Raw genomic sequence first — 113260 nt, 5'->3', positions numbered from 1 at the left:
ATGCGTCTGTCACGGGGAGAGGAAGGGAAACGAGTTTGCAAGCCACTTTGAGACTCCCCACAGTTGACAAAAGCAGAATCCAAACTCGACTCCTTCTTTAAGGTGCCACCGACTCAAGTCTTTTCCTTGCGGCTTCAGGCCTTCCCACCTGAGTGGGATCTTGCAAATAAACTCCCCCCAAAAGCCCCCTTTCCCTCCGGCTCAGAGTAGACGTAAAAGTCCGGATTTCTTGGCCAATGCTGCCACCTAGCGGTCATAGCCGGAATCACGTTCTTTTTAAAGCCAACAGGATAATATTTATTCCTCGATGACGAATATTAATAGTTGGAAGCCGTTTTGGGGGCCAGACTCAGCGGGAAAGGGGGCGTCTGTATTCACACATGAAAGAGGAAAGCTTCACCCTTATCCCGAGCTCTATTTTTATTGATTCGTTTATTTCTTGGACTTTCATGGCCCTCCTTTCTTCTCTGTGTGTACATGCAAATTAGCTTTGCAAATAAGTCCAGTGAATAACATTTTTGCAAGCCCTCCACCCCAACTTGGATCTTCCTTTCCTGGGGGGTGGGGTGCCTGTCTCTTTAATGAAATGTACGGTATTATCACTTTCCAGCCTAGCACAAAGCCGACTCTCAACACAGCAGAAGCTAATTTTTCCTCTTACTAGACCGAAGTTGAAAACTTTTCGGATTTCTTATCCAATGCTGCCACCTCGTGGGTATGATTGGGAGCTACAGGCTTCACAAAAATGCTTCTTGTTTCTTTTTTAATCCCCTCTTGCATTTTATTCTCACAACTGCCCTGCGAGGTAGGGTAGAGGCTGAGAGCCCACGGTCATCCAGGGAGCTTCCAAGGGACAAGCGGGCATTCGAGCACAGATCTGTCAGGTCTTAGCCAGCACCTCTAATCACTAGGCCACACTGTCTCTGCGAAAATGTTGCGAAAATGTTATTTGCAGGGGTTGTTTGGACACACACAGGCAAACACACATACTAAAGGGTGGGGGGGACATTATGGAGTTTAAGGAAAGCAAAGCACAGCTGGCTGGAAGTTTCTATTCTATTTATGAAAACTGACACCCCCCCCCCCCCCCCCCCACATCTGCCTCCCAAAAGCCGTTTCCTTCCAGAAATCAAAATCCATCATGGAAGTGTAACACAATGACTCGTCTTGTTGGCTGTAAGGAGTACATAGTTCCCAGCCAGGACCACAATACGGCAGCATTGACTAAAAAAATCAACAGAGAAGGGCTTTGATGACTAAATGGAACCTCCAGAGTCTGAGGCAGTGTACCTTTGACCAGCAGTGTCAATGGCAAGAAAAGAGGGGAGGATTCAGCCTTCTTATCTTGCTTATGTTTGTTTTATGTACATTACTGATAATAGATCTTTCTCGCCAAGACTCCAGGCAGATGACACAGAAAGGGCAGGCAAGCGCTGTTGTGCAGAGGAAAAGTTTGAGTCCAGTTAGCGGCACCTTTAAGACTAAGAAACTTTATTTCTGGTACAAATCTTCCCGTGCACGCTTGCTTCTTCAGAAGCACAAACAAAAACGTATATCAAAATAAACTTCCTTGGTCTTAAAAGGGCCACCGGACTCAAACTATTTCTCACTGCTTCAGGCCAACAGGGACCCAAAAAGGTTCTCCTGTTCTCCGTTTTATCCTGACAACAGCCCTGTATGGTAGATTAGGCTCTGGGAATGTGGGATTGACCCAAGATCACCCAGCAAAATTCCATGGCTGAGAAGGAAATCGAACCTGGGTCTCTCAGATCTTAATGCAGCATCTGTAATTGTTATACCACACCCTCCCTGCCAGCCCCCCTCCAGGCACACTCTCTCCTTGAGCCCCTAGGACCTGGAAGCTTAAAAGAGACTTTTTCAACTGGGCAGAGATCAATTTGCATCAGTGCTTGAGTGATGGGGGTGGCAAGGCCACCCTCCAAGGGAACTCAAAAGCCCCCCCCCCCCACGACTCCCTTGTGCCCCTTCTAGGGTCCTCACAAGTTACACCCCCAGCTCTGGAATCTGTGGGATGCCCAACAAATCCTAAAGTCCATTCATGAAAAGAAAAGTAGCTTGAATTTTCTCCTGCTGTCTTTTGAGTCTGCTTTGGGAGGAATGGGATTCTAAAAGCGGAAAAGAGTATCCACTAATAAGGCCCCTTCCACACCTGCAGAATAACGCACTTTCAATCTACTTTCACAATTGTTTGCAAGTGGATTTTACTATTCCGCACAGCTGCAAAGTGCTCTGAAAGTGGATTGAAAGTACATTATTCTGCATGTGCGGAAGGGGCCTAAGATACAGAGAGGAGGTGGTGGTGCCCAGTGGGTGATGCCTTCCACACAGCAATGTCCCCTCAGCCATTGAAATCTCTGCCCCGGGTCTGCTTGTCCTCCACACAGTGGCCCAATTCCATTTCTTTCCCAGACCACCGGCCCACAGGGGACGCAGATCTTACTGCATCTGGTTCACAGTTTGTTTTATTGTCCTCTTCAGGAGTTCTTGGATGTTCCGAATCAGCTCAGCTTCCTAGAGGAAAACAGACCAGATATTGGAAGCGGGCAGAAATTATGGGAGTGGGCTATCTTCTTCACAACAGTCAATACCCCACTTTGCGACAAGCTGTTCATACACAAGGCTACACGGTCCCTGTGGCTTTCTGGTGGGAGCAGTGAAAAGATGCAGAAAGTGGTCTTAGCTGCAGAATTCGCCTCTGTTTCTAGCCCTTTTGCCTGCAAAGAGCCGGTGGTGTGGCCGTGGTCTGGTAGTTTTGACTCCTAATGTTTCACCCGCATCTATGGCTGACAACTTCTGAGGCCGGTCACAATAAGATGCCTGCCATGGAGAGAAACACACCTCCCCATGACCTGCCTCTGAAGATGCCACCCATAGATGCGGGTGAAACATTGGGAGCAAAAGCTACCAGACCACGGCCACACAGCCCAGAAAACCCACCACAGTCCCTTGATTCCGGCAGTGAAAGCTTTTGAAAATACAGATGGTTGGGTGCAGAGGAACCCGGAATGGAGAACCTGGGAAACCCACATTCACTTTCCCCCAAAATAAAGACTTCACTTCACTTTCCCCCTCAACTACACTGAGTGCTTTTCAGCCAGTCACCAAGTTTTGTCTACCTTGCAGGGTTGTTGAGAAATAGGTGAATGGACAACCAGTTATACCACCCTGCACTCCTTGAAGGAAATGGGGTTAAGGCAGGCGTTTTGCCCCTTCTGGCTGCCTCTGGTCTTTGGTCAAGATAGACTGTACTGGTCTAGGGAGACTATAATGTCCTATCTCAGCAGAGGAAATTGGTTATTCAAAAGAGAAAACCTCTCAGGGAAAAAAAAATTACCTCACAAATCAGGAGAAAACCATGTCCAAAAATATAACTTACCTTACTTGTGAGTACAAAAAGGAAAAGAATGCAATTTAAACCCCCTTTGGGTCTCCACAGAGGAAGGTGAACTTATAGATATAACCAAACAGCATAGGAAAATATTGAAGGCTTTCACGGCCGGAATCACTAGGGTGTTGTGGGTTTTCCGGGTTGTATAGCCGTGTTCCAGTAGCATTTTCTCCTGACGTTTCGCCTGCATCGGTGGCTGGCATCTTCAGAGGATGCTCTGGAGATGCCAGCCACAGATGCAGGCGAAATGTCAGGAGAAAATCCTAACCGAACATGGCCTTACAACCTGGAAACTCACAACACCCTAGCATAGGAAAATGTCACATATTTTGCTCAACCAAAGTTGACGGTTCCCGGGAGAAGAGTTTGAGTGCTCACTTGGTGATGCACAAAATGACCTACCTTCAGAAGTTCCACCTCCACTTGGTCCCGCACCAGATCCGGGGGCTGCCGGCGCTCGCGACACTGCAAGTTGTCGGTGGCGATTGAGTAAGGGATCTCCGTGGTGTCGAGGGCCCGCTCCAGGCGTGCCTTCTGAGCGGCCATCAGGTCCGTCTCGGCTGTCAGGTCCTCGATCTCCCTCTGCAGCTCCGACTTCCAGAAGTGAATGTCTTGCAGGCGCTCGCCCACTTTGGTGGTCGAGTCCTCCTGGGTGCGCTGCGCCAAGGCGGCAGTGTAGGCCGCCAGGCTCTGGGACTCCTGGCGGCATCGCTCCGAGTGGTCGCGGTCGGCAAAGGCCTCGTGGTACCGGGTGTAGTTGTTCTGGTGCCACTCCTCGGGCAGGTATTTGGCCGTGCGGAAGCCGGCCGTGGCCAGGCCACAGGAGGAATCGGGGCCCGTGTTGAGGGCCACCTCGTAGACCTTCATGGGGAGCTCGGAGACCGGGACAGTCTGTGGGACGGGCTCTTTGGTTAGGAGCACCCCTGCCTGGGCCATGGCTGAGGCGGTTGGGTCAGCTCTTGACCGCAGCTGTTCAGGAGGGCTCTGCCAACCGGTCCAGGAAGGATGCTGGCCTGCACCAAAGGTGGCTCTTCTCGGCGTCTCCCCGTTGCTATGGGCAACATCCCCAGCCAATGAGCAGTCAGGGTTGGTTTGTATAGGAATCCGACCTGTTGCTGCAGCTTTGTGTTGCCCGGTTGCCCCTGGTGACGCCGCAGCCAATGAGGCGCTTGGGGATGTGCCAGGCTCTTGGGAGCTGCGGGCTTGAAGAAAGGGGGAAAGATCCCAGGTCACAGTGGGGAGGAAAAGGAAGGAGGGACGTTCCTGGGCCTTCTGGCACAACCCCCTCCCCCAAACAGGCAAGTCTTGGCCCCTTCCGCACAAGCAGAATAAGGAACCTTCAATCCACTTTCACAATTGTTTGCAAGTGGATCTTGCTGTTAGGCACAGTAAAATCCAGCTGCAAAGTGCATTGAAAGTGGACTGAAAGCGCATTATTCTGCGTGTGCAGAAGAGGCCACAATGTGTCCAGGCTTGAAAAATAAAATGCATGAAAATAAAACAAGTCGACCCTTCCGTCAAGGCAAAAGCACGACAGGGAGATCGAAACGCACAAGGAGGCATCAGCATGGTGACTGCAGAGACTAAAGATCGAAACGCACAATTTGTGCGAATAAATTTGTCGCTATGGTATCCATTTTATGTGGTGAGAAATATTCAGACATTTCTTCATTAAAGGCTTGCAAATGTTATCTGGCTTCTGGTTCAGTTATATCCCCCAGCTTGTTCCAAGGATGAACATGGTTGTCTCCTGATTTGTTCTCACAACGTTCCTGTGAGGCAGGCCACTCCCCCCCCCCCACCTTCACACACAACCAGCCCCTGGCAACTGATATCATGAAAGATAGGTGTGCCATTTGGGCAGGCTGGTTTCCCACAATCATTAAATTTACTCCCACGTTGTCTTGGTCCCTGTGACATGTTTCCTCAAAATATTCAGTCCCCAGGAAAGAATTTGTCTCAGGATGAAATGTGGGTGTGCAGTTCATCCCCCCCCCCCCCCCGGGTAAGAAATGTTTCCATGCGCTGCGCTGCCTGCATCCTGTCCTAGGCCTTTGGGGAGTCCAGCCGTTGATGGGGGGGCCCCCCTCCTCCCCCCTTTTCTCTCTATAACATCAAATGAATCCTACCACCCTTTCCTTTTGGGGTTTGAGGGAACTTGATAGTAGGCGCCATCTTTTGTATTAATTTTGTATTAATTTTGATAATGCTGCATTTTAATGGGGTAGGGTTTATACATATATATTTTTAGAGCCTGTATTAACTAATATTTAACGGATTTAATCTGATGCGCTCTATTTATACGCTGTTCACCGCCCTGAGCCCTCCGGGGAGGGCGGTCTATAAACCTAATAAATAATAATAATAATAATAATAATAATAATAATAATAATGGAGGAAATACAATAAAGGCAATTAATACTTGGGCGGTGCCTGTAGTACGCTACACTGCTGGCATAATTAACTGGACACAAGCCGAATTGGACATCCTGGACAGAAAAACAAGGAAAATTATGACCATCAATCGAGCACTGCATCCAAGAAGTGATGTAGACAGACTCTACCTAGCAAGGTCAGAAGGAGGAAGAGGACTGCTCCACATCAAGCAATCAGTAGAGGAAGAGAAAAGAGGCCTGAAAGAATACATCCAAGAAAGTCAAGAGCCAGCATTGAGAGAAGTCCACAAGACTGAGATGCTGAAAGCCAAAGAACCAAAAGAGTATAGAGTCCAACAGTTTAAAACACGAAAGGAGCAGTGGCTAAACAAGCCACTCCATGGGCAGTACTTTAAGAACATTGAAGGGAAGGTTGACAGCAAGAAAATATGGGAGTGGCTCAGAAGGGGAACTCTAAAGAAGGAAACTGAAGGCCTGATTTTTGCTGCTCCAGGAGCAAGCATCATTACGGACAAATGCAATAAAGACACGAATCGAAAAGTCTTACAATGACCCAAAGTGCCGCTCTCTGCAAAGAGGGTGATGAAACTGTGGAGCACATCATCGGGTTGTTGTAAGAAAATAGCCCAAACTGACTATCTTGAACGCCAATAATAGGCTAGCAGTAATGGTGCACTGGAACCTTTTGCAAAAGCAATGGCCTGCCCTGTAGCAAGACCTGGTACGATACATGCCTGCAGAAGACCACAGAAAATGAAGAAGCAAAAATACTCTGGGACTTTAGAATACAAACAGACAGACACCTGACACACAACACCCCAGACATAACAGTGATAGAGAAAAAACATGTTTGGATCATAGATGTTGCTGTGCCAGTTGACAGCAGGGTAGAGGACAAAGAGCTGGAAAAGATCACAAAATACAAGGACCTACAAATTGAAGTTGAACGATTGTGGCAGAAAAGAACAACAGTAATCCCATTAGTAGTCGGTGCTCTAGGAGGAATCCCAAGAAATCTTGAAAAACATCTGGAAAGCCTAAACTTGGACAGAACATCAGTCCACATGCTGCAGAAAGCAGCACTTCTAGGAGCTGCACACATTCTACGCAAATACCTCTAATATCCTAGGTCCTTGGGAAGGACTCGATATTCAGAGATGAATTCCAGACACTTGTGCTGTGTTGTTATGTGTATAATAATAATAATAATAATAATAATAATAATAATAATAATAATAATAATAATAATAATAATAATAATAATAGATCCCTTCCTACAGCTGCTGGAAAGGGATCGGGACCCTCCCATTGGCCCAGTCCATCAGCTGCCAAAAACCAAGACTTTCTAGCCAATGGGCAATCCGGGGGCTTCATTTTTATCCCACCCAATCCTCCACGCAGCTCACGCTCGATCTGGTTCCCCTGTCTTTGTGCTAACCCGCTAACAACCCTGCGAGGTACAGTAGGCAGAGACCTAACAAATCCACCCTCCGTGCTTCATGTCTGGCAGGGATTTGAATCCGTGTATCCCTGGACCTGGTCTGAAACTCAAAACACCACACTGTCTCATGGTGGTCCTAGAATTGTGCTGGACCTGAAATGGATAATCTGGGTACTTCTGTGCTCCCTCCATTAGATAATGTTACTACTCAGAAAAAGAAGAAATCGGCTAAGTCTGAAGACAGTCAAGGAATTTGAACCCAGGTCTCAGTAGCCTTAGTCCAACATTAGCTCCTACTTTGGACTGGCTCTCAACCATGGGTAACTATTGACTTCATCTGTACCTACCTCTCTTCCCAATGGGGGTCCCAAATAGCTCACATTTTTCTCCCCTGCGGTGTTTTCCCAGAATTACAACCTTGCAATGTAGGCTAGGCAAAATGTGTGCCACGGGTCCAAGATCAGTCAGCAAGCTTCCGTGCCAGAGCGGAGATTCGAACCTGCGTCTGCCAGGTTTAATCTGACCCTAACCACTTGCCTAGCTGGGGGGGACCCCAAGGTGGGATGGGAAAGGACTATGGCAAATGATTGTTCATACTGAGAACGTGTGGGTTAAAAGAATCACAATATTTTCATCAAAATGAGCAAAGAAATGCTCCTTTGGCCTCATTTATTCGAGCGATGGGGCTGTCTGAGTTCATAATGCGGGGCTGCCCTGGAGTCCGAGCTTGCTTGCTAAATTGGCTTTTAAAATACACCTGAATCTCACTGGACCCACACTTCTCTGGGTGTCAGGGTGCACACCAAAATTATTTGTGTAGACCCACAGACAAATTCCAGAGGGCAAAGCCCATTTCCCAAGAGGGAAATAGCCTACACTGCAAGAGGCCCAGATGACGCCGGCTGTTGAGAGACGGTGGCTCCTTTTCACTCCTTGCCACAAGGTGGTGCTGGAAAATCCCATGACGGGGAATGCTTTCTGGGGACATCTCTGCAAGCTGCATTCAGACTGGACCCCCCACCCTAAAGTGCAAAAAAAGGACCATTTGCTTCTCCTCTGCAGGTCTGCTCTCCCACTGCACAACACTCCCCCCAAGGCCCCAGGTAAAGAGGATCTTGTCTCCTGTGCATCCAAGAGCTTAATTAAGGGCCGCAGTGTTGCGTACAAATGGGCCTTCTACTGACTCTACGAAAAGATTCCCATTTCACTTGAAGCACAGCTCTCTAGTTTTTGCGTGACCCACTGAAGCACTGAGGCAGCAATTCAGTGGGCCTTGATGGACTGTTTTGTCGCATTCAAACTTTAAATCTCATCCTGCGTTTCCCAAGCTCCACGTGACTGCCCTTCAATATTTTCATCACAACACCCCTGCAAGGTAGGTCAGGCCGACAGCGACCGGCCCGGGGACATGGACCAAGGCTGAAAATGTGCCATCGAGGCATCTCGTTCCACAATCTCCGAGAAAAATGGGCAAGTGGATCAGGGACGGACGACGAATTTGCACACGGCGAGAAACTTTGGCGTCTCTCGTGTCTGAGGATTTTGTCACAAGGGCTAGCGGCCTTTTTTTTTTTGAGGGGAAGTAAATGAAAGCGGAAGAGTTTGGGAGCCGCTAAGCTGCATTCTACGCCCTTGGGGAAGTCACAGTCTGATGAGTGTAGCCAAAGTTTGAAGGGATTACCCCCCCCCCCCCAGCAAGAAACCTGCTCTAATCTGAACCCCGGTGACTCAGTCATGCGACTGGTACGTCTGCAGGCACAAGGGACATTCCTCAGCAGTTGTCGCAAGTCTCTCTGGCGTGAGTCAGCCTGCGTGTGATTCGGGACCGGCTCGTCCAGTTTTCCAAGAGATCTGCCAGCTCTTCCTCTTGGCAGGGGCCAGTTTCAGGGTGCCTTAATCCGAGTCCAATCTTCTAGCTGGCACTGAATTTTGGGCAGAGCCATCTTTACACTACACTTCCTACTTGACTTGATCCGGCCTAGGTACTGGCAGCATGCCACCAAGACCACAGACTGGGCCCCACCGACTGGCGCTTTGAGCTCTTCCCACCACGCTTGCCGGGTGGGCCTTCGTTATTTCTTCACTTCCCATCCCTGGCTGGTTTGAAGCCAAAACTTCCACAGCAAAGTTGGCCTAAGCTCTGCAGATGAGTTCTGCACAGGACATCTGGTAGCTCAGATTTTAAAAATTAAGGGATCTTTGGGAACACAACTCAAAAGTGGTCTTTAGGAACCCAACTCTAGGAATCTTCCATCAGATCGAAGTCTTCAGACGCCCCATTTTGGAAGAAGGAAACAAGCCAGCCACGTTGATTTTTTTTTTACAATTTTATTTTATTAGGGTTTTTAAAAGGTATCTATTTCTCCAGCAGGTAAGTCACATTTGAGGATTGCGGGAGTTCAGTTATTGACAAAGGGAGGGAGGGACGGGGAGAAATCAGCTTTGCATTACGTCACTATAGCTCAAGTGTTTTTAATATTTAAATTGAATTTTAATAATATGCAAGCCAAGCTCAGCTTTAATGCAGGATATATTATATATAATATCTTCCTCACATTCATGTTAAGTTTGGTTTACATGGGAGGGGGAGAAGAGAGAAGAGGACGGTCACCCAGTAGGCATTCACCTGACCGAAACAAAAATGAAAATAGGACGCTCGCCCCCGTTGCCCCCCCCCTTCCAGCTCAATGCACGGGTTTTAACAGCAGCTTTCCTGATGTCACAGCCAGAAGGTGAAATTTGCCACCGAGAAACATGAAAGAAAGTTGCCTGCTCATTTGCTGCAGGCGCCTACGGTGCAGTCCGAGACATTTTTGCAGGGGTTGACCAAAAAAGCAGTCAAAATAAAAGGTATCCACAACTTCTAACACACACACACACACACACAACTGCAGGCACACATTCCGTTAGTGCAGCTGAAAAAAAAATACCAAAGCCTGCTCCTCCCTCTCTTGACCAGAAGAAAAATGGCACCTGAAAATTAAAAAACAAAACACTGGACAACTTTTGTTCAAAGGAGCTAGACCCAAATGCAAAACTTCAAAGCATCCGTGAAGAACTTTTAGTATATCCTACTTGGGAAGGGAAACTTGGCATCAAGCGCTACGTTTTCTCTTTGGGGAGTTTATTCGGCCGGGGGCCAAACGCCCAGCCCTCGCCCTGACGCATCCCGGGTCTGGGCCCATTCCACTAACCTTGGAGAAGGGAGCTGACTCACGGTGGAGGATTTATCCCGGTCAGCGCTTAGTGGAGTTGCGCAAAAAAACCCCCAAACCCCCTACTAATTCTGTACACCTAGGAACTAATTTGGTTTAGGGGTAGGGTGAGGCGGGGAACATGGTAGTGGCAGACATTTTCCTTGTTACGCAGCTGTTTGCCCACTCCACGCCAACCGGTACTGAGAGCAGAATCATATCTGGCCACGGCTTGCGTTTCTGGGTGAAGAGTCCTCCTAGGCCAGTGGTGGCGAACCTTTGGCACTGCAGATGTTATGGACTACAATTCCCATCAGACCCTACCAGCATGGCCAATTGCTGCAGGCGCCTACGGTGCAGTCCGAGACATTTTTGCAGGGGTTGACCAAAAAAGCAGTCAAAATAAAAGGACATGCTGGCAGGGGCTGATGGGAATTGTAGTCCATAACATCTGCAGTGCCAAAAGTTCGCCACCACGGTCCTAGGCTAACTGCAAAGTATAACTGGAGAAGAGATGGGGGGGGGGGGGTTCCCCTTCAAATATATGCCTATCTGTTGCTGCGACGTTCAGACCCTGCCGGGCGCCAGCCGTTAAGTGCAAAATCTCTGAAGGTGAACAACAGTTCTGGGCTGTACAGAAAGGAAACTAAATCTCACTTGAGGCTACAAGCTGAATGCACACTGGCAGCCGCAGGGTTAGTTGGGGACTGCACCTGCCCAGCCTCCAAGGTGGGGCTTAAAAAAAAGAGAGAAAAGAATACACCAACATGGTTGCATGAACAGTTCAGCCAGCAGCCACAGCACCACACAGCTGTCTTAGGAACTGGAAGCTCCTTAAACAGATGTTTAAAAGCTCTACGGGGCAAAAAAAAAAATACAAGAGGCCTCACAGAGACTGGGAAGTCCCCAGCCTTGCAAGCCAGACACTTCCACGAACGAGGGATAAGGGCCCCAGGCGTTGGGATATCGCCCGGCTGCAGGACCCAAAATCCAGAGTTTTTGGCCACTCCCTACCCGCACCCTTTTCTTCTGCAAATGGTTTTAAAGGCCTCGCAGGGAGCTCTTTCCATCCCAACAGACCTGACCCTGCCCAAGGCAAACAGAACTGGGAAAACTACTGCTGACGAGATCTGAGCCAGCCCAGAGTGCAGTGGCGAAGGGGACGGGGGGAGGGGGGGGTGCGCAACGCACCGGGTGCACAGATTCTGGTCACGTGGGAGGTGGAAAAATCCCCCCGCCTCCCTTCCGCTGCGCGCCCCCCCGTCCCCCCAACCGCGCACCCCCCCTTACTTTTAGGAATGGAACATCCCAGAGAAGAAGCCTGCCTGCGTTGCCTGGGCCTGGTGCCAGGCAACACCAGGCCCAGGCAACACAGGCAGGCTACTTCGGCATGCTCCTTTCCTAAAAGGAAGTGGAATGAAGTGCCGCGGGGGGGGGGGCGGGGCAGGGCAAAAAAGCCAGTGTGTGCACCGGGCGCACTCTGGCCTAGCTACGCCTCTGCCAGAGTGTACAAATGGGGACTCTCGGCTAGCCCCCCATCCCTGCCATAGCCAGCCAGAGGAAACGGCATTCAATCCAAGATCACCCGAAAACCAACACAAGCATTTGGAGAGATGACGTCAATTGAGCCTCAGCTGGACACAGATCTTGCGTCTTGGGTGAAGCCCTCGCAGCCCACGAGCCTCATCCGTCAGACGTTAGCAAGTCAAGATTTATTGAGCCTACAGGTGCACCGAGCATTGGAAAGTTAAGATCATCTGGTACATTCAGAAACGGGTTTTGAGTTCACAGCACTGAGCGTGCTCGCCGGGCGGGCCTTCGTTATTTCTTCGTTTCCCATCCCTGGCTGGTTTGAAGCCAAAACTTCCACGGCAAAGTTGGCCTAAGCTCTGCAGGCGTGTTCTGCCCGGGACATCTTCTCACGCGGTGCTTCAGGGATCCGCAGCTCGCTCCAGACCGGTGGGAAAATTTGGCGCCGGGGGTGTGTGTGTGTGTCGGCGGCTCGAAATTGCATCCATCGTCGTGGCGAACACATCCAACGTACTTTTCCTTTTCTAAAAAACCTGCTCCTACCCACTCTTTCCGCACAGATAATTTCTTCACAGGAAGTGTACAATGAGAGAGATGCCTTTATTGTTGTTGTTATTATTATACACATAGCTACAGTACCAAAACCACCTGTTCTCTATAGAACATGGCGCACGTGTGGCCAATCAAAACAGGGTTTACTGCTAGTTTAACAAAAAGGATCTGCAGGTAGAAATGCGAATTGGCAGGCAAAACCCCATTTCAGGTGATCTCTGGGGAACAAGGGATCCGAGCAGCCATCCCAGAGTTCTACCGCAGCCCGAGCAAACCCAGCAAAGTGCTTTTCCGTTCCAATCTAGGGGCGGGGGGGGGGGGGGGCCTCGCATAACCCCCGGCTCGCCTCTTTACTCGACCGCACAGCCCCCTCCCACCCCCCGGCTGCTTTGGAAACTTAAAAATAACAGCATAGGCCAATACTTACTATAAACTTGCACACTTACTATATAGAAATTATGTGCCCAGTAGAGCTTTAAAAAGATATATATATTCAAAGATAGATATATATATATATTCAAAAAGTAAACCTGCAGGTCTGACATGCCACGTCGGGTTATTTCTCGTTTTGACACTGTCGTCAAGATGGCAAATATTTAAACAAGGCAAGAAATAAAGGTCAAAGAAAAGCCCATTTCTATAACCACATAAACGGCTGATATTTCCTTTTTTTCCCTTTAATAGTACAAGTAAGGTCACTTTTAGCCTTGGAACGGATGCGCGTTCTGCCCGTGACGAGCTCGCTAGCCACTACGCGAAACCGGAAGTCCTCTGCTAAAGAATCTAAATTTGAAGAAAGCCTGGGGTGACAAAGGATCTACTTCAGTACGCCAGCTTTCGTTTTTATGGCAATTATCGACAATTTGTGTGGCCCCCCCCAGGAGGGAGAGCACGTTTCTCTGTCCCAGCGAGATGCTAAGGAGGGAGTGGCTTCCAAGCAGCACAGCAGGGTGGGGAGGGGGCCGGGAGAAGGGCCGAGGGGCTCTGCCGTTCAGATCATACGATTGCGTTTATGGGTGGGGGAGTCCGTAATGCCATCTCCGCACTGGGCTGAGGTACGCTTTCTAGTTCCACCATTGTCCAAGTGGAGCGCCATTTCTTCGGATATGAAAGTGTTCAAGTCAACATCATGGAGTCCGTTTCTCCTCCGGCTACCGTTGGAGCCGCTGCTCACGTGGGTGGGCGACCCTGGGGTGCTCGAGCGGACGCTGATGCTAGCCATTGCTCCGCTCAGACCTAGGAGACCAAGAGAACACCTGTTAGCCAAAAAAACAACAACACAAAAAAACCCCCAGCCCAGCGCAAGGCAGAAACAGAAAACCACACAGCAAGCAACACGGGACATGGTCCACCTCTTGGCTCTCACCAGTTGAGACCTGGGGGCACATGAGGACCACAAACTGAACAGGAGTCAGCAGTGTGATGCAGCAGCCAAGAAAGCCAATGCGATTCTAGGCTGTATCAACAGGAGTATAGTGTCTAGATCGAGGGATGTAATTGTACCTCTCTATTCTGCGTCGGTTAGACCTCACCCTGGAACATTGTGTACAGTTCTGGGCACCATAGTTCAAGAAGGATATTGACAAGCTGGAACGGGTCCAGAGGAGGGCAACCAAAATGGTAAAAGGTCTGGAATCAGGAAGCTGGGGATGTTTAGTCTGGAGAAGTGAAGGTTAAGAAGTGACATGATAGACCTGTTTAGATATTTGAAGGGATGCCATGTTGGTGAGTGAGCAAGCTTGTTTTCTGCCTCTCCAGAGACTAGGACCAGGAGTCATGGGTTCAAGGTGAAGGAAAAGAGATTCTACCTAAACATTAGGAAGAACTTCCTGACTGTCAGGGCTGTGGGACAGTGGAATGCACTACCTCGGTGGAGTCTTCTTCTTTGGAGGTTTTTAAAGAGAGGCTGGATGGCCACCCATCAGGAGTGCTTTGATGGTGTGTTCCTGCATTGTAGGGGGTTGGACTTGATGGCCTTTGGGGGTATCTTCCAACTCTATGATTCTAAGAGCACTCCATTCTCTTGGAGATGCATTCTGATCCACCAGATTCTGATCCACCAAACCCTTTTCTGCTCCCTACCTCTTTAAAAGCACCATTCAGGCAATTTCAGTGAGAAAAGTGGAGCAACTTGGACAGTTAAGTGAACGACCAGTGTCTGGCCAGTTCTGGCTGAAGCCTCCCAGGTCTTTTGAGCCTTTTGAGCAAGCCCCCCAACACCCGAGGTTCCTTCACCTGGAATGCCAGAAGCCGCGTGCCTATGAACTGGGACGGCTGGCCAATCTGAGTGGGGTTAGTGGTTCAGGGAGCCACGCGAGGCCTGGGCAGGAAGGACAGATGAGCTTCTCTTGTGTCAACTGGCGCAGAACAGACACTGAGTGTCACACGGTTCACGACGACTGCTGAAGTCGCAAAGCAACAAAGGCGGCTGCGTTGGGGCACGGAGAAACCCTGGCAGGTGAAAGGTGAGCAGCCCCTTTTATCTAGGAACATCCCCCCCCCCCCCAATTCACAGAGAGCAATTAAATCTGACCAGCAGAAGACTATTTATTTTATCTGTTAAACAATGAATCCAGGGATGCTCTAAATGGTCAGGTTTTTATGCACGGTCATAAACAAACGATCCTAATTTCTGTTCTGTACTTTATCCTGTATTTTAAATTGTGTAACATATGCCATTAAAGGCTGGCTCTCTCTCTCTCTCTCTCTCTCTCTCTCTCTCTCTCTCTCACTCACTCACTGAAAGCAAGCTGGATAGAGAAGGGAACTGAGAAGGAACCGACTGAGCCAAGACGGCTCCTGAGTCCACCTGAAGAGCTGCCCTTTGCACAAGCAAAGAGATGCCCCTGGCAGAGGGGAAGCCACCTGCCTCCACTGACAGACCCAGCTCGCTGGTGACCTCGCTCAGCCCACAGTAAGGCCAAAGTCTCCCCTGGGACCCAGTCCTTGCCCACTCGCCCCCAGCCCCAATAGCAGGGAGGCCCCACAATGCACTGTGCTTCCAGGTCAGGGCTACACTTACTGTGGGGAGTAAAAAGCAGCCCAGCTCCGTGTCCTGCGAGGAGCCAGACTGGTTTTTCCGTTGATGCTACTCAGTAGGAAAGAAGAAGAGGAGTTTGGATTTATACCCCCCCCCCTTCTCAAGGTAGCTTACAAGCTCCTTTCCTTTCTTCTCCCCGCAACAGACACCTTGTGAGGCAGGTGGGGCTGAGAGAGTTCTGAGAGAACTGGGACTGGCCCAAGGTCACCCAGCTGGCATGTGTTGGAGTGCAGAAACACATCTGGTTCACCAGATAAGCCTCCACAGCTCAAGTGGCAAAGCGGGAAATCTAACCTGGTTCTCCAGATTAGAATCCACCTGCTCTTAACCACTACACCACGCTGGCTCTCACGAGGCAACCCAAGCGGTCTAGCTGCAAAAGCCTGGCTGAAGCAGGAAGCAGTACAGTTTAGATTTATACCCCACTTTTCTCAACCGTATGGAGTCTCAAAGCAGCTTACGAACTCCTTTCCCTTCCTCTCCCCACAACAGACCCCCTTGTGAGGTACGTTGGGCTGAGACAGTTCAAAGAGAACTGTGACTGGCCCAAAGTTACCCAGCAGGCTTCATGTGCAGGAGTGGGGAAGCAAACCCGGTTCTCCAGATTAAAGTCCACCATTTCTAACCACTACACCACGCTGGCTCTCTGGAAGGGCTACGGTCAAAGGGAAGGCACATCGAGAGATATCAGGCTGTGGGAAAATGCAGTAAATCTGCAAAAATGAAAGCTTTTTTGATAAAACAGCATCTTTTGAAAAGAGCAAGATGCTTCTCACAAAGAAGTTTGATTTTCTCCACAAGTTTTGAAGTTTTAGTGTGTTTCTGCATTGTAAGGGGTTGGACTTGATGGCCCTTGGGTCTATGATTCTAAGTCTGCAATATGAAGATTCAGGAAGCGCCTAGAGCAGTGATGGCAAACCTATGGCACAGGTGCCAGAGGTGGCACTCAGAGCCCTCTCTGTGGGCACATGCAAACAGAGTGCCCCCCCCCCCCACATCTAGGCTGGCCTGGGCCGCTGGGCTCGATTATTAGCATTAAACCTAAGACCTAGTTTTGGGGAAGTAGTGTAGGTAACCCTGTTAAGTGCTGTTAAACCCCACTGATTTTCATGCGAAGAATAAAAGCGTGATCCTTTATCTGGGAGTAAGCTCGGTTGCTGGCAATGGGGCTTGCTTCTGAGTAAACCCTCCTAGGGTTGTGATTCACCCGTTGGAAGAGTTGCACGGTTACTTCAAAGCAAAGCCATCGACTACCACCAAGCTTACTCCTGAGTAACGCACACCTCAGAGCCAACCGTTTTTTCTTAAAAAAAACCCCTCAGTATTCAGGTTAAATTGCCGCTTTGGCACTTTGCAATAAATAAGTGGGTTTGGGGTTGCAATTTGGGCACTCGGTCTCGAAAAGGTTAGCCATCGCTGGCCTAGAGCACTGAATAAGGAGTTTGTAAGCCCCTTTGAGTCTCTTTACAGGAAAGGAAGGGGGGGGGGGTTATGAATCCAAACTCTGCTTCTGCTTTACTGTTTTAGCTGCAAGCCACCCTGAACAGTCTGGAGGGTTGGCACAAATATCTCCTTCGATAAATAAAACCAACAAGGCCTTCAGCTTGCTAGAGTGCAATACTGCAACCAGCCTTTTGGAAAGTGTTGTAGGACATGGAATTTGAGGGGGAAACAGCTTTGTTTTGTTTTGAGAGTCAAACTTCCAGAAGCTGGATGAAATCAGCACAAGGCGTCCATTCCCACCTCGCCAAAAAGGCATTCGAGGCCCCAGCCGAAGTCGAGTTGACCGCCGGCCAGCTGCGGATTCCAAATTTATGCAAGCTTAGCTAAGAAGAATCAGGCATCAGCCTGACAAATAGAGCATGCAGAAGAACTTCACCCCGTGCTTCGGAGCAAAACGCCAGCCGCCGCAAGCCGACCCTGCAAGCAGGAGCTGCTTGCTCTTCTTGCTACAGGCCCCAAACCACCTTCTCCTCCCGGGAGGAGATGGCAGAGGGCTGAAAAGCCTGGCGCCGAGTCCAAGCAGAGTTTGCCCTCGCGCAACCAGAACTAAAACGCTGCAGGCTGGAAAAGCTCCCTTTTGGCCCCGTGGGGGAGAAATTCTTAAGACAAAGTGCTGTCCCCTCTCCATTTTTGCGAGTCCTGAGAGGTCGCATTCCTAACAAGCAGACATTTTTCGAAGTAGACGGTTCAGGCGGCAGAGGAATGAGGCAGAATTTGGCCCATGAGAACCAACCTTCCCCCCCTCAATCTCCAGTGCTGAACACAGTCATACAAAGAGCACCACTGGATTAGAGCAGTGGCCCATCCAGCCCAGCATCCTGCCTCACGCAAGGGGCCAACCAGTTACTATGGAGAGCCAACAACAGGGGAAGGAGGATGAGGCCTTAGGATTACCTGTACTGCTTAGTAAACCCTGCTCAAAGGAGAGCCATAATGCTCGCCAGGTTTAATGTTATGCCTTCTGCCTTGTTACACGGCAGATTCAACAAGCAAGAAAAGTCCAATAGATTGTGCCTGTGTAAAGCTGGCTCAGTTGAATCTCTGGCCCACCAATAATGACGCTGTCCCAGACTAAAGGAAATCAGATCCAAGTATGGGAATCTCACTCCTGTACAATCACCTGATCTTCCTGATTTATTTAGATCATACTTGCTGAGCAATCCTAATGCTTCCTTCTGTATGACAGAGGCAGGCTTTCTGCTGGAAATTATTAAAAGCCAGTAGATTTCTCTCTACTCGACATTTTATTTCCTGTTTTGTGCATCTACATTTTCATCCGTTTTTTTACTACTGCTGTATTTATTTTATTGTTCTTTACGCCAATCAAGGATGGCTCAGGACAAGGCTGCCTCTTAGAATGGTGTTCAGAGTTTGACTGACACCCATCCTGGTAAAAAAAACCACACCTCAGTCCTGAAGTATAGACACACACAAGGAAGGAACGCGTCACGGCACAGACAAGTAGCAGCCACAGCGCTGCTGTGTCCACAGCGCTGCTCAGAAGGCTTCACCGGAACAATCAGACGCAAAGATACTTCGGAGCCGTCCAAGGGGCAAGCGAGAGACCCCGAAGACACAGACCGACCCCCACCCATCCCTCCGAAGCAAGGCAGGAGCGTTACCATGGAGCGCGATGGCTTCCCGGAAGGGCTGCAGGTCCGCCTCAACGGAAGAGCTCGTTTCTGCTGACGTCGCTCGGTTAGGGGATACTACAGTCAGTCTTGGAGGAGCGCGGGAGTTTCGCGGCGGAGGAGCCTTCCCGCACAGGAAGCTGATTAAGTCTTCTCGGCGAATAGTTCTTCTGCGTTTTTTAACCCAAGCCAACACGTCCTTATTGCGGCGCTGGTAGCCAATGTGGATCCCGACATCAAAGCTCCGCTGATGGGCATCCACGCTTTCTGCAAGAAGAGCAAAGGGGACCGGATTAGTGTGGGATCAGCGACACTCCGGGACGCGTGCCGCCCGGCTTCCAACAGCGGACGCGGCTTCCACGTGTGCGAACAGGGATGGCAAATGCCATTTCAAATTCAGCTGCATCCTCTTTAAGATCGGCTGAAGACCACCAACAGGAAGGAAGGCTGATAATTATTTTGGTCCGTTACACATTTTTGCCCTCCACTTGTCGATCAGCACCATGACCTCCTTACACAAAACTATCTTTGGAGTCAGAAAGTTAGCGCTTCTAAAAGTTAGAATGCTGTAACTTGAGAAGCACAGCAGAAAACATCACTCACACACACACACACACACACCCCTTCCGTTTTAACTTCTGGACGAAATTCTTCCCAAACCCAGGAAACATCTAACCCAAGTCAAGGCGGCCTCTCATTCTCATCCCAAGCCCAAGTCCTTGTGGCTAAAAATCTGTTCTCAGCCTCCCTCCACCAGTATCTGCCCACCCAAGGATGTGTTTGCATATAAGGCCACAAAGCTGAAACACACAATTGTTCAAAAAGAGAACTGATGAGGCATTATGGAGAAGAAGAGGAGGAGTTTGGATTTATACCCCACCTTTCTGTCCTATGAGGAGACTCAATGTGGCTTACAAGCTCCTTTCCTTTCCTCTCCCCACAACAGACACCTTAAAGTGAGGCAGGTGGGGCTCAGAGAGTTCACAAGAACGGTGACTAACCCAAAGTCACCCAGCAGGAATGTAGGAGTGCGGAAACACATCTGCTTCACCAGGTAAGCCTCTGCCACTCAAGTGGAGGAGTGGGGAATAAACGCTGGTTCTCCAGATAAGAATCCACCTGCTCTTAACCACTACACCACGCTGGAGGAGGAAGCCAAAAACATACTTGCCTGGCCAAGAAAGTCACGGCTTCACACTGCTCAGCAAAAAAAAAAAAAGGCGGGTTGCCAGGACATGCAGAAAGATAGGGTATCACATGGGGACAGCTGAGACAACGTGGGTCACAACCAATGGGATAGAAGACTTCTGATTGGAGCCCCAGATAACCCAGGAAATAAACATGTACAGTCAGGTATTACTGGGAGGAGGAGGGTGTCCTCAAGTGACGATCTTCACGAGTCACACGTGGCCCTGAAACCAGCTCTTGATATCAACAGGAGTCGTTCAACCCATGTCAGAGGCAGGGGTAAAACCCTTGAGCCACACATGGGCAAGTTATCACAGAAGCTCCGAGAGGGATGTTGTTTTTGAGGCCGAAAGTCACTGGGACTGAAGTATGCAGAGGCAAACATTTATGCAGAAAAACATTCAACTGTCCTTCCACACTTCGTTTTACAGTCTCAACTTAAACCAGCTGCCTTCTTGCCTTAGGCTCAAGGTGATAGCAACAGTATGAAACTTTTCCTTACTGAGTTCAAACTTCAAACATAGCACACAAAATGCACAGTACGCAGACATACAGAAAATAGAGAACCCAGAAACACCCAGAACACACAAGGCCAACCTTTTAAACCACAATGTAGGGCTGCTTTAATTAAACACAGTCCTTAATACAACTTGGCCTCTTACAGATGTTAAGTGAGGGGGCTCAGGGCATTTCCCTGGGGGGGTTGTTCCATTATTGTGGGGTCGGCCCCAAAACGGTCCTCCCTCCTGTGCCCGGCAACAAGCAACAACGGAGCAACTAGATTCAAGGACACAAAACCGTCAGCTGGTTCATAAGATTAAAAAGAAAAACGTGCGGTGGAAACGAAAGTTAAAAACTAATGCCTGTGCAAAACAAAGATTAAAAATACACCCCGGCTTGCATTTTACAGAAGTCAAAGAGAGGATGACAGACAAGGATGGAACGTGATCTGCCTAGCTGACGTGGGCCTCTTCTGCCACGCTGCCTGGCGCAGGACCACAAGACAACTGCAGCACCTACCTACAGGGATATATGAGCACCATATTTACCACAGACAGGTCTTCCGGGTCTCTTCCCTTCTGTTCCGAAGCAGAAAATGTTTCCCACTTGCGAGGCCTCAAACGCCTGGTGTATCACTCATCCCTGATCTCCAAGGGGCAGGGAGGCGTGTCCAGGTTTCCGAACAGGATTCAAAATAACGCTCTCTGTACCAAGGGCCTTTTGGCATGGCAGTTTAAGTTGCTAAGCATCTGTGGCTATTTTCATTCGCCACAGAAATTCAAAGCATGATGAGAATAAGCTGACGACTCGCTTCCACGGAGCTTTCGGCGCGTGCATGTGCCTTCAATGTAACTTCGGCGATGCCTTCTTTACCCCAGCGAAAGAGAAACACCCCAGCATCCACGACGGCCAGCTCTGCGGGACTTATTCTAACAAACCCCAAAACATGACCACCATCTAGAACACGGACAATACAGCCCGGAAACCACACAGCACCCCAGAGATTCCGGCCGTGAAAGCCTTCGACAATATAATGGCCACCATTTTTGATACTGAATGCAACTGGCTAAAGCAAGTAGTATTGGTCTTCTGTGACGTATACAAAGTGCCTTGGTGTGATAGCTTTTTATTAAGATGCACCAAATCCACAACATAGGCACAAAAGCTTCAGTGTTCTCCAGAACTCTTTCTCAATAAAAGTATTCTGGAGAACTTGGAAGATGGAATACTATGCTATGTTATTGGAATATTATGCTGTGTTATTGGAATACTACGCTATGTTATTGGAATACTACGCTATGTTATTGGAATACTATCCTATGTTATTGGAATACCATGCAACATTATTAGAATACTAGGCTATGTTATTGCAATACTGTCCTATGTTTTGGAATACTTCGCTATGTTATTGGAATACTATCCTATATTATTGGAATAGTGTGCTATATTATTGGAATACTATGCTATGTTATTGGAATATTATGCTGTGTTATTGGAATACTACATTACGTTATTGGAACACATGCTATGTTATTGGAATACATGCTATTGGAATATTATGCTGTGTTATTGGAATACTGTGCTACATTACTGGAATACTATGCAATGTTATTGGAATACTATCCTATGTTATTGGAATACTGTGCTACGTTATTGGAATACTGTCCTATGTTTTGGAATACTACGCTATGTTATTGGAATAGGGTGCTATGTTATTTATCACAGTCCTAACAAAAAGCTTTATAAGCCGAAATTGTCAAGACTTCTGTAACTTACCTAACATTTCAACCACTGAACATATGACACAAAAGGATCCTCACAGCGAGTCACACACTAAACGCCCAAACCGTGTAGGAAAGACATCCCAGAACGAGCTGGAATAAGTTTGGTAATTCAACCCCTGTTGGCTGCTGCAGACGCTGATATGACAACTTAATTTCTTTTTGCTAACAAACACGCATCAATTACCCCTGGAAAAGGCAGCCAGAGACAGCAATGTGGGCCAGACAGTTTCCCAGACCGGTGGTTATTTACCCAGGGGACAGGCATACAATGTTCCGTACTCCACTGGACAACGCAGAACGGTACAAGCTGGCAAAACACCTTGGCTGCATTTCGACAGAAATGACAACATGGGATACCTGGCTGGCCTCTGTGACTCTGAGCCCCATCCAAAGAGGGGGAAATCCCCTGCAGGAGCCAAGCACTAGCCAGACTGGCGGATTCACCCTTTCTGGGGCACTTACCTGATAGAAAGGTGATTTCCCCACTGCACACCTGCCGCCACACTCCCCCAGAGCTGGGAAGCGGCGCCAACTTCAGTGCCAGCGTTCCCGCATCCGTGCCACCTCCATCGGTGCAGCAAAAGTGGTCCGGGGGCATAGCTGGGGGAGGGGCCGACTTTAGTTGGCACCCTCCCAGCGGTTCACCACCATATGCTGGCGGTGTTCGGTTCAGAATTCAGCCACCAAAAACGGGGACTTAAGTCGGAACAACCCCATAGAGGTTGCTCAGTAGCAGGGAGGTTTTTGCACCTTTACAGCCTCCCCACGCCGCCAGGAAGCCCCTTTGGGGCAGGATGGCTGCAGCCTGGCACCCGGTTGGTGGATGGGGCTGCCCGTGATGGTGCCTCGTCCACAGCCCCAAGTTCCAGCAGCTGAAGGCTGGTTTTCCTTCATAGTCATGGCAGGAACCCTTCCACGGGAATTCACCAGGTTATGTGAAACATGGCTGCAACAGGTGCTGGCGGTCGCTTTATTGTTACAGGATTGCACTCCACTGAGGAATAGGTAGCAATTCAGAAAGGTTTGGTGATAGGCTAAGTTTACAAGCATTCTCTGTATTCCAGAGATGCTTCAAAGCAGACATGGTCTTAGCACAACCCTGCAGTAAAAGCTAACCGGCGGGGGGTGGGGGTGGGAGTTGGAAGACCCTAAAACTGCTGAGTATCTATGGGCTAGCTGTTTATAGGCAAGACCACCACCCAAACAAGCCCCAATGGCACATATTCAGAAGATAAGCAGATCTCAGATAAACTGCTCAGAAAGAGTCTTTCTCAACTCTTCTCCCATTGATTTCTTCTTTGCTACGGCACGCCTGCCCATGTCACGCCTGCCCAAGTCTCTGCGTTCAGCTTTCTTCGGCAGCCATTCACTGCTCCGACACAGGTGACGCCAAAGCTCCGGCTTCCTGTCACATGACCACAGCAAACCGAGACAACTTCCTTCCTGCCATTCCTTTGAGATGACATCTGGCCATAAATGCAGTCCTGGTTCGATTTCGAGGAATCAAATTGCAGGCATGCAAATGTTTGCTAATCAGCGGACTGGCAATGGGGCTATCTCAGAGCTTGAGGTGCCACCCAGACGTGGACTGCCTGTCCGGCTCCCCGGAAAAACAGATGCAGCAAAAGCAGCGGAAAGAAAAACTTTGTGAGATGCTACACTTGGGGGAGGGTCCCTGACATGTTACCGAGATCCACATGCAAAAGGCCTGCCGGGCCACGCTGCCTCCGGCTGCCAAAACCTGCCCACACTGAAATCCCAGCTGTCTGATGTGACAGAAAGCTGACTTCCAGAACAGACACCCTCAAGAGGTGCTCGACACCACATTCCAGCGTGAGGCCCAGCGACAAGGAGAGCTTGTGCTCTTCATCCCAAGCCAAGGAGTCACATGCCCTTGGCAAGCAGAGAGCCTGAAATCTGGCCTTCAACTTTGTTCCAGTTCTTGCCGGGCGCTTGCTAAACCTGGGGATCTTTTCGCATCACCGAGAAGTACGGCGCCCCTTGACTGCTAAAATCAGCTCGAGCAGGCAGGGCCTGCTGTCACAAAAAGCCCAGCAAGGAGACCATCTCTCTTGCGACATTTCTTAACAGGTGGCCAGATTTCAAAAAGCTTGGTTCAGCCATTCCTGGCTGTTCAGACTTTGGTTGCCCCCAGCTCATTTGCTTCCATTAAGGGACTGGTTAAGTCACAACTTAACTGGTGGACAGCAAGATCAAATGGAGAAGACAAGGGAGCAAGTAACGCATTTCCCCTCCTGTTTTGATTCCACAGACACTGTCTGGGCACACACTTCTGCTCACAACTAAGCCACACGTTTCACAACAGGCCCACTGGACAAGACTTATTGGACGTGCTAAGTTCCGGTGCCACCCTGGGGCCCACGGGTTCCAGAGAAGGGTAAGAGGCAAACTGACCCATGCAGACGCCCCATCTTAACCTGTTATTCAGTCCGGCCCTTGTAGCTTTTGGACAACAACCGCAAGGCAGCTGTGTAGCATCAAGATATATCTCATCTGGCTTCCTGGTCAAGTGCGAGACAGCAGGACAAAGCAAGAATCAGGCCCCGATTTTGATTTTAAGCCATGTTTAAATATTGGAAGGAATGTCATGTTGGTGAGGGAGCAAGCTTGTTTTCTGCTGCTCCAGAGACTAGGACCAGGAGTTAACTGATTCAAGGTGAAGGAAAAGAGATTCCACCTAAACATCAGGAAAAACGTCCTTACTGTCAGGGCTGTTCATAAGTGGAATACACGACCTCGGAGGGTGGTAGAGTCTCCTTCTTTGGACGTTTTTAAAGAGAGGCTGGATGGTCATCTGTCAGGAGTGTTTTGATTATGTGTTCCTGCATTGCAGGGGGTTGGACTTGATGGTCCTTGGGGTCTCTTCCGACTCTATGATTCTTATGATCTGCATCAGTGTGAAAACAGGACAACCCTATATCCCAAACTAACTTCGTCCCTTCCTTCAGCAAGTTTTTACCAGGGTGGTCATAACACTCTTTTACCAGGATGGTCAGGAATCCTTACAGAAGACCCCAGAGGCCTACCAGTATTAATGTCAAAGCAAGCAAGCCCACAGCCAAGGTAAGATTTAAATCAGAGAACTCAGACTCTCGGCCACTGGGCAACCTTTGTTCTTTTTCCTAAAGTTCACACTAGCCAAGCCAGTGAGATACAATCCTGGATCCCTGGAAAACGTCCAACTTTCTGACCCTACAGATGCTCGATAGGTGGTGCCGCCTAATCGGCCCCTTGAAATCTGACCGGGCTGTGAACCTTGGCACCCCCTAACGTCCAACTATCCACCTCTTCTAACCAGGGGATCAAGCTGCAGGTCATACGTTAGGTCAGGACCTTGACAGGACAGCAAAGTTAGTTTGCCGGTCATGTGCATGAGCCAACTCTCTCGGTCGTAATTTATACATGGATGAGCAAACTGCAGCCAGTTGGCTCCACTCGCTAAGCAAAATGGCAGGCGCACAAATCTGGAAAACATCCTTGACCCAAACCGTCGGCTGAGCTGGCAAAGCCCTGCCTTGTTGACTAACACCCGGCTTCCTCCTCTCCCGCATTCCATTCCAGCCACGGCACTCTGGAAGCCACCTCACCTAATTACACCGATTACTCCACAATATATTACTCACACGCCGGCAGGAAAGGTAAGCCCCCAACGTTATTAGAACCATAGAGCTGGAAGAGACCACAAGGGCCATCAAGTCCAACCCCCTGCCATGCCTAGCCTGCCACATCTGGCAACCTGCGGTGTAACCAAACCACCACTCGAGAGAAAACGTGTATGCTCAACTTGCCTTCGTAGGGATTTTTTTTCCTGGAGAAAAGGTGCTGCCCCAGAATACTCAGCCACAAGTAAGCAACGTGTCATTCTCCAATTTTCCACACCAAACACAGAGTGAGAAGAGAGCTCCAGGGAAATACACAACAGCAGCAGAGGAGGAGGAGGAGTTTGGATTTAAATCCCACATTTCTCTCCTGTAAGAAGACTCAAGGCGGCTTACAACTCCTTTCCCTTCTCCCCCACAACAAACACCCTGTGAGGTAGGTGGGCCTGAGAGAGTCCAGAGAGAACTGTGACTAGCCCAAGGTCACCCAGCAGGAATGTAGGAGTGCGGAAACACATCCGGTTCACCAGATAAGCCTCTGCCACTCAGGTGGAGGAGTGGGGAATAAAACCTGGTTCTCCAGATTAGAATCCATCTGCTCTTAACCACTACACCACATTGGCTCTCTGCTTGGCACACATGGAATCCAAAGCTCAACCTCCCATACTGCTGGTGAAAAGCGGTCAATAATCAGCAATGGGGAAGAGACCAGAGAGCGGCTACCAGTCATCACTGACTGGTACTGTACTGAGCATGGCTCTGGATGAGGCAGAATAAAATCTCAGAGGTGCCCGACTGGATCAAGACAGCGGGCCATCTAAGCCCCTTCCGCTCATGCAGAATAACGCATGTTCAGTCCACTTTCACAACTGTTTGCAAGTGGATTTTGCTATTCCGCACAGTCAAATCCAGCTGCAAAGTGCATTGAAAGTGCATTATTCTGAGTGTGCGGAAGGGACCTAGATCCAGCATCCTCTTTCACAAAGGGGCTGACCGGGAAATGGCAGATCTGGGGCCGCTCCCCCAGGACTGCCATTTGGACGTACAGGACAAGGAGACATCACACACACCCCGCCCCATCCCATCTTGGGAAGTAGCCACTGAGGGGTATGTCTTCAGCTTTGGAAACTATTTTATCAAGCACCATCTTTACCTTGTCCTGCAAAGGTACCTTTATTTTGTCTTGCAAATGGTCATTCCAGCGGCTGACTGAACAAGTCATGTTGAAGATAAACTCCCTCCCCACTGCCACACCCCATATCACTGAAACAAACAGCAGCGTGCCCACAACAAGCCAAAGGGCCCGCTGAAGGCCAATGGGGCAACCACCGCACTGCAGATTCAACAGAAGCATCCAGACTTATGTCCCTGCACTGAGAATAAAGTGCCCTATCTCTTCCCCACTGCTAGAAATAACCAGAGGCTTTGCCGTTTACATTCTGGGCGCGAAATGGTTTGCGATTCATCGGGTGCCTCCACAAAACCTTTGAGTGATTGGAAGCCAATGTAAATAGCACCACTCGGCCACCCCGCACAACCCTCTCCAAATCTGCCACGACCAAGTGAAAGCTTCAAGGCCTAAACAAATGACCTGCTCTCTAAGAAACCCTAGGAAACCCAAGGACCCTGCTGCTCTCCGAAGACACGGAAACACATCGTACAGGACCCGCCAATGCCTTGAAGTAAAGACAGTCAACGCTGCTTTAACGCCCCTTCTACACATGCAGAATAATGCATTGGTTTGCAAGTGGATTTTGCTACTCCACACAGCTTCAAAGTGGATTGAAAGTGGATTGAAAGTGCATGATTCTGCATGTGAGCCACGCTGATAAAACTGCATCCTGGAGGCACAGAAGGAAACCTACTCATCACATTTCCCCAAATCCTGATATCAGCCTATTAAAGCTGTTGGTCGCTTCCATAAGGCAGGAAGTCACAAGTGGTGGGGAAAGAGCTCTGTCATCCTACACCCAGTTACACACTGTAGGTAAACATGAAAACAAACCGGTCCCTTCAGCAAAGGTGCCATGTAATATTCCTGAACTGTGCTGCTTTCTCAGGTGGATCTAACCTGCCTCGTGGAAGGAAACCGTGGCCCAAGAGAGTGGCATACAAGGGACTTTACCCCCCAATGACTTTCAACTTTATCGGGCCCCAGAACTCCCTTTTCATTTTGCATTAAATTCTCACTGTTGCACATTTTCACCCAGACTTCCAGGGGCAGCAAACATGATCTCTCTCTCCCCCACAACCATCCTGTGAGGTGGGATAGGCCAAGAGGGGACGGCTTGGAAGAAGTGAGTCAGAAAGCTTTAGGAAGAAGAGCGGGGTTTCGAACCCAGACCCAAGTGCAAGGCTCTAGCAGGTATACCATATGGGCTGCTCCTGCCCTTCTTTCCCCTTCCCTGTCCTCCAGAACATACTAGTGCCAAACCACTACCCAACTGCATATTCACATGTCCCCAGGTCAACACCTGATGTTCTAGATCAGTGGTTCCCAACCTGGGGTACATGTCAGAGTGTTTGGAGGTATAAAAAATACATAATGGGTTTGCTAATATGGGGGTAGAGTTTTAGGGAAATGGGTTGCCAAGGGGCATGCAATTGAAAACAGGTCGAGAACCACGATTCTGGATCCTCAGTAGAGAACCAGAGTTGTCCCGCTACAACTACACACCCAACCCACCTGCCCAATGAACCACCAGCAACTGCTTCAATAATCACAATCGCACATAGGACTGTTCAGAAACCCTCACAGACACCAGGCTTTCTCCATCGGCCGACCACAAAGCTGTCACAAAACACACACCATGGGGCATGGGGATCTAGTCAATTGCGATCCCATCTCGCCGCACCTTTTGTGAGCCAGTGGAGAGCGAGGCTCGACAGAGAAGAGGGAGAAAGAAACACGTGGGGGAAAAAAACAGCACAAAGATTCCTTCCCCCCCTCCAACGATATGAATACAGAACAAGAGAAGGCACATCATGCATTTGTTTGCATGCTTCAATGCAATGGGGGAGTGCACAAAACAAGGAAGCAACCCCCCCACAACCCCCAGCGAGGAAGGCTCCTTGCCCTTCCTCGCCACCCCCCCTCCCCCGCTCACCTTTGTAGAGGTTTGTGACCGCCGTGGCTGCGTTCTGGAAGGGGACCCAGAGAGACAGGCCTGGCTGCTGGCAGACTCGGTCTGTGTGGTGGGGGGACAGGAGGGGAAAAAAGGAGAACACAAATAAGTCCAGGCACAAACCCTGCAAATACATATATGCATGCACACACACACACATATATACCTCCCTCAGCCATGATGGGCTTCGCCATTTTGTTCTGGAGGAGGAAATGGGAGATCTGATTGGGGGGGGGGGGAGAAGCTGCAACAGACCCCCCCCCCCAACTCTGAGCAATTTGGGGGGCAAAGGGGGAGAATCGACTGGAGACTGGGGCAAGGGGAGGCATTTATTTCCCATATACTGCCTGGATTAGGGGCTAAAAACAAAAGCCGGCCAGAGAGAAAAGCCCTTTAAAAGGGTGAACAGAGGGAATCAGTCTCTGCTTCCAGGGAATCAATCTCTGTTTCGCGTCTCCGCCCGCCTGCTCCCCCCCCCCCCCGCTCTCGCCATTTTGTCGACGGGAAGGGAGGGGCCGATCTCAACCGGGGCGCCACCTCCTCTCCGGCGGGGGCTTCACACGAGCGCGCTACCCACCCCCTGCTTCGACCCCGGTTCCTGTGTTTGAGGGGGGGCGGCAGGGAGAGGAAGGGAAAGGGGCGGCGGAGGAAGCCGATTCTGCCTCACGCCATTTTGTGCCTCGCCCAGGCCTCCGCCTGAAGAAGGCCGCGCCGGGAGACAGGCCGCAGCTCACCCGCATCGGGCCCGGCACGTATGAACACCTGACACGCGTCGACGCAGATCGATTCCCATTCGCACAGACACAAAGGGACGCTCCCCGGGCCGACTCCACCAGCCCAACCTCGCTCGAGAAGCCGGGTGGGTGGGGGGCCCTTCACACAACCTCGGCGCCGACACGTGTACGTGCCTCGACACCCGCCGCACATAAACAGCCATACAGAGACGCGTGCACGTTTTCTGCGTCTGAATCAGGGCCGGCGGGGATGAAGGCCCACATGCACGTCTGTATAGGCACACGAGTGTGATCTCTATACACGCCTTTTTGCATGTCGCATAGGAACACCTGCATGACATGCCAAGATGGGCTTACATGCGATACATAACGCACAGAAACACGTGTCTATATACACAACACCACGTATGGATGCGTGTGCATAATATAGACATATAATGTACAGAGATGCGTGCATATATACAAACCCGTGCTGCAGACCTATGTGCATATACAAAAACACATAATGTACATCCTATGCAGACACATGATATACAAATACGCGTGTACAACATGTACAAACACATAATGTACAGATACCTGCAAATATATAAACACACAACATACAATTGTGTTTGTACATTATATGCAGACACACAGCACACAAATACTCGTATATATGGGATACAGACACATCATGCAGAGATGCGTGTATATCCAATGCAGATATATAATGCACAAATACTCCTGAACATCATATGCAGTCACACATAACGAATACGCGTGTATATTATATAGAGATACATCACGTGCAGAGATGCGCGCCTATCTACAAACACATCATGGAAAAAGACGCGTTTGTCATGTTCAGACACACAATGTACAAAGATGCGTGTATGTCAAGTACAGACACATCATATACCAAGGTGCGTATATATGTTAGATAAACACACCCCGTGTCCGAAGATGCGACTCCCCTCCAGACTCGCCCCCAAGTGACCGAGCCCCGCGCCCGCTCGCACGCGTCTACCCCGCAACGTGTGAATGCCCCGGGAGACGCACCCTTGTAGAGCTGGGCCACGGCGGTGGCGGAGTTCTGGAAGAGGTGCCAGAGCTTCTGCTGCTTGTGCTCGGGCTGCGGCGGGGAGGCGGCGGCGGCGGCGGCCTGGTCGTCGTCCTGCAGTTCGGGCGGGAGGGCCCCGACGCCGCCAATGCCGCCCCCGTCATCGTCGCGCTCGGCCTCGGCCAGGCACTGCCGCTCCCACTTGCTGAACCAGTGCTCGGGCCCGTGCAGTTCCTGGATCTCGGCCTCGCCCTCCTCCTGCGCCGCCTGGTCCTCCATGGCCGCTTCGCCCGCTCGGCTACCTCCGCCCCGCTGCCGCCGCCGCCGCCGGCAGCAGCAGCACCACCAGCGCCCCGGGTAGCCCGGGCCTCATCCCCGGCCGCCGGCACCGGAGCGTCCGACCCGACCGTCGCCTCCCGCCGTACTGAGCCCCAGACGCCGCCCCGAGCGCACCAAATGGCCGCCACCCAACCTGCTGTGCGGGGAACCCGCCTCCTTCCGCCGCGACGCAGCCACTAGGCGGCGCCTCCTTAGGAGCCCGAGCCCTTCTATTGGCCGCCTGACACGCCCGTCAATGTCATAATGGGGGCCGTGCCTTAGACGGGACTCTCTCTCTTTTTTGAGCAAGGTTGATTACGCCAGCAAGCGGGGAAGCGTGAGGTGGACGCTGCGCGCATGCGTATGGACGGGCGGAGAACTAAGAACGATGGACCGCGCGCATGCGTAGTTTCTCTTCCTCAGACCAAACTGTCTGGTTAGAGTTGGGAGACTGGTTTGTACCCCCACACCCCACCCCGTTGATAGAGGAAAATGTCGGGGGCTGTACATGGCCAGCCACTGGGTGCGGATCGTGCCTTGCAGAATAATAACTATTTGATGGCAGATGCATGGTTTGTTTTCAGGAATGCTGCAGATACATTTGAATAAAAGACTGGAAATGAGAAAAAGTGGATGATCCCCCCACCCTTCCTGGCAATACCGACATAAATTATGGCTTCTAAATAATAATGCCTAGATAAATAATGACTTCTATCCCCAGTCATGCTGAAGCACACCCTGAGCAGGAGTTAAATCCTGCTGTGTATTTGCCATAGTATTTTCTATTATTACCGTATGGGAGTGAAAGTTGGATAACGATGAATGCCAAAAGGGAGAAAGTAAATTCCTTTGAAATTGAGTGTTGGAACTAGTTTTATGGATCTCGTGGACTGCCATAAAGATGCATAAGTGGCCTCCAGATCTAAGCCAGCCTGAACTGTCGCTATAGTCTAAAATGACTGAACCAAAGCTGTTATACTTTGGTCACATTATGAGAAAACTGGAAAAGACAATATTGGTAGGAAAAATCAAAGGTAGCAGGAAAAAAAGACAATCCAACATGGAGATGGATGGACAGTCCAAAGAGCCAGGGCCCTCAGTTTGCAAGACTTGACCAAAGTGGTTGATAAAACGGGGTTTTGGAGGATGCTGATTTGTAGGGTCTCCAATGAGTTGGAGGCAACTTGGTGGCACTTCATACACACACATGCTAACCCATGGCCTGGTTTTGGGCAGCAGGTGACGCCCTTTTGGACAGTCTCTGGCTTCAAGGGGTTGCAGCCTGGTTGTGGATACCTTGAATGAGTTGCAGTGATTTCTGTGAGGTTTGCTCCCAAGTAAGTGGTCCAACCAAGGACTGCAGTCATTGCTACTTGGGTCTGGGGGTTTGTTCTTCATCTAATGTGTTGTTGTACATAGAGTGTCATGGATAGACTAGGATCTAGGTAGGAGATGCCGGTTCGAATAACCACTGTGCCATCTAAGGTTGCTGGGTGATCTAGGGACAGTCTAACACTCTCAGCCTAACCTCACAGGGTTGTTGTGAAGGTAAACCGGAGGAGAGGAAAATAATGTAAGCAACTTTGGGTCCCCAGTGGGGAGAGAAGTGGGGGATAAATGGAGTAAGTAAATAACTAAATTCTATGGTATTACCACTCTGCAGTGTGTGGCTGCCATTCTAAACACTAACACTAGAATGGCACAACACAAGGTGTGATGTCAGCAGTATTGTGAGAAAAGAAATCCCACCACATTTAGCAAAGTTAGGCAGTCCGACATTATACTTGTATGTTCAAAAATGGTTGGGGGGCATAAGAATGGCTAGAATTGCAGCTTCGCTACACTTGATCTCCAGAAAGATGGAATAATTGTTGAAGCAGCGGATTTACTCGGAGTAGACCACCTTGCAGGACGCAACGTAGACAAGAACTGACAGACACACAGTCACCAGTGCAGTTCTATTTACGGCACCTGCTAGAAGGAGGGTCCAGCTGTCATTTAGATTTTGCTCATCTAAACACATGTTCTGACAATAATTTCTCAGAATACTCACATCAGATAGTAATGAAGTTAACTCAGTCTGATATAAATGTTGACCTGAAATTGGAACTAACTTGGAACGAACACTTCACTTCCATGTAAAAACAATCAGGATCCAAGCTCAGCTTTATTTAATACTTTATTTAATATTATATTACATTAATACTGTAATACATTATATTATATTTAATATTGCACTTGGTTGTAATTAAGCAGTGACTCCCAACGGTTTCTTCCATTTGTATTATTGGGAAGCATATATCTGCCTGCAATTATGCCTGAAATGCAGCACACAGAAACAGGATGATCCAGTTCAGTGGGAAGATTGGCTAACTGTTCTGGTGGGACAATATCCCTGGCAGGAACCTATATGTTTAATAGTTCTCTTTTGTTGCTGTCTCCCACTGGCTAGAGAGATGAAACCAGTCCGAATAAGTGCTGAAACCATTTTGGTGGAGAGAAAACATGAAACAGGATTGAGTCCACCTTCACATCAGCCTGATGCCAACCCAAAAGTAGCTAGGAATCAGATGATTTTGGATTAGTTTCTTTTCACGGAGCATCACAGTTGGGTGCTGTGCCAGAAAAGAAAAACAAACATTCTAAGGTCCATGCAGCGCCATAATTTTGAGTAATAAATTGCAGCCATGATGCTAAATTTACTGTTGCGCTCACTGCACAGACTGATAGCCTGAGGCAGGGGAACTGCACAATGGAAATAAAGAGGGGCATTTGTTCTGGCAAAGCGTCCATTTGTAGGGTGCTCAGAACCAACGCTTAAACCTTCATTCAGGAAAACTGGAATTTCCCAATCCATACGATCTGCGTGGGTTAAATTCTGTCACGTTTCTTTGTCTTTATACTGGTTAAAGTATTTTGCCCTGGCTTGCATATTCTATAGTTACTTTTGAGTGTGGAGGTTTTTTTAACCCCCAACTGTGATGCTCCATGAAAAGACTATCCTCAGAAAAATAAGGACCCGAAACAGCTTCTGATGCAGCTTAAAATGGCAACAATTGTACACAAGCACAAAATTTAAAGCATGGGAAGTTTCTCTAGCTGTCTGCAAGAAGCCCTCCTAAATTAGATTTTTTGCAAAGGCTCCTAAAAGCCAGGACCTCTTGTTGGAGATTGCACAGGGTTAGCCGTAACTGTCTTTTGCCACAAAACGAAACAAAAGCCTTGTGGCATTGTAAAGATGAACAACACCTACTTTGACAGAAGCTTTTGTGAATGATGCTCTGGAGAAGTGAGTGGTGGCTCACAAAAGCTCAGACAGAAACAAACGTTGTTGATCTTTAAAGCCTGGACTTCTGCTTAAGGAAGTACCATAGGACAGCAAAGGCCCAAGACTGGGTGTCGTTAAGGGGATGTTAGTACAATGGCATCAGTTCAACAGCCTGGAATTAAGAAAGCTAGCTTCCCAAGCACGCTGATCCGAAAGAGCCCAGGCCGAGTCTGCTTGGCTCTGACAATTGATCAAGAGGTCTGGCAGCTTAGATGCAGAGTGGCTAGTTGACTGAGCATATTTATACTCCAGGGAAAACAGGGGGACCCAAAGCAGCTAACTTCCTCCCACTCCCCAACCATTAAAATGAGCCTGCAAGATTTGTTCAAACGTGTGTTTTGTGACCGCACAAGCTCACTGCTTTTCAGGCAGCAGCCAACTGCCGCTTTCTCATCTCCAGGACTTGGGAGTGAACTAAGCCCAAAGAGAAAGCCAGAAACAGGTAAGTGGGGTATCTCATTTCTTTACACAAAATCTTCATTTTGCCCTGCATCTTTCAGAGCAACTGAACAACCACAGGGCTCTTGTTTGTTCTGACATGCTACAGCTTGCTCCATTTCCACACTGCTTTTAAAACTGATAGCGATGCTGTATTCTTCCTGTAAATAAATCGGTACTCTATTTTATTAGATATATGCCCTGCATAGGTGTCAAACTCGCGGCCCTCCAGATGTTATGGACTACAGTTCCCATCAGCCCCTGCCAGCATGATGCTGGTGGGGGATGATAGGAACTGTAGTCCATAACATCTAGAGGGCTGCGAGTCTGACATTTGTGCATGGGCTCCAAGAGGTCTGGTCCACCATCCTTGCATATCTATTAACTTCATTTATAGACTGAATTTGCTGAGCCTCGAGGCCAATCACCCAATTAAAACTATACAATAAGAACAGAGCAACGCAAGTGGTAAAACTGAATTGTGCTTTGGTCTTCTGGTGCCAGCAATCTTATCACCTGTGGACATGGTGTATGTTGGGCCCAGGATTTGAGGGGCCCTGAAGTATAACTGCTCCCCCATCTGAAAGATACAGATAATCTTTAATGGCAGAAGTTACAAGGATTTGGTATAAAAATTAAAAGATAAAGCGCAAAGCAAAATTAAGATCATTTGTTTGTGACCATTCATAAAAACCTGGCTGTTTGCTCTAGAGCATCCCTGGATTCCTCGTTTAACAAATAAACAGTCTTCTGCTGGTCTGTCCAGCAGTCTAAGCCCATCAGTAAGGTAGAGAAACTTTGTTCCGGCCCTGTTATGTAATACAGAATGTGATGTACAGTTTCTGCAATTTTCAACATGCAGCCATCTGAAAGACATAGCATATGGCATCTGCAAATTCTATGCCCTTGATCACCTTGGGTTCTCCATGAAATGTGGGAATGTTATAGCCCTTTTGGGGCATATCTTGACCCTCTGCCAGTCTGCAGGGTTTAACAAATGGCAGGCCTTTGCACAGGGTGGAACAGACTGTGGCCACAGTGAATAAGGTGCCCAAATGCAGGACACAGATAAGAATAGAAGGGAAAGGGACTAATAATGGACTGTCACATATCTGTCACTAGAGGGCAGCCTGATAGTCCTTATAGGCAAAAGAGAAACTGTTTGGGCTGAAAAGGGGGGGGGGGGGCAGGGAACCAAGGACTTTAAAACATGGAAGAGGTGTCCTGCTGATCGAAATTTCAACCTGGCTCAATGAGGATTTGAGGAGGAATTTCCTGAAGGTACGGTGTGTTTCGCACGATAGGATGGCATGGGTGGTCTGCCGCCTGCCTACAAAGCTATCCATCTTCGTTCAGTCCTAAAGATCCCCTCAAATCTGGTTTGATTGGGCGTCAGAGAGATATCAGATATTTTGGTGAACTATTTTGACCAATATGGAGAACATCTATGGGGAACGTCAACATTTGCAGGGGAGAACGCTGTGTATGGGTTGGGGGTTAAGAAGGGGTACTTTGTTTCGGCCTGATTCCAAGAATGGGACAGGGTCAGCAAGACATTCTTGCGACACCTGTGGTCCGTTGCCACGTGTGACGTTCTGTTGATGGTGCTTTCTCTTTCTGAGCTGAACCGCAACCAATAGGAATGCGAGACTTTGTGCTGAGCATTCCAGCACTTTTAACCTGCAGAACACTGTGGCACGCCCCTCCCCCCCAATCTTTCCCTCTTGGGACAGCTCCAGCATCGCAGTAGAGGGAAGTAAAGGAAGGCTTTCCAGGACTCTTCCAGCAATTCAATTTCAGGTACATAGGATCAAAGCAGAATTAGACTTCCGGGACTAAATCAGAGAGTTTTAAAGTGTATTCTTCACACATGTGTGTGTGAGTGGGGGTGGGGGTGTTATTCTCATCCCTTCTTCACCCGCCAAAGATGTCACAGTGGTGACATCCACAGTGAAATTACTAACAATCCGCAGTGTCAGAGCCAAACAATGATCAATCAGATGGGCAGTAAAATCCACAATAATGAAATTAATTAAATGTTCTTTCCTCACCATCCCCAAAACCAGACAGGGTGCCTACCAAACTTTCTTAGGCAGATCCCTGCAGAGGAACAGGGCCATGACGTGACTGGGGAGCAGTGACCAACCAGACAGCCAAGATGGCAAAATAGATCCCCCACCTTCAGAGATAGTGTATTTCAGTTACCAGTTGGTGAAGGGGGGGGGGGCATTGGTCTGTTAGAGGCTAAAAGCCATCAATTGACCTATCATTTCTGAATTGTATATTTTTTAAAAACATCACAAATATTAGTAGCCACCACTACATTCTGGGCAGAGAGTGACAGAAGTCCTTTCTTCATCCCTTATATAGAGTGCCTACTAGCCCCTTTGCCCCATAAATCTCAACTCATTCTCCGGGTCAGTCGGCTATCCTGACTGACCCGGATTAATAACCAATCAGATGCAGATCAGAATAAAATATCAAATTCTATTAGCCCCTACAGGTCCGGTTTATCAAACGCAAAACATTTCACCAATACCTGGCAATATTGATTGCAAGTTACTTTGCGAAGGGGTCTTATTTGGTGTGTGCTTGTCAGTAAAACACTCCAGCCCCTGGCGGAACCAGGTTAATTTTTTATGGTGAAACCAATACCACAAGACCTTTCTGGGAACTAGACATTTCTAACTGGGAACTATTTGTTTTATAAAACTATCTGGTGGATCCTGCGGGGGGAGGGGGGGAGAAAAATCAAAGAAATTCACAAAACCTTTCTTTGTAGTCAGTCTTTTTCTGGCTTGGCTGCTCCTGTGTCCTCGATGAAGGAACAGCAGACTGGTCTATAACTGAAAGCAGCTGCTGTCTCTTAGTGCTGCCTCCTGCTGCAAATCGGTTGCAAAGCCACCATCAGAATAAGAACCTGGCACAATCCAAAATACATTATAATCAGAAATCACAGCTGTTTAAAATGGGGGAGAAATAGAAGGGAGAAGAAGAATGTTTGATTTATTTTAGCACAAACATACTATATGCTCTGTATATTATTTTTAGTGTTATTAACCTGCAGGAGGGTTTGTTCCTGGAAGAGAAGCCGGTAGCTATACATGTTCGGGAAATTGATCCACTCTGCCCTCTCTTCAGATGAGTGGGATATTAAGAAGCTATTCTCCAGTAAGTGTCTTAAATCTGGTATAATAATGTCAAGCCCGCGAGGCGACTGATGGAAGGCAGATTAGCTCTGCAAAGCTATATAATAGGTTACCTGTTTTAAGGCCATGGCTTCTCCCAAAGAACGCTGGGAACTGTAGTTCAGTAAGGGTGCTAAAACATCCAGTAGACACCGCTCATCTCCCAAAGAGAATTCCAGCTTCCAGGGTTCCTCACAAGACGTTTGTGTCTGTGGACGTTATTCAATAAGTCAGCAGCACACATATACTTTTATAGTTCTATAACATTGCCTGGCTTACATTGCCCTTTGAAATACGAACATTTCCATCTTATGTATTGTCGAAGGCTTTCACGGCCGGATTCAACTGGTTCTGGTGGGTTTTTGAACATTAGGAACAAGATCCAGCAAACCACAGCCACACAGCCTGGAAAACCCACCAGAACCAATTCACATCTTATGATTGCTGTTTATAGCCTATTTATGTTAATAGAACACGGGTTGATTTTTTTTTCAATTTAATCTGCTAGTTAATGGGTTTAAAATAGAAAAAGGGAAGATGTTCCATAGTTTGATTTGGTCTAAATTTATGCCAACAAGTTTGGTTCTCTGAGAGCCAGCGTGGTGTAGTGGTTATTTTTCTTTTATGTACACTGAGAGCATATGCACCGGAGACAAATTCCTTGTGTGTCCAATCACACTTGGCCAATAAAGATTCTATTCTATTCTATTCTATTAAAGCTGTCAACTCTAATCTGGAGAACCAGGTGTGATTCCCCACTCCACATGAGCAGTGGACTTTTATCTGGTGAACTGGATTTGTTTTCCTGCTCCTACACATGAAACCTCTGGGGGACATTGGGTTACTTGCAATTCTCTCTCACCTGCCTCACCAGGTGTCTGTTGTGGGGAGAGGAAGGGAAAGCAGTTTGTAAGCTGCTTTGAGACTCCTTACAGGAGAGATAGGTGAGGAATAAATCCAAACTCTTATGAGGGCATTTTCTATGGTTTTGAAGCACAATTTGTATGAATACAACAACATTTATTTGCATTAGCTACATCTATTGATGCACAGAATGCTAAAAAAAGTGTGCACGTTCCAGGAAAAGTTTGGTGAGAAAACGGTTTTCACATTAAAGTGCCCTACACTTCTTATCTTCTCTAGAACCGACAGTTTACAGAATGTGTATGTAATTCATTTGCACCCCGTCTTCTCATTGGGGACCCAAAATGGCTTATATTGTTCTCCTCTCTTCCATTTTATACCCACAACGACTGGGGCCCCTTCTATACATGCAGAATAATGCACTTTCAAACAATTGTAAAAGTGGATTTTGCTGTCATACACAGTAAAATCCAGTCCATTTTCAATGCACTGAAACTGCATTATTCTACATGCGGAAGGAGCCTCTGTAAAGTCGGTGAGGCTCAGAGAATGTGACTGGCCCAAGGTCACCAAACGAGCTTCTATGGCACGAGGAGGGATTCAGACCTGGGTCTTCCAGATCCTAGCTCTGCACTGTTAACCAGCACACCACACTGGCTGTGTACATCTTTGATTAAAGTTTAACATCTCTGATTAAACATGAAATAATTTTCCTATTGCCAAAACTTCTTGAGATACAGAGAAGCGCTTGAGATTAAAATGTATGCTATCAACAGAAGCTATTGCTTAAGTTAAACAAAGGAAAAGTGGCCATTTGAAACACTTTCTGAGCTTCCCCATTATAAGAATGTGTCAGAATGAATACACCATATGGGGTGTGAGTCTCACTGGCAATTGTTGTGGCATCTTCTCACCTACGAAACATGCTTACCACCTCTTTGCTTGGCATACAATTGACGGCTCGACAGCTCCAGGCTAAGATTTTTAAAAAATTGAGCAGAGATTTTAAATGTAGGCTGTGTGTGCAATTATTTTTCTTTCTACAGAAATATTTACTGTGGCTTTTACTGTAGCGTAAGTTTGGTTTTTTCATGACAGTTTCTCAATGTGGCTTCTATCAGAGGCACTGTGTAAATGTCTTTATTACACCTATCCTGTTTGGATTTATTTAAGAGGTCCGCTATAATCAGACCTGGGATTCAGACACCACTCTGTGCTTTACGGAACTGGTAAACATTTGGATGGTGACCTGTATTAAAATGATGCAGAGTTTCCATGGCTTACCATGCCGCACTGGAGGGATGTGTGGAGGTTTGGTCCTGGCCCATTCCATGGGTCTCTACTGAGCTGCGCACAATTCTTCTAAATGGGTTGCAGGCACCTTGCCTGGGGCTGAAAGGGCGCACCACTGTTGAAGTAAAAGCCTCCCCAACCTCACAATTTCCTCTAAACCAGTAGTTCCCGACGTTTTTTTTAAACTCGCGTACCCTTTGGCAACACATTTCCCTAATATTGTACCCCCATATTTGCAAGCCCCTTACGTAATTCTGTTATAGACTCTGGCATGTACCCCGGGGTGGAGTGTCCCTCCCTTTACACCTTAGCATCCCATACCACCTTTCTTCCTCTACCCCCTTTCAGACTCACGCCATCTCGGCCTCAGCCCCCTGGCTTACTCCCCCTCCCCATATCCTTGATCCCTACAGATCTACTATCTCCTTTCTCCAACCCCATCTTCTTCTCAGCCCCTGACCCATTGCCAATTCCACCTTGGGGCATCCCTGGAGGTTGGGGAGGCGGGCCAATGGAGGTTGATCAGCACCTGGATTGTGGATCAACAACCCTACCTGAAGATCGGGGTCGCTCCAGTCCCCCCCCCCCTCCAATCTGAGGTTTGGCCACCCTCAATCAATAATCAATATCAATCAATGTGGCCACCCGTTGCTCCCCTCCCCACACACATACCCCCTGGGCAACCCTCAATCAATAATCAATATCAATCAATGTAAATCGACAGGAGGCCCCTGTGGACGCCGCCTCCCGCCTTTTGTCCCCCCGGGGCCCTCTCAGCCCCGCATCTCCGCCGCCGGCCTCTTGGCTCCTCCCTCGCTCGGCCGTGGCGGCGGCCCAGGCTTGCTGTTCCCGGGGCGGCCGCGGCGCTGCTGCCTCCCTGCCCGCCTCCTTCCTCCTCAGTCTCTCCTCCTCCTCCTCCTGGCCGGGCCGAGCGGAGGCGGCGGCGGCGGAGGAGCCCCCCGAGCTAGGCCGCGGCGCCCATTTTGCGCGACTGACTCGGCCGGCCGGCCTGGCTGCTGCTGCTGCTGCTCCTGCCGCTCCTGCTGCTGCCGCCGCCCCTCCATGCGGAGGTGACATTCGGCGGCCGCCATTTTGAGCGCGGGAGGGAGGGAGGGAGCCAGAGCAGGCCGCGCTCGGAGCCTGCCAGGAAGGCGGCCCGGCTCGGCCCGGAGGAGCCGCGAGGCCGCGCCGAGGCCAGCCGGGCTCCTCCTCCGCCTCTCCCCGCCGCCATTGGGCGCATCGCCAGCAAATACGTGCGCGTCTCGCTGCCTCCCCCGGCGGCCGCCCGAGCCCTGCCCGCCGCCGGAGCCCCGCTGCCGCAGCAGCAGCCGCAGCCCCGACAGCAGGCCTCGCCGCCCGGGCCTCCCCGCCAGCATCCCCCGGCTTCGCCGCCGCCACCGCCGCCGCCCGGGGAAGGCCGGCCGCAGCCAGCCATGAACCACCATCAGCAGCAGCAGCCGCCTCCGCCGCAGCAGCAGAAGCCCGGCGAGCAGCAGCTCAGCGAGCCCGAAGATATGGAGATGGAAGGTGAGCCCGCAGGCCCTGGCCGGGGCGGGCGGGGGGGTCTCGTCGTCCCTTTAATCGCTGCCCCCCCCCCCCACGAGCTCCTGCTCCTCCATTTAAGCCCCCTCCCCAATTGCTCTTGCAGTTCCTCGGCCTTCTCCTCAGCATCCTTGTGCCTTCCACTTTGGCCCCCCCATAATCTTTAGCAGCCCCCCATTAAATCACTGCCAACAAGGGAAATCCCCCTCAGCAAGCTTCTTCCCTTCATTAGATTCCCTCCCCCCCCCGCCCCCACAATTGCTCTTGCAGTTCCTCGGCCTCCTCCTCAGCATCCTTGTGCCTTCCACTTGTGCCCCCCCCCAATTACTTTTGCAGCTCCTTGGCCTCCTCCCTTCTCCTAAGCATCTTTCTGCCTTCCAGTTGTGCCCCCCCCAATAATCTTCAGTGCCGCACCTCCCAGCCAGCATTTAATCGCTGGCAGCAAGGAAACACCCCCAGCTTCTCCCCTTCATTTAAGCCACCCCCCCCCCAATTTGCTCTTGCAGTTCCTTGGCCTCCTCCCCCCCCCCCTCCTCAGCATCCTTATTTCTTCCAACTGTGCCTCCCCCCAGTCCTCAGCACCACCACTTCCCCCCCCCCATGTTATCACCCCGGTTTTCCCCTTCCCCCAATTTATTGGACATCCTGCCATGATTTTCCTTTGCGTTCTCTCCCAGGCATTGTCAACCCCCCCCCACCTTCTTAGCTGCTCCCCACCCCCCATTCTTCCCTCCTTTTCTTATTGCCTTTTTGCCTCCTGTTCTGGTACCCGTCCTGGGATGCTGGGTCCCTGGGCCCCGTACTGCATCTCTGCCCACCCCCCAACTCTGTAGCTTCTTTGCTAGGCTTCTGACTCTGTTCTCCCCCCACCCTTCAACTTCAGGCCGTCCCCAGCAGAGCTTGCTGTCCCCTCCTCTCTCACTCCTTAACCCCATCCCTACATTCCTTAAAACTGATTCTCTTAACCCCCCCCCCCCCAATCCCCTACTCAGGTTTAAGTCCCATTGAATAACCTGAACTGATTTTTGATTTAAAACATCCATAGGATGGTGGTCTTTGTACTCTCTGATCCTGTTCCTCTGCTTAACCCCCCCCCCCCAAAAAAAACCACAGGCCCTATCCTCTTCATCTCCTTAGGGTGATGGGTTCTTCTGTCATTGTGTCGTCCTCCCCCCCAACATGGATGCAAATTGGTTCCAAATTTTCTTTGACCCTTGATTTTTGCAGCCTGATTTTTTCCTTTGGTATTTTCACTTGACTGGGGTCCCAAGGAGGCATTTAACTTCCCCCACCCAAAGCACCTCCACACTCATCCAACTTTGTGAGATCCCTTCCCCCCCCCCCGCCCCCGCTTTTCAACCAACCCCCGGATCTCCCCTCTCTTGCATTCTTCCATCAGCAAATCCTCCTGCTCTCTTCCCCACCACAACCCCAATAAAAAACCCACCTCTGGACCTGTAACTCCATGCCCCTCTTCTGCCTTTGAAGCCAGGGCAACTCCAAGGCTATTTTTCTGTTTTCGGATTCAGGAGATGATGGGGTGGGGGGTAGCAGCTTTGGGGGGGGCAGGTGGTGGTGAACCTGGGGGCTTCTGGATACCTTCCTTCCCCCCCAGGAGACCACCTCAAATCAGCTGTCTTCTTGCCTGTGGCAAAAGTTGGGGGAGGGAAAGTTTTGTGTTTGTTTTGTACAAATGCTGGGGGTGGGTGGGGCAACTTTGGTGCATTTGGAAGTGGCTGGGGGAGGGGCGTGTCTCCCATTGAAAAAGTGGGCAGGGGCATCATCTTCTCTTCCCACTGCTTTTTCTGGGGGGAAGCATGCCTGTGGGTGGAGGGGCCAGACCAACTTGGAGAGACCTCCTAGGGGCCCTTCTTTGCAGAGATCTGGGAACATTTCTTGAAAGTGAGGGGGGGGGGGAAGGCTGGCTTCTGTCTTGCCCCAGAGTGCTTCTGCTGTGTGTGTATTTTCCTCTCTCCCCCCTCCATTGCATCTTGCACATAGCTAGCCACGCGAGATGCTCGCCATTTTTAATTGGGGTGCCGCTCTTGGCTCATGGGGGGGGGGTATTATTTACAGCAAACGCTCATGGGGCAGGGGGGGCAGTAACTCCTGCATTATGGGCTGAATCCCGGTCCTGTAATGCTCTTAAATAGGCATGGATCTACTGACCCTGCTCTGTAATGCTGCAACGTCTTGGGAACGGGGGGGGGGGAGGTTAGGGAAAGAGGAAGCAGAACCCTCCCCAGGCAGGAACATGTTCCAGATTTAGGTGCCCGGCTTAGAAGGATGCCTGCGCGCACTGTTTTTGCACAATGGGAGTTTGCGACACCCATAAAAGTTTTGTGCTCCGTGGGGAACTGAATAGTGTCGTCTTTAAACCCAGCTTCTGTTTGCTTCTGTATATGTTGCCCCATAACAAGATTGCAGACTTTGGAATCGGAAAAATCAAACGTATCTTTGCTTCAGGGTAATGGGCGGTAAAAGGTTTACTGGCACCGAGAAATCCAGTGGTTGGGGCGGGTGTGTGTGTGTGGATCTGAACTGCAAAACACAAAGTGACTGATTAAAGATATCTGTATAATTAGATCTGGATTGTTTTTATTACTGATCGACGAGAATACCTAGCATGCTTTGTAGATGGTTGGATGATGCTCTGCACGTGTTTTTTTTAATTCCGTGCTCAATTTCTCTTAAACATTTCTTAAAACTATGTCTGAACTGCACCCCAAGTAGGGAATAACTGACTGAATGGTGCATTTGTGTCCCCACAAATACATCCCTGCACCGAGAGTTTAGGCTACTGTTTCTTTATACTTTTTTGGTGGGAAGTTGGTAGACACACATGACAAAGAGATATTTTGTATCCGGGTGCTGAATGGCAGCATAACAATTACCTTACCTTTTTTTCAGTGGGGCATGTTTCTCCCCTTTTTGTGGGACTTCTCAAGATGCCTCATGCAAAGAGTTGGCTTACCTGGTAGCTGAAATTTCAGAGCATCCTGCTTTCACTGGCTCTCTTTGGTACCCCATGGGGAGAACTTGTGGGATATAAATGAAGTAAGCGTCTCAGCTTCCAGAAGGTGCAGCTGTTGATTTGACTCAGCCTGCCCGTGTTCTCAAGCCCTGCACTGCCCTGATGCATAGGTTGGAAGTTTGGGTCTCCTTAATATTTATTTTAATATGAGGACCTGTGTTGTGTACGATCTGGGACACCAAACCCGCTCCGCCATCCAAGCTTGCTGGGTGACCTTGAGCCGGTCCCACCCCTCATCCTAAACTTCTTCACTGGGTGGTGGTTGTCGATAAAACGGAGGAGAGGAGAATGAGGAACACCAGAAGAAGAAGAGTAAGCGTTTGGATTTCTATCCCCCCATTCTCTCCTGTAAGGAGACTCAAAGGGGCTCACAAACTCCTTTCCCTTCCCCACCCCACCCCACAATAAACAGCCTGTGAGGTGGGTGGGGCAGAGAGAGCTCCAAAGAACTGTGACTAGCCCAAGGTCACCCAGCAGGCTTCAAGCAGAGGAGCAGGAAATAACACCCGGTTCTCCAGATTATAGTCCATCTGCTCTTAACCACTATGCCACATTGGCTCTCTTTGGTATCCCATGGGGAGAACTTGTGGGATATAAATGAAGTGAGCAAATAGTGAATCATATTGTCATAGAGAAGCATATCGTGTTGTCCTTAGCAGTGAAATAAACCAGAAGCGTTTCAAATATTTTGGTGTGTGGATGAAAAAGTACATCAAGAAAAGGTACGTGCAGTCTGGCTTGCCAAAAAGCAAGGCTCTGGGTAAGACGCTGGTCTCTCCGGTCCTGTTTCCAGCATCCTCTGGCGATTTTAAGCAAGTTTGGAAGCTGAGAAGCACCTTTTGGTGTTCACAGGTAGACTTAAGCAAGTTTGGAAGCTGAGAAGTACCTTTTGGTGTTCACAGGTAGACTATAGCTGTACATGGAAGCTTCAGTCTGTAGCAGTGTTGATCAACAGAAAGGAACAAACTTACCTGCCATGAATTTGACTAATCATTTATTTTTTAAAGTGGCCTAACCTGAGAGTGTTAAAGCCTAGCCCAAACCGAGGCTGTCATACTTGATCGTATTGTGAGAAGGCAAGAGTCACTAGAAAGGTTAATAACGCTAGGAAAAGGGGGAGGCAGTAGGAAAAGAGGAAGACCGGATGCAAGGTGGATCGATTCGATCAAGGAAGCCGCGGCTCTCTGTTTGCAAGCGCAGAGCAAGGCTGTTAACGAGAAGATATTTTGGAAGTTGTTAATTCATTGGGTTGCCATAAGTCGGAAGCAACTTGACGGCCCTTCGCGCATGCACACGCAACCTGGCGGACCTGTTCTTGTTTGAATGAATTATCTGAGATAATTATGCGTCTTGTGCAGAAGTTCTTCCAATGGTCTACTAGCTGCTTGTCAGTTTGATTTGTGGACAGTGAGTAGCAAACAGCTTATATCTCCTTATAATTTAGACATTTTGACCATTGCGGAAAAAAATCACCACGTCTTTATCTTCTGCTCACTGATGTTGTGACTGAGAACCAATCAAGCAGACTTTTGTGTTTAGGTTCTTTATGAGTGATTATAAAGTTACAATCCCAATTATAAAGTTACAAGAGCTTCTTGGCTAAAAAAGGGGGTCTTGATACTGTAATTGCCGTATTAAACCCCCCTCCCCACCCCCGGTGCTGCAGCACAAAGTTCATGTTTTCCAGTAAGTGAACAAGATATGTTTCCGCACTCCTATGTTCCTGCTGGGTGACCTTGGGCTAGTCACAGTTCTTCGGAGTCTCCTTACAGGAGAGAAAGGTGGGGTATAAATCCAAAAATCTCTTCTCTAAGCTTCCATAATCACCATCTTCCTGTGTATGAAATTGGGTTGCCGTTGTTTGTCCTGTTGCTGATCTTCTCCATGAAGGACTTCTGATAGCTTTTCCAGAGGACTTCTGATAACTTAACCCTGAGTGCGAATTCCATGTATCACAGGTCTGGCCTGTGGACAGAGTAGTGCAGTTGCTGCTCTAGCCATCAGAAAGCTGAGTTTAAAGAGGAGCTGCCGTAGATCCCTGCATTTCTTGTCCTGATAATCTGAAGCTCCCCTTTGCCTTCCCTTCCCCGGGGAAGGTGTGAGGTTGGTGGCTTCTTCCAGGGTTGGGTTTTTGTCTTTTGCAGAGGTTCCTCTGATACTCTGGAAGAGGCAGCCCATAGAGGGGATAACCAATATCTCCCTGCTGGGTTTTAGGTCAGCCCGCAGGACTGTTTATTCCAAACAACCCATGGTGAATTTTTTATCTCCAGGAACATTGTTGGGTTTGGTAAGTATAAGGTGGTCTTAAAGTGTCGTTCACTTGATTATTTATTGCCCGTGCCTCTGTTGTAACCCTCTTCGAGTCCACGGCTGGGGGCAGCTTGAGATTTTAAATAAGAAATGGTTGTGATGGGAATGGGTTTCTACTGGACCAAGAGGAAGAAGAAAAGGAGGAGGAGTTTGGATTTATACCCCGTCTTTCTCTCTTGTAGGGCGACTCAAGGCAGCTTACAAATTCCTTTCCTCTCCCCACTACAGACACCTTGTGAAGTAGGTGGGGCTGAGAGAGTTCAGTGGGAACTGTAACTAGTCCAAGGTCACCCAGCAGGAATGTAGGAGCGGGGGAACAAATCCAGTCCACCAGATAAAGAGTCAACCACTCGGGTGGACGAATGGGGCATCAAACCCTGTTCTCAGATTGGAGTCCGCCTGCTCTTAACCGCTACATCACGCTGGCTCAAGAGCTCCTGTGTATTGATTTCCATGCTACCGGTCTTTATTTTATTGTCAGCGGTGTGTTGTTTAAACCATTAGGTTGAGCAGAGAAAGGTAAAGGCTTTTGTGGACTTCTACACATTCTGTGGCTATACCTCAAGACCACTTCTGAGAACCACAGCTGTAACATGGCAAAAAACGGCCTTTTAAAAAAATCTCACGCAGGACTGAACAACGGATTCTGTACACTTTCTTCTTGGCCGTGTGGAGTAGCATTTGGCCACTTGCTTTAGTACAGCGTATATTTTAATATGTAATTATACTGTGGAAGCAAAACATATTTTGGTGCCGAGCACGCTGTCTTTTGAAAGGCGCTACTGTGAAAAAAGCGGGTAGCTTTCCCAGTTCCTCGTATAGCTGAGGTTCCCAGCACACTTCAACTGAGAATCAGTGCGGAAATATCGGGACCTTCTTGTAGGAGTCCAGGACAAATAGCAAATGCAAGCGCTAGGAATGGAACATCCTGGTATTTTGAGTCTCTGTTTACAATAAGGGATAACGATCTCCCCATTTCCCTGTAGAGGTTATTCCGAAGCTGACGAGGATCAATTCCATTAATGTTTTTCTTTGCATCCAGTAGATTCTTCCTCCTTTAATATATTAACATTCTCGGGTTCATAGACTCCAGTGCTGCCCTCTGCAAGAGTCTAATCAGTCTACCCTGGGCTCTTATAAAATTTTCATTTATCAGTCAATTCCTTGATTGCTTCTATTGTTCTTCACTCCTGGCTCCTGCTCAGTAAAGTTCAGGTTAAGAAACGGGATCAATTTATTTATTGTTGATCTGGCAGTTTGCTTCCACGAAACAGCCACACAGATAACAGCCGCAAAACATTATCTGCGTTTCTAATGAGCGCGCAGAACAATGGCGGGGAGCTGCAATTATCGGCTGGAAGCTTCTAATAAAGCTTCTTAGAATTTTTTAGATTTCGGCATATTGACCTGATAGTTTTTGCTTTCATGAAAACAGAAGACTCTTCGCGGTGTTGGACTATGGTTGAATGAAGCTCTGCTTCATGGGGTTTGGCTGCTGCCTGGTGGTAGATTGATATGGAGTTATTCTAGCACAGGGGTAGGGAACCTGCGGCTCTCCAGATGTTCAGGAACTACAATTCCCATCAGCCCCTTTCAGCTTCTCCCCCTGCAAAAAAGTTACCCTCCTGTGGACAATTTTAGAGCACCACACAATTACTTTTACCTCCTAGGTATGTTTGTTCATCGGCTCCTGCCCCTTAACCACACATCCTCCATGTCCTTGGATTTGCTGCAAAGGAACATATGCAACTTTTCTCAGGTCCCTTCCGCACACGCAAAATAATGCGTTTTCAAACCACTTTCACAACTGTGTGCAAATGGATTTTGCCATTCCGCACAACTTCAAAGAGCATTGAAAGCAGTTTGAAAGTGCGCTATTCTGCATGTGCGGAATGAGCCTCATTTTTCTCCAGATAACATAGTAGGTTGCTTTCCATGCCTAGGTTAGCGGCATACTACTATTTTGTGAAAATTTTAACACAAATCATTTGGGGTTGCATCAATAGCTATTATCCGTCGGATCGGTACGCACAAGTTTTGTTCTTCAGCCTCGAGGCCGGCTGAACTCAGTTAAATGCATGTAAACATATGCAAGGGAGGCTGTGCTTGGTCTAAATTGCAGCACGTTTAACCAGTTCAGGTGGTGTTTGGTAAATGACACGACGGGATGTTTCTGAGTGGCACTGAAAGGTGCGGAGGCAGGAGCGATCTGGCGATGGGCCGAAACTTGTCCTGACTCTCCCAAAAATGTTGTTGCTAATTGTGGACAATGCCTGGGAAAGCTGAGATGACGTCAGGTTGGAAGTTTTTCTGTTTATATGGGAGTGCAGAGGATAGGGGCGTCCAACGTGGTTTTCCTGATCACCGTTTCACCTGCTGACATGTTTTCTAGTGGTTGCCAAGTGGGACTTTTGCCTAGCAAAGCTTCTGATTGGCCAGAAATTTGATTGACTCTGCAGATTGTTAAAAAAAATTGTTTTGGCAGCACAAAGATCTTTACTGTGTGACTGAACTCCATTCTGGTCTGGTGACCCCACTGCAGACTCCACAGCCGAGGCCGACCCCCCACACCTGCCTGACCAAGTCACATTTATGTTCTATCCAAAGAGTTCAGCACCCAGGTTTATATCTCCCTTCCTGACCGCCTTGTTAATCTAGTATTTGGGACCGTGCACATACGAAAATTCCGAGCTCTAGCTCTCCAAAAAAATCCCCAAACCATTTCAGAAGCATGAAGTGAAAGCAGCCCAATTTCTTTGTGATGTTGCACACGTTTGCAAAATTATTGTGGCAAAGGTAACACCAGACAGCTTCTGAAAATCTTATGACACAGTGAATTTATTCATCATTAAAAGTTCCCAAAGATTTAATTTTTTTTCCTAAGGATTTTTACACACTTACCAGTGACTTGAGTTGGAGAGTTACTTTTTCAGATATCTGAGCGGGAGTGCAGTACCACTCGGTTTGTAAAACTGGGTACATTTGCAACTGTTGTAGAAATAAAAAGGTAATGAATGTCTTCCGCTCAGGGCGTACAAACACACCAAACAATACTAGTTGCATGTGCTAGCTGCTGGATTTCACACTGTACATCTCATATGTTTGAAAACAACGCTTCGGTTTCCACTACTGTTTCAGCATTATTTTAAACAAAATCTCTGGTTCTGTGACTGGATTTTTCAGGTAATTGTACATCTCTAATCCACTACATCGAGGCTGGAAATTTTCAGCCTCCAGATTTTAAGCAAGGGATTCTCAAATGTCTGACCACCATCCAGTTTCTCAACACTTTGGTTATTTAGCAGCTAGATTTTCCCACCCTGGAGATTTTAAAATGTGCTCAAGATCTTTTTTAAACAAACTTTTGTTGCTCCCTGAAATAAAAACAGAAGCGTTGTAGCAAACCATGTCAATTCCACTGGATCTTTTTCTCCCATAATGACTTAAGCCCAACGTCAGGTGAGTTTCTTAAGGTCTGAGATTTTCCTCTTTACCAGTGGTTATTTGGGAACTGATGGGCTAGTAAAGCCACACATGTTATGTGGGATGTTATCTCTCCCCACCCTTACTTTGTTTAAATAAAAAAAAGTTGATTTCATCTGTTCCCAGAAATGACAACTACAACCCCTTCTAGTGTTTCTTAACGTGGGTAAATAATGCCCATCTCTCGCCTTTCCTCTGCAGTGCTCCATGCAGTTAGTTCAATTCTGTTCCCACCATTTTATGTTTACAACTTTGATCTTGATGAAAGTTTCAGATAAGCCCCCCCCCCCTCCTTTGTTGTTAGTGTTTAACAAAAGATCGTTAAGCAACCCAGACAATTGAATATTTGTGCCCGGCCAGTTGTGAGCGTGCCGCTGGGCAAAGGTTGATTCTGCCTTCTCTTCTTACTCGCAGGGTTCGTGAAGGATATTCGCCAAATGCTTTGAACAGATTTACAGTGGGGTTGGGCAGAGGTAGAGCCGGGCTTGGATCTCTGGCCTGTGTTTAGCTGGCTGCCCAACCAAACACATGCAGGGCATTTTAGCCTCGGTGACCTTAGTGCTTGTAGGTGGTTTGCACTGCTGACCTGTTAAATCAGAGGAACAGCGCCCCTTCCGCACTTCCAGGCAGCAGCTTAGGAGATCCAGCAACGGCAAACACAATCTTGGGCAGAGGTGTGGGCGGATGCCTCTCAAGATCCTTCTTCCATCCTGTGCAACCCAGAGTTCCTCAGCTGTTCTGCTTTTTTGCTTCCCTGTCACAGTCTTGATATCCTGTCCTGCGTACTTGGGAGGGGTCACATGGAAGGGGGGGGATGCCCTTCTTAGAACAGGTTTTCTTGAAAGGCAAGATGGTTGTGCCGTGTTTCTTGTCTCTCTTCTTCTTTCTGCATGTTCTGTTTCTGAGAAAGGAATGTCTTCGGAATGGAATCTACCACCCTTTAAAAAAATGCTTATACAGCCCTCAAAATATTTCAGGACTTGACCCTTCCAAAACCTTTACATCCCTGCATCCATTCGTATGCAGAGCAGATGTGTTTGGTTTTCGGCCTGCGTTGAGTCCTGTTCTCTTTTCAGAGGGTAGCCAAACAGTAGAACTGTTAGATTTGAGTAGCACCCTAGAGCAGGGGTGTCAAACGCTGGCTTTCCAGATGTTCATGGATTGCAATTCCCTATCAGGGGCTGATGGGAATTGTAGTCCATGAACATTTGGAGGGCCAGAGTTTGACACCCCTGCCTCAGAGATGAACACTATTTCTGGGGCAAAAGCTTTCTCAAGTCCAAGTTGCCTTCATCAGATCTGAGCAGGCATGGAGATCTCTGAGTATTTTTATCATGGGCAGAAGGTGGGAGGGTGGTTGTAACGAATGATACTTTTTTGCTGAATGGAGGCTGGATCCCTTGTCTGCTGCACTACTGAAGATGCAGGCAACATCATGCAGCCCTGACTGGAGCGCTGCATTGGTGTGTCTGTTGCGGCGCATGTCTCAGCTGCTGTTGCACCTAAGTGTTTTGCATAGGTGGAACAAGGAAGTAGAGAATGTTTGAACATATGACGTGTGCTAGGTGTAGACCAATAGTATAGAGCCAGCTCTACTGGGGCAGCCCTCCTTATGTATTTGAAATACGAAAGCAATTCAGCTTTAGCTGCACGTGGGAAAGTTGGCTTTCTTCCCTAGCTGCGCATGGGGTTCCATTGCCCCACTAGGGCTCGCCAATCCGTGCCTTAATGCTGCTACGGAGAACACTGGGGCGCTTAAGTAGCTTGTGGAGGTCCTAATCAGAACGGGAGGGCCTTCTTGCCCCCCCTCCGGCCGCTCCGCCTCCCTCTTCTCTCTTGAGCCAGATAATCTCTATTGAAGTAAAGGCCGAGAGCGCAGGACATTTGTGTGGGGCAGCGGGTTAATTAAGTGGATTGCACTGATTTGGTGGGAGGGGCTTGATTGTTCTCTCAAAATCCAGGGTCTACCATTGTGAAGGAATATTAAGCTGTTGGGGGGGGAGGGGGTCTGTGCACCTTGAAGAACCCACCAATTTCTATGGGAAGTCACTGTTTTTTCCTGTTTTTCCTGGTTTTAGTTGCTTGAGAGTAGGGTCCTACAATTGGATGAACGGGAGACGAACCCTGTTGGATCAAACCGGGGGCCCATCCATTCCAGCATCCTGTTTCCCCGAAAGGCCAGCTGGAAGCCTAGGGATGCTCGCAAATGGTAGGGCGTAAGTGAAAGCCTTCTCCCGCACAGAGGCACGCTTTCTCTCAAGATCAGCTGTTGAGGCTAATAGCCTCATCCAGAGGCCTAGGAAGTTGTAATGTATCGGCGTAGTATTCGTGCGGATCCCAGCAGGGGTGGTGGTGGTTGTTGTTGTTGATACAAAAACAGTTATACACAGCAAACAAGATCACTATGCTGGATTTTGTATTAAATCACACGTCGGACACTTCCAAAGCATCTAGAACTGTGTGATGTATCGACGAATAATGCGTGCAGAGCCGAGTAGAGTGGCTTTTTGCCGCTGACATATGGTGATTTTGTCAGCACCGATTGTTTTTAAGTGCCGTCCAAGGTCTTTAGGCACTGCACCCAATGTGCCGATCACCACTGGGACCACCTTTACTGGTTTATGCCAGAGTCTTTGTAGTTCAATCCTTAAATCCTCGTATCGTGTAAGTTTTTCCAGTTGCTTTTCATCAATTCTGCTATCACCTGGTATTGCAACATCGACTATCCACGCTTTCTTTTTCTCCACAGTCGTGAGGTCAGGAGTACTGTGTTCTAAAACTTTGTCAGTCTGAATTTGGAAATCCCAGAGTAGTTTTACATGTTCATTTTCAGTGACCTTTTCAGGTTTGTGATTCCACCAGTTCTTTGTCACAGGCAGATGGTAGTTGTGGCACAAGTTCCAGTGAATCATTTGAGCAACAGTATTATGCCTCTGCTTGTAGTCCGTCCGCGCGATCTTCTTGCAGCAGCTAAGTATGTGATCTATTGTTTCTTCTGCTTCCTTGCAGAGTCTGCACTTGGGATCTGTAGTCAACTTTTCAATCCTGGCTTTGATGGCATTTGTTCGAATTGCTTGTTCTTGGGCTGCAAGAATCAAGCTCTCAGTTTCTTTTTTCAAAGTTCCATTTGTGAGCCACAACCAGGTTTTTTCCTTGTCAATTTTGTCCTCAGTTTTTTCTAGGAACTGTCCATGGAGAGCCTTCTTTTGCCAGTTTTCTCTTCTGCTTTGCACTGTATTTTTACAGTATTCACTCTTTGTCTTTTGCACTTTGAGCAGTTTTTTGCTGTTGGCTTCCATCAATGTTGGTTCTTCACTGTTTTTCACATAATTTGCCAGTGCATGTTTCTCTTCTTCCACTGTTTGCTTCACTTGCAGAAGCCCTCTACCTCCTGATTTTCTGGGTAGGTAAAGTCTGTCAACATCACTACGCAGGTGTAATGAGTAGTGGATTGTCATCAGTTTTCTTGTTTTTCTGTCCAGATCGTCCAGCTCTGCTTGCTTCCAGTTCACAATTCCAGCAATGTATCTGATGATGGGTATGGTCCTGGTATTGATAGCCTTGATCATATTCCCGCCATTTAATTTTGCTCTTCAAAATTTTTCTGACCCTTTGGACATATTCTCTGCTGACCACGTTTTTCACATGTCCATGCTTGATATTGTCCATCTGTAGTATACCCAGGTATTTATAGGCTTCAGGTTGATCGCACTTTATTGTTTTTCCATTAGGCATCTCTATGCCCTTACTGTCAGTAATTTTCCCTTTCTTCAATGCCACTGTGGTGCATTTGTCCAAGCCAAACTCCATACTGATGTCATTGCTGAAGATTCTGACTGTGTTGGTCAGTGGCTGAATTTCAGTTTCTGGTTTTCCATAAAGCTTTAGATCATCCATGTACAGCAAGTGGGAAATTTTTGGTGAATTTCTTGCAGTTTGATAGTCCAGGTTTGTTTTTTGTAGAATTGTTGACACTGGGATCATTGCAATGATGAACAACAGTGGTGACAGTGAGTCACCCTGGAAAATTCCTCTCTTGATGTTGACAGTTCCGAAGCTTTGGGTGCCTGCAAACAACTCAGTTTTCCAGTGTTTCATTGCATTTTGAGTAAACTTGCTAATATTTTCACAAACCCCGATGACATCCAGACATTTGATGATCCAACTGTGTGGCAGTGAGTCGAATGCTTTTTTGTAATCAATCCAAGTTGTGTATAGGTTTGTTTTTGCGGCTTTTGCAGTTCTCCAGTATCATTTTATCAATCAGAAGCTGATCTTTGGTGCCCCTACTTCTTCCTTTATTACCTTTTTGTTCTGCTGGCAAGATATTATTTGTCTCCAAGTAATTTGATCCTCAATTATGCCTGTCAACCATTTGAACATTGTAGGCAAACTTGTTATTGGCCTGTAGTTTCCTGGTATTGTCCCTTTTGCTGAATCTTTCTGTATCAAATATGTTTTCCCAGTTGCTATCCATTCACTGATGTTTCCAGTTTGCAGCATTTCATTGAATTGTTTGGCCATTTTTGAATTCAGGCTGGTCAGATATTTGAGCCAAAATCCATTCAATTGATCATTGCCAGGTGATATCCAATTCTTGAACTTTTTCACTTTTACTGATCATTTCTGTTGTTATTTCCAAGTTTCTCATTCTGTTCTTTGAAAATTTCTTTTCAAAGTCTTTTATCCACCCAGCATTTTTGTTGTAGCCTTTTTCTGTTTCCCACAAATCTTTCCAAAATGTATTTGTAGCTGTTTTTTCTGGTTTTTCATTCTGCACAGCCGCCTGCTGATTCAGACTCTGGTAGAACCGCATTTGATCAAATTGGAAAAGTTGGTTTTGTTTGTACTGGATGACTCTAGCTTCATATCGTTCAATTTTTCTGGCTGTTGCTGTGATTTGTTGTTTCATGATTTCAAGTGCTTCTTCAATTTTTCTTGTGTTCAGCCAGTATTTTTTTAATCAGGTTATTCTTTATTTTGACATTTTTCAGGTTTTGTTCCTTCATGTTCTTCAGATTGCTTGCATCTGATCATAGGCTCTTGATTTTTAACTCCAACCTGATTTTCCATTTTGGTTTTCCGGTCATTTTTCTTGCAGGCTTCAATTTTTGTATCCCCAATTCTTGTGTTACAATCACTGCTGTACTGTATGCAAGCTGATTAGTTTCTTCCATTGATGTTACCTGGACAGTTGTGAGTGCAGCATTCACATCTTCCATTAGGGGTGCCAGATGTTTTCTTGGTACTGTTTTCAATGTTGGCAGTCTTTGCTTTTCTTCCTTTGATGCAGCATACGTCAACATTTTCTCTTTAAGTTCTTGTTGCCTTGTGGTCAATGTCGCAAGTGTATGAACAATGACCATAGGTTTTTCATGCAAAATTCTGGCATTTTCTTCTGGCTCAAAATGTTCAGTGGGCTCAGATATTGTTAGAGCTACAGCTGTCTCCACAGTTGCCTGTTCTACTGTTTCATGATTTTTCCTTATTTCTTCAAGTTCGACTTCACTAAACACCTTGTTCCTGGTTATGAATTGCCCCTGGTCAGCAAGTCTCAGTTCAGTTACAGTTGAATCTGGATATTCGAGTTTCCACAGCCGGTACATCCGTTTTTGGTAGCTACGCTTTTGGGGTTCTGATTTATGGTAGCAGTTCATGACAGTTCGATTCTCTGACATTGAAAATTTTTGCCGCTTTTGTAGTTGTTTTGCTTCCAGTTGCCCTGCAGGCCCATGCCCTGGTTGCTCAGCAATGGGTCCTGGTTCCTGTAGCCCACTTGTCGACGGATGCCCAGGTTCACCAGCATCCGCCGCGGTCCTTATTATCCTGGGCGACAACCGAGCCAGTATAGACTTCTTTTGAGTTTGTTTCACCATATTTTAATGGGTTGGGTGCACTTAGTCCTGCTCCTCAATTGAGACCACTCTGGCGTGGTTGAACCTGCTCGTAGTTTGCACTACCACCAGCACAGCTCTCAACATCACAGAAGCACTTAAGCCCTCTGCCAATGACCAGGCGGCACCCGGTGGGCGGGGGGGATGGTGATGATGATGATTGGTGGTGGTGGTAGTAATCTAACAAGAAGAGTTCCATGGAAGCTGGCTTGACCTCATAAAAATATTACCTGCCTTGGACATATTTTGGACAGTGCCAGCTATAGCTCTTTTAAATATAAACGCAGCTACCTGGGAATTCTCCAACTAACAAGCCTAAATGGCTACCTGCATGTATTGTGTTCCCTCCCCTTCTTAACCACATGGTGTTAAAGGTGAGAGTCTACCTGCCTGCCTGCAGAGCAAAAAGCAAGGGACCTTATCTGAATTTCTTTTTCAGTAGCACCCATAGGCCTCAACAGGCCTGAACCTCTTCAAGAGGCTTTTTTTGTGGCAGTGTTCTTAAAATGATCTTCAGTGTCCTCTATCAGTTGAGAATTGACTTTTCTTTTACCCCACCTTCATCTTAGGCAACACACAGCGAAACCCAGTAACAGTTCAGCGTGAACTTGGATTCTGCAGCTTTAGAAGGAAATTGCTGTACAAATTGGTTAGCTTTACAGAGGACGTTATTTTTTTTGTGGGGGTGGGGGATTAGCTTTCTGGAACATACTTAAGCACTAGTTTTGCAGCGCATAATTATATACATCTTCCTGTATAAGTGATATTTATAGTTGCTTTAAACTAACTAGGTGTTAATTCAGAAGGCTTAGGCACCAGTAACATATCTGGTCCCTTCCTTTATTTAATCTTACCCTTCCCACAATTCGGTCTGTTGTTGTTGTTGTTTTCTCCCTGGGTAGGGTTTCTACTAATCAAGGAATTTTCTGTGTCAGTGGAATGACTTAGCTGTGACTGTGGGTGCTCATACCACTCTGCAGTGCTGGTAGAAACACACCCTATTGCATGGGGCATGGTAAAGTCTCAAGTCTGGAAGGCAGGAGGCTGTCTTTACAGAAGGTTGGGGGTAAAGATGAAGCCCCCACCCCCTGAGGAAGGATTCTGGGTAGAAAATATTTACCCAGTCAAGCTGTTGAGATCCCGTGAAGCAAGGGTGACTCTGGCAGTGATTTTTTAGGGACTTGAGTTTTCTCCATCTGCTGCTTCATGAGGTCTTAACCTGGGACCTTTTACTTGCAAAGAACGTCTTCTGCCCATACACAAGAGGCTTTTTCCTGTTGACCCTCCAAGCTTCCGGGCAGGGAACCCTCTATAACAGGGATCTGCAACCAATTGGCCATGCTGGCGGGGGCTGATGGGATTTGTAGTTCATGAACATCTGGAGAGCCGCAGGTTGCAGACCCCTGCTCTATAAACTCTGTATGCTACAGATGGCCAGTACAAACCTATGTATGCCAGTAGAGTAGCATAACCCCCCCCCCTCCCCCATGACTGGTTCAGGATAAAGGCACTTGTAAGTACTATCACCTATTCTTGCTCAGTGCTAGAAGGCAAGGATATTGGGCCAGGTGGCCCGGTATTTTGAAGTACTCGGCTACTTAACATTGTTCGGGTTTCGGTTTATAGAGATTGGATTCCAGCGGTGTAAGTAAACCTGGCTAGCATCAGCCTCTGGCTGAGCTCCTGTGCTTAGAAACAGTTGCCACTAATACCTTGATGGAGCAAAATAAGCACATTTCCTTTGAAGACGGGAGGTCGGCACCGCAATTCGTCAGGAGATTGCAGTAAATTTTCAGCTAGGCAGGTGTTAATGGATTGGATTCCCTGTGCTTTTAATTAATGTGATTTATATGGTATTTAATGAGGAGCGACAGAGCTGATAGACACGTTTAAATAGTTTTGTTTTGATCACCCCCTCAGCCCCACTGAACTGCTAAGGCAGGCGGCTTAAGTTACCTGTAAATCATTTTGCGGGAAGCTCAGAAACCAGTGAGAGCTGGGAAATGCGTTGGACCTGAGCTTGCTCCTTTACACAGTTCTTTGGAGCTCTCTCAGCCCCACCCACCTTACAGAGTGTTTGTTAGGGGGTGCGGAAGGGAAAGGAGAGAAGGGGGGATATAAATCCAAACTCCTCCTCCTCATCTTCCTCTTCCTCTTTTTCGTCTTCTTGTTGCTTCCTACTTGTTTGGGTTCTAATGCAGGTATTTGGAAAAGGGTCGCAAGATGGTACCGCTTCAGACTACAGGTCGGAAGACTCCCAGCGTGTGGTCATAGTGCCTGTTGTGGCAGTAGTTGTAGCTCCACCTTTTCATTCCCACATTAATTTTTCACATTCAGGACATGACTAGCTCACCAGCCCCTAACCCTACATTCTGAATTGGCGTAGCTCAAGGGTTCGTTCTTCCTGCATTATCCAAATCGGCTCTTAGCGATAAAAATCACTCTGATGCTACCACATCTAAAGGCTGTGGGAGGGTCTTAAATTCTTAGTCAAAATCTTAGTGGAAGGCACCGTTTTCAAGCCGTGCGTTCACTCTTCTCCACTGCTTACATGTTTTTATTTATTTTATTAGATTTAATATGTCTTCCCTCCCCTTTCAGGCTCAATATTTATTTCTTTTATTGGATTTTATAGTGGTATCCCAAATATCTCGTCGTTACGAGCACAATGTAACAAAGCATGAGGCTGACGTTTGTGAAGACCGGCTGGTTTTGTAAGTGCTTGTTCTGTGAGTTCATGTGCCATGCTCACAAGATTCTGCCTTCTAGACTAGCTTCACGTGCCTTTTATTAATTCCCTCCCCTCCACAAAAACTGCTGTTCTAGGCATCTACACTCAGTAACCCCGGCATTCTAAAAATGGCGGGGGGATTGCAACACACATTAGAAGCTGCCATTTGAAGATCAAAATAGGGCTCTCAGACAATACGATTACAGAGGCATTCACTTTTGTGAAGGTTTTCCCTTTGGGCTCCCCCCCCCCCCCAAAAAAAAAAGAAGGCTCAGGGTGCTTTTTGGGAGTCAGAGTGAGGTCCAGGCATTGAAACATAACCCCGTTAGGAATTAACACAGCAATCGATTAAATTAGTGCAGTTAACCAGTTAAAGTGTCTCGATTGCAGGCTAAAAATAGAGAAGACAAATTGGAGCCGGACCTCTGGCATTTCTCTTTTGTTGGTGCACTGCCTGCTTGGAGGGGGGGGGGGTCTGACCTCCTCACCCTCCCTGCTGGTCTAGGTGCCCTTGGGGTGCACCAAAATCAGGAGCAGCCAGTGAGAGCCAGCCGATGAGTGAAAATAATTGTGCAGAACCATTTTCCTCTACATTGCAAAAAAGAAATACAAAATTATCCATGTTCTTAGGGAGGGGAGGGCGTCATGTAAGGCGTGAGTACGTGAAAGAGTCCATAAATACGTTGGCAACTACAGGTTACAGGTGTAAAGTTGTTTTTACTCATTCTCCGGCCCCAGGGAACCCTGGAAGCCATAGCTGGTATGTGTAGTGTTGACTACCATCTAATTCTAAGTTCTCAACTGTAGTACAATCCTTAGAAGAAAATCCATGACAATTATGCTGGTCTCTGTGTGTTAGAGCTCGTGCTAGAGGCAGGCCCTGCCCAGTCATAATATGATTGAGAATAGCATTATACAGCAGCCTTATTTCAGCTTTGGGGCAATGAGGAGAGGGGCATACTCCCCTGGGCATCCCGAAGGGACTTGAAGTTTGGGCATTCAAAACTTCTGGCCAACACAGACTGGGCAATGTCTGCTCTTTCCACCTTGTGGCTCTGGGATGTCTAGAGGACCATCTCTGGCTTTTGTCCTCTGCTTATCCAGTGGGTGACCTGGGTGACTTTACTTTTTCTCAGAATTTCGTCGCACCCCCGCCAGCTTCACGCCAAAGCAATATGCGATAAAAGCCGTGATCTTTTCCAGCTCAGCTGTGTTTCGCTTCCATCGATTGGGGGTGGGGGGGTGGGCAGACAAAAATAGAAGCTGAAATCCGAAAACTGACTTTGTAGTAAACACAGGTTGTGTTTATTTGAGCAAGAACCGTCTCCAACGGTTGCGACAGAACTAGTATCATATTTATTCGTCTGGATCAACTTGATAACGCTGAAAACACTGAGCACGATTCATGTTTTTATTAGGGAAAGCTGGCTTGTGGGGTGACATCCAATCTTGTTTGCTAGGCAGGCTTTGTGTCAGATGATAAAATTAATGGTTTTTGAAATATGTCACATTTAAGAAGAAGAGGAGTTTGGATTTATATCCCCCCTTTCTCTCCTGTAAGGAGACTCAAAGGGGCTTTCAATCTCCTTCCTCCCCCCCCCCACAACAAATACCCTGTGAGGTGGGTGGAGCTGAGAGAGCTCCAAAGAACTGTGACTAGCCCAAGGTCACCCAGCTGGCATGTGTTGGAGTGCACACGGTAATCTGGTTCACCAGATAAGCCTCCACAGCTCAAGGGGCACAATGGGGAATCAAACCTGGTCCTCCAGATTAGAGTGCACCTGCCCTTAACCACTATGCCATTGCTGCTCCTGTTTAAGTATAAATGTGTCTTTGGCCTCTTAATTCTGATAGCACTCCTGCAGACTTTCTGTTCTTCTTCCATAGTCTTCTTAAAGGTAGCCAGAGTTCATTCTCTTTTCTCTTTCCCTGTACCCCCAATTAATGGACAAGGTTAGCAATTGAGGACATGCCTCGGAGGGTATAGGCTGCCTCCTCTGTTATACAGGACATTCTTCTTTGTTATACAGGACATTTGTCCTGTGAGGACTCCTTTTCTTTTATTTTTATATATTCGATTTTTAAACCGCCCTTCCCCGAAGGGCTCAGGCTGCTGGGTTGTACACCAAGCCTTGTGGGAAGGCCAACGAGCCAAGTGGCAGCCAGAGGGAACTAGCGAGTGAAATCTTGGTCTCTGCCCTGCTGAACGCCACCCTGACGCGTTGCCTTGTGCACGGTTTACACCCGAGGAATCTGTGCTGGCAGGATGCAGAACTGGTTGGAGCTGTCGAGCTCTTCCACCTGGATGTGTTTCAAAGGAATATGTGTAGGCGTGACGGCCGCGATGTAGGTCATGGGCTCCCACCCACCCCCAAATGATCATGCTCATTTATTTTGCCTTTTAATAAGGCAACTTGAGTATTGATCTGGTGGGTTCTCCATTCTCGTAGTTTGTGCTGGGAAGATCCCCTCTGCATGGCTTTTGATCCCCTTGTCAATCGTTCAGGTCTTCATTCCTCGGTCGCTCAGTGATCGTTGTCTTGAGGAAGGCCTAGTTATGAGTACCCCCCTGCTGTTTCCTTCTGAACCAATTAGTGTCTCGCATGTGACAAAGTAAAAAGTTCCTTTAGGCATCCTAAAAAAACCTGGAATGATAAAGTGGCTACCATAAATCTGTTAGTTTCCAAGGCACTGCAAGACGTCTGTTTTTCCGGAAAACTGTTTGGTACTATTTTCTTTAGTTCAGCTGTTTTTCAAACTTTGTTCAATTCTGAGAGGTTTGCTAGGGGAAAGTTTTGTTTAGCAGCAAATGCTGCAGCTTGTATACATTCCCTTCTTCCACATCCTTGTAATTTACTAGCTGCTGTAGCATATCATTGTCCGATCCTACAGGCAGGATTTTTTAGAAACGATGGGAAAATAACACTTGCTTTCCCCCTTGCACAGTTTCTGGGAAGTGTTGAGCACTGTAGGATAATGCACTTTCAATCCACTCTCAGTGCGCTTTGCAGCTGGATTTCACTGTGCAGGAAAGCAAAATCCACTTGCAAACAATTGTGAAAGTGGATTGAAAGTGCGTTTTTCTGCATGTTCGGAAGGGGCCTCTGAAAATACCCGAGACCATAACTCCGGCTGCTTTCCCCCTTCCGTATGTCCTATTGCTTCGACTTCAGTGTGTTTTTTTTACGTGTACATTTAATTTCTTTGTTTGCTGCCCTCCTGAGCTACCCAGAGACACCTTTGCTGAGGTGCAGATATGAGCTTGGATGCTGCGGAGGTCTGTCAACTGCCACGGAACCTGTAGCATTCTGAGGGCAAACGCCGCACCGGCTCGACCGTTCACCGCTTGCCGCTGTTCATAACCATAACGAAATACCGCGACGCGTCCAGTATGTGTTCCTGTGTCTCCAGCCTCCTCTCCCACTTATCTCTGGCTTGATAGACGTGGGTACAGTAAGACTTTCGGGGCTTCTATGTAGGATTTTTTAAACCTCCCGTTGAGTGAGTTGTTTGAGTGTAGAATCATATAAAACCTATTACCGGGGTCAGTTTCCAAATATTTATGTATTTACTTATTGCTTAGATTTGATAGACTGCCCACCCCCGAAGGGCTCTGGGCAGTTCACAGTACACATATTAAAACTAGACCAAATAAAACAAATTACAATAGCGTAAAACCAGAAATACCAAATTAATATGCAAAGATCAGGTGGCGAGAATAAAATCATCACAATTTTCCTCTTCCCACATGCCATAGTGCCAAAGAAACACCTGGGGGAAAGGAGGGTGTAATTTACCCTGTTTTTTCCCCACCAAAAACTGTCTTTCAAAATGTAAAAATCAGTGATTTACAGGGAAGCTGGGAATAAAAAGACTTGAGTAGTATCTCATAATGAAGCATAAGAGTGCTATTTAAGACAAGGTTTAAAATACCATTTTAGCTGTCTGCAAAACTCTTTCACAATGTTTTCTGATTAGTGTGTTACTTACACAGGAATAGCTGAGTCAAGGTTGTTGCAGCCGGACAGAAGTTTTTGCGCAATTTATAGGCGAGCAAGTCTTTATTGTAGGGCAAGTTTTCTTGGATTAGAGCCGATCGACACTACTGAGACGCTATTCTGTGAAAGCTTACACTAGAGTAAAAACCCGTCTCACTTAGCTCAAATTCTCCTCTCTGTAGGATGTGAAAGAACCTATTCTACGTTTAGAAATATGTGCACCGAATCAAGAATTAAGCTCAGGCTATGCAAGAATACAACGTCAAGTCCGTGGTTCTCTCTGCTTAGAGAATGAATCTTGAAATAATGGTATACTTTCAAAGAGATATGTAAATTAAATGACAGAAGAGCCTAATTTTCTCTGTGGTACTGTATGAGACGGAACAGGTTACAGTGCTTGCTTACACCTGTTTTTTAGGAAGAGCCAATTCGTGTTCACATCACCCATAAAGCCAGGAACAAATTCCTGTGGGATTTCAGTCACATGTTCAGCTGCACATGTGTTGAATGTCACATGATAATTTGTGGGGTGGACCCTCCATTCACATAGCTTCTGGTACACAAATGTTGCGACTGTTTACATTCCCTCTGTTTCTGTGGAAAGGACGCTGCTTTTAAGCCCAGCCAGCAAAATCTTTCTTTTGTTAGCGCTACAGGTTCCGTGGCAGCTTGCATTTTTAATCTCCCCCCACCTCTATACACACATATGCGGTCTCTCTCTCTCTCTCTCTCTCTCTCTCTCTCTCTCTCTCTCCCCCCCCCCCTCCCCCCATTTTCCCAACTTAGGGTTGTCATGGCTCGTAACAGCATCTCTGATGCTGGACAGATTTGTTAAATTATTGTTGGAACGAAAACTAAGGCACATACAGGATAATCCTAGGGAGAATTATTCTAGCCCCGGCTCTCTGAAATGGAACAGCTCTGCGTAGTGTTGCATTGTGATACTTTTCAGTTTTGTGAACATCTATTTAGAAGTCCATAAAGTTAAACTTTGGAAAACATTATGAAATTTGGAAGAAACGAGTCTGACTCATGTATCCCAGGGCTGATTTTAAGGCTTCGTGTGTTCTTAAAGTAGTAAATTTTGATCTGATGAGAAAGTGGGTATTGCCTAAATTTCCCTTTTCTTGCACCATTCTGGAAAACGCCCCCCTGATTTTGGAAAACACTTCTGCCCACCACCAGTGATGGCAAAATTTCTTTGCTCAACCCAAAATGCCTTTTTCACATGGATCTACAGCATAGGTTCTAGTTGTTTCTTAGAGCACAGTTGGTATATGATCACGTACAAATATCAGATCTAGCCTCTGAGGAAAAGGAATCATTAGTAACCACTGCGGCATATCATTTGATTTTTTTTTTTTAAGGCCAGTAAGAGAGAGCCTTCATAAAATCAATCAAAGCAACACTGAGTTGTGTTGGTTCAAAGCGCTGCGTGTTTCTTTGCTTGGGCCCATCCTGAAAAATTGGCACATTCTACTCACTCTGCTCTGTCATCTGGTTCCTTGAGACTGGAACAATCCCACTGCTGCGGTAGCATCATTGGAAAAAAAAGTATTATCCACCTTTCCTTCTGACACTTAAGGCAGACCACAAACTTAAAAACCTGTGTAAGGCATATAATAAGTAGATCAATAGGACTGGATTACAAAGTCAGAGAACAGTGCAGTGAAAACAGGATAGCGGAGCAGGCCGTGTGCCCACTAGTGCAAAAACAACACATTCAGTGACTGCGTGTGGGGCTGGTTCCCTTCTTTTTCCTGATCTCCTGGTTCCTTAAACTGAAGAATGAGTGATCCAGCCGCTCACCCAGTGCTCTTTCCTGCCCCTTGGCAGCTGCATTTGTTGCTAATAACAATGGTTCTGGTTCCTTCGCCCTCGTGGCCTTAACTTCCAGGGGTTCTGAAGGCCAGAAGAGAGAGGAAGAGAACCCCAACGGAAGACCTCCCAAGCTAGGGAGTCATGCTTTGAGGACAGTGGCCATAACCTGGGTGGGTTAACTGCTTCTCTTGCAACTCCCTAGGTGATGTAGCTGACTGTCAAGCTGGTTGGGCCCAGTAGACAGATGTTAGGCCTTCTCTTTGCCACTACATTTCTGAACAGGTAGGAACAGTCTCCTCCTGTGCTCATCATGAGCCGACTCGACTTCTATGTCTTCAACTCAGGTGAGATCTTACATTCTTAAGCTTCAGGGGACTGTCGTTAACGCCTTTCTTGTGTGCCCAGATAGACACAGGCCAGGTAACAGCCACTACTGGTACTCTTGCCAGAAGGTCGATCCAGTTGTGCCGGAAGCGTGCCCAAAACTGCAGCCTGAGGGGTTTCCCCTCTGAGTAGGTCAGGCAGGGTTCTGGCAGAAAACAGTGTGATCTGTGGGTGGCAGATGTGTGGTTTTGGTTTTGCTGAACTTCTTCTGGTTTGCATCTGCGGAGGACCGCTGAGAAAGGATGCTTTTGTAGAATCAGCAGACATAAACAATGCGCGTGGCTTTCACGTAAGCACCACAGGGAGCAAAGCTCCTCCCCATAATAGCAGGGGACTCGTGTGCATTGTTTAGTGCCAGGGAGCCTCTAGATCAGGGGTGGCCAACCTATAGCACTCCAGATGTTCATGGACATCTGGGGTGCCATAGGCTGGCCACCCCTGCTCTAGTTGCTTTGGCCATAACTGTTCTCAGAAAGCACCACATGACAGGAAATCAGGGCAGTGAAACCTTCATTTTACAAGAGGACCCTTATTGGTCAGGGAAACAGGGAGACCTGGGATAAAGGGTTCATTTCCCCTTTGCTGGGAACGGCGGGAGAGGGCAGCCCTCAGTTTTCTCAATAGAAAACTTGGAAATTTTGGAGAGCGCTGAAAGGAAAGCCTCAACGAAATAGGTTTGTCTTTTGGAATGAGTGAAATAAATTTTAAAGCAGAGTTCTGTTTGGTCACAAACACGTTGCTTGTTCCGCCCAACAGCATAATGGTTCTTCTAAAAGATATAACAGTGTTTTCAAGAATGTGTTTATCGCTGACTGATTTTGTCCGCAATTTAAATGCTGTGAGTCGTTGGAAGGTACTGCTTTTTAGCCCCGCCCCCCCACCAGCGAACTATCAAAAAGAGAGAGAGAGAGCTCATAACAGCCTTTTTCTCTAGCCTGGCCTGGAGAATTTAGATTTGATTCTGATGCTGGTTTGTGCTGTTCGGTTGAGATAAATTGCCTTATTTTTAACCCTCACGTAATTAACTGAATTTGAGTAAACATTCCAGTGCTACTCAGGGGTGGTTACTATCTCTAAGATTTACGGAAGCTGTATTACCTTTGTATTGTCGAAGGCTTTCACGGCCACATTCACTAGGGTATTGTGGGTTTTCCAGGTTGTATGGCCGTGTTCCATTAGCATTTTCTCCTGACGTTTTGCCTGCATCTGTGGCTGGCATCTTCAGAGGATCAGAGATCATCAGGAGAAAATGCTACTGAAATCACAGTCATACAACCCAGAAAACCCACAACATCCTACCATATTACCTTTGTTGAGTCACAAGTGGGCAGGCCTCTGCATTTTCTCCAGAGTAACTGGGGCATCTTTGTTCACTCTGCCTCTGACTGGATTGCCCTCTGGACCAAATTTTGTTTTTCTGGCACACCTTGGCACTGGTGTTGGGGTGCTCTGTACTGTTTTAGGGAGTGGCTGCTCTAAATACATGAAACGTTTCTGATATTGTTTTCTGTTTTCACCAGGCGTTCATCTGGGGCTTCTGGGTGTATCCGGGTGGTTGTGGGGACTGTTTTCTTTGTGACTTGTGCGCAAAGGCCACTTCAAATCCTTTTCTTGCTCTTCATTTGAGGCAGGTAGAGATGTGTTTATTATCCGCCTTCCGTGTAAGCTCGGGAGCGGAAGTGGGTGTGAACCAGGAGCAGAGGTTGAGTCTGAAATGAGAGTATGAAACGCAGCGCCTGGGCCTTTGGAGGGGGATACGAGAGAAGAAACTGCCTCTTGAGGAAGGCTCTTGCAAGGCCCTGCAGGCCAGGAGCTGGGAGGAGGGAGTGGAGAGGGCACGTAATCCCCTTAATGAGTGCCTAATAATAAATGTTCTATCACAAGCGGGGCTCGGCGAGAGAAATGAATCTGTGTGTGTAAGAGAGCCATGGAGCTGCACTGTCAAGGGTGGACGGGCCTGCAGCAGAAAGCTCGGCAGCCGGGCTCTCCCCCTGACAGGGGCTGCAGCAGGTGGATTTGGGCGCACGGCTGCCTACGGTGAAGTCCAGCAGACCTGTTGGAAGGAATGGTTCATTTCATTTGCTCAGCGTCCACTCAGATCAGCATCTCTTTCTCGTTGAGGTTGGCATGCGTTGCAGCCCGGTGGTAGCTGCAGAAGCGGCTCTTGACCGAGGCTCTGTCCCGGGTGCTGAATACACTTTGGAAAACTTGTGTGCGGAATGGGAACTGGGAACAGACCACCGTCGAAACGCCTGGTAGATTTCTTGGCGTATCGTGCAGCCGGGAGGAATGGGAACCCAGCTGTATAACTTGATGTGGTTTTAATGTCATTAGCGCGGGGTTCGATTTGCATGAACGTAAACTTCTGTAGAGTGTTGATGTCTGGTTATGACTGTTTTAGAGACAGGACAAAAGGAGAATCTGAAATAAGGTATTGATTTACGTTCATAGGATATATTTATTATTCATTTTTTTAAAAAGAGTTTTTCAAAAAGGCAAGACAGAGTTAGGGTTAGTAATCTGGCAAACTTTCTGTTTGTCTTTCACTGTTTGATGTGAAAGGGAGATAAAGCTAATATGGAATATTGATCTGAATTATTGTTGTTGGTAGCTGATGTGATGCCACTTGCAGCTTCTTCTTCCAAACGGCTCATACGATCCAAGTTACTGATCTATTTTCCTTCTCCCCTTCCCCTCTCTCTCCATCCTCGGAAGCTGGAGATGCCGACGACCCACCAAGGATCACTCAAAACCCAGTCATCAATGGGAATGTAGCAATGGCTGACGGCCACAACAACACAGAGGAAGACATGGAGGATGGTGAGTTACCATCCTGTCAAATTGCAGCTGGCTTGTTTTTCTGTTTGTCCTTCTTGGAGACGAGTATCTTCTGTGGTGACTCGGACTAACGCAGAAGAGGTAGCCCTGGGAAGCTGCACGCTGCAGAACATATGGCTCACATTAAAAAGATGTACACACGCTTCATCATAGCATATTCTAGTGGCCTTCATTCTCTGTGTAGTTCATGGCAAGATATCGCACCATCTTGGAAGGCCTGTAGGAGTCCTCTTCTGCCTTTCTAGGTATCCACATAGAAGTAGTCGGTTGTATCCCAGTTTTAATTGTTGGATAGTCCCATGGGTGGCTGATGGAAGGCCCTAGACCCAGGCCATCTCAAAGTCTGCAGGTCAGGAAGCATTTCTTGCAAAGTATTTTGTACTATTTCTGTGTAGAACAATACCCTCATGTCAGGTCCAAGCCTTACAGAACCACCGTTCTTTCCCCCTGCCTTCTGTTGTTCAACTGTTCTAAGTTTCTGCAAGGCCCCTTGGGTGAGTGGCAACTAAAAACATCTGACAAATAAAAAAGAGAGCAACATCTGTGCCTCTTGCCCCTTTTTTGGTGCTTGCATTGGAACCTCAGGGAGAACCTGGCAAAGCACCGCCTGATGCTGTCGGTTCCACTGTGCCGTATTTTGTCCTGTAATGTGTCATCCCTCATTGGAGAGCCAGTGTGGTGTCGTGGTTAAGAGCAGGTGGATTCTAATCTGGAGAACCGCGTTTGATTCCCCACTCCTCCACCTGAGTGGCAGAGGCTTATCTGGTGAACTGGATGTGTTTCCGCATTCCTACATTCCTGCTGGGTGACCTTGGGCTAGTCCCAGTTCTCTCTCAGCCCCACCAGCCTCACCAGATGTCTGTTGTGGAGAGAGAAAGGGAAAGGAACTTGTAAGCCACCTTGGGTCTCCTTACAGGAGAGAAAGGTGGGATATAAATCCAAACTCTTCTTCTTCTACTGGTGGAAACATCCTGGATGCTAGTGGGCTGATCAGAGCCTCTTTGCCTGCAGCCCTGCTCTTTGTGAATAAACCCAGCCTTTGGCCGCCTGCCTGCCTTGCTGGAGAGCAGAACTGGGGGTAACACTCTGCACTAGGGAGGTTGGGCTGGGCTGGGCAGGACAAGTGACTTGTGGCTCTCTCCTTGTGGCTGCCACAGCTCAGCTGGAAAGGTCCGAAGCCCTGGCCCTTTTCACTTGGCTTGAACGCGTCAGCTGGTGGGGAAGGTCTTGTCGAAGGCTTTGGACTCGCTCACTCCTGGTTTCCCTTGTGGAATCCTGTCTCCTTTGAGAGGGACTCTTCCCAGTTACCTGCACTGTGCATGGCCGCCCTGGCGCCTTAACGAGAAGTCATCTGGCTTGGGAAAACAGCAGCATGCTTCCTAATTGAAATTCATTGGGGTGGCCAGAAAAGGCTAAGTGCTCCGTGATCAGAAACGGGGTATTTGAATCTCTTTCCATTTGACTGTTCTTACACATGCACACACACAGAGCATTGCAAAATGCCTGAATCAGCTGTTGGAAAACGCAAAGTTGCCCATTCATTTGTCAGTGGACGCTTCTTTGAAATAACTGTGTTTGGAGGGGGGGAGGACAACAGGTTTGTGCGCAGGTGCCCCGACGACACTCCCTTCCGCTCTGTGTTCCATCAGGAGTGGGTCAATCTTTACACACAAAAAAGACATCTCTGTTTAGTTTATTGCCGGAGATCCCTGACTGGCGGGCTTGATACCTTGGGTATGAAGTGGATTTGAAGTTTCTCTCACTGGGCTGTTGTGAAATGACTGAACGCATCCCGTAGTGCATGCACCCCCCTCTGCGCTGTCAACTATTCTTGGAGGCCAGAGAACTACTATAGTTCCAGGGGTGGTTGTGCATCATCACAGGTTTCTATTTTTTTCCCCTGGGTTTGGGGAGGGCTCCTTTGTGCAAGACAGTTTCCAGCATCCCCCAGTTGTGGCCCAGTTTCACATTCCACTTGTTCTGAACTGGCACGCGGTGTCTTTTTGTAACCCAGGATGCTGCGTTTTCCAGCAGTGGGGCTTAGCTGCCTTGTTTGTAACTTGCTTGGCTTTATTATCCGCTGCGATAATCCCTGATTCCGAGGCTGCGATGGGCCTGCACATTTTGTGCCCAGTCATCTGCACCGTTTCAATTGTTCTGCTGTAATCTGTTTGTTGAGCGAGGTGGCGTGCCCTTTTGCTGGCCGATTCTCTGGGTCGCTGCAAGCCCGGTGCAGATGTGCGGTCTACTTTCAGGCTCCTGTTGCAATGGTGGCAGGGGAGGAAAAGACAAGGGCAACCCTTGGTCCTTTGGCTACAGGCCGGTCTGTTCATAATTCCTTGTTCCTGTGCGTTGGCTGCTGCATGTGGCTTTTGCAAAAACCTGGCCTGTTTTTCTGAATGGATGCAGCTCCCATCTTTCAGTCGGGCTCCTGCGCCAAAGATCCATGCAGCCCACCCGGTCCATTCTTGCACGGTTGGCCTGAAGATCAGACTGGGAGCCCCTTCTGCCTTTGTAGACGCTGGAGCTGACTTCACTGGGGGTAGCCCTGTGGGAGCCACTAAAAATAGCAAGCTTATAATAGCAGGAAGTGACATAATCTCAAAACCACATGACAGGAAGAGGGGGGGCTCTTTTGTGATGAAAAGGTATCCTCTCTCTCTCACTGAATGATCTCATAGCCCTCAGAGAGCAGGGGGCATGACACCGTTGAGCAGCAGTGGCGTAGTAAGAGCAGGTGTACTCTAATCTGGAGGAACCGGGTTTGATTCCCTGCTCTGCCGTTTGAGTTATGTGGAGAATTCAGATTAGCCTGTGCACTCCAACACATGCCAGCTGGGTGACCTTGGGCAAGTCACAGTTCTTCGGAGCTCTCTCAGCCTCACCTCCCTCACAGGGTGTTTGTTGTGAGGGGGGAAGGGCAAGGCGATTGTAAGCCCCTTTGAGTTTCCTTGCAGGAGAGAAAGGGGGGATAAAAATCCAACTCTTCTTCTTCATGCATTTTAGCAGCATAAGCAATAAACAGTGCTGGTTCTGCAAGGATTCCCAATCCAGCTGGGGGGACTCTGTGACCCAGTGGAGGGTCTTAGCCCATAGGTTGAGATCTGCTGCGTCTGACCCGTCTGCCATTGTTCTTTTGATTCCTCCCAGACACGAGCTGGCGGTCTGAAGCCACGTTCCAGTTCACAGTGGAGCGTTTCAACCGGCTGAGCGAGTCGGTCCTCAGCCCACCCTGCTTCGTCCGGAACCTTCCATGGAAGATCATGGTGATGCCCCGACTGTACCCGGACAGGCCGCACCAAAAAAGTGTAGGATTCTTTCTCCAATGCAATGCGGAGTCTGATTCCACGTAAGACCTTTCAGATCTTTAGTATGCTTTCTGGCAGCACGCCCACCCGCCTGTCCCTTTACCCAAAGGCTGGAGCAGGAGTAGCAATTGATTAAAATGAGAAAAGCCAACCAGTCGCTTGAAAAAGAAAATCCTTTATTGAGGAGCGTTGCTCAAATTCTGGATGGTTGGCTGCACCATTTTCTAGCCTGCTATTTGCTCCAAGTGCCGGTTGCTTGTGACCACCACAAGTACCTTAGCCTTCCTCCCCTGTTTCCTTAAGATCTGCTTGCACTCAACACAAGCAGCATTAGTGGGCAAGGAAGGCACTACATGTTGCGTGCACTCACACAGAAGGAAGCAACGTTGCGGAAGGCCTGGCATGCCCCTTGCAAAATCGAGCATAGACCTCTGATGGTTTAGCGTTTCCAGAGAGCAAAATATGAGTAGGCGAAGGGGCGTTTCTTCTGCTGGTCCAGCCCTCCAGTATAGGAATGTGCAGTGCTCTGAGTTTTGCAGAGATTGTCTGTTGGACAGATTGCTGACCCGGAGCTCTGTATAGACCAAACCTGGTTGTAAATTGCTTCAGGCTGTTAGCAAAAAGTGTTGATTTGTGCTGGAGGTTCTTGCGACGGCAGTAGTTCCTCCGGCGGTTTTTATGACACCTCCTTTTGCCACGAGGTGAAAAGCAGTAGTTGTGCTCTGTAAACTGTGCCTCGGTTTCTAGCACAAGCCCCTTTGGCTGGCGCTGCTGCAAATTCTTTCCCTCAAACCAGCATGATGTATTGATTAAAAGCAGGTGGATTCTAATCTGGAGAACCGGGTTCAATTCCCCACCCTTCCACCTGAGTGACAGAGGCTTATTTGGTGAACCAGATGTGTTTCCGCACTCCTACATTCCTGCTGGGTGACCTTGGGCTAGTCACAGTTCTTCAGAGCTCTCTCAGCCCCACCTACCTCACAAGGCATCTGTTGTAGGGAGAGGAAGGGAAAGGAGTTTGTAAGCCACCTTGATTCTCCTTATAGGAGAGAAAAGTGGCGTAGGAGATTAAGAGCTCGTGTATCTAATCTGGAGGAACCGGGTTTGATTCTCTGCTCTGCCGCCTGAGCTGTGGAGGCTTATCTGGGGAATTCAGATTAGGCTGTACACTCCCACACACGCCAGCTGGGTGACCGTGGGCTAGTCACAGCTTCTCGGAGCTCTCTCAGCCCCACCTACCTCACAGGGTGTTTGTTGTGAGGGGGGAAGAGCAAGGAGATTGTAAGCCCCTTTGAGTCTCCTATAGGAGAGAAAGGGGGGATATAAATCCAAACTTCTCCTCCTCCTCCTCCTCCTCCTCCTTGTTGCTTTAGAGCTATGGCATCCCCTGAGGCAGTCCTCAAACAGAAAACCCACAATATTTGAACACGGGACGTGTGTTTTCCAGATACCCAGGGACTGGTTTCCTATCAGTTTCTACCAGCATGGCCAATTGGCCATGCTGACAGAGGCTGATGGGAATTGTAGTTCCTGAACATCTGGAGAGCCGCAGGTTCCCTACCCCTGGTCTAAGCAGTTGAAACAGAGCCTCTTCACCAGTTGTTTCTGTTCCGCTGATTATTGCTAATTGCCCATGAGTGCCGAAGCAAAGGTTTTTAATCCAGGGGTGGAAAAGACTGGGGACAAACTCTTTGCAGCTCCCTTCGACTCAGGTGTGGAGGGCTACCCTTTTAAATTTTGCAGGTCATGGTCTTGTCACGCTCAAGCCGTCCTCAAGATAATCAATTACAAGGACGATGAGAAATCTTTCAGCCGCCGGATCAGCCATTTGTTCTTCCATAAAGAAAACGACTGGGGCTTTTCTAACTTCATGTCATGGAGTGTAAGTACAACTGCTTGCCGGCGGGCACACGTGGAAGGTGTCCAAGGAATGTCCATACAGGTGTCGGGCACGTGCATGTGGACCGTTGAGGCCAGCCCTCCCAAATCTCTGTATATCACAGGGATTGGGAAGGGGCATTCACAACAGCTCGAGTTTGAGCCTAGATTGGTTTAATTTTTTGCTCGCCTCCCGACGTCTGCAGTAAGCAACATTTGGACTAGTTTATATCAGTGTTCCTGACCCCTAAGGGCCTGGCCTTTGGCGAGCAGGGAGCTCCCTCCAAGCCTCCCCCGTCCCCACCCACCAAAGCACAACAGTATCACACTGTTGGGGAACATTTCCCAGTTGGTTCATCTCCCCCCTCCACCCCCTGTCCATGGCAAATGCACGAGGCCAAGGAAAACAGCTGAAATGATGCAGGACGTAGTGCGCCCCCCCCCCCCCTTAACTTTGCTTTCCTGGTTGCATTTGCACAGCTGTCTGACTCTCAGTGCTGGCTCAGGGCTTGTCCTTCAGTAGCTGGGAGTGGAAGAAAGTAGCTTGCATTGATTTGCAAAAAAACCCCAACCCCTGTCATCTGTAGACAGCAGGAGACGCGTTCCGATCGCGTTCAGCATCGACATTCAACTTCGGTGAATGTGATGGATTGTGGTCAGAGTTCCTCCCTCCCCTCTCCTCTGAACAGCAGCTTTCTAGATTAGCCTTAATTTCCTATTGGAGGGAGGGGGGTGGGGAAAAGCCATGAACAGTCCGAAAGGTTGTCCCTTGTTTGATTTTTAATGTACTCTGTGTCGATTTTTTTTAAAAACAGGAAGTGACTGATCCAGATAAAGGGTACATAGAAGATGACAAAGTCACTTTTGAAGTCTACGTGCAGGCTGATGCCCCCCATGGTGTGGCGTGAGTAGCTTTTTCTAAACACCTCCATCTGCCACACAAACACAGTAACACCCAGCGTGGCATAATGGTTAAGAGCAGGTGCACTCTGATCTGGAGAATTGGGTTTGATTCCTCGCTCTGAGTGGCAGAGGCTTATCTGGTGAGCCAGATGTATTTCCGCACTCCTGCGTTCCTGCTGGGTGACCTTGGGCTAGTCACAGTTCTCTCAGAATTCTCTTGACCCCACCGACTGCACAAGGTGTCTATTGTGGGAAGAGGAGCTTTTAAGCCACCTTGAGTCTCCCTATAGGAGAGAAAGGTGGGATATAAATCCAAACTCTCTCCCAGGACCAGTGAGGGAGGCATGAATTAAGATCACACACACCCCGCCCTTTTAAATGTGAAATTCACTAGGCAACCTTGGGCCTGTCATTCTTCTTGGACTAGCCTACCTCGCTGGGTTGTTGGGAGGATAAAAACGGGGCAAGGAGGACTGCTTCTCTAGTAAGCAAAGGAAAGGGCTCCGTGGTACCGTTCCTTCCTTCTGATTTCAGTCACATGGCATTTGTGCAAGCATAGGACCTGGGAATGTGCTCCTGCACATTTGTTCATGTTTGGCCAGCTGCTGAAGCCTGACGTTGGGAATGGTGCCCGTGTATTCCGATAGTTTCACGTTTGTGAACCAGAAGTGCCCCTGATGGCTGCATGCGCATGTTTCCAACCTGCTCCGTGGCTTTTTCTAGGTGGGATTCCAAGAAGCATACAGGCTACGTGGGGCTGAAGAACCAGGGAGCCACCTGTTACATGAACAGCTTGCTACAGACGTTATTTTTCACAAACCAGCTGCGGAAGGTAAGCTCGACCTCGGTGCTTTCCTTGTCAGGACACGGGCTACGCATCTGAAGTTAGAATAGAGAATCCGCTGCTTTCCAGATGTTCAGTCCGAACATGGCCATGCTCGTCAGCATGGCCAATTGGCCATGCTGACAGAGGCTGATGGGAATTGTAGTTCCTGAACATCTGGAGAGCCGCAGGTTCCCTACCCCTGGGCTAGAAAATGGGACGGGAGGAGATGAACCCTCTGTGTAGCCGCGTGAGGCTGGCCCATCTGGTATTTTCATCGCGGGCATACAGTGGTTAAGAGTAGGTGCACTCCTAATCTGGAGAACCGGGTTTGATCTCCCCCGCCTGCCACTCAAAGCTGCTGTGGAGGCTGATCCGGGTGAACTGGATTGGAGCTTGTGCACTCCAACACATGTCAGCTGGGTGATCTTGGGCTAGTCACAGTTCTTCAGAGCTCTCTCAGCCCCACCCACCTCACAGGATGTTTGTTGTGGGGGAGGGAAAGGAAATTGTCAGCCCCTTTGAGTCTCCTTACAGGAGAGAAAGGGGGGATATACATCCAACTCTTCTTCCCGGGGGCCAGATCTGTAAGGAGATGATGTCTGATTCAGTGATTAAAGGGTGGTAAATAACTATGGGGTGGCTGCTTTTACCACCCCACTTTTCCCGTTGTCTGGCTCATACTGCCTCCTAGTTCCTTGTGCTGCCGTGTCCAGCCCAGAACAGCTGCACAGTCACTGGATACTTGGGCTGAATCATTCCCCCCACTTCGTTTGGAAACAGTAACCCAGATCAATTCTGGCAACGGGAAGGGGCAATGCAGGTGTTATAGCAAAGAGTTGAAAGGCAGGTAAAAGCAAGAGGTGGGCTTTCTCCTCGATTTTGTACCTGGCAGCTGCTGCAACTTGCTTCAGAAAAGGCGCAGAGCCCGCGCTGAGCCTGCAGGGCCAATGGCTGTGTTGAACGGCGCCTGTGCCCGAAGAACTTCAGACTAGCTGTCCTTCTCTTGGGTCATGGCCTCTTCTTGATGATGTCTGCCGTGGCTGGCCATTTCCAACATGTTCCTGTCTGACATCAGGCTCTCTTCCTTTTCTCTCCTGCCCTGTACTCAGTCTAAATATATTCGTCCTCCTCTTATTTAGCCTTTTTGGGTAACTCTTATATCAACCAACGCTCGTCACAGCCGTCTCCTGCCTCCTCTTTGGGACGCTGCCCAATATTTTGGTCCCGGAAGGCTTTTTCCGGGGCGCAGCGTTTGCAGAAGAGGAAGCGCTGCTCTCCTTAGACACTGTGAACTGCTCTCTGTTGACAAATAGATGGCACAATTTGCTTTAAGAATAAGTGGGAATCCCAACGAAAATCAGGAGCTTTGCCGGTTGTTCCCTTCCCCTTTCCCACCCAAATGCCATCTCCAGCTGATGCTTCTTTGAGTGTGCAATTCGCGGTGTCTGCTTTGGTTCTGCGGGTTTATACCGAGCAGCGTGCCTGGTCCCCTCGCCCTGTCATGATGGCTCCATGGTCTTGCAACAGACCAAGTGGCGTAAGAAATCTCCCTCTCACCACATAACTGTTCTCTGTTTGTCTGGAGCCCACCTTGCTTATTTTTCTCAGGTTATTATGCAATAAACTGTTCTGAAGAGTTTTATCCCGCCCCCAAGATCAGGGAGTGCCATCCGTGGCTTCTGTCTGACTTTCCAGTTCTATTACGTGCACTCCCGTTGTTTGGCCAAAAAGAGATTCTATATTGTTTTGCAGTCCTTTCCCCCACCCTGTTTAGGCTGAGTTATCTTCGGTTTGTTGACTGTTATTAGGAGAACTTATCTTAAAATATTGGGGGGAACTCCCTTTTATTCCTGTTTCCTGTCTGTCCTTTATATGCAGCCACAACCAGTCAGTCAGTCAGTCAGTCAGTCAGTCAGTCAGTCAGTCAGTCAGTCAGTCAGTCAGTCAGTCAGTCAGTCAGTCAGTCAGTCAGTCAGTCAGTCAGTCAGTCAGTCAGTCAGTCAGTACCTTTTATTGGCATAGAGTAAACACAAATTAAAATTTACAGTTATTGTAGACTTAACATTGGAATAAAATGCTTTGTTTTACTAATTTAGCAGCCTTTGGAGCAGACCTCTTGGGCCGACACTAAAAATTTTGCTACATCTAGGGACCTCAGTGGACAATGATCACAGAGCAAAAAGTAGGTCTTGTCCTTGTCGGAAAGGAGAGAACAGTTCCAGATATGAGGATCTGCATGGAGGTTTCTGAGCGTGAAGTAGCTATCGCAGTTCAAGGCACAACCAATCTTTGTGGTATAGGCCACAGAATCAAGGGTTATGTTCCTTCTAGACACTTCTTTCTCCGCTGCTCAAAAAAAGTTCAGCTCTGAAATTTAGGCAGAAGTCGTCTGTATTGTATACTTTGCAGAGGGATCGTGGCCATTCCAGGCTTCTGGGTAACGGGGGTCCACCTCTATCTGGCTCATATGCTCCAGCTTCTTTCCTCTTAACCGACTAAGCCCTGTGCAAAACAGAAATTTGCTTCCCCTTGCAACACTGCCCGATCCTCCTTCCTTGCCTTTTTTGCAAGCCGCTCTTCTGGTGGCGCGTGAGTCTTTTCAAAGGTGTCTTTTCAAAACCAGAAGTTCTCCTCCTCGCACTGTCGCCAACCGGCAGCCTCTCCGTCCTGGCTCAACGGGCCGTGCCAAGCCTGGCCTCTTGCCATTTCGCACTCTAATCCCTTTAAGGCCCCCTTGTCTAAATTTGTTGCTGTTCTCAATCCTTCCCAGTTGAATATAATCTGTGAATTGCATTAGTGTATGTTTCCTCCCTCCTCCAGGGTGATTAAAGGATCAGTAAACCCCACCTAACCCCTTTCCCTCGTGCTTCCCTTGCGGGCACCCTGCCCGTTTCTACCCTCTTTGCGCCTGTGACAGTCGAGTGACTTGCAGTTCCACACTGCAAATGGGCAAGTGAGGTGAACTGAACCGGGGCTTAGGCCAAGAAATCCATGCCCGTTCTTTAGTGGAATGGATAGCACTGAAATCCCAATCAGTTATAGTCGCACTAGGTCTTTGGCCTTTTTCCTCTGTGCAGAGCTCAAATTGCAGGGACCCATCTTTCCTGGGGAATGCAGCATTTGTGCATCTGTCTCTGTATGTTCAAAATTTAAATCTGAAAAGGTAGTGATAAAAGGTGTTGTGGCTGAAGGGCTTTGTCCCGGTTTAACAGACTGGATGGCACGCATGGGTTGTTGTCAGGAAAACACTTTTCCTGGGATTTGTCTCTGTGTCTCACCTTCCTGAACTCCCCAGAAAGGCAGGATAAAAATGCTGTCGAATGGAGTCTTTTGCCCCAGTCTCTCCCCCTCCCCCTTTTTAATCTGGGCAAGCTATTTCCAAAAGTGTTCAGTCGCTGTCAACCTTAAACGGTCAGGATGAAACTGTGAATTATGATGCGGAGCCATAAAGCCTTTCCCCAAAGTCCTAACTAAACTGGGTGCTTTCGCAGGCTGTGTACATGATGCCCACGGAAGGAGACGACTCGTCGAAAAGCGTTCCTTTAGCCTTGCAGAGAGTGTTCTATGAGCTCCAGCACAGCGACAAACCTGTAGGAACTAAGAAGCTAACCAAATCTTTTGGGTAAGTGCCAGCAAAATATCAGTCTTCTCCCCTCTTTCCCCTTCTCCTGTTTCTGTGGCTTCTCATGAGCATGCTCTTCCGATGCCTAAAGCGTTGTCCGGCAGAAGAGGGCAAGGCCTTGTTTCCTTCTGCTCCAGGCCGGAACTTAAAGGGCTTAAGTTGCAGGAGAGTTGGTTGACCATCAGGGGAAACTTCCTAAGAAGAATCTGGCAGTGGTCCCGATTTGAAATGTCTGCATGGGCTCCCCCTCGCTGGACGTTTTCAATCAAAGTCATCTGTCAGGAATGCTCTGGCATTGAATTTCTGGCTAAATGGGCTCATCGACTGCCTCTAAGGGCCCCTTCCAACTTAGGTTCTTCAAAAACAGTGCCTCGTACGCTGTCCCGATTGAAGGACTGGGCATGTTCCAGAGTAAAACGCTCTCTTGTCCCACACTGTGGGATATGAGAAGGGTCGTGCATTATGTCCAGCACACAGCGCAGTTTGGCCGTGCATGTATGATTCTAACAGCGGTACCCCGGTTCCCCTTGAAATCTGGTGAACAGCTTGGGAACCGAACAGATCTGTTCAAATCACAGAATTCCAGTCTGCTGGGGGGTCTTGGGTAGACAGGGATTCTGAGGAGCCTCTCGTTCCGGGCTTTCACTTGGGGATACAGCACCTTCGTTCACACCTGCCCTGTTTGGTTTTTTTGCACAGGAACAAATAGTTCTAATGGTTGCAACTGTTTTTGTTATGTGACTGGCAAATTTTGTTTGTTTGACTTCAAGATGGGAGACTTTAGATAGCTTCATGCAACACGACGTCCAGGAGCTGTGTCGGGTGGTACGTATTATTTCCCATTGCTCTCTGCACTTGATGCATAGCGTGAGGAGATGGTAGCTCTGTGTTGTATTTCCTTAAGGGCTCGATCCAGCAGGGAGCCCTCCTGAGCAAGCCCCCTCTGAAGCAAGAGAAATCCCTTTTGGATGGTACCGCATCCAAATGTGAATCACTCCCTGGACTGATAAGCCCCACCCGCAATACAATACTATCAACCACATCTTTGCATAACAAGTTCCACCCAAACACTTACTGATTGGTTCCCCACCCTGGGACATGGACAATGCATACCCCAAACATTCCCTTCTCTCTGGACACAGTGTGTAACAGACTTTCCTCTGCGATACACCTCTGAAGATGCCAGCCACAGATGCAGGCAAAACTTTAGGAACAAGATCCACCAGACCACAGCCACATAGCCCAGAAAACCCACCATAACCAGTACTGCATTCTCTTTACCAATGCTGTGGGTCCAGGTTATACTGGAACTCAGCTGTTTTGATGGTCAGTTCTGAGGCACACTTGGTGACAAGTGTGTTCCTGTCCACGTGCAAAGCATCATTGCACCCGTGCTGGGACACAGCAGCCAACTCTTCATCATTTGAGGTTACCCGACCGGGCTTCATATCTATCTAAAAATGTGGTGTCCAGGCAACAGAGCTCGGCCAGCTGTCTCTAGAAAGCAGGCATTTTTTAAATAAGATGAACCCACGTAGGAAATCATTTGCAGCAGGGCGGGGCAGCATTTAGCAAGTGAAAAATCAGAGTATTGTAAGCTTTTCCTATAAGTATTGATTCTTCAGATGTGGCAGTCGGGAAGATTGCCAGTGTGCAGCGTTTGAAATCTTCAGCCGAAACAGGAAAAATACTCGCTGTTGAATCAAGACAGCAAAACGTAGTTCTGTGTGATCTGGAAGCATCCAGGGCTGCCGCTAAGGAAGCAGCTGGCCTCTGTCGTACCTGGATCGGGTGGGAGCCCCTCGGAGCCTCTGAGCTCTTTAAGACAGGCCTTATAAACGAGCATGCTTTTCCTGAGACGTGTCTTCTTTTCCCTTTCAGCTGCTCGATAACGTCGAAAACAAAATGAAAGGAACATGTGTAGAGGGCACGATTCCTAAATTATTCAGAGGCAAGATGGTGGTAGGTATTTGGGCTTGGAAGGGTTTAGGGGCAGAATGGGGGGTTGTTTCTCTGTCGGCGTGCATCTCACTGTCCCTTATTTCTTTTTGCTTTGGCAGTCTTATATCCAATGCAAACATGTAGACTATCGGTCTGAACGAATAGAGGATTATTACGATATCCAACTAAGTATAAAGGGAAAGAAAAACAGTAAGTGCGGAAAGTCTCATGCTTGAACCCGTGGCTTTTCTGAAAAGTCCAGTATAAAGTGCAGAGGACCACTGGGGCAGAGGCCTAAAGATAACTTGTTTTGTGCCGTCTGATGCAGAGTTGAACTGGTATAAACCTCTGTTCCTCGTATCCCTCTTTTCCAGTATTCGAGTCATTCATTGACTACGTTGCAGTGGAACAGCTGGATGGGGACAATAAATACGATGCCGGGGAGCACGGCTTGCAGGTACCCAGGGAGCAGCAGTGGTTAAGAGCAGGTGTACTCTAACCTGGAGGAACCGGGTTTGATTCCCTGCTCTGCTGCCTGAGCTGTGGAGGGTTATCTGGGGAATTCAGATTGGTCTGTGCACTCTAACACACACCAGCTGGGTGACCTTGGGCTAGTTCTTCTGAGTTCTCTCAGCCCCACCTCCCTCACAGGGTGCTTGTTGTGAGGGGGGAAGGGAAAGGATTTGTAAGCCCCTTTGAGTCTCCTGTAGGAGAGAAAGGGGGGGTATAAATCCTACTCTTCTTCTTCTCCTCCTCCTCCTCCTCTCCCCTGGCAGAAACTTCTGGGACGATCCCTGATTCCGTGGACGCACCGCGGGTCTCAACTTTGTAGATGGAATAGTCCATTGCAGCGGACTGCATCAATTCTGTTCTTCTTCCCTTGTAACGCAGGAGGCAGAGAAGGGTGTCAAGTTCCTCACGCTGCCCCCTGTGCTGCATCTGCAGCTCATGCGGTTCATGTACGATCCCCAAACAGACCAGAATATCAAGATCAACGACAGGTAAGGGCTGACTTTGTGTTGGAAGGCTAAACCACGTTGTAGGGTCCTGCGACGAAATGACCACATCAGACCTGTAGCTGCCGGCACATTAATTTCTTTTTGAGGGAGGACAACTAAAGAAACAGATAGAATTCTGTTTGATAGAATTTTTGTGGTGCAGTCGTTCAGAGATTCTCCTCCAATGGCGGTGCTTTCCTCCAGAAGATGGCTCTTTGTGTTAGAGGGAAGCACTGCCCTCCCCCCCCACCCCCGCATTTGTTTGCAGTTAGCAGATTTTGACTCAGAGACGCTGTAACCACACACGACTCTTCCTCTCTTCCAAACCAGGTTTGAATTCCCAGATCAGTTGCCTCTCGATGAATTTTTGCAAAAAACCGACCCGAAAGATGCAGCCAACTACATTCTCCACGCGGTCCTCGTACACAGTGGAGACAACCATGGCGGACATTACGTTGTTTACTTGAATCCGAAAGGCGACGGGAAAGTGAGTGAGGCCGCTGCTTGCTCACAGAGCTGGCCTGCTATCTCCTTCACGTAATGCTTGCCCTGTGAAACAAGCAGCCCCGAAAACAGGTGCCGGGTCAACTGCAGCAGGATGGACCAATCACGACAACAACTGGGCTTCCCACTCTGCTGGAATTAGTGCTTCTAACCAAAATCCCTGACCAGGGTTGGGGGGAATCCCTACATTTGATGCAGCACAGAACTGGCGTAACCTCTCGGGGCCCCTTCCACACACGCAGAATAATGCACATTCAGTCAACTTTCACAATCGTTGAAAAGTGGGTTTTGCTCTTCCGCACAGTAAAATCCAGCTGCAAAGTGGCTTGAAAGTGCGTTACTGTGCACGTGCGGAAGCGGCCTCAATCTGTCTTTAAACCCTAGTCCGGTTTCTGCTTGAGCTCCGTCAAAGATGTCACTGTCCCCTTCCCTTTGCAGTGGTGTAAATTTGACGACGATGTCGTGTCCCGGTGTACAAAAGAAGAGGCTATCGAACATAACTACGGCGGCCACGATGATGACTTGTCTGTACGGCACTGTACGAACGCCTACATGTTGGTTTACATCAGGGAATCCAAATTGAGTACGTATCCCCCTGCTCAGCCCTGTGCAGCTCTAGGGCTTGCCTTGTAAGACAGAAAGCAAACTTCCAATTCAGACTCTGAAGCAGATCAAGAAACGGCTTGTAAAGTTGGGGGCACGTTGCAGGCCCGAGTTGTGACAGGTTCGGCTGTTTTAAAGAGCGGAAACTCACACAAAAACTGTAATCCCAAAAGGTATAGAAAGCAGAGTCAGTTTGCCACCACTTCCAGAGTTCGAACAGTATGTAAAAATGCAGTTTGCCAAGATGAAGAACATACACATTCTCGTATATCAATAGGACAATGTAATCTTCAGCCCGTTCTGCACCATCCGGCATCCTTTCTCCCAAGTGTTCCGCAATCAGCTGTAGGACTGATTTAGCTGAGGGGGGATTATAGTGGTCCAACCCCCCCTCCCCCCACACACACCAGGGCATCAGCAGAGGGCTAGCAAGGGGACCAATTTAAATTAGAAAACTTTGTCCGGATGTCGAGACTGTTGCCAAACATTGGTGGTGGAGGGAGTGCTGTGAGGAATACCTGCTTGCTGCTGCTGTGTCAATAACATTTGTAAAAGGGCGTTCTTTGTCTCTCTGCCCCTCTCTGTTTTCTAAGCCAACTTTCTTTTTCAAAAACGTCACAAAGCCTCTGCCTGCCCTTTTCTCTTTCTCCCCTTGCTTCCCAGGTGAAGTCCTGCAGCCGGTCACAGACCACGATATTCCCCAGCAGCTGGTGGAAAGGTTGCAAGAAGAGAAGAGAATAGAGGCTCAGAAGAGAAAGGAGCGGCAAGAAGCCCACCTCTACATGCAAGTTCAGGTCAGCAGTGACAAAGAGCTTTGGGTGTTGCGTCCATTGTGCCCCCCCCCCCTCCCCGGGCATAGGAACCTGAAACTCCAGTGGAAACCACGGATGATCAGTTGGGGCCCTCTTTTGTCTTGATCTTTCTTCCGGCCCCTTAGCAACCAGGGCGATTCCATGAGCATACAGGTTGAGCATGAGGAGATGTCACCCGTCCCTCGCCACTTGACACCACCAGTGCTACCCTGCTCTTGGCACTGTGTTTTCTTCCCCGCTCTGCCGCTTGAGCTGTGGAGGCTTATCTGGGGAATTCAGATTAGCCTGTGCACTCCCAACACATGGCAGCTGGGTGACCTTGGGCTAGTCACAGTTCTTTGGAGCTCTCTCAGCCCCACCTGCTTCACAGGGTGTTTGTTGTGAGGGGGGGAGGGAAAGGAGATTGTAAGCCCCTTTGAGTCTCCTATAGGAGAGAAAGGCGGGATATACATCCAAACTCTGCTTCTTGATGACGGTTTTCTAGTCTAAAACATGAACTCGTGGCCTTCGACATGTTTTTTCACTCAAGCTTCACAGCAGTTCCCTCAAGGGGAAGGCAAGGGTTTCCTGCTTAACAGATAAAACAATCAATGTGAAAGCAAACAGCCGTAGGTTTAAACAACACAAAGGCCGGTTGGTTTCCAAAAGCCCACCTTTTAGACCAAAGCATCAGGGCATGTGGCCTGGGGCGCCCCCAAATTTGCATCAACAGCTAGCTGTCTATTAGGATCAGCAGAACGGGAGACGGGGTTGCCCCCGGGCTTCCACCAACAGGGTTGTCAGCTTATCTGAGCGCAAGCGCAGGCATGCTTGGAAGGATATTGGGTGGGCTGCCAAAGCCAAATGATGTTGTGGGAGCTTGTGAAAGTGGGTAGAAGGATTTCTTAGAATGTCGTCTGTAATTTTCAGATCGTCACAGAGGACCAGTTTTGTGGCCACCAAGGAAACGACATGTACGATGAAGAGAAAGTAAAATACACAGTGTTCAAGGTGTTGAAGAACTCGACGCTGGCAGAGTTTGTTCAAAACCTTTCTCAGACCATGGTAGGTCAGCCCTCTGGAAGGTCTGGCTGTTCCTGGCGCAGATACTTGGCATTCTCCAGATTTTTTTTGGGGGGGGGGGGAGGGGGAGCAGTGTTATTTAGCAGAGTTATAGCAGTCACCTTTTTTCCCCGGTGTTCTTTGCAGGGGTTTCCTCAAGATCAGATCCGGTTGTGGCCAATGCAAGCCCGAAGCAACGGAACAAAACGGCCCGCGATGTTAGATAACGAAGCGGACGGCAATAAAACTGTAAAAAACCCTGGTTTCAGCATTTGTAGTTTATAGTTTGTATTTTTGCATTGTTTTTACATGTTTTGTTATATTGATCATAAGCCTCCTCGAGCCCTCCAGGGGATTGGCGGGCTATAAGTGCAAAAATAAATAAAATAAAATATGGAAGCGGGGCGTTGGCACATTTTGAAATAATTCATATGCATTCTGCAGTGAAGATGTGCCTGTGGAATGGAAGGGTCCTTTGTAAGTGGCTAGAATGTGTGTCCCACTTGTGCCCACTGAAGCACAGTTTGTCATAGAAGGGTCCATTGTGGCGACAGGGTTGGACGGCGTGGAGATAGTGGCTGTGATTAAGAGCCAGCTGCTGTTCCCCTGGAAGTTGTCATTGTATAAAACATTAAGCAGGCTTTAAGTTTTATCTCCAGAAGCCCAAGTAAAAGCAACTAGTAGTACGGTGGTGTTTGGGTTCACCCTGCTTAATCCCTTTCGCGCGCAAATCGGCACTAATTTACGCAACTGTTGTGATTTTTATTTCTAAGTCAGTGAAGCGGGTGGAGCAGCATTAACGTAAAGCCAGCCTGTTCTGAATTGTCATGGCGTAGTGGTTGTTGACCCCGGTGTCTTCTCTCTGTTCCTCTCTGTTCACAACGCAGATGATTGAGCTTAGCGACAATGAAAATCCATGGACAATATTCCTGGAAACGGTAGACCCAGAAATGGCTGCTACGGGAGCAACGTTACCCAAGTTTGACAAAGACCGTAAGTGTCCCTGGAGAATCCTAGAGCTGGAAGGGTCTTTGAGATGCCATCGAGGCCAGCACTGTGCATACATTGAAAAAGCTGGGGGGAAGAATTAGGACTAATAAAAGGAAACAATTCTTCGTGCATCGCGTGGTTGATGTTTGGAATATGCTGCCACAGGAGGTGGTGATGGCTGCTAACCTGGATAGCTTTAAAAGGGGCTTGGACAGATTGATGGAGGAGAAGTTGATCTGTGGGTCCCAATCTTGATCCTCCTTGATCTGAGACTGCAAATGCAGACCAGGTGTTCGGGAGCAGCAGCAGCAACAGAAGGCCATTGCTTTCACATCCTGCCTGTGAGCTCCCAAAGGCATCTGGTGGCCCCTACGAGTAGCCGAGTGCTGGACTAGATGGACTCTGGTCTGATCCAGCAGGCTCTTTTTTATGTTCTTATGTGCTCAGCACAGAAAATCCAAAGTGAGAGCAGTTCTGACCAGTCCAGTTTTGGCTTGAAAGCCCCTCCCAGATAATTGGTCCTGTATTTAAATTACTCTCAGTTTTAAGAAGTTTTCTTCCAAAATAGTTTGGCGGAAGTCATCATCTTCCCGTAATGTCAGACTTGCAGAGAGCAGGGCCTTGCCCTCGTCCACTGGATAGCCTTTCAGGTGTTTGAAGAGCGTGAATGTTCTTCCCCATAGCCTGGCTTCTCTCAGCCTCTCCTCTGGGACTCCCTCTGAATTCGTCCCATTTTGGTTAGGCCCTCAGAAGTGTGCACATTTCAGCAGAAGAAGGGTGACTAGTGTGATGTAGTGGTTAAGAGCAGGTGCTTTCTAATCTGGAGAACCGGGTTTGATTCCCCACTCTGCCACTTGAGCTGTGGAAGCTTGTCTGACGAACTAGATTAGCTTGTGCACTTCAACACATGCCAGCTGAGTGACCTTGGGCTAGTCACAGTTCGTCGGAGCTCTTTCAGCCCCACCTACCTCATGGTGTTTGTTGTGAGTGGGGAAGGGAAAAGAGTTTGTAAGCCCCTTTGAGTCTCCTTACAGGAGAGAAGGGGGAGGGGATAAAAATCCAACTCTTCCTCTTCTTCTACTGCAGAATGTAATGATGCTGTTCCAGATCCTAAGAGCCTCTCAGCTAAACTTGCACATCTGGGGCGGGGGTGGGTGGTGGGTGTTGGACTTCGGTTTGTCAAATAGCTGTTCCCTTTTGGCATGTGACCCAACTGAAAGAGCGTTCTAAAAGCCATTAGTGGCATAGAAGTCAGAATTTCCACTGGGCATGTTTAAGCTTTTCAGGAGGGGGGGAAGACACCCAAAATTAACCCTTAGACCTCAGCCATTGAATGACACTTTGGTTGACCATGTTGTTTGGGACCCAGGTAGGCCAACTTTCAGGTTATCAGTTGCTGCCATACTAGCAATTGCTTCAAATTGATTAGGAGACTTAATTGCACCCGCCTCAGTCAATTAATATTTTTAATTCTGTCCTTGAACATGTGAGTCACATAAGGCATGCTTTGGAACGTTTTTCTGTTTTAGCCTCCGCAGATGTAGTCTCTCTTCAGTTCTGTCCTTCTGATGTGTTTTTCCCCTTTTCGTTTCCTAATTTTGTAGACGACGTAATGTTGTTCCTGAAGATGTATGACCCAAAGACACGAAGTTTGAACTACTGTGGACATATCTACACACCGATATCCTGTAAAATACGTAAGTAATCGAACGGCACTACCATGCCTGTTACGTCTGCAAGTCCAAATAACACACATTGTGGTTCCAGAGGAATTTAGAATCATTGCAAGGCTTATTTTTAGAATTGGCTAACCATGGTTGTTCACTGTGCCTCACTGGAAGGCTTGACATGGGCAGGTGAAACAGGCGTGTGTTTGGAAAGCCGGCAAAAGCATTAACATGCCCGTTTTCTTTTCTTTCCAAAGGTGACCTGCTGCCGGTTATGTGTGAAAGAGCAGGATTTCCCCAAGAATCTAATCTTATCCTCTATGAGGTTTGGATCATTTCTGCTGTCTTAAACAAACTTCTTTCTTAGTTTTCCTGATGGTAAATGGGGTTGAGGAGTGCAAAATGCTGTGTCCCCTAAAGAAATGGAGTTCTGAAAGCCCGTTACTTTCAGGTTTACAGAGGGGTTCCTCTGATTCGTATCCCTTTGAATTCAGATTTCTGCCCAGGTGTGCTTGTTAATTTTCGCTGTAAAAACGGTGGGAAATGGGTTTCTGAGGAATAGATTGCCCCCAAAATAGATTGCCTCTGTTGGCAACAGAGACTCGAGAGTTGGAATGCTATTCCTATGATGGGCTTGCTTTCTGTTCTGAGTTCCTTTTTTTAACATTCGTTTCTATGAACAGAAAAACGGGACTAACTTTGGCAAAACTTTTGTGTGTGGCTTCTTTCTATACATAGCTGGATCCATGCCACTCAAGAATTCAGCAGCATAGGGCAGATTTTCTTAAGAGTTGTGAGCCTTTGGTAAAACACGCTGGCAGAGAACATTACCGCCCCGCCCCACAGTGGATGCGTCTGTTCCTGAGTCTAGTTCTCTGTCTGTATCCTCAGTCCTCCAGCGCAGTAAAAATTTTGCAAGAAGGGTGAACCGCCTTCATCAGGCACAGACAGGTTTTGGCCCATAGCAGAGAAAGCTATTTGTTAGTCTATATCAGGGGTCTGCAACCCCGCGGCTCTTTCGGAATTATACTGCAGCTCTGCCTGGCCTGGAGGTCGGAGGTTAGCGTGGGCATGTCCCTCCAGCCCTCCAGAGCAGTTCTGGAAGGAAAGGTGAGTGGAGGGGCTGAACCTGAGGTGGTTCTGCGCATGAGAGCGCCACTTTTCGCGTCCCCTCCACTCACCTTCCAGCACTGCTCTGGAGGGACACGCCCATGCTGCCCTCCAACCCCTGGAGGTCAGAGGGTACCGTGGGCGTGTCCCTCCAGAGCAACCGCCATCCTCCCTCTGCCATTCCCCCTCTGCCCTACGGAGCAGATGGCTGCCTGTTCCGTCGGGCAGAGTGGGTTTCCCTGCTCAGCGCCGCTGCCTCCCGCAGCATGAGAGGCGGCAGGCCGCAGGCACCATCCCCCCTCTGCCCCACGGAGCAGGCGGCTGCCTGCTCTGTCAGGCAGAGGGGGTTTCCTTGCCTGGCACCTCCGCCTCCCAGCGCTGGAAGGAAAGGTGAGTGGAGGGGCCAAACTGGAGGCGGCTCCATGTGGAGCTGCCTCTCCGGCTCAGTAGATCTTTGGGGCCGTGGAAAATGGGTCCAAATGGCTCTTTGGGTGGTAAAGGTTGCTGACCCCTGGTCTATATGACCCCTTCTACACATGCAGAATAATGCACTTTCAATCCATTTTCACAATTGTATGCAAGTAGATTTTGCTACTCCACACAGTAAAATCCAGCTGCAAAATGTATTGAAAGTGCATTATTCTGCATGTGTGGAAGGGGCTTATGATATCCCAAGGATGCTTTCCCATCTATTTTTTTTAAAAACCTAGGTTCATTGTGCCTGGGAGGTTACAATATGGCTTCTGCTGTGATAGTGCTCCTAGGAACTCACATTACTCATGTGCAAAGGGGATAAAAACACATTTTGGACTGGGAAGGGGGTGATTTGTGCTTTAATGAGAAGAACCTCTGACACGTTGTCTCCCCTCCCCTTTTACCTCAGGAAGTTAAACCGAATTTAACGGAGAGAATTCAGGACTACGACGTGTCACTCGACAAAGCTCTTGACGAACTCATGGACGGCGACATCATTGTGTTTCAGAAGTAGGTATCCGCCAAGGCCCAGCTGTGGTGGTTGTTGCTGACGCTCTAGGCAGCATTTAGAGTCTGATTCAGACATCTCGGTTTTTTGCGTTTTTGAAGTCGACTCTGACTCCACAATCAAATTTAGGTAGCTGTGGGTTTCACCTTCAGCCAGGTAGGACAGAGCTGTTCTGGGCTTTTGAAAGCTCCCTGTGTCGAGAGGGCTTTTCCCTTGTATAGGAGAGGGTCTCTTGCTAGCAACATAGAATCATAGAGTTGGAAGAGACCCCAAGGGCCGTCCATGCAGGAACATACAATCAAAGCACTCCTATCAGATGGCCATTCAGCCTCTCTTTTAAAACTTCCAAAGAAGGAGACTCCACCACACTCTTGAGGTAGTGCATCCCACTTCCGAACAGCCCTTACTGTCAGGACGTTTTTCTTGATGTTTGGGTGGAATCTCTTTTCCTTCGCGTTGAACCCATTACTCCTGGCCCTGGTCTCTGGAGCAGCAGAAAACAAGCTTGCTCCCTCACCAACATATGCCTTCAGATATCTAAGCATGACTATCATGTCACCTCTTAACCTTCTCCAGCCAAACTAAACATCCCCAGCTCCCTGTCTCTCCTCGTAGGGCATGGATTCCAGACCTTTTGCCATTTTGATTGCCCTCCTCTGGACCCATAATAGAGTCCATAATGGGGCCTGCTCAGCTGCCTTGGATTCTTTCCAAAAGGCATTGACAAGGCAGTTTCTATTGTCACTGTAGCCCACCTTAGGTACCGACTCGGGCATAATACGACTGCAATTTTATCTCGCCTTCACAGAGATGACCCTGAGAACGATACCAGCGAACTTCCCACAGCGAAAGAGTACTTCCGAGACCTGTTCCACCGAGTCGATGTCATCTTCTGCGACAAAACCATCCCCAACGACCCGGGCTTCGTCGTCACGTTGTCCAACAGAATGAATTATTTTCAGGTACTTTCTTCCCTGGCGTCCCTGCCGAGGGCGCCAGGGACAAGAGCAGCTCTTGCTGTCCGACTGGCAAAGGCCTTTAGAAGTTTGAGGACGGGATTTAAAAGAGACGTCTTCTCTCTGAGTGGCCTGGTCAGCCCCCATTTCCCAAATATTGCCTGGCACCTCTCCAAGGAACTCCGCATCCATTTTAGGGAAGGAGTGGTGTATTGGGTTTGTTTTCTGTAGGGAAGTTACTATTGTTTCTATACTCCTATAAACTATGGCTTATTTTTGTGGGGTTGTGTTGTCCCTCTCCCACTCCGAAGGAACCTGGGTGGGGAGGGAGTTTTTGAACCTGTTACCATTCTATCCTGCTGCTCACAGTGTCCACAAGATGTGCAACCACTTCAGATTTAGACTTCGATCGATCATTCTTTGGGCCAGTGGGCGCATATATCCTGTGGCTCCTGCCGTCCAGATCTTGGCTCCCCATTAACTTTGAGACTGTGCTAGTTTTCTGTTTTCAGGGGAGATTTCATTTTTTTAACTAGCATGGCGGGCGGGTTTAACCGGTTTCACCCATCTGCAGTCTGAAAAAGGTATAGCACGCTCATTTTCCTGAACGTCTAGTGGCTGGACTCGAGTTATCCTTCAAATTACTCTCAGTTTCCTGGCCGTGTAATGGGTTTCATTCAGAGCAATTCGTGTCATGGATACTGTTTGGAATCCCATGGCGTTCTGAGCTCCTTCCAGAGTGAAGGCAGCGTGCCGAATCGCAATAGCAAAATTGCTTGTTGTGCCCCCCAAAACTTGCTTTTGTTCTGAATTCTTTTTTAAAAAAATGTTTTCTAGGTTGCAAAGACCGTCGCCCAGAGGCTTAATACAGACCCCATGCTACTGCAGTTCTTCAAGTCTCAAGGGTAAGAGGGATTAATCTAAACCAGGGGTGTCCAACTCTGCCCCTCCAGATGTTCATGGACTATGATTCCCATCAGCCCCTGCTGATGGGAATTGTAGTCCATGAACATCTGGACGGCCAGAGTTGGACACCCCTGGTCTAAACAACCCCCCTTTTAGATTCCAGAATGCCTTTGATCTAATCCTAGCACAAACACAGCCTTGGGGTTGCGGGTTGGGAGGGACTTGCTTGTGAGCACTGGAGTAAACCTGCATGTGAAAAGAGAATAAAAATGCAGTCGAGGCGATGCTTGGAGTGAGTTTCTGTTTTTCTTGTTCAGTTATAGAGATGGCCCAGGTAACCCTCTTAGACATAATTACGACGGAACTTTGAGGGATCTTCTGCAGTTCTTCAAACCTAGACAACCGAAGAAACTTTACTATCAGCAGGTAGGATTCTATTGTATTTACATACGTCAGATGGATGCTCCAGTTCATCAGCACAATGACTAAACAGTGTTTTGAGCGTGTGTGTGTTTCATTACCCCTTCAGCTCAAAATGAAAATCACAGACTTTGAAAACAGGAGAAGTTTTAAGTGCATATGGCTCAACAGCCTATTTAGGGAAGAGGTAAGTCTTTTGTTTGTTTGTTTGTTTTTGTTTTTTGTTTTGTTTTGGAAAGCTTTGGTTAGAGAGCCAAAGAAGGAGACCCAGCAAAACGCAGGGTCTTTTTGACTGAGGTACCAAGAAACGGAAGCTGAATTGAAAATTAAAGTTTGGCCCACAGTTCTCTGAGGAGGTAGCCTTCGTGCACTATTTGCCAGTTTAATCCAAATTCTGGCCTCCGTCGCTCAATACAAAGCTTAACACCCCTGCTCCCGAAGCAAATGGATTTTTTCACATTATTACCCGATTTTACAAAATGGTGTTTTCCTCTTGCAGCTCTCTAAGTAATCGCCTAACGGCCTTTGACTTTGTCTTTTCGGCGAGGCAAGGCTGTTTTATATTCATGACACAGCAGAATTAAAAAGGAATTGTCCATCTTTCATATGAAGAGCCAAAACACATACACCCCCCCCCCACCACCACCACCAAAAAAATCTTACTGGCCTCTAGGGTGGGGACTACTACTGGACTCTTAGCCAGCTAGAGGAAGATTGGCATTGTCAGCAAGCACGGGTGTGCCCCATGAGTTTCTCTGTGCGTTTCACGGGCCTGTTTTCCCCCTTTCTGCCTTCTTTAGGAGATAACGCTGTATCCAGACAAGCACGGCTGCGTACGAGACTTATTAGAGGAATGTAAAAAAGCTGTAGAACTCTCTGAGAGGGGGTCGGGGAAATTAAGGCAAGTTCTTTCTGTTGTCCGAAACATATATCTTTGCCTTCTCCAAATTGCAAATTACTGTAGATTTGCCTCTGATTTGGGCTCGCTTGAGACTAGACTTTATACATCAGAGTGAAAATGGTTAGGGCCAGGGTGGTGTAGTGGTTAAGAGCAGGTGGATTCCAATCTGGAGAACCGGATTTGGTTCCCCACTCCTCCACCTGAGTGGCAGAGGCTTATCTGGTGAACCAGATGTGTTTCCACACTCCTGCATTTCTCCTGGATGACCTTGGGCCAGTCACAGTTCTCTCAGAACTCTCTCAGCCCCACCTACCTCATAAGGTGTCTGTTGTGAGAAGGAAGGGAAAGGAGCTTGTAAGCCACCTTGAGTCTCCTTGCAGGAGAGAAAGGTGGGATATAAATCCAAGTTCTTCTTCTTAGTCTTAAAGGGCAGATAGAGCAAATCCAAGGTTCTTTTCAGGCCTGTTCAGAGACCACGGACCCCATGGTCTGGTGTTATGTTGTGGGGAGCTTTGCTGGAAATACCCCCAAGATGCATCTCTGCATATTTTCCCTCCAGACGTCCTGTCAAAGGGCAAGAGGGCTGGAGCTCAGTTGTATTGATTTCAAGCGCTCCCATTGGTTGTATCTCTGAGTGATGCCACATGCTCTATAAGGGCATTGACATTCCCTCCCTCCTCTCTTTCCTCTTAAGGCTGCTAGAAATTGTAAGTTACAAAATAATTGGTGTCCATCAGGAAGACGAATTGTTAGAGTGTTTATCACCAGCAACTAGTCGGACGTTTCGAATAGAGGTAAGCGCAGTGCGGTGAAAACTTGGTATTCCGCAGCATTTTTTTTACCGTGGGGGGTCTGTTGGCCCAGGCTTAAAATTTCTGGGTAGGGGCAGCCACCGAAGCGTCCTCCGCATTTGGCAGCCACGCTGTCCCTGCCGCAAGCCACCAGACTGGCTTTGAAAGAAAGCCCTCGGATTCGTCTCTGGCATTCTCACCTGCTCCTCTGGCGAGTGCTCGACTGACGCATCCTTGTCTTTGGATGCAGGAAATCCCCCTGGACCAGGTAGACCTAGATAAGGAGAATGAGATGCTCATCACGGTGGCTCATTTCCAGAAAGAGGTTTTCGGGACATTTGGAACACCTTTCTTGCTAAGGATACACCAGGTGAGGCTTGATGGTGCGCTGGTTGAAACATAAAAGGCTGGCCTGCGGTTGCAGTCGATACCTGCTGTTGAGTGGGGGAAGGTGTGGTATTGTAGTGGTTCCCCCCCCACACACAAAAACCCCAATTCAGAACTGCATCTGCTGTTCAGCACCCACTTGAGATATGACCGCTTGTAGTTTATTATCAAAGGCTTTCATGTCCACAGTCAACTGGCTGTTGTGGGTTTTCTCCCCTGGGCTGGAGGGCATCCTGCAGATGGTTCCCACTGGCCCTTTCGGGGAGGCAGGAAATTGAACTTTTTTCCCCTTCCTGTTGGCCAGGACCGCCCCCTTTTCCTCAGTTTCGTCCCTGCCTCCACAGGGAGCAGCACGTGGATTACCTGCTCCACTCTGTTTCTCTTTGGCCCGTCTCGTCCCTGTGGCCATTTCATTTTTTCTTCTGCTGGCAATCTTCCCTTCAGCCTCCCTCCTCTCTCCGTTGGAGCTCCTTCCCAGCTACACAGGGACTTCTTCTCCCACTCCTTCCTTCCTTCCTTCCTTCCTTCCTTCCCCCCCTTCCCCGCTTGTTCGCCCAAGCATGCAGAGGGACCAGCATTTGGGGCTTTGATTCAGGACCTCAGACAGCATTTTCAGTTCTACATTTTGTTTGCATAGCAGCCCTGAGGCAGGTAAGGCTGAGATCATGAAATAGACCCCAGGCCACCTCGGAAGCGTCACTGTAGCATGAGGGTCTGAATCCAGGTCTACCTAATCCTTGTCCAAGTCTCTAAGCACCCAAATTCATCCATCTCTTTCACTCTTTACCAGAGTCCTTCTGGGACTTGGGTGTCAGTGCCATTGATCTTCTGGGGTTCTGCTTTTCGCAGGGTGAACACTTTCGGGAAGTGATGAAGAGGATCCAGGCTGTGTTGGACATCCAGGAGAAGGAATTTGAAAAGGTACAGCTGCAGTGGAATAGGACCCAGGGTGGTTCAGCATCCCACCTCTTGATGGATGAATGTGGTGTAGTGGTTAAGAGCAGGTGCACTCTAATCTGGAGAACCGGGTTTGATTCCCTGCTCTGCCACTTGAGGCTTATCTGGTGAACCAGATTAGCTTGGCAATCCAACACATGCCAGCTGGGTGACCTTGGCCTAGTCACAGTTCTTCAGAGGTCTTTCAGCCCTGCTACCTTATGGGGTGTTTGTTGTGAGGGGGGGAAGGGAAAGGAGATTGTAAGCCCCTTTGAGTCTTTTACAGGAGAGAAAGGGAGATATAAATCCAAACTGTTGTTGTTCTGTAATAATTCTGGTGCTCCCTGTCCGAATCCATTTTTGAGCCCAGTGTCTCTCTCTCTCTCCCCTCTTCCCTATTTCTTCTTCCTGAAGTTTAAGTTTGCTATCGTAATGATGGGTCGGCACCAATATCTAAATGAAGATGAATACGAAGTGAACTTGAAAGATTTTGAGCCCCAACCCGGTGAGTATCCTTGTGCGTTGCTTGTGTGTCCTCTTATTGGAGCGGGCGCAGGGCAGTTTGAGGTGGGGCCACAGGCCCTGCACGAGTTAGGCACAGATGTAAAAGGTGCTCGGGTTTAACCCCTTGGAGTGTCTCAAAGGGTGTTTGCCTGCATGCTTTCGGCCTGCTTCACCTTTGAGACTCCCTGCTTGGTGAACACCACACCAGGCAGATGTGTCCACGATTAAATTTGAGTCCATTGTTGCTGTGATGGAAACCACTGGGGAAGGGTCCGAAGCCCACAGCATACATATCAAGCGAGTCACAAGTTTGTACAGCGTGGTACAGTTGTTAAGAGCAGGTGCACTGTAATCTAGAGAACTGGGTTTGATTCCCCACTCCTTCACGTGAGCGGCAGACGCTAAGCAGGTGAACTGGATTTGTTTCCCTGCTCTTGCACATGAAGCCTGCTGGGTGACCCTGGGCCAGTCACAGTTCTTCTTTGAACTCTCTCAGCCCCACCTACCTCACAAAGGGTCTTGCAGGGAGTGGAAAGGGAAAGGAGTTTGTAACCCTCTGAGAGACTCCTTATAGGCTCGTGGTGGCGAACCTTTGGCACTCCAGATGTTATGGACTACAATTCCCATTAGCCCCTGCCAGCATGGTCAATTGGCCATGCTGGCATGGGCTGATGGGAATTGTAGTCCATAACATCTGGAGTGCCAAAGGTTCGCCACCACTGTTATAGGTGGAGAGAAGCAGGGTGTAAATCCAAAACTCTTCTTCTTCAGAGGTTTTGTGACTCGGTGCGCCGGGGGCATTTGCTTTTGTTTTCTGTGCGTTGTTTTTTGTGCACCAGTATGAATCCACTGACCGCCAAGTCTCTTCCCCCCCCCCCCCTTCTTTGTCTCTCTCTCTCCCGCAGGCAACATGTCTCACCCCCGGCCATGGCTAGGGCTTGACCATTTCAACAAAGCCCCAAAGAGAAGTCGCTACACGTACCTTGAAAAAGCTATTAAAATCCATAACTGACTGACCCTCTCCCGTTTGTTTGAGGCAAAAAAAAAAGAGAAAGAAAAGCAAGGAGGGGGTGGTGGTGACAATAAGTGTGTCTGTCTGCGTGTGAGTGTGTGTGTGTGCACCTTTTTAACAACTGTAGGACTTTTGGTACACGTGCACTCAGTCGGAAGTCTCCAGCAAGAGGATTTGCTGCGGATGTATTAATTTTATTTTGAGGCTGTTCAGTTTGGCTTCTCTGTAATCTTATTATTATTCTTATTATTGACTGCCCTTTTTTTTTGAGCAAAAACAAAAAAAATGAAGGTGTTTTATAAAAGCTTTTGGGTGCCAATGAGAGTTTTTATGGGGGAAAAATGTTAAAACATGCGATTGTCAGCGTAACGAGGGGAAGGGGCAGGTCGAGCGCTGAGGAGGCCGACGCTGGCAAAATGTGTTGTCTTGATGCTGCGGTGATCCGGAGGACCCTTGCTAGCAGCCCCTCCCCCCACCCCGTCCGAAATATCCATGGTACCTGCCGTCACTGCATTTAGTTGGCACTGTGGTCTAGGCTCACGTCCAATTGATTCCCTTCAGTTTATCTCCTTTAAAAAAAGAAAAGAAATGATTCTTTTTGTGCATTTGTAAAAATTTCAAACCGAAAGAAAAAAGAAGAAGCTCACGTCATCAATAAATAGCAAATCTCTACTTTGTTGTGTATACTCTTGGCACTTATTGGGGGGAGAAAAAATTTGTCGGTCTTTTCAATCGGTCTAGGATTTCTCTTTTTTATTATTATTACTTTAAGGGGGCGTGGCATTTTGCCAAGGAAGAAGCACGAGGCGTCTTAACATCTTTGGGGACCCCAGGGTAGGGAGGCCGGGGGCAAATTGTGTTGATGTAAAACAAAGTTGTTAAGGATAGAATCTCTGGTGAGTTGTTTTTGTTTTTTTTTAAGAATGGCAGACGAGGAACCAACAACCTTGGAAGGTTTGCAGAAGGCAAGAGGCGTTTACTTTTATATATATATAAATATATATATATATATATATAAAAAAGAAAATATAGCGAATCTGGGATGGAAGCGGGGGAAAGGCAGGCAGAATAGCTTTTTAGCACCGAGGGCCTGTTCATAAGCGTTTAGTAAGCTGTTGACTTTGTAAATTAAAAACGGGGTGGCGGGGGGGAGAGGGGGCGGGGGATGAAACTGTATATTTAACTGAGGAAACATGTACAATTTAACACTTGGAAATAACGATTTTGGGGGCGGGGGGCGGGCAAGGGGCAAGTCGGCAGAAAGAAATTCACAGATGTCAATATTCATGGTGTGTAGTTTCTACTTTATTTCCTCTCTTCCCCCTTCCCCCAAGATTGCTTTTCTATTTTAGTTTGGAGCAGACAGCCGTGGGGGCATATCTTAAGGGGTTTTTTGTTTGTTTGTTTGTTTTGAGTGCAGTTCAGGAAAAAAAACCTATAGACTGAGCAATTCTCTTCCCCCCCTTTTTTAAATTTGGCGTTCTCCCCCCCCCCCTCCTCCCAGCCCTGTTTGTCATTTTGTTTCTGTAGCTGCCCATGTGCAATGGATTTTCCTGTATATTGCCTTTTTGCTGGAAAAAAAAATGTTGTATGTTGAATAAAAATTTTCTATAAAATGTTCTTTCGGTGCGTGATAGCCTTGGGCATTGAAGAAGGTCTCTGCTCTCTCTTTTTTTCAAATATGCATTAAGGAAGATCTCACCGAGAATTTACTATTTTTTTTTTGGCAAAGTAACATTTTTGTGGGAATTTGGGGCGGGGGCAAGACTCGGTTTTGGCGTTTGATCAGGGCGGGAAGAGAGAGAGAAACAAATCTTGTGTATTTTATGCAGGAAACTTCCAGCAGCATCCGTTCGCTGGTTTGTGGGACAGAATGCAGCTTTCTTGAAGAGGTCTGTGTTGATAATATAATGCCCAGAGGGTGTTGTGTGTAGTGCTTGGGTGTGTAAAGCAGATATTGTTTGGAAAATTAATAAAACTGAGTCATTCTCTGTCTGAAAGCAATGCTTGCTCCAGAGGTTTGGTAGTAGGCCGCCCACACCTTACTGAAATCTTCATGAGCACATGATTTGTGCTAGCGTGTCTTGAGTAAATACAGCGTGAAACGATTTCTGTGAATTCTTCTCCCTGCTTTAAGAAGCGGCTAATAAGCATCTCTGAGATTTCTGAGTTGAGGAAAGTTTGGGAGTCTGTGGCAAGAGGCCCACCCGTTCAGGTTTTCTGCTTGGTTTTTCCTGACCAGATAACCTGGTCCTAGCCCATGCAGACGGAATTGGCGCCACTCCTGCTGTGTAGACTTTGACTTTCCAGTGGATCGGGAAGCTTGAATTCAGGGGTCTTGGGTTCTCGGGACTATTTCTGTTTCTTCCCCCTGCCCTTACTTTAAAAGCATTTCAACAGAGCAGTTCCAGACCCTTTTTGTGCATGCATGCATCACACGGAAAGCATGCTCCACTCTGGAAGCCAAGACTAGCAATCTCTGTGTCACCCCCAGACATCTGCTGATTCAAGGAAGAGCCAGCTGTCTGCTCTCACGGGGGCATCTCAGCATAGAACTGGGAAGGGTCTAACCTGCGGCTCTCCAGATGTTTATGGACTACAACTACCATCAGCCCCTGCCGGCTGATGGGAATTGTAGTCCATGAACATCTGGAGAGCCGCAGGTTGCAGACCTCACTCTAAATGGAGTTGGAAGCAACCCAGTATGCCCTCTTCCGATCAAAACTTGTGTTTAATAGAAGAGTATAGGGAGGAGATGGGTGTTTGATACCTACACCGGACCGGAAGCATCCCGAGCACTTCTGCTTCCAACTTTCAGGGTCTACCAAGTTTGTAGTCCTTGGGCTGTGTAGCTGACTTTCGAGGGCAGAGGTATCATTCGATGGATGCTTCAAAGGCCGGGGAAAGGGAGAAATCAGGACAGGCTTTGCCAAAGCCTCCCAAACTTGGGAGAAGCAGCATAAATGTTTGCCGCGTGTTCAGTTAGGCAACATCAAGAATCAAAAACGACTCCTTAGAACCATTTCAGTGTGGCGGGTCCTCAGTCCTTTGGACTTGCCCTAATCAGGAATTTATTTCTGAGATGTCAAGTGATTTCAGCAGGGTGTATTGACATCACGTATTTCTCTAAGAACACGCTACGTGTTGATCATGCCTTCTGTTTGCAAATAAAGATCCTGGCGACAGTTTTGGTTTCTTTTGCAATCACCTGTGGTTTGTAAGGTTAGAAAAAACATTTCTGTAGATGCAGCAAACCAGTGTATTTTCTGAGTGGTATTAAATTGAACTGGGATGCCGGGGGCAGCGTTGTTTGAAACATACACAAGACTTGTGTATATCACCTTTGCAAACCCAGGCGACCGAGCGTCTGACTCCAGCTGGGAAGAAAAGGCTTTCTCTCTCCACCATGGGAAATGCAGGGCTGTCAGCTGAAAAGTAAGAATGAAGTGGCTGGGGAACGCCATCCCGCTCTGGGATTGATGGCCAAAGAAGCCAAGGTTGGCTTCGGGTTTTGGTGGTGTCGCAATCTCCTTCCACATGTGAGATTTGGAAGGACTTCCCGTCTTCTATTCCTGTTATTTCCAGAGACATGCAGTGAAATGTGTACAGGAATGTGAAAGGGAACAGAGTTTCACCCAGAGAATAAGGCTGGGTTCCATGAACACCTGCCTGGGTGGAAATACTTCTATTTCTTTTGCTTTGGGCTCCATTCCTGGGATCTGGGCAAACAAACAGGTGTGTTGAACTGGAGGGTTTGAAAGGAGCTCCGTACTCTGCTTTTAAAAATAAAGAAACTCCAAGACCGAATTCATTCTGATGCCCACAACACACACACACACATCAAAAATGTTACTCTCTGTCACCTGATTCTCTGCTGGTGCTTGAAATAATTTTTTATTGTCCACAGGGGCTGTGCAGGTTGGCACTTTGCTCAACCACAGCCTAGGTTCGCATCGGAGAGCAGATTCTTTGACATCAAATCACTACAGATGGTCTTTAAAGAGGGTTCATGCTGGACCGTCCCATCATAATAAGTAAAATGGAACCTCCCTATTTGGGAGCAGTGTATCTCGTCAGCCCTGTCTGTGAGCTTGCATTCAACAGGCCACGTAATAAAAAAGATTCCTTGGTGTGATCCAGCAGGACAGTTGTTGCCCTCTCAGTTTTTTTCTTTTGCGGGGGGGGGGGGGGGCTACTGATATGGGTAGTGAGATGTTGCTAGGACCCAAATCATTTATGCTGTAGGCAGTTGAAGATCCAAAGTGCCACATTTTAAAATCTGGAAGGGGCCTTTTTCTGTACGTAACTTGCAAATAAACTTTTTAAAGTTTCTGCTACTTTGTCTGGATCTATTCCTTTGGGGAGTGGGGTTAAAACAATACTCTTTGGAAGGGTGAGTTTTTGCTGAGTTTGGTCCCCTCCTTCATTTTTGTGTTGTGTTGGACAGTGGAGTATTCCCCCACCCTGCAAAATATAATGTGGTAGGCCTACTTTCTGATCACTGGCCCCACAGAGTTCTTTTTTGGGAAAGAGCACAAACATTCAGTTTGTAAAATCTGTTTGGGAACCGTCTCAAAGCCCAGCGAATGTACACAAAAAATGGAGCTGCGCACACAACCTGTGGACTACTGATTATAATGGGGTTGTGTGGGAAAGACGCCTGAATAGAATAATCTGATAAATTATTAAAAAATAAAACACATGTAAAGGTGACTTGTGAGACTGTCCTGTTTATTTTATCAAACTTACACACGGCTCTCCCCCACAGGGCCCAGAGGAGCTCACATTCAAAATCAAAACAAAATACATCAATAAATAAAATACAGATTAAAATAAATACAGTACCATAAAATACGTTGAATACATTAAAATACAGGGCACAATTCAGGTGGCTTTTTCGGCCTGGGGAAGCTGAAATCTGAATTAACTAAACTCTTTCTAGGGTAGTTGGTTATGGTGTCTAAGACGCTCAGTATATATTTCCCCCTATAACAGTGGGGAAACCTGTGCGCAAACCTATGGCGCTCCAGATGTTCATGGACTACAATTTCCATCAGTCCCTGCCATGGCCATGCTGGCAGGGGCTGATGGGAATTGTAGTCCATGAACATCTGGAATGCCATAGGTTCGCCACCACGGCCCTATAAGGTAGATGAGGTTACAAGAATAGATACTGTGGCTGTCCCTGTAGTGGTTAACAAACACATAGGTGTTAATACCTTCACAATGATATTTTAGCTACAGCAATAATTTGTATGCTCTTACAATGATGCATCTCAAACAAAAAACTATTTGCATGAATATAAGATAAGTATACAATAGACAAGGCGCTAGCTAACCCCCAGGTGTTGGCTGGTGTTTGTAAGATCTCTGTTTAGGGTTGTAAAGGGTCCCTGGTATTTGGCTAGTTTTTAAAAGCTGCCTTTTTAGAAAGTCCTCTGTTGAAGTGGTTGGAAACACTTCCGCGGAATTGCTTGCTAACTTCCCAGCTGCCAATAAAGTGGGAACACAGAAATCAAAATGTTCAGGAACACTGATTATTGATTTGGTAAGAATGTAGGCAAAGAACCCAATTAATGAGAATTTTAAAAACTGAAGAGGGAAAAGAAGTCAGGGCTCCTGAGCTTTCCAGTCAGGTTGGGCTTAACCATAAGTAATCAACAGAATAATGGGTTCTGGTGGGTTTTCTGGGCTGTGTGGCCGTGGTCTAGTGGATCTTGTTCCTAATAAGAGAGACCCCCTCACTTCTGCAGGAGTCTATCGCATACTCTGCAGCTGCAGAAAGGTCTACATAGGAACCACAAAACGCGGCATTCAAACTCGTATTAAGGAGCACGAAAGACACTGTCGACTTAACCATCCTGAAAAATCTGCAGTTGCAGAACGTGTCTTAAACAAAACTGAACATACCATTTTATTTGAAAACTCTGAAATTCTGGACAAATCAGAAGGTTACTTTGTCAGACTGCACAGGAGGCCATTGAAATTCACAAAAACCAAGACAATTTCAACAGGAAAGAAGAGACTTTGAAAATTAGCCAAGCTTGGCTACCAGTACTTAAAAACACCAAAAGCAAACCCCAACGGCATGCTAAGTTCATGAGCAATGGACTCCACCCAAACACAGGATTTGCATTCACCAATACTACTGCTGCAGGGCATGAAAATATGAATCACTCCCTGGACTGATAAACCCCACCTGCAATACAATACTATCAACCACATCTTTGCATAACAAGTTCCACCAAACACTTACTGATTGGTTCCCCACCCTGGGACATGGACAATGCATACCCCAAACATTCCCTTCTCTCTGGACACAGTGTGTAACAGACTTCCCTCTGTGATACACCTCTGAAGATGCCAGCCACAGAGGAAGGCAAAACATTAGGAACAAGATCGACCAGACCATGGCCACACAGCCCGGAAAACCCACCACAACCAGTTGAATCTGGCCATGAAAGCCTTCGACAAAACAGAATCATTGTTTTGGAGGGGTGACTAATACAAATACTCTTGCTTTAGAACAGGCCCTCTGTTCTTCAACTCTGCCCCTCCAGATGTCCATGAACTACAATTCCCATCAGCCCTTGCCAAATGCTTGCAGGGGCTGATGAAAATTGTAGTCCAGGAACATCTGGAGGGCAGTGTTGGCTATCCCTGCCTTGGAACACAACAGAGAGGTGTAATCTGTTTCATACAGGGCATAGAGACCAAGGATTCTCTGACGCTGTCTCCAGGCACTAGGTTTCTGACTGCCTTTGGATGTGGAGGTTCTCTTTAGTCCCTATGCCCAGTAGCTACTTGTGGATCTTCTCGAAGAACCTTTTAAAGTCATCTATGCTGTTGCCCAGCACTGCACACACCAATGATAGTGCTCCTGCCACTCACTGAGGAAAATGTCTGGTTTGTAGCCATCTTGGCCTGCAGTAGAAGAGCCAGGTTCAAGTCCAGGAGAACCTTAAAGGACAACCAGATCTCCAGGGGTACAAACTTCCCAGAGTCACCATTCTTGAGCTTTTAAATCCAACCAAGCCATTCAGTGCGCAAAGATCTTGTGTTAGATCTACCGGGCTTGACTGGAGCAGGAGAGAAAGGTTTGGGGGCAGAGGCCAACCCATCCTCATATGCAGTGAAACAAGAGTCCTATTTTCCTGTCCAGCCCTCGCTAAGGAAAGCACGCCTTCCATTTGTCAGTCCTAAATCTATTGCCAGTCACTTCAGCCTCGTTAGATGCCCCTCCTCCACCAGGTATAGTCTTATGAGAGAGGGGGAGACGATCCCTGCACACACCCCCACATAAATTTTATCAACTTCGATTTTCCTCTTCCAGTTGCCTTTTTCCCTCACTGAAAAATCCCGGAATTTAAGCTTTTCCTCCTAATTCTCCAACTCCTTTTAGGTGCCCTTTTGCAAGCTCTGCATTATTTCTTTGGAGGTTTTTTTTTTCCTAAGGGGGGAGGCGCGCCCCCCCTCCTCTCCTGCACCAATTGTGGACTTCAACGCCCGAAGCGCGCCGCTTGAAACAGTGGGCATTTTAAGAGCTTGTAAAGCTCCTACATCGCCACTAGATGGTGCCAAAGGACCGCCTTTCGCCTTCGCCTCGCTCGCGACTCGCAAGTTGAGGTCGGCTTCCAATTCACACGTGTCGAAATGCTCATTCATTCATCTCAGCTGGGGAAAGGTAGGCGGCCGGCAGCCTCTCAACCCCCAGTTCAATTCCCCCTACTTCCAGTTAAAAGATTCAAGCCTCTTGCCCTCCTGCCTCCTGCATCTATCTATCAGGGTAAGATTTGGGGCTTCTTTGGTATGGGAGAATCTCAGATTTGAATTGGGGTGGGGGCGGCTTTCCACAACTCGATCAAAGTCATTGTTAAGAGGGAAACAGGGACTATCTTTTGAGTAAACACTGCAAGTTTCGAGCAACTTTGGGAAGAATTCTAAGTATAAGCTTCCAAAAAGCATTTTTAAAGAATGCCACCACATTTACAGTTGGAAAATGTATTGTAATAGAAACAGCAAAACTGGACAGATTTTGTAACTGAAGGAGTGCACGTTTATACCAGGAATAAAACGTTGACAGTGACATGGTTAAGAGTTGGTGGACTTTAAACTAGAGAAGGGGGTTTGATTCCCCACTTTTCCACCTGAAGCTTGGTGGGTGACCTTGGGCCGGTCATCATGGTTCTTTCTGAACTCTCAGCCCCACCACCTCTCCAGGGGTCTGCTGTGGGAAGAGGAAGGGAAAGGAGTTTGCCAACCGCTTTGACTTCTTCAGGCTGAGAAAAAAATGGGGTATAAATCCAAACTCTTCTTCTTAAAGGGGCCACTGGACTCAAACTGTGCTTCAAACCAAGACAGCTGATTGAAAATATTTTGCAAAGGTTTAGAAGAGCTAGTTATTTAAATATCGATCTGTAGTACCATATGTATACAATCAGCCACAATTGTTTTAATCTTTCAAAAATGTGTAATAATTGCAAAAATATGATATATGGACTTTTAATATTTATAAAAATATTTATTGGCTTTTAGGAAAAATATGCCATAATCGAAAGAACTTTGGAATCATTATTGCAGCAAAAATGCACTGAAGAACAGTTGTGAAAATGCTATAGAAGCGCGCATGCGTTTTGCTGATTTTTGCCACTGTATTTCAATCCCATTATTCTCTGAACATTGAGGCTTTGGACTGTTTGCCTTCTTAAGCCATATGGTGAAATTAATTGGCAGCGGACACTCGGACTTCATTCCAGTGCTCCTTGACGGTGTGGTGAGCTTAGGGTGGCTTCACCATACAGAGACTTTTTGCGAATTGTCCTCACAATGAGACGTCCAGTTATGTTTGGCTGATATAGATGAATGTTCTTGTTTAACTTACCTGTATATTAACATAAGGTTATGTATAGTTGTGACTAGAATATAGCTATCACAAATTTATTTGCACTATTCCTTGCACTGGGCTGTTATTTTTGGGTTTTGCCAAACCTGTTGCTGTTCACAGAGCTTTTACCCTCCCCATATACACGCACCACCCGATAATTTAATTTCAACCACAGCATGTAATCTCTATGGGTGATGCATCTTTACTGATCAGACTCTGAAGAGAGCGATGGAGGCCCCTTCAGCACATGCAGAATAATGCACTTTCAATCCACTTTCAGTGCACTTTGCAGCTGTGCGGAAGAGCAACGTCCGCTTGCAAACAATTGTGAAAGTGGATTGACAGTGCATTATTCTGCACGTGCAGATGGGGCCTGATGTGCGCCTACACACACACACATCGCCTCTCTTGCCTTAAAATCCCTTCAGAGTGACCCTAAGTCAGTTGCAACTTGAGGTAGGGTCTGTATATATCATCTCGCAGCCTCGTCTCCTGGTTTCTGCTACCCAATTTTTACATTGTTCACAATGCCTGAGGCTTAACTCTGTGTATGTCGCCTTGCTTTCTAATTTTGCGCCCCAGTCGCATTGTGTTGTGTTGTTGTACGGCTTACACTGTTTCTGCTGCATTGCTTTCACATTTTGCAGTCATCTTAGGGAGACAAGTGGACTGTGAACAAAAGAAACGACGTGAAACAATTTTGTCCATGTTCAGGGTCTGTTGAACGTTTGATGGACCCTCCCTTGAAAGCCCCCCTGGGGTGCTCTGGGGCGCTCTGTTCATACACATAAGCCAAAAGGATCACCAGCTGCAGCAGAAAACAAGCCACACTGGTTTAGGTGCCTGTTTAGGAGTCACAGGACCAAGCAACACAGTGTACTGCGAATTTGTGACAGACAGGACTGTCCTAGGCAGTTATTCCAGTCTAAGCCCCTCCAAATGGATGGGTTTACACCAGAATCATGGTACATAGGATCTCACGGCGCCTCTCAGGATGTGTGCTCAGCCCAATAAGAAGCAGTTAGAAGATGACCTGATTTGGATCAGGGGTCTGCCCTTAGCCAGAAATGGCTGAACCTTCCCCCCCCTGCCCCCCCCCCCCAACTTTCAAGTACAAATCCTACTTCATCTGCCTTTGGCCCTCAGAGTTCAAAAGATGCAAACATAATGTCTGTTTCTGTCTTTCTCTTGTAGCAGATTGGTGGTGGTGGGGTTTCTACCAGGAAAAGGGGGGGCAGGAGCAAGTTCAAGCCCCCCTCCCTGCTGGACGCTTTTTTTGCTTGTTAAAACACACATTAGGAGATCTGATCAGGTATTCTCAGGTATGTAGTTTGGCATTTTTCTGGGAGCTTCTCTCTGCCTAAAGTTTATATGTATATATGGAGAAAGAGAGAGAGAGAGAAAATGAATGAATGAATGAATGAATGAATGAATGAATGAATGAATGATATATGTATATACAGAGAAAGAGAGAATATGAATAAATGATATATGTATATACAGAGAGAGATAATATGAATGAATGATATATGTATATAAAGAGAGACACAAGAGAGAATAATGAATGAATGAATGAATGAATGAATGAATGAATGAATGAATGAATGAATGAATGAATGAATGAATGAATGAAATTATATCAAGAGCTGGACTTAGAATCTGGTGTTCCCATTATGTGGAATATAAATAGCTCAATATAGCAAGATAAGGAGCCACCAGCTATGAATGAATGAATGAATGAATGAATGAATGAATGAATGAATGAATGAATGAATGATATCAAGAGCAGGACTTAGAATCTGGTATTCCCACTATATGGAATATAAATTGCTCAGTATAGGAAAATAATGAGCCGCCGGCAGACAAAAGAATAACCCAGACCTTTTCCCCCTGAACAGGGTCATTTTAATTTTTATCCAGCAGAACTTAAAACAGTGCAGAAATTTCTCGTCAAAATGAGTTAACTTTCAGATCCATAATCTCTCATGCACAGCACCTCTTGTATCTCCCCACCCTAAAAAGATGCTCCCCGGGCTTCCATTGTGTGAGTGAGTGTGGGACTATGTCAGACTTTTGGCAGGATCCTACGCTGGGTGCAAGACTCTGACTGGGCTGAATCTGAGGTGGCTTCCAGAAGGAACTGAAAGGGGAGTCCGCAGGGGAATTGTGGGGCGGACCGCAGCAGGGCAGACAGCTCCCAGCCCCTAAGTGGGGCCTGAAGTGGCCTGGGAAATCCAAGTAGGCTCCTGTTTACAGAGATCAGCTTTCCCAGAGACAACGGCAGCTCTCGTCTGGGTGGCTTCCCAAAACTCTGGCTTCTCCAAGCGCTGCCCCCTGATCTCCTGGAATTTCCCGAACCAGAGTTGGCAACCTTGGCAGGGTGGGGAAGGTACCGCTTGAGGAGCTGCTATGGCAAGCAGCAGGCCAGCAGATCAGCACCCTGTGCCTGAGAGCCGAGTTCGAGAGGCTGCGGCACAGTTGCTGAGGGATAGGCGAGGTAAAGCGGAGGGCGACTTGTGGCAGGCCCTCAGGCGCCGATGTATAGATCCGCAGAGGCATGGAGGGATTTCACACGTGCACGCCCCTCTTTGGGCAGGAGACGCCAGCTGGCAGAGAGGCCTACAGCCTCTTGTAGCGATAGATGTGGTACCGGCAGCAGGGGCAGTAGTGGTCCACGTCCTTGCAACATTTGGAAGTGAACGGGAGCAGGCAGCATCCCAGGCAGCAGCTGTGAGAGAGGTGGGAAGAGAAGGTTTTTGTCAGGATATAAAAAAGAAAGGTTCACAAAAGGTTCATCTTCTAGTCAGCAGAAGTTTGCCCAACCCAAAGGCCGGAGACAGTCAGTCTAGGGACAAATAGCTACAGTTAACCTTTAACATGATTGGTGAGTTCAACTGTGACTCTAGACCAGTGATGGCAAACCTTTTCGAGACCAAGTGTCCAAATTGTAACCCAAAACCCACTTATTTAATGCAAAGTGCCAACACGGCAATTTAACATAAATACTGAGGTTTTAGTTTAGAAAAAACAGTTGGCTCAAAGGCGCGTGTTACTCGGGAGAAAGCTTAGTGAAGCAACCGGGCAACGCTTCAAATGGGTGAATTGCAACCCTAGGAGGGTTTACTCAGAAGCAAGCCCGATTGCCAGCAACCGAGCTTACTCCCAGGTAAAGGATCATGCCCAGGCCAGCCTAGATGTGTCTGTATGGGGGGGTGGTTTTCCGCCCCCCCCATGATGAACTCTGTGCACGCGTGCCCACAGAAAGGGCTCTGAGTGCCACCTCTGGCACCCGTGCCATAGGTTCGCCACTGCTGCTCTAGACCAATGAGAGGCTGTTGCTGGGGCAGGGAAAAATATCCTTGTTGGATGTATAAGAACTATTGCATTATATATGCTAAGTTAAGTTGAGAGTGAAAAGTTCAGTGTGTGTTAAACTTTATTCTTGCTGTAGAATTCTGTATAGCTTTATAGTCTTGTGTAGCATAGACTTGTGTAACCTTGCAACTGCTAAAGGAAAACCTTCCTATGGAAAGAACATTTTGTGTGGAGAGTATTCTTTTCCAAGAGTGGCAGGAGGCTGCAGTGAGTGCAAGAAGACTACCAGACCTTCTCATCTTACCAGAGTAGCTTCGTTTTAAACTCTGCTGATAGTTTTAATATCTCAGACCAATTCACACAGCAGAAGGGAGTTGCAGGATCCAACCCGCGAAGGCCTAGGTATTATTCCATCAGTGCTTACCCGACCATGCACATACAAGTGCAGAGCGCGTAGGTCAGAGATCCCACGCGGTAGACGACTTCCGTGGTAATGATCTGGCGGCAGCAGGGGCAGATGGTCGAGGCCGGTTCGCACGAGAAGATCCCGGCAACCACGACTGGCGGTTGGATACCAGTGGTACAACCGCTTGAACAACAGCCTACAGCTAGGAGGAAGAGCAGCTGTTTAATCCCTCTTGCAAAGCAGTCGCAGTTAACATTCCACCAAAGATCCGCTCTGCTACTATTTCGACACGTCAGGTCTTATTCAAACTACCTGCCCATTAAGAGGCCTTATGAAGCGAAGGCATCAATAAAATAAATTTGCATGGATCTGAATAGATGTGGCTCGTTTCAGATGCCAAGCGGGAGGACTCATAGGAACTACTGCTCGCTATTGGAAGGAAAGGCCTTTAAATGTGAGCCTGGCGTGCGGAGCAGGAAAGAGAGCGAACTGGGCGGTGGCGGGTTCAGATCTTAGCTCCGAGTCACGCTCTGTCAGCCGAAGGTAAAATGGAGGAGAGGAAAATGACATACGTTGCTTTGGGTGCCCATTGGAGAAGTAGGCAGAGTATAAATGAATTCAGTAAATAAATACTTAATTCCCGCCCACCCATCCAGGAGCGTGGTTTCTGGCATCTACCTGATCGTCCTTTGTCACAATGGACATCTTCCAGTGTATAGGGTGGGGGAGACGGACATTCCTCGGAAATAATTTCTATGGTATAGGAACAGTTCTCTATGGTGAGAGAGAAGACAAAATTGGTAAGCTGCACAGACAGATTCAACTAATAATGCAGATTATCTTCAAGTTGCTTTGCCTTTGAGTTCTGTCGAAAGGAAATTGGGGGCTGTGAGGTGGCTGTCCTAATACTAAAGAGTATCCTATTTGTTTCTATGGATACTATAAAAATGCACTTGATATTCAAAACTCATCCAGTCAATAAAGCTTGGTTAATGTGAAACAAAATGTCTTGTATTATTAGAAATTGTGGTGTGACTTCAATAATTTTACATACACTATACGACAGGGAAATATAAATGTGATATTATTCTTCAGCAAGACAAGAATACAGTTACGTCACTGCTCATAAAACATAAGAAAGACCATGAAGTCACCGTTCAGCATGTTTGTATGGAAGTCACATCTTTATTGATTTTTTGGATGTTGTGCATTTTTTAAAGTATCCATGGATACAAATAGAATATTCTTTAGTATTACAGCAGCCACCTCAAGGTCCTCTTTGTCGAGTTAAGACGCATTCCACGTGGCCCCTTTTGTGGCTGGAGGGGAACCGGGGCCAGGTGAGGTGCCAAACTTAAGCCCTGCTTGCAAATAACTTGAGAGCCAGTGTGGTGTAGTGGTTGAGAGCAGATGCACTCTAATCTGGAGAACCGGATGTTTGATTCCCCACTCTGCCACTTCAGCTGTGGAGGCTTATCTGGTTGTGCATGTCTCCAACACACGCCAGTTGAGTGACCTTGGGCTAGTCACAGTTCTTTGGAGCTCTCTCAGCCCCACCCACCTCACAGGGGAAGGGAAAGGAGATTGTTAAGGCCCTTTGAGTCTCCTTTCAGAAGAGAAAGGGGGGATATAAATCCAAAGTCTTCTTGTGGGTGGAGCTGATCCATTGCTGGGCAGAAAGACAGTCCAAAGCAAGGGACCAAGCTACACGCTTGAGGGAGGGAAGCTGTCTGGAACCCAACCCCTAGCATCTGATTTCTTGATGTTCAGGGATATTTTTTTCTGTGCACAAGCAACCCTCTCCCTCCACCATCTCACAGCAGAAGGCGGGTTCCAGACAGCTTCCCTCCCTCTGACACACGTTCCATGTGGGTATTTTTTAATTTGAGGCTTGGTTCACCCAGTCACAGTGCAATATGCATCCAACCCAATATGCATCCAACCTTGCACCTCCAAGAGTCTAACACAGTGGTTCTCAACCTTCCTAATGCCACGGCCCTTTAATACTGTTCCTCATGTGACCCCCAACCATAAAATTATTTGTGTGTCTGTTCCTAAGACCATCGGAAATATGTGTTTTCCGATGGTCTTAGGTGACCCCTGTGAAAGGGTTATTCGACCCCCAAAGGTGTCGTGACCCACAGGTTGAGAATAGAATAGAATCTTTATTGGCCAAGTGTGATTGGACACACAAGGAATTTGTCTCCGGTGCATATGCTCTCAGTGTACATAAAAGAAAAATACATTTGTCAAGAATCATAAGGTACAACACTTAATGATTGTCATATAGGTCTAGTAAGCAATCAGGAAACAATCAATAGTAATAAAAACATAAAATGTAAAATCATAAAATAATCGCAATCGGCCATAAAATAATTGTGTTAAACCGCTGGTCTAACACAATTTTGATGTCGAAGGCTTTCAACAACAACTTTGATGCATCTAAAAAATCTGGCATTCAGGCAACTTTGATTTTGGATTACTACATACCTGAGGATTCAACATATTCTGGGGCGGAAGGTTCTATTGCACACGGATCCATTTTGGGGGCGTACGGATCCGAGCTATATGATTTCGCTGCGTACGGATCTGAGCTGTATGATTTCGCTGCATACGGATCTGAGCTGTATGATTTCGCTGCATACGGATCTGAGCTGTATGATTTTGCTGCGTAAGGATCTGAGCTGTGTGATTTCGCTGCATATGGATCTGAGCTGTATGATTTTGCTGCGTACGGATCTGAGCTATATGATTTCGCTGCATATGGATCTGAGCTATGTGATTTCGGTGGATACAGATCCGAGCTGTGTGATTTCGCTGCATACGGATCAGAGCTACGTGATTTTACTGCATATGGATCTGAGCTGTATGATTTCACTGCATATGGATCCGGAGTGTACGATTTTGCTGCTTTCAGATCGGGGGCGGGTGACTTTGATGCATAAAGATCTGGAGCACTGGATTTGGGGGCGTGGAGTTCTGGGGCATACGACTTTGAGGCCTCTGGTGGTGGGTGGTATGATTTTTTGGCCGATTGCGGAGCGCAGGGATCCTGGGGACGTTTCAGGTCGGACATCGGAAAGGAGGAGATTTCCTTCTTCTGCTCCATCCTTTTGGTTTGTCTGCAAAAGATTCAACAAAGTCAAGATGAGGGTTTTGAGCCTTTTGCCAGACTAGAGGGAAAGACTGAAGGTTTTAGAGCAGGTGCAGGGGTGGTGTTGGGGTTGATTCCTTCATTCCGTTAATGTCTGCCTGAAGGATATTGCCCTCTCTTCCAGAAAAACCAGAGCCTAAAACACTTTATCTGGCCCCTTCCGCACATGCAGAATAATGCACTTTCAATCCACTTTCAATGCATTTTGCAGCTGGATTTTACTGTGCGGAATGGAAAAAACCCACTTGCAAACAATTGTGAAAGTGGATTGAAAGTGCATTATTCTGCCTGTGCGGAAGGGGCCTTAGACTGGCAGACTCACAAAAGAGTTCCTTCAAGTTACCTGACTAATTCCCAAGGAGAAGAGAAGGTAAACATCCTAGCTCCTGTATTTTTGGGCCCTTTTCAGACTCAAAAACTGTACTCAAAGCAACGTGGTGAAATTCAAGGCCTACTCGCTGAATCACAGCAAGAAGGAAGGTGTGAGGTTCACTCCCTCCTGCTTGTAAACCAAGAGGAATTTTCCCCCGCTGATTATATTAATTAACTGTGTCATCACGCATGTCAACGCCTCTTCTGATTTCCATTCTGGCACGGACTCTGAAATTCCCTCCTGACTTGTATTGTTCCTCTGTAATCTGTAATCGACCAGTTTGAGTGGGAGGAATGGGTGAATCAAAAGCATCATGTCTTAATTTAGTATTTTCAACAAACAATTTCTCTCTCTCTCTCTCTCTCTCCCCACCCCCCCATTTATCTTCATTCAGTTGCCACTATAAATATTGTTGGATATTGTTGGAAAAACTCCACCTGCAATACTATACTATCAACCATACCTTTGCATAGCAAGTTCCACCCAAACATTTACTGATTGGTTCCCCACCTGGGGACATGGACAATATATACCCCACTAAAACATTCCCTTCTCACCGGACACAGTGTTACACACAGTCTTCCTTCTGTGATACATCCCTGAAGATGTCAGCCACAGATGCAGGCAAAATGTTAGGAACAAGATCTACCAGACCATGGCCACACAGCCCGGAAAACCCACCACAACCAGTTGAATCCGGCTGTGAAAGCCTTCGACAATACACTGTTGGATTTGTTAGGTGGTATGAAGAGTTAGTTCCATAATCATTACCTTTAAACTGAAATTAACCACTGCCCATTTCTCTTAATATTAGTTAGGTTGTTGTCGAATTCACAGTTATTACGAATAATACTTTCTTGTAAACTTTGGGTTCCCCATTTTCTGAGCTTGGGTGGCTGGGAATGCGAGAAGTCTTTGAAATGAAACAGAGACCACTAGAAAAATCTATGAGTTAATTCTGCCCAGTTTCTCAGCT

At 47.7% G+C, this 113260-nt stretch overlaps 4 protein-coding genes and 1 long non-coding RNA gene across 6 annotated transcripts; 1 reads left to right on the top strand and 4 right to left on the bottom strand.

Annotated features, from left to right (window-relative positions):
- Positions 1-2355: 2355 nt before the first annotated feature.
- Positions 2356-4416, bottom strand: TEKT4 (tektin 4). Its single transcript, XM_048495409.1, has 2 exons — positions 3812-4416; positions 2356-2532 (listed from the first exon to the last, which is right to left on the bottom strand). The coding sequence occupies exons 1-2, from the start codon at positions 4343-4345 to the stop codon at positions 2458-2460; spliced, it is 609 nt and encodes a 202-aa protein (XP_048351366.1). The 5' UTR covers positions 4346-4416; the 3' UTR covers positions 2356-2457.
- Positions 4417-9558: 5142 nt separating this feature from the next.
- Positions 9559-11708, bottom strand: LOC125432108. Its single transcript, XR_007244402.1, has 2 exons — positions 10932-11708; positions 9559-10717 (listed from the first exon to the last, which is right to left on the bottom strand). It is a non-coding gene; the product is annotated as an uncharacterized LOC125432108 (long non-coding RNA).
- Positions 11709-12551: 843 nt separating this feature from the next.
- On the bottom strand, positions 12552-31154 carry LG04H16orf72 (linkage group 04 C16orf72 homolog). 2 transcript variants are annotated; one of them, XM_048494750.1, is made up of 4 exons: positions 30690-31154; positions 28897-28977; positions 18688-18963; positions 12552-13758 (listed from the first exon to the last, which is right to left on the bottom strand). In XM_048494750.1, exons 1-4 carry the CDS (start codon positions 30967-30969, stop codon positions 13514-13516), a joined length of 882 nt encoding a protein of 293 aa, XP_048350707.1. In that variant the 5' UTR covers positions 30970-31154; the 3' UTR covers positions 12552-13513. The 2 variants fall into 2 exon arrangements, with proteins under 2 accessions (XP_048350707.1, XP_048350708.1); XM_048494751.1 differs by lacking the exon at positions 30690-31154 and adding an exon at positions 29081-29402.
- A 10059-nt stretch (positions 31155-41213) lies between these two features.
- USP7 (ubiquitin specific peptidase 7) lies at positions 41214-97772 on the top strand. Its single transcript, XM_048492972.1, has 31 exons — positions 41214-41646; positions 68032-68136; positions 71305-71503; positions 73206-73344; positions 74156-74244; positions 74967-75075; positions 78561-78691; positions 79462-79516; positions 80573-80653; positions 80752-80842; positions 81007-81089; positions 81524-81633; positions 81961-82117; positions 82573-82717; positions 83401-83531; positions 84459-84593; positions 84738-84839; positions 85478-85583; positions 87185-87277; positions 87505-87572; positions 89241-89341; positions 90148-90301; positions 91133-91200; positions 91519-91627; positions 91731-91808; positions 92422-92522; positions 93217-93316; positions 93564-93683; positions 94550-94621; positions 95051-95141; positions 96046-97772. The coding sequence occupies exons 1-31, from the start codon at positions 41553-41555 to the stop codon at positions 96150-96152; spliced, it is 3324 nt and encodes a 1107-aa protein (XP_048348929.1). The 5' UTR covers positions 41214-41552; the 3' UTR covers positions 96153-97772.
- A 9146-nt stretch (positions 97773-106918) lies between these two features.
- Positions 106919-111866, bottom strand: LITAFD (LITAF domain containing). The gene is made up of 5 exons (XM_048495405.1): positions 111812-111866; positions 111248-111589; positions 109436-109531; positions 108776-108953; positions 106919-107764 (listed from the first exon to the last, which is right to left on the bottom strand). Exons 1-5 carry the CDS (start codon positions 111864-111866, stop codon positions 107656-107658), a joined length of 780 nt encoding a protein of 259 aa, XP_048351362.1. The 3' UTR covers positions 106919-107655.
- Positions 111867-113260: the final 1394 nt, after the last annotated feature.

Source organism: Sphaerodactylus townsendi, linkage group LG04, assembly GCF_021028975.2.
Source record: "Sphaerodactylus townsendi isolate TG3544 linkage group LG04, MPM_Stown_v2.3, whole genome shotgun sequence".
NCBI classification, from domain to species: Eukaryota; Metazoa; Chordata; class Lepidosauria; order Squamata; family Sphaerodactylidae; genus Sphaerodactylus; species Sphaerodactylus townsendi.
This window is presented reverse-complemented; position numbering and strand designations above follow the sequence as displayed.

Excerpts from the sequence above, each read along its gene's own strand:
- TEKT4 (XM_048495409.1), bottom strand. The coding sequence starts at position 4,345 with ATGGCCCAGGCAGGGGTGCTCCTAACCAAAGAGCCCGTCCCACAGACT. Across the intron at positions 2,533-3,811 it reads TGGAGGTGGAACTTCTGAAG|GAAGCTGAGCTGATTCGGAA; the intron begins GTAGGTCATTTT and ends GTTTTCCTCTAG.
- LG04H16orf72 (XM_048494750.1), bottom strand. The coding sequence starts at position 30,969 with ATGGAGGACCAGGCGGCGCAGGAGGAGGGCGAGGCCGAGATCCAGGAA. Across the intron at positions 18,964-28,896 it reads GGTCACAAACCTCTACAAAG|AAAGCGTGGATGCCCATCAG; the intron begins GTGAGCGGGGGA and ends CTCTTCTTGCAG. Across the intron at positions 13,759-18,687 it reads GGAAGCCATCGCGCTCCATG|GTCTGAGCGGAGCAATGGCT; the intron begins GTAACGCTCCTG and ends TTGGTCTCCTAG.
- USP7 (XM_048492972.1), top strand. The coding sequence starts at position 41,553 with ATGAACCACCATCAGCAGCAGCAGCCGCCTCCGCCGCAGCAGCAGAAG. Across the intron at positions 79,517-80,572 it reads TCCAGGAGCTGTGTCGGGTG|CTGCTCGATAACGTCGAAAA; the intron begins GTACGTATTATT and ends TTTCCCTTTCAG. Across the intron at positions 91,201-91,518 it reads CAGTTCTTCAAGTCTCAAGG|TTATAGAGATGGCCCAGGTA; the intron begins GTAAGAGGGATT and ends TTTCTTGTTCAG.
- LITAFD (XM_048495405.1), bottom strand. The coding sequence starts at position 111,866 with ATGGAGCAGAAGAAGGAAATCTCCTCCTTTCCGATGTCCGACCTGAAA. Across the intron at positions 111,590-111,811 it reads GTCCGACCTGAAACGTCCCC|CTGATCCGTATGCAGCGAAA; the intron begins AGGATCCCTGCG and ends AATCACGTAGCT. Across the intron at positions 107,765-108,775 it reads ACTTGTATGTGCATGGTCGG|CTGCTGCCTGGGATGCTGCC; the intron begins GTAAGCACTGAT and ends CCTCTCTCACAG.